The sequence below is a fragment of the Eubalaena glacialis genome, chromosome 16 (assembly GCF_028564815.1).
Source record: "Eubalaena glacialis isolate mEubGla1 chromosome 16, mEubGla1.1.hap2.+ XY, whole genome shotgun sequence".
In the NCBI taxonomy this organism is placed as follows: Eukaryota; Metazoa; Chordata; class Mammalia; order Artiodactyla; family Balaenidae; genus Eubalaena; species Eubalaena glacialis.
In genome coordinates this window covers 318,120-436,296 of record NC_083731.1, presented here as the reverse complement: position 1 = coordinate 436,296, position 118,177 = coordinate 318,120, and the positions used below count along the sequence as shown (strand labels likewise).

Below are 118,177 nucleotides of genomic sequence, written 5' to 3'. Positions count from 1 at the left end.
GTCCCGGGGACGCGGCCAGTGGTGGGGAGAGAGTTTGTGCCTTGCCTTGTTTTTAGAAGAAACGTACCCACGACCTTTAAAGTGTGAATCCTTACAAAACGTGAACTTTGCAAACACATCCCGGAAAGGTCACGAAGTGCCACAGGGAAGCAGGGGGCGGAGGGATGCAGGCTGGATGCCCTCGCGGACACGCCCACGGTGAGAGAGCCAGGCCGAGGTCGTTCCTTGTCTTTCTCCCGGATCCTAGAAGTCGAGACAGATTTTATGGATTTGACTTTCGGAAGAAGAGTCAGATTGTAAGGTGAGATGGGGCAGCTCAGTGTTTTATTCACGTTGGTCGAAGACATCCGTGGACGTTGCAGTGCACGGTTGCGGCCTTGAGCAGAGTCGCGTCTCCTGAGGGATGCGGCAGTTCCTCCTTTCTTCCTGACTGTGGCTGCCTGAAGTGTCCTGAGGGCTGTGGCTGGAGAGACGGGGGCAGTGTCGGCGCCCGTGCGGTGAGGACGCGGCCAGCCCTGCGTCTCCGGCCGAGTCCCCTGCGGCTACGCCCCTGCGGCCCCTCCTCCTCCAGGGCACCCGGGCGGGTCTGGCCAAGCTGGGCACCTGGGCGCGGGCAGGAGACCCCCGACCTTCCAGCGGTGGTGACCCGGGTGGCCGAGGGTCTGCTGGCTCCGCTGCTGCGGGAGCGCCTTGGACGGGGGACAAGGTTCCGGCATCGTCGCCTCTCCTGCTCCTCCTGGTAGGTGGTCAGCTGTGGCCCAGGCATCCCGGAGCATCACCCGTCAGGGTGTCCAGCCTGCGTCCGTCCACGCCCGCTTCCCTGCAGTGTGGTCTGTGACCTCCAGGGGAGGTGTTTGATTCCAAAGGTCACATCTTACAAGCTGGTGAGTGTGGGGTTCTGCAAACCAGGAGGCCTGTGGCTACTTGGGCCGAGTACTGACTCTGGGTGTTGGCGCAGCAGTGGTCCCCGGGGCGCGTCAGCGAGCTCCCGAGAGAGGAACGTCCGGACTCGAACCTAGGCCTCTGACCTCTGACCCCAGAGCCTGTGCCACCCCTCCCCCAGGTGCTGGTTGTTCCGTGTATTCGACAGCAACTTGACAGAAGGTTCTAGCACTTCTTTCCAAGGGGCGCTTTGTGGTCGGCAGGTAGCCGGGTCCCCTGCACCCTCCCGCGGGGGCAGCCCCTCCAGCTGCTGGGCCTCGGTTTCCTTCCCTGTGAAATGGAATCAGCAGCCCCGGCCTCCCAGGGCAGCTGGAGGAGGGACCCCGAGTCAGGCAGCCTACTGTGCTTGGGCCCCACGACGTGCACCCCCACCCCACCCCCATCGAGGCCTCGGTGTCTCTTCTGGGGTGGCTGGACCTCTGACCTCTGACCTCCGATGTGTCGTGACATCCCTGAGGTGGCCTGATCTCTGGCCTGACGTGGCACTTCCCAGGTGGCTCAGGGTTTTTGCCGGTGGGGTCGGCAATGCGGAGCAGAGACGCCCGCACCCCGGGCCCTGGCGGCCTTCGGGGCTGGGCTGCGGGTCCCCTGTCCCCTGAGCCTCTGCGGGGCTTCTTCCGTGGGGTTAGGACTCCGGGCTGCCAGCTCCGGGTGGGGTGAAAAGTGGGCGACAGGTGAGAGCAGGTTTGTCCTTGGGACAGAATGTTCTCGTTTCAGGGTTTTCTGAATGGGCTGGGGCTGCAGACCGCCCCCCGCCCTGGAGGCTGGAGGGGAGACTGTGCTCCGAGGAAGATCACCTCTGGGGTTTGGGCTCCGCCGCGTGGGGACACCCTTACGACCCAGAACTGTGCGCTCTCGGGGCAGCCCCTTCCACTCCGGTTTGTAATGTCCCTGACTTGCAACTGAAAGTGTTAAAGGGAGAGGTTTTTTAGTTCATTAATTTTAGTTAATTCTTCTTAAGTTAATTTAGTTAACTGAATTTCAGTTAGTTTGATTTTTTAGTTAATTCTTCCCCCTCATCAGGAGAGACATGACTCTTTTACATAGATTAAGAGTGAATTTAATAAACTTGATTTTTACAGTTTAGGAATTGCATTTTTTAAAGCCGGCAACCAGAATGCATGAAATCCTAAGTCACGTTTCATATCAACGCACTACCGGTCTTCACATTAACGTATAGAAAAAATAAATTACAGCAAGAAAGGTGATGTCCACGTGGAAGAGGTGAGTCCTTTTGGGGTCTTGTTAGTTGCACAGCTGCTGCCTTAGGGTCACCGTGTTAGCCCAGCGTTTTTATTGTGGCTACAAATTCTACCTAAAAAGTGACAGAGATTTCACAGGATTCTGGCTCTGAGAGCTGGGCGCACGGGGGCCTGTCTGGTGCGGAGCTGCCTCCAGTGCCGGGTTTAGCTGGACGTGGCGTCTGCGGTCACCCTGCACTTGGGGGCCAGCCGCCTGGCTCCTCTACTTCTGGATTTTCAGCTTGAACTCCACCTTCCCCTCATAGGGGTCATGGGGGTTGTCGAAGGTCACGTGCTCCGCCAGGATCTTGCACACGATGACAACCTCCCTGTTCCTGGGGACGTTGAGAAGCTTTGCGGCCACCAGCGGGTTGCTGTAGTGGGGCTGAAGCGGACGTGCATTAGGACCCTCGAGGGCTGCCGGGCGCTTGGCTGGGTGCTCTCATGTCGCCCGAGAGCCGCCCGGGACTCACTGGGACACAAATGTCTCCCTGCTTAGAAACGAGGAGACTTGACCCCGGGTTGGGGGGGGCACAGACCAGTGACAGATTCAACTTCAAATTACACTTGATGAAATTAATATAAAAACAACACAGAGGGGGGCTTCCCTGGTGGCGCAGTGGTTGAGAATCTGCCTGCTAATGCAGGGGACACGGGTTCGAGCCCTGGTCTGGGAAGATCCCACATGCCACGGAGCAACTAGGCCCGTGAGCCACAACTACTGAGCCTGCGCGTCCGGAGCCTGTGCTCCGCAACAAGAGAGGCCACGATAATGAGAGGCACGTGCACCGCGATGAAGAGTGGCCCCCGCTTGCCACAACTAGAGAAAGCCCTCACAGAAACGAAGACCCAGCACAGCCAAAAATAAATAAATAAATAAATAAATAATAAATAAAAAAGCACTAGACTTCTACTTTCTTAAAAAAACAAACAAACAAAAAAAACACAGAGGATAAAGCAAGAGATTTGGAGAAAATGATTTTAAATGGATATGCAGTTGTCTAAGGGCCTTCTAAGGAGGCCCTTGGAAGGTAAAAGATTAGATTTGATATTTATTTTGCGTGAGAACAATGTGTTTTCAGGTAGTTACGAGAACATGGGTTTGGGAAGCACCCGAAGATTAAGTGGTCCGGCTGGGCTAAGTACGGCCTTGTTTCGTTTTTACAGGTGGAACATTTAGGGCTTCCCTTCTGCTGGTGATTGCTCAGTTTGATCCGGTTCCGGAGCAGCTGCTGGGGACAGCGGCGCACACGTACCTGGGCCTTCTTCCCATAGTAGGGGAAGTAGTGTAGGCTGTAGACGCCTCTGGGCGGGAAGTATTCCACCTGCAGGGCCGGGGCATCCCGGTGCTGGTCCTGCGGGCGAGAGGCCGCTGTGAGAAAGGCCGGATGTGGCGCACTCGTGTCTGCGCCCTGCGTGCTTCTGCACGCAAGTCCACGTGTGTGCCCACGTGTGCGCCGTGACCACATGTGCAGTTGGCATAAACTAGATCTAATCTTTATCATCAGCCGAGAATCCGTTAAGGGTGTAATTTGTTAGTTTGCAAGACCCCGGGTGACTTAACAAACTTGTATTTTCTTCCATTTTAAACCCTCTTAGGATAAAAAAGGCGATAGAGCCGAGCGTGTGGGAATGAAGGCCCACAAAGCTGGGCGGCTGATCTGCCGAGACTCGGGAAGGACCCATACGCTGTCGTGGGGTGTGCTTCCTTTCACTGTCAGAGCCAGCGAATCGCCCGACGGCTTGAGCTCGTCTGAGGGCAGAGGAAGGGTACTTTGGTGTCTGTGCAGATCCCGGGTCAGCCTACACATGTGTGGTTGAGGAAACTCAACAAGGAAAAACAAAACAGGACGAATGCTGCGCTCCGGGGAGACTGCAGGCTTTGGGGGGGGGGTCACCCCGGTGGGGCACCCGTGCTGACGGCAGAGAGCCTTGGCTGAGGGCGTGATCGTGAAAACAAACTTTAGAAAATATTCAGTGAAGACAAATTTAGTTTTTTCATGTTGTACTTAAAAACATGTTTTGAGAAAAACTGGACTAAATTAATGCCAACTGTTGGCAGCATTTATATACACACACTGCCAGACAACAGTAGCTGTCGGTAACTTGCATATTTTTGTAAATAAGCAAATAAAAAGGACAAAGCAGCGTAGTAGAAGTGCCTTGGTTTTTCCAAATAGCCACAAACGTTTTGAAGCATGTCAGTGATACACTGTCCCAAATGCTTTTTGAAGTAAAACAATGACGAGCGTTGTTTTTCTTACCAGGTTGTTGTTGTTGTTTTTTTTTCCAGAGACAGTAAAACTATTCTCCAGGATCATATAGCTGTGCCATTTGGCATCTTGCAATACCATATAGAACGTTTTTTCTTGATAATTCTTACCACGTTTTTAATCCCCCATGATAAAACCACTCAAGTGAAGGTTCATGCAATTCGTGCACCTGGCTTATTAGGCGGACGGTTGAGATGATTTTAGGGAAAACCAGATCAGTATTTCCCGCAGGTTTTCCAGCCTAAACAAGACAGCTGTGGCCGGTCACTCACCAGGAATGTGCAGTCCACCCTGGGGCCCGTGCTGTTGCCGGGGAGAAACTTGACGATCTGAAAGGGAAAGGTTTGGACGTGGCCTCTGTGCCCGTCTGTGAGCACGGAGGACGGGTGTCGGGGAGGGTCTGGGGCGGATGTACCAACTCCTGCTTCAAAGCCGGAAGCTCCACGCCGGGGCCGTGGTCTTGGCCGGCAGGTGGCAGAGCTGGACGGGGGTCTGAGCTCCCCGAGCCCACCTGTGCCGACGGCCCGGCCCCCGGATGCGCCTGCTGGTGCCCAGGGTCCAGTGCAGTGCCCTCCTGGCTCGTGGGGACCACCGCCCTCCCTCGCTGCACACCTGCCAGGCAGCCGGGACCACACCCCAGCTGGGCCCGGGGGCCCAGCACGGTGTGCCAGTGCGTGGCCCCCCCGGCCTCTTAGGGAGGAAAATGAAGAGTGCCACGCAGATGCCAGCGTGGAGCCGGGTCCTCCAGACCCCACCCTCCCCGGGGCCCTGGCGAGATGTCCCCTCTCCCCGCAGCGTGGACGTGACTCCCGTGGTTTGCTGTGTTCTCACGGTCAGCCTCCCTCTGCGCCTGTCCCCAGACGGGTCCCAGGTGCCCTCCCCACGCTGACCGCGGCCCGGCTTCCTCCAGCTGCCGTGCACACAGGGCTGCCCCAGGCTCTGCGGCTCGCGGGGGGCGCACGCCACGGGCAAGTGGGTGGTGGGTCTGGATGGCGGCTCCCGGTTGTGTTTGAGGGAAGGCACGCTCGCGGCTGGCACACGTGCAGGAGAGGCAGGGGCCCGGCTCCCTTCTCACCTCCAACCCCCTCACTCACCCTGTTCATCTTGATAATGAAACACGGCTTTCCTTCCTCAAAACCAAAGGTGGGGTCCGGCCGGCCCGAGCAGTTTTGCAGCATGTCTGCTGTGAACTTGCAGGAGAACTTGGTGTGGTTCGGGGCCAGGAAACTTTCCTGGAAGAAGTACCTCTCGGACGTGCAGTTGATGTTGTCCTCCTGGGCCGCGGGTGAGTAGCCTGGGGGACAGACACGCCTGCAGCCCTGCCCGAGCTGCAGCCCCCCTCCCCGCCCCCGGGGGTTCCTGAGACGAGGAAAGAACGGAGACTGAGGTGCATTCTACACTTTACCTGCCAGGAAGTGGTGCAGGGCCTGAGTTAGTTCTGTCCAGGTCCTGTTGTCAGACACGTTGTAGGAAATGTCCAGGCCTTTCTCCCCGTAGACATCTGGCCTCAAGGTCACCCCTGGAAAAAGGACGTGACGCTTGGTCTTTGGTTGTACATCCAGGCCGTTTGCTGGGCGGTTGGCCCCGGCCTGGGGGAGGCCGTGCCTGGGACGCTTCGGGACCAGGCCTTCGAGGGTCCCCCCGCCCCTGGCGAGGAGGCTGCAGCCAGCAGGGCCCGGGACCCTGCCCAGGGGCCGGGGGGGCCGCGCCGTCCCACGAGGCCTGGCCAGGGCCCGCGGGTCCCTCCCACAGGAGGCCTGCCTGCCTGCCAGCCTCTGGGTTTGGGGCACATTCTATCACAGTGTGTTCTCAAGCTTGTAATCTATTACGTTCTGTTCTGAAATGACATCGAAATCCTCCATGTTTTATCCATTGGTTGATTCAAAAAATTGAGCCCCAGTTGTCACGATGATTTGCAGAGGATCCACCGAGGGTGGCACAGCTCAGCGCTGCTGTTGGATGTTCTTGGGTTATTATCTTCCTCAGAAAGAGTTAAGGACGCAGGGGTGACAAACACTCTGAGTAGCTGGGCTGGAAGAAGCTTTCCTTCCTTCGTTTCTCCCCCACTCCCTTTGTTTTTGTTTTTTGCAGGCACCGCAGGTTAGCTGGCTGCGTGGGGGAGTCTCGGTCCAAACACCCTCCCCAGGATTTGGGAGTCTCGCCACCAGTGACTTCCTCCTCTTTGGCGCTGGCTCAGACCCCTCGTCGCACGGGCCACGCTGCACTTAGACGGCACTCGTGCCCTGGACCTAATTTGCTGCTGGGGAGGCGAGGCCTCCACAGGAGAGCAGCCTTGGTGCTGGTGACGCCACACGGACGCCGAGCTCCCCTCGCCCCCCTTCCTGATCCCCTGGTGACCGTCCTCCCCGACCTCCTCCCCGAGGGGTCGTGTCCTGACCCGGCAGCCCTGGGCAGAGCAGGGCCCGACGCCCAGTACCTGGTGACTTGAGCTGGTCCTGGTAGTCGGGAGTGTACGGGTCGATCGTGCACATCAGCACGTAGATGCACAGGGCGAAGATGCCGGTCATGACCACGTAGAAGGCCACGTAGTAGAGGCTGATCCACACTGCGGGAAGAGGCAGGTCAGACGCAGCGACAGCTGCTTGGTCGCGGGGAACACGCGTGCAGCCCACCAAACGCGTCACTGCTCAGGTGAACGTTCACGCACGGCGCTGGGCACCCATCCCGCTATCTGGTTCCAGACCATTCTCATCACCCCGATAACCCTGCACCCCTTAACTTAAAAGCCTTTTTAAAAATTATAGTTTTAGGAAGGTAGCTTTAAAACCGCTGTTCTCAAATCTAAGGCTGAGCCTCTGGGGCTGATCCTTAGCTGCTCCCCGCTCTCAGGTGCCCGGGGGTGTCGGGGGGCGTCAGGGCTGAGGGGGGCCTTTGGGATCACCCAGTGGGGGAGGAGAGGCCGGCCAGGGCCTGCGTCTGGGCACTGAGACCGCCAGCCCCACGCGGCTGCTGGCTGGTCCCCTGCCCTCCCCCGGCGCCCCCGCCCTGCCGCACGGACCCCAGCGGGACAGCGTCCGGCCCAGCATCTGGCCCGTGTCCGGGTTCCAGCAGTAGTGCTGGAACTCCTCCATCCTCTGGCTGCATGACTTCTTCTCCTGCAGCGCCGCCATCGCCCCGCTCCTGCCAAAGGACACTTGGGGTAGGATGTCCCCTTGGGTTTTATGGTCTCCCCCTCAGAGGTCAAGGGCATTGCGGCTCTGGGTTCCGGGGCGAGCCCAGCAGGGTGTTATCGCTGCTCGGCCGTCAAGCGCCGGCGCCCGGGCAGGCCTGGCGGGTTCCCCTGCCGTCAGGTGCCCCTCCACCCCCTCCCTGGGCAAATCAGGGTGGCTCACTCCTCCTCTCAGGTGCCCTTGGCCCGGAACTTTATCTGCTCTGATAATGAGCAAGGAGGCCTGCCAGGTGCCCAGGTCTGCCCACTCACACTTCCTTGGGGAGGGAGGTGTGAAGAGAGCTGTCTGCACGAGGAGGGGCCTGGACCCCGACGCTCACCCGCGGCCGAGGTGCCCCCTGCTCTGAGCTGATTGCAGCAGGCGCCCCAGGTCACGATGAGGCGATGGCTGGGACCCTGGCGGGGGCGGAGGCTCCCACCGCTGTCACTCCTGATGCTGGAGAGCCAAGCCTGCCGGTGCCCGGGGCGGCCGGATGCGGGGCCGCAGGGGTTCCCGTCACTTCTGAGCTGAGCTTCGGTGATGAGCGTGGTGTCCTCTGAGAGCCAGTGTTGGGCCCTGTAGGACTTTGTGTCCATGGAGGAATCCACAGCCATACAATCTACAGGTGTTTTCGAAACCGAATGCACACCGGTCCCCGGGCATGTTGCTGAAATGCAGACTCTGACCCCACGGGGACCCAGTGGACTTGGGAGCTCCCGTGGGCCTTGCTTGTGGCTGCAGGACGGCGGCAGTGTCTAGGCAGGGGACGCTCAGCCTGGCAGCACGTCCGAGCCACCTGGGGCGCCTTGGAAACCTGTGACACCTGTCCCACCCCCGAGTTTCTGAGGGAGCTGACCTGCCGGGTGGCCTGGGCGTCTGGACAACTACGAGCCCCCGGACCACCTGATGCGTGGCCAGAACCAAGCGGCCTTGGCGGTCCACATGGCTGGGGCACCCCCCTCTGAGATTAGGAGGAAAGCGCAGCGCCGGGCACATATGACGTGGCACCGAGGCGTCTTTACAAATATCTAAGTCGGGACCCGACTGAAAGGGTGGGGATTGTATACAAAGAGCTGGGCGTCCACCCATCGTCACTCTCCCTCCGAGGGACCCACGCAGCCAAATTGGAGGTGTTCTTCGGGGATAAAAATAGTGAAAAGCCCTCTAGCCATTACGTTTATTTTTAGGATGATTTAGAGTTTGTCAGCAAAACGAACACCCTAAAATTCAGATGGAATCGCAGCGTTTTAGCTTGGACTCATCGTCTCTTAATGGACCAATCCTAGGCATTTTCCTTCACACTGTTCCCCTTCACAGCTTTGGAACTTTAGGGCAGTAAAAACACAGTGTGGCCTTAGGCTGCGGTCTCACCGTCCACAGCCTGTGGGTCTGGGACCCCCGCGCCGAGGCCTGAAGACACAGGGTAGGAACTGCGGTGCACAGAATCGGTGCCGCCCTGGTCTGGAAAGTACAGAGACACTCTTGGGACGAGCACAGTATGAATTCTTCCTGGAAGTCTTTGAACGAAATCCTCCACACTTAGTCTCTGAATTCCCAGAAGCATGAACGTGTATGCTGAGATGCACACGCGTTGTCACGATGACCTTCCTGGGACACGTGCCCGTGGGGAGGGGAGGCCTGGGGCGGGGTGGGGGGCCCTGGGCTGCTCGGCGTGCCCCGCGGGACAACGTGGGACGGACGCCCCAAAGAGAGTGAGCTCCGGGCGATGTGGGAGCTCACCCTTCCTATGCGGGGGGCTCGACTCCCACCCACCCTGGCAGCAAGGGACTGGAGCCCACCCCTCCACAGCTGCCGTGGAGTCAGCGGAAGCCCGCGAACACCGAAGGACTGGATGATAGGAAGATTCCCAGCTTTCAGCGGATAATCACTTATCAGAGCAAGAACCGGGAAGACCTCCAAATGAAGTTAAAACGAGATGATCAGTAGACGCCAAGCCTGAGGTGACAGGTTCTGAAATCATCTGACAGGTTGTGAAATGCTTCAGCGAGCAATGGTGATTGTGCTTGAAACAAATGGAAAAACAGAAGTAGAAAGTTTAAGGAAAGAAATAGAAGATATAAAAAAGAACCAAATGGAGATTTTAGATTCAAAAAATACAATAACCAAAATAAAAAGCTCAAAGAATGGATTCAGAAGCAGAAGGGAAGGGACAGAGGAAAGAATCACTGACATGGAAGAAAAAACAATAGAAATTTCCGGATTTGAACAATAGAGAGAAAGTAGAGCCAGAAAAAAAGTGCCCAGCCTCAGTGACCCGGGGGCCGTAGGAAAGGCCTAACGTCTGTGTCACTGGAGTCCTGCAAGGAGAGAAGAAAGAGCGGGGCTGAGGCGTAAACCTTCCACTTATAAAACATTCTTGAAATGACAACTTCATGGAAATGGAGAACAGATTAGTGGTTGCCAGGGTTCAGGACAGGGTTTGGGGTGGGAGGGAGGCGGGTGTCTATAAAGGGGGACCGTGTGGTGTCGGGGGTTCCTGAGCGTTTGCTGTGTTGGCATCGGTATCCGCGCTGCGATCCTGAGCTACAGTTTGGGGAGACGCTACCACTGGGGCACTGGGTGAGGGGTGCAGGGGTCTCTGGGTTATTTCTTATAACTGCACGTGAATCTACAATTACTCTAAATAAAAACTTTTAAAAAAGGGCCAAATGAGTTTGGGAAGCTCTGCGTACTTGACCCCTCTTAGAGAGCCAAGTTCACTCATCAATCTCTGAGTCCCGTGATCGGAAACATATTTAACGCCGTTTATCTGAATGCTTCCCACTTCCCCAGGAGGTAGTTCAGCTCAGCGTTAATCCAGTGGGAGTTGCCGTCCTCAGACACCGCCTCTCGCAGGGGTTCCTGACCCGGGTGCCAGCCCCACTCCAGGCCCACTGAAGCAGATCTTTATTTCTCCAGGTGATTCGAGTCCCCAGCACTGCTGGGAGGTGCTGTCTGGGGACACACGGTGAGCGACACACGTAGAAGGGGCTCCAGTCCACAACACGCCTTGGAGCCGGAGCCGCCGACCCGTCTGAACACTGATGGGTTAAAGAAAAGGCAGGAAGGGTTTGAAGAGATCAGCTCAAGGTCGCCTGCTAGTAAGTGCCAGGCTGGACGCACCAAGCCACCTGCTCAGCTGCAAGTTCTTGTTTCTGCTTCCCCGGCTGCGACACGGAGTCCGCCTGTCTCCTCATACCCACTGGCAGAATCTCACTGCCCTCTCGACCCTCTCCTCCCCGCGTGGAGTTGGTTACCCGGCCTCTTCTGGCTGGGGTGTTCTTCATTTCTGTGGCCCTTCTCTTCCTCCCCTCTCTAAACTGTAACCAACCCCCATCACTTCCTTGTCATTCTTTCCCATACATGTACCAAGCACCTACTGTGTACTAGAACAAGGCAGACAAGGCCGTACCCAGGTGTGCCCCAGGTATACCTCAGGTGTGTCCCAAGTGCCCTCCAGCTGTGCCCCAGCTGTCTCAGGTGTGTTCCAGCTGTGCCCCAGGTATGTCCCAGGTGTCCTCCAGCTGTGTCCCAGCTGTGCCCCAGCTATGTCCCAGGTGTGTCTTAGGTGTGCCCCCAGTGTGTCTCAGGTGAGCCCCAGGTGTGTCCCAGGTGTGTCTCAGGTGTGCCCCAGGTATGTCCCAGGTATGTCTCAGGTGTCCCCAGGTGTGTCTCAGGTGTGCCCCTGGTGTGTCCCAAGTGTCCTCCAGCTGTGTCCCAGCTGTCTCAGGTGTGTCCCAGGTGTATCTCAGGTATCCCCCAGGTGTGCCTCAGGTGTGTCCCAGGTGTCCTCCAGCTGTGTCCCAGCTATGCCCCAGCTATGTCCCAGGTGTGTCTTAGGTGTGCCCCCAGTGAGTCTCAGGTGAGCCCCAGGTGGGTCTCAGGTGAGCCTCAGGTGAGCCTCAGGTGTCCCTCAGGTGTGCCCCAGGTATGTCTCAGGTGTCCCCCAGGTGTGTCTCAGGTGTGCCCTGGTGTGTCCCTGGCCTCTTCGTTCCCTTCTCTCTCCTGCCTCTCTCTGTGTGGGACCTCAGCCTGGGTGTAGCTGGGGTCTCCTGCATCCCCGTCCTAATTTCACCTGAACGTTTCTCTTGGCGTTTCTCCTCCACCAGCCAGCGCAGCCCAGGTGAGGGCAGGGGGCTGATGTGAAGCTGATCCCTCGGCAAGGGCCGGGGTTACCTTAGGTCATCAGAGCCACCAGCATGACACAGCTGCTCTCAGTGTCAGGTCAGGACAAATGTTGGTCCTCACATACTGACCAGTCCCCTGGCCAGGGGTCTCACCCGTGGACGCCCAGAAAGCCTATTCCTAAACTCCTATCATCAGCTGGTTTTATTCTCACTCGCGGGTTTTCTAAAGAAAAAATGACACATAGTGGGGAAAACACCAGCCATCTTTGTGAATTAAGGTTTCTCCTGGGCCCCCTCCCTTCAGCTGGGCCCCGTGTCCCCACCAGGAAACAGGCGGAGGGTCCAGCTCATCTGCTTGGGCCAGCGGGCCAGACGGGGAGGCTCGGGGCTCCTGCGCGCTGGGCCTGGGGCCAGGTGTGTCCTTCCCCGTGGGAAGGAGCGGGGCAGGGTGGCCCGTCTAATCCGTCTGCGAGCGGCTTAGGGATTGTCTTTTTCTGGCACCTGCTCCCGCCCTGCGTGTCCTCCACTCCGGCCGGGATCTCGCCGGAGCTGTGTCAGCGGGCTTCCTGGGGCTCCCGGTGCCCGGCCATCCTCCTTCCCCAGAGGGCGGGGACGGGCCACAGGCCAACGGCAGTGGGTTAGGCCGGCTTGGGACGTGGGAGCCGGACGCGGAGGGAGGCCGGCGCCGGGATGGATTTCGGGTCCCTGGAGACGGTGGTGGCCAACTCGGCCTTCATCGCTGCCCGCGCCAGCTTCGATGCGAGCAGCGGCCCGACCTCCCGGGACAGGAAGTACTTGGCCCGGCTCAAGCTGCCCCCGCTGTCCAAGTGCGAGGTGCTCCAGGCGAGCCTGGACCTGGGCTTCGAGAGCGCGTGCTCGGAGCAGCCCATCGGCAAGCGGCTCTTCCAGCAGTTCCTGCAGGCCCACGAGCAGCACGTGCCGGCCCTGGGGCTCTGGAGGGACATCGAGGACTACGACACCGCCGATGACGACCTCCGGCCGCAGAAGGCCCAGGCCATCCGGGCTGAGTACCTGGACCCCCAGGCCAAGCTCTTCTGCGGCTTCCTGGACAAAGAGACGGCGGCGCAGGCCCGGGAGGGGCCGGCGGGGGCCGGGGCCGGGCTCTTCCAGCCCCTCCTGCGGGCCACCCTGGCGCACCTGAGCCAGGCCCCCTTCCAGCAGTACCTGGACAGCCTGTACTTCCAGCGCTTCCTGCAGTGGAAGTGGTTGGAGGCCCAGCCTGTGGGCGAGGACTGGTTCCTGGACTTCAGGGTCCTGGGGCGGGGCGGCTTCGGGGAGGTGTCTGCCTGCCAGATGAAGGCCACCGGGAAGATGTACGCGTGCAAAAAGCTGAACAAGAAGCGGCTGAAGAAGAGGAAGGGCTACAAGGTGGGCCGCCGAGGCATCGGGGAGCGGGTAGGGGCTGGGGCGTCCTGGGCCGGCTCACCCCGTGGTGGGCGCTCCCGCCGTGCGGCCCTGGGCGGGGTCGGTCCCCCGCGCCCCCTCGTCGAGTCCGCCTGTCTGCCTGGCGGCCAAGGCCCTGGCTCGGAGCGGCAGGTGCCGGCGGTGCTCAGATGCTCGGCTTGTCCAGCCGCTCTAAACCACCAGCCTCGGTGCCCGGGGCGGGCGGGGTCCGCCACGCCCCTCCTGGCAGAGCGGCCCTGCGTGGCTGGCGTGGGTCCTGTGCCACACAGCACCACGCTTCTCGGCTTGTCACCAGGGCCACGCACTGCAGCAGCTGGTGTCAGGGAGGCTGCTGGGATGAGTCTCCAGATTCTTTACTCTGACTTTCTGGAACTTTCCCTGGCTTGTGCTGTGAGGAGGCTGCAGGGGGAGTCTCCCCGGGGCTGGTGTGGGGAGGCCCCGAGGTGCCCGCGTGCAGCGCTGTCTGGGCCGGGGGTTGGGGGTGGTGGAAGCAGCTGCTCTGAGCGGCGCCACCCTCCCTCTGGCATCAGGCCCCGCTCGGGCGGGATCAGCCAAAGCTGCTTAATCTCCAGCCGCGCGTTCTGCCTGCGTGGGCTTCCCTCCCGTTCCCGCTGCACGGAACAGATCATGCTGGGGGCAAACAGCAGCTACCCCAGCGCACCCCACCCCGGGGCCCCTCGATGGTGCTCTGCCTGATGGCCTTTGGGGGCAGCAGTTACCCTCAGGGCCATCTACCTGCAATTTGAATCCAACTGTTAGGGTATTAAGCTTCTCTTCTCCCAAGTTCAGGAAACTTACCAAACTTGTACAAAGTAAAATCCACCTAAAATCTTCCCACGCAGTGGGTAGAAAGGGCTTCTCAACATCAAGAACTCCTCCTTCAAAAGGGCTCTTTCTCCTTACCCAACACAGCTTTCAAAAGCACGTTAAATGGACTTCATGGGGTCTTAAAATAAATATAGAAAATGAACAGGGATGCGGGGGGGCTTGAAAAGGTGCTGTTCAGAGGCCTGGATGGGAGGAGAGGGGCTGGGATTGCAGCAGGAAGAGCTGGAAGGGAAGGTCAGTGCCGACAGGCTGCCTGGGGACCTGCCGGGACCCTCAGCCGCATTTCTAAGGCTGGTTGGCAGGAGTCTCCTTGCTGGCGGCCCTAGGAACCCCGAAGTCCTCTGCACGTGACGGGTTCCCAGGCCCTATCTTGTCTCTGTGAAACGGGGCATGTGAGTCATGTCTCTAAGTTATTTGCAATTGCTCTGTACAGCCACTTTTAAAATATACCGGCAACTCTGATTCTGTTTTATCGTGACATTTTCTGGTTTGTGGAACTTGGCCGTTTCTGGCAATATCACTTTCCCGCCTAACCCTGGGCTCTTACCCTGCTTTCCAGGGTGCGATGGTGGAGAAGAAGATTCTCGCCAAAGTCCACAGCAGGTTCATCGTGTCTCTGGCCTATGCCTTCGAAACCAAAACCGACCTCTGTCTGGTGATGACCATCATGAATGGAGGCGACATAAGGTAAACGCTTCTCTCTCCGATGTGGGAGCAGGATGGGAGGGCCCACGCGGCCGAGTGTGCAGAGGGGCTCCCTGGGGCCCCGTGGGGCTGCGTCCCACGTGCTGAGAATGTGGTGATAAAGACAAGAAGCCCGGTCCCCATCTAAGCCCTCCTCTTTGTCATCGGATTGCTGGTCCTCGAAACGATGTGTCCTCAGTCCCAGTGAAATGCAGGAGCCCTGGGGGAGGTGGCCTAAGCTCTCTAGTCATGGGTCCGTCCTGTGGACCTCGGGTTCATGTGGATGGCCGGGTGAGCGGGGTGGACAGCAGGGCGTGTGGAGCTGTGAATCGAGTGCTAGTGGACGGGTGGGTAAAGGGGTGGGAGGGGCCTCAAGCGGGGTGAGGGCCGTGCTTTAAGAGGGATGGCAAACGAAGACAAACTTCGTCAACGACGCACTCTGGGGGTGGTGGCAGAGAGGAAGCACCGTGTGGCCGACTCTGGGAGCTGTGGCTTGGCCATCCACCGCAGGGAGAACCAGAGGGCGTCATCGCCGTACGGGGCCTGGGTTTGCCAGAGACCTGAGGGTCTGGCCCTGGGCTCCCAGGAGAAGTTGGCTCACTGGCTCTCAGAGGGGAAAAGACCCACTTGCCAGCTGGGCAACACGGCCGCTCTTGCCCCAGCGTGCTGGTCTGTAAGATGGGGATAGAGGTGAAATACTGGTGTTCCGAGGTTGCTGTGGAGAGTCAGCTAACACACCTGAGACACTTAGATGACTCACACGGCCCTCACACAAGGGGGCCGCCGCTGTGCCTCCGTTCTCGGGCCTGGGTTCGCCTGCATTGAAACTCTGCCAGGTGAGCTTGGGGCCAGGTGTTGGCCCCATTTTCCAGGTGAGGCTCTGAGACCCTGACTGAGCCACCTGTGCAAGTTCACGGAGGAGGAGCGAAGGGTCTGGAAAGTGCAAATAGCATAAGCTGGAGAGCAGAGAGATCGTGACGCTTTACTTGCCTACCCTACCCTGCACTGTGCTAGGCCGTGACGCTGTGCTATGTTACACTGCGCTATGCTATACATGCTACTGTATTCCACTGCACTATATATACTACATTGTATCGATACTACACTACCCTGCACTACATCAGGCGGTATACTGTACCGTGCTGCACCAGGATGCACTACGTTATCCCGTCCTACACTGCACTGTACTCTAGTACACCGTACGTGACACGGTACCGCGCTGCACTGTACTCTAGTACACCGTACGTGACACGGTACCGCGCTGCACTGTACTCTAGTACACCGTACGTGACACGGTACCGCGCTGCACTGTACTCTAGTACACCGTACGTGACACGGTACCGCGCTGCACTGTACTCTAGTACACCGTACGTGACACGGTACCGCGCTGCACTGCACTCTAGTACACCGTACGTGACACGGTACCGCGCTGCACTGTACTCTAGTACACCGTACGTGACACGGTACCGCGCTGCACTGTACTCTAGTACACCGTACGTGACACGGTACCGCGCTGCACTGCACTCTAGTACACCGTACGTGACACGGTACCGCGCTGCACTGCACTCTAGTACACCGTACGTGACACGGTACCGCGCTGCACTGCACTCTAGTACACCGTACGTGACACGGTACCGCGCTGCACTGCACTCTAGTACACCGTACGTGACACGGTACCGCGCTGCACTGTACTCTAGTACACCGTACGTGACACGGTACCGCGCTGCACTGCACTCTAGTACACCGTACGTGACACGGTACCGCGCTGCACTGCACTCTAGTACACCGTACGTGACACGGTACCGCGCTGCACTGTACTCTAGTACACCGTACGTGACACGGTACCGCGCTGCACTGCACTCTAGTACACCGTACGTGACACGGTACCGCGCTGCACTGTACTCTAGTACACCGTACGTGACACGGTACCGCGCTGCACTGCACTCTAGTACACCGTACGTGACACGGTACCGCGCTGCACTGCACTCTAGTACACCGTACGTGACACGGTACCGCGCTGCACTGTACTACCCCGCACTGTACTGCAGGACACCGTAGTAAAATGCACATGTAGCATAAAAGCCATTCATGCTGTTGCTCCGGCTGACGTGAGGGTCTCTCTCTTGTTTTCTTTGAGATTACTGGCCTGCCTCTCCTCTCCCTGGTTGTTCTCTAGTTTAAATACTTTGCTTGTTAGGTTTTGCTTCTCTGTACAACGTGACAGGGAAACGGGAGATAGGAGAGTCTGGGAGGCCATGGGGAGTCCTCTGAGGGCCCGCCGGGGAGTCTGTGCGTCTCTGGGAAAACGGCCCGCATGCCTCCTGAGCTCTGGGTCAGCCACTCACTTTGGATGCGACGTGGGCTGGCCACGTGGCCCGCCTTCGCCTCCCTCTGCCTGGCTCCTTCACTGGTGGCTGTAAAGTGGTTTTGGGGCCTGTTTCCCTGTTCTCTCCCCGTGGGCCAGGGCAGGGGAGGTGGGGTGGGGAGAGCTGCCCTGCCTTGTCCCTGTAACAGCTGTGCTGAGGGGCTGTGAGGACACAGACACCAGTGGCCGGCGGTCCGGGCTCTGCCGCGGGCCCCTCAGGCTGGACGCCGAGGCTGAAATGACGGACGCTTTGCCGACACAACGTGGGATTCGGAGGCCTCAACGCTTTCCCGAGATTTTACTTCCCATCAAAACCGTGGGCACGCGGCTTCTGGTTGTGCCAGAGAAGCACAGGCTCCATGTGGTCTGCCCCCAGGTACCACATCTACAACGTGGACGAGGAGAACCCCGGCTTCCAGGAGCCGCGCGCCATCTTCTACACGGCCCAGATCATCAGCGGCCTGGAGCACCTGCACCAGCGGGGCATCATCTACCGAGACCTCAAGCCCGAGAACGTGCTCCTGGACGACGACGGTGAGGCGGCCTCCCCTCCCGGCCTCCCCTCGCCCTGCTCACCTCTGTAGCCTGCTTGGTCATCGGTAGGGGAGGGACCAGCTTTGATAAATGCTCGTTATAGTTTTACGGCACCAAGACACACCTCAAGTTTGTTTATTGTTCATTCAGCTATTTTGCGACCGCATGGCATTATCCCCGAGTGGAGATTATTAATGGGCTTTGGTGAAATCTGGTGCATGACTAGGCGCCCAGGGCAACAGGGAGTTAGTCCAGGATGCCGGAGGGTGTGGAACTATTAGTAAACAGCTAACGGTTATGGCCGAGTCCCCACTCGATCACTTCGCTTGCTGTCTTCGTGAGGAGCCAAACTGGGATTCTCGTCAGGAAATAACCCCCAAGACTGAGGTTCCCGTAAGTCCCTTTAGAGCCCCCCTTCCCTCCCCATCACAGGTCAGATGGACACACTGGTGCCCCAAAGGCCATTGCTGCAGAGCTCGGGGAAGACAGAGCCACGAGGAGGCTGGCTTTAGGGGGATTATGCCCCGGATTCCAGCTGCGAGCGCTGCTGGGACCCTCGGTCCCTCCGCAGTCTGAGTGGGGAGCGGCGGCCCCTGTGTGTGTGCGCCATGCTTGTGCACGTGTGTGTGTCCAGGAACCCCAGGGGCCTTTGTTTGTGGAGCCGCGTGTGATCTGAGCCCATGTTTGTTCTCCAGGCAACATCCGAATTTCTGACCTTGGGCTGGCCGTGGAGCTGAAGGAAGGGCAGACCAAGACCAAGGGCTTCGCGGGGACGCCAGGTGAGGACCTGAGAGCCGGGGCGAGGGCAGCCGCTATGGGGGCGAAGGGGACGAGGCCCGGGGTCCTGGGGTCCCGCGGCCTGGGGTGGGCATCACGGTGAGGGCTGGGGCTTGTCGGGAAGTTCTCCCTCATCCCTCCCCTCTCAGGGTGAGACCGGGGGACCGGCACCCACGCAGGGATAACCCCCGACCCCCTGAACAATCACTCCTTGTTTGCCACACGTGTCCTCTGTGACGGAAGCTCCCCGGCGCCGGCCACGGGCAGAGCCCGGGGGTCTGCACTGAGGGAAGCAGCACAGAGGCAGGGTGGGTGGGCAGCTGTGAGATGGCCCCTGGACTGTGCGTGTGTCTGTGTGTGTGACTGTGCACGTGTGCCTGTGCGTGCCTGGCGCCTCCTGTCCCCACCTCATCTCCTCTCACGCCCGGGCAGGTGGGCGCAGAGAAGAGGCATCTGAGCGGGAGAGGGGGGACGGGGGGCGCTGGTGCCCGCCGCAGGGGCCGGGGTGACAGCCGGGCTCGCGCTCACACACGGTGCGGCAGACGCTCCGAGCACGCTGCGCTCCTCATGGCCGGGTTTTCTGTAGGACTTCTTAGCAGATCTGCTTCTTCCCTGTTTGCCCGGCTTCCGGGAGAAAGAGCTGCTCCTGGGACTTGGGCCGCTTGGGTCTTGCTTTGTCCCCGAAGCCCCCATCCTGCGCTTTGGGCTCCTTTTGGGGTTGTGCCTGTTGCCACGGTGGGTCTGTCCCATCTGCGGCTTTGTTTAGGAAGAGGTCCTGTCGTGAATTTTCCGGATCATCTGAGGTTCCTCTCCAGGGCGTGAGCGTGTGAGCGAAATGCCGCTCGCCTGTTCCTGGCTGATCGGGTCCAGGGTTGGAGTCGGTGGACCTGGGGTGTCACCGGCCCTGCTTGCACGAGGCCCCACCGGCCGCTAGGGGGCGCCCAGGCTTTGCCGCGGCTGCCGAGCGGCTCTGAGCCCTGGCCGGGGTGGGGGTGGGGGGCTCTGCCCGCGGGCTGTGCTGACCTGTGTGTTTGGGGTCAGGCGGTGCGGGGGCCTCAAGCAGTGGCAGCGGAGGCTGGGGTCGGTGTGAGTTAGAAGGTGGGGTGTCCAGCGAAGGCTCGGGGAGCCCTCCGTGCCCTCTCCCCTGGCCCCCCTGCTCCCTCCAGCCCAGGTCCCCAGAGCCGAGCCTCCGCCCCCGGTTCAGCCGCAATCCACCCAAAGGGGCACTTGCTGTGCCAGCACCGCGGGGCTCGGGGGAGGAGGGACTGGCGCCTAGACCGAGGCTGCGTTCACTCACCCATTGCCCGCTCGTGCCGTCTTTCACACGAAAAAGATTCATCGTCGCCGTGTGAGACCCTGGGAGACAGACGTGTCATTGGGTCCCAGGGGGTGGAGCAGACTGGAGGGGCCAGCGGGCTATTTGCTGCAGGGATGTGGCGTCTCTGTGGTCGGCGGGCCCTCCTCTCGGGCCCGTTTTCATGGAGAAGTTGTGGTTGGTGGAACGTGTCTTCCTCCAGAGTCTGAGCCGTCTGGCCAGCACTGTAGTCCCTGAAAAGAGGCTGCGTTCAGGGCCAGGGGGTTCTTTGGAACTTGACTCCTGTAACCTCCGGGAGAATGTCCTGTGGCCACAGCAGCGTGGCCCGTGATATCCAGCCATGTCCCTCCTGGGAACTTGCCGCGAACACACGTAAACGCTGAAGGACCAGGCAGGGCTGGAAACAAAAGGACATGCTCAGCTTTGCCTTTGGGGGGATGTCTAGTCATCCGAGCACAGAAGCCACCCCGGCGCCCAGCCTCAACTACCTACTCGGCCCCGGGGGAGTGGACCATGGGCCCCAGATGCTGCCCGTCTACCCTTCCCACGCGCTGGGCTGGCCTCTGCACAGGGCACAAAGGGATGGAGGCCGGACCTGGCTCTCGGGGTGTCCCCTTCAGCCTGCAGGGCCCAGCACGTGGCCCCGACTCCCCAGAAGTGGAGCGCACGGGCCACTGGGCGTCCGGACCGCTCTTAGGAGCGTCGGGGCTTCAGCCTCTCCTTTTGTGCCCTTTCGGGTCTGAGCGTCTGCCTCTGACCACAGGTCCTGCGTGAGCCTCAGACACTGGCTCTGTCCGCCATGACCACCACAGTGGGGGTGAGATCCACTCTGGGTGGAGGGGGCTCCCGCCAGGGATGGCTGTGCCCAAGGGGACACTCACAACCGGGGGAGCGCTTCCTGGTGGGTGGGCGCGGGGCAGCCCCGCGTGTCCTGGCGCGAGGACCCTGCTGGGTTCCGGGGAGACGGGAGGTGCGTGCCCGGGTGCTGGTCTCCGAGTCGCGCTGTGCTCCTGTCGCAGGCTTCATGGCCCCGGAGCTCTTGCGGGGTGAGGAGTACGACTTTGCCGTGGATTACTTCTCCTTGGGGGTCACGCTGTATGAGATGATCGCGGCCAGAGGCCCCTTCCGAGCCCGCGGAGAGAAGGTAGGAGGTGGCCAGCGGTGTCCCTGCGGCTGAGCTGGCATCAGCTCCGTGTGTGTGTGCGTGCGTGCGTGCGTGTGTGCGTGCGTGTGCGTGCGTGCGTGCGTGTGTGTGTCATAGGAGCAGGGTCCCCGCAGGACCTGGTGACCCTCCTTGTTGGGGTCACAGGAGCAGTGTCCCCCAGCTGACCTGGTGACCTTCCCTTCGGGAAGCACTAGGCTTCTCATGGTGCACGCGGTGACCTCATCTCCTGGGTCTCCGTGCGCCAGGGAGCGTGTCAGGAGAAGAGGAGCCTGGACCCCCCCCCCAAGCCCCGCCCCCACGAGCAGCGCTCGCTCTGGGGGGCGCGGCTCACCCGCTGGCGGCCTCCCTGCCCTTCCCTGAGGGCAACGCGCTCGCCTCCTCGGATGCTGAGCTGCAGGCCCTGCTCCAGGCACGGCCGCTTCCCTGGACGTCCTGGGGGCAGCGGGCACCGGGGGTGGCCGTGCTGGGGCCCTGCCTCCCGCGCCCCCCGCCTCCTGTCCGCGTGGCGGCCCCGCGTCTCCCCGGGGAGCTCTGCCCAGCCCAGCAGAACCGCGAATAGGTGTCGTTCAGAGTCCCCACCACTGTTCACAAAAAAAGGAGCAAAGCAGCCTCTTCCCTGGACCCCGTGCTGACTCTGCTCGGAGCTGAGGCTGTCTGTGGGGCAGGCGTGAGGGGCTGAGGAGGGAGGCCTGCTGTGAACCGTACTTTAGACGTGGCCCCTCGCTCGTCCATGCTCACGGCCCCTCAGCCTGCCTGGAGGTCACAGCCATCAGTTTCTTCTGCTGGACCTCCCTGAGGGCCCCCGCCCAGTCCCCGCTCCTTTCCTGAGATAGTCGTGGGGACAGTCCGGTCTCCAGTCCCCCGAGAGTGAGAACCCCTCCCCTGACTAACGCGTAGGGTCGCTCTGTGCGTCTGCACCTCTGCCTTGGGCTCCAGCAACGGGTCTCTCCCCAACCTCAGCTCAGAAGAGCAGGGTAAAGCAGCACAGTGTGGGGTCCACGTTGGCCTCAGGCCACCATAGGAGCGCCACCTCAGAGCCCTGGCGGAGCCCACGGCCCTGACAGGACGCCTGTTTTCTGGTGAAAATGAGCAGGAGGAGATTTCATGAGAAAGTGAACCGTCGTGGTCTGTCCATTCCATGGTCCATCCGTGGTCCCTGCATTCCATGGTCCATCCATGGCCCCTTCATTCTATGGCCCGTCTCTGGGTCATGCCTTCTGTGGTCCATCTTCAGGGCATCTGTGGTTCCTCCATTCTGTGGTCCACACGAGGTCCCTGTGTTCGATGGGAAGGAACCTCGGGTACACCCATGACACGGACAGGTCTCAAACTCACCACTATGAATGAAAGGATCTGGCCCCGGAAGAGTGACTCTGGATGATCCCACTTCCGTGAAGTTTTAGGACGTTTCAGGAAGGGCAAATCTGACCGACAGGGAGAGGAAATGGGCAGCGTTTGGTTGAGGTGGGGCTGGAGACTTTCGGGCTGATTATCGGGGAGCTCCCTGGGGATGGATCCACTGGAAGTGAATTTTGTGGGCTGGAAGTCACATTCGGGAAAGTTGGTCTGGACTAAGGCTCCATGGACCCTGTGGGCGTCTGCCCTTGGCGAACCTCTGCCACCTAGCCGGGCAAGCTGGGGGGGATGGTCGTGGGAGTGCAAGGTGTCCACCTTCAGGGTCTCACGCCCTGACCAGCGACACTGAGCCCTTAAGTGCTAACACGCGGGAGGGAGGCGTCAGGCACCCCCGAGAGCAGGGCCGGCCGGGCCCACGGAGTTGCCGTGTCCGGAGCTGCCGTGGCAGCTGGGGCGACGCGGGTGGGCCTGGCCGGGGTGTGACGTGGGTGTCAGGGGTGTGATGTGGGCTGACGGCGCTGTGTCTGCCGTGCAGGTGGAGAACAAGGAGCTGAAGCAGCGGGTCCTGGAGGAGGTGGTCACCTACCCCGACAAGTTCAGCCAGGTCAGCAAGGACTTCTGCGAGGCGCTGCTGCAGAAGGACCCCGAGAGGCGCCTGGGGTTCAGGGACGGCTCCTGTGATGGGCTCCGCGCCAGCCCGCTCTTCAGAGACATCAACTGGCGGCAGCTGGAGGCCGGTACTGTCCGCGTGTGGGAGCTGGGGCTGGGGGCTCCTGGGCGACCCTCGCTGGCCGCCCCGTCCCGTTGGCGTCCGGCAGCTTAGCGTGAGGTCGGGGGGCAGGAGGCCTGGGAGGACCACCCCCCCCGCCCCCGAGCATCCTCTGCCTCCGAGACACCACCGTCCCTGTTCCCTGCTCATCCCAGCGCGCCCAAGACTGGATGTTCACGGGGTGGGTCTCCTGGGGACCCGAGGAGGCGGCGAGGGTTGGATGGGGTGTGTGGGAAACACCTTGGAGCTGAAGATCTGAACCCGCTGTCAGGCGTTTCCTTGAAGGAGCCCGCGATCCAAGTTGAGGCGGGATTTCTCCAGCCGTCGTTCCACCAGCGTCTGCTGTCATGTCGCGTGCAAGCTAGTGTGTGCGAGTGTGTCTGTGCACGCATGTCTGCGGGAGAGAAGCGTGGCACCCACCACACCCACCAGAACCCACACCCAGGAAGTGCGAGCCTGTGATCTTACGGCCCAACGCCCCAGTAGGAGAAGTTTCTTTGGTGGGGAAGGGTCAGGGCAGTGGCAGCCCCGGCTGATCTGAAGGTGCCGGGCGCCAGGGAGAGCTGCCCAGACCAGCCCCAGGCCCGGGGAGGTCAGGCAGCCCGAGCGAGCGGTCAGGACCGGGGAAGCCGGAGCTGGATTGAGTCCCGAGGCCACAGGGTCTGTGCCGAGGAGGGACGGGGTGAAGGCACAGGGAGTTCAGTTCTGAGCATGTTGTGATCGAGGTGTAGACCTGCAGACGGGGAGGCCGGCACTGGGGCTGGGGGGTCTGCAGAGACGGTGGGCACGGCGGCGTCAGGGGCAGTGCAGCCAAGGGCCCGCCGACCCTCATGACGGGGCTTCTGCGCAGGGCGGAGGGGGCGCAGATGGGGGCTGGCTTCTGGCAACGAGTGTCCAGACCGGACTCTGAGTCTCCAGCCTGGCTCAGCGCCCTGTGGCGGGTGTCGCTCTCCTCGTCACCGCCAGGGCCGCATGAGGGGCAGCGGCCCTGCTGGCTGAGCAGGGGCTCTCGGCGCGCGGCCGCCTTCCTCTGCTGGCTGGCCCTTCACGCCCCATGTCTTCTGTCCTCTCACAGGGATGCTGACCCCCCCCTTCGTCCCAGACTCCAGGACTGTCTATGCAAAGAACATCCAGGACGTGGGTGCCTTTTCCACAGTCAGGGGCGTGGCCTTTGACAAAGAGGACACAGAATTCTTCCAGGAATTCGCCACCGGCACCTGCCCCATCCCTTGGCAGGAGGAGATGATCGAGAAGGGCATCTTTGGGGACCTGAACGTGTGGCGGCCTGACGGGCAGATGCCCGACGACATGAAGGGGGTCTCCGTGCAGGAGGCGGCCCCCTCATCCAAGTCGGGGTTGTGTCTGGTTTGCTAGACCAGCTGCAGCGCCTCGTGGGTCAGCTGAGCCCCTCCCGCCAGGCCGCCGCATGGCTGTGGCCCGGGGCTCAGCACAGGCAGGACAGAGGAAGCCGGTCCAGCCAGGCCTCCTGCGCAGGGGCAGGAGCGCCAGCAGTAAATAGTCCACCTCTTTTGCACCCTTTCACTCAAAAAGGATCCAGTGGTCCCGGGACGGAATCCGCCAGCGACGCTTGGCTCTCCAGGCCCTGGAGCGGACGTGCAAGCTGGTGGCGGCTTGGGCGGCGAGAGTGAAGACTCAGTTCGGGTTTCCTGGCACCTCAACTGCAGCTTCGCAGGCCCCTTCGCCTTCTCTGGGCTGGTTCAGAGGTCGGCAAACCCCGGCCTGTGGGCTTGCGGGCTCCGCTGAGAGGCCCAGACTGTGCGCCTGGCCCGGTTTCCCTTAGCGCCCAGATCCTGGCCCCGCCCTTAGCCGTCGGGTCACTGCCGGGGCCGGGCTGGTCCCCACCCGCACGTTGGGGATGCCATCTCCACGTTTGCCGGTGCTGAGTCTCCAGCGGGGTCCCCTTGCCGGCCGGGGCCCAAGTGTCCGGGAGGAGGGGAAGGCCCAGGGGCCTGGGGGTGAGGCTGACCGCGGCAGTCACCCCCCTTGGCTTCTCCTCATCCCGAGACCATCTCCAGTTGATGACAACTGGACACAAGCTGCCCACCCCCGGCAGACAGGACGGACCAGCGGCTCTCTCCCCCCACCCGGCACCTGCTTCCCACCCCGACTCTGCCTCTTGGCCTGCAAGGCCTGGCCCTCTCCTGGTCTCCCTCCTGGGGCCAGCTTTGGGCTGGTCTTGCTACGTGGGGTTAGCTGCCTGACGGCCAGGAGCAGTCCCCTCCCTTTCTTGAGCGCCTCTGCCCTCCGAGTGCCATGCTGGGCGTGGTTAGCACCCCTGCCGTCTGCTCCCCCAGCAGCCTCGGGAGAGGAGGGACCCCGAGGAGCGCGACCTTGGAGGCTGCGGCTCAGCCACCTGGGACCAGGAGCCGTGTTGGCCTGGAGCCACGGCAGGAAGCTGGCCCCGGGCTGCTGTGGGCTCAGACAGCCGTCAGGTGTAAGGGATGTTTCAAGTGTATCTCCAGGTCCCTTGGGCACCGAGGGCATTAAAGCCCCTTCCTGGTGAATGAACCTGCAGGACGACCCTCTCTCCTGTGCGCTGCAGCCATAATGTCCTGCAGGGGCCCTGAAGAGCCGTCCAGTGCTTTTGGTCTGTGACCTGAAACTGCCACTTGAACCTCTCCTGGGAGGCTGAGATGGGGGCCCGTGGCTAAGGGAGGCTGGGCTGTCGGCAGGTCAGTCGCTGTGTCGGCCCTGACGCCGGTTTTGTGTCCTAGGATGAGACGCGTAGATTATCTAACGGCTGTAAATCTCACCTCGCTACGTTCAGGTGCAAGACACACCACTTCTGGTCTTTCTAAACCCATTTAATCTGCTCTAGGTCCCCATGGCCCTGAGCAGAGTGATTTAAACCTCAGGGGGTGGGTGTGGCCTGGCCTTTGGCCACCGTCCGAGTGCCTGCCCGGGGCCCACGGCGCCTGAAGTGTAGCCCCTCCTGTGGAACCAGCAACCCCGGCGGGGACCCCTCTGCCTTCATCTTATGCCTGGACAGCCAGAGGAGACAGGGCATCGATACAGTTGAATTTCAGATAAACAAGTAACTTTTTTTGTGTGTGGGACATACTTAACGCTAAAAACTTATTCAACGTTTTTGGCTAAATGTGGCACAGCTGTTGCAGATGATATACTCAACCTACGAATGAGTGGTTATTCCATGAGCTAGCAGGTCTGTGGGGATATAATCACAGAAGCAAGTTACGTGTGACGTCCGCTGCCTCTCTCTCGTGGTCTGCTCAGGGGTGCCCCCCGCTCCCCAGTAAAACTCAAGCCAGCCGCATGTAGTTACACACAGGCAGCAAAAGTCCTGGAGTCACTTCACTTTTATTTTAAAATGCTTTGAAACTTAAATTTTCACATAGAAACAAAGGAATTGTCAACGCCCACACTGTGATACGGACACTGCCCCACAGGTGCAGGAGCCTGGATGCGCCAGTGTCCCGCTGGTCACCCCCGACCCAGAGGCGCCCTGCGGCCCCTGTAGGCAGCAACCAAAGCACTAACTTAAAATGCCCCACCGGGAGAACGGCGACTCCAGTCACTCCATTCTTCCCCAGCTGGGCTGGAGGGACGTCTCCACCCTCCCGTCCAGTCGCAGCCTTGGGGCCTGGGGGCAAGGCCGGGAGGCCGGAGGGTGCACAGGGCAGTTCCCAGCTGCTGGGTGGGTGCTTATGGTGACTCTTCATTGTGGGGTTTCTTCATGGGCCTTCGGGGGCCTCTGCTGTGGGGCGTCTCGGGTGCAGACCCCCTGACTGGGCACACCCTGAGGGGTCTTGCTGTCACTCCAGCTGTCCCCCGGCTCCCCTGGGCAAGGGACACGCCATCCAGGCTGGATAACGGGGCTGCCCGGGCGCTCCCCCGGGCCAGAGCTGGGGGCCCTCTGTGGAGAAGCCTTCGTCCCCGGGCCATTTCACCCCTGAGCACAAGCCTCGTGATCCCCGAGGGGTGCTGGGCTCAGGCACTTGGCCCTTGCCGTCGTCCCCATGCCAGGAGCCAGAGGAGATCCCACTTTTCCATCCTGGTGCGTTCCAACGTGAACTGTGGTGAGGATGTGGGCCCCCCACAAGCGCATATTTCCTTATGGGGAATCTGCAGACGCCTTCACTGCGACTTTTCCTTTGTAAAAGACAAAAAATGCACTTTCCATCCAAGTAGAAAAGGGTAAAAATAAAAGTTTAAAAACACAGCAGACTCTCTAGATTGTGATATGGTCCTGGTGCACGCTCTCTTTCAAAATCACATACACACATTACTCAGCCATAAAAAGAGACGAAATTGGGTTTATTTGTAATGAGGTGGATGGACCTAGAGTCTGTCATATAGAGTGAAATAAGTCAGAAAGAGAAAAACAAATACCATATGCTAACACATATATATGGAATCTAAAAAAAACAGTTCTGAAGAACCTAGGGGCAGGACAGGAATAAAGACGCAGATGTAGAGAATGGACTTGAGGACACGGGGAGGGGGAAGGGTAAGCTGGGGTGAAGTGAGAGAGTGGCACTGACATATATACACTACCAAATGTGAAATAGATAGCTAGTGGGAAGCAGCTGCATAGCACAGGGAGATCAGCTCGGTGCTTTGTGACCACCTAGAGGGGTGGGATAGGGAGGGGGGGAGGGAGACACAAGAGGGAGGGGTTATGGGGATATGTGTATACGTATAGCTGATTCACTTTGTTATAAAGCAGAAACTAACACACCATTGTAAAGCAATTATACTCCACTAAAGATGTCTTAAAAAATCACATACACTCGTGTGCAGATGCATACGGACACGTGCACACATGTACACACATGCATATAATACACACGTACACAGATACACACACATACATGTACACAACACACATGCACACACGCACACACACGTGCACTCATGAGCACACACACGCACACATGCACTCATGCACACACACACGCACACACTTTGTCCCCACCTCCCTCCAGATTCAGAGAGTTGCTGGCACAGCCCTGTGGCCCGGGGTCTGCACCCTCTGCTCTGCTCCCCGTCCGGGCGGGTCCCGTGTGGCTTTGCTCTGCTGCTTCTGGTAGCCCGCCAGGCCCTGCTGTCTATGCATAGAAACCCCCTTTCTTCCACTTGTTTGAGTGGAGCTGCAGCCTGGGAGAGGCAGCCCCATGGGTTTTCTGGGGTGATTCAAGAGATATGGGCTGATTCTGATCAACACAATAACTAACTAAATATAACTGCCAAATATCAGTACCCAACCTCAGCTCAGCAAAGGCTGAGGTCACCTCCTCTTATTTCACGATGGGCCCAGCCCCTCCTGCGAGTGTTCAGACACACGAGTGGGCCCCAAGTGAACATACAGCGTCCCCGTTACAGGCATTTTGCCGCTAAGAGAAGAAGAGTTTGAGAGGCCATGGGATTAAAATAAACATGAGATAGGCTCCCAGGCTTTACCCAGACAATTTCAAATGAAGGTAAGAAGGCTTGATTTGATTTTGTAGAAACCAAACCTCAGTCCCTCAGTGACAGTAGGTTCAGGCTCCTCACGTCCAAGACGAAGGGCCGAGGGGAGAAAGCTGATCAAGGTCCAGGGCCTCGGGGTGTGACGACGGGGGCGGCCAGCCTGGGGGCTCCCAGCCCCAGCTCCTTGCCCAGCCCTGTGGGTCCTGGACGCTCAGGGCGCCGCCTTTCCCCGACACACCAGAATTGGTAAGAGCGTGGTGCTAGGCCAGGCCTGTGAGGGGCAAGGCCCTGCTCTCAGGGCGACAGCTTGCACGTCCCAGGAGACGGCAGGCAAGCTGTGGCTGCCAATTGGAGGCCCGGAAGGCGCCCCCTCCTCACCGGGGAGTCGGCCGGTGGGGGGCGTCACGCTTCCCGCGGGGACAGAGCCTGGAAAGGTGAGCCTCCCTGCTTGGGCTCACTGAGGGGCCGGGAGATCACGGTTACAGACCTCCCGCGAAGCCCCTGGAGTGTTTGCAATTTACACCGTTTGTGTCCCTGAGAACATCTCCCGTCTGGCTGGCGGCCTCGCCGGGCACAGGCAGGCGGGGCCCTGAGTCTCCCCGGCCTCCGGTCTGCATTATTCATCCCCGGCTCATTGCAGGGTATTCGGTTACCGCAGGGCCCCTAAGCCCGAGACCAGACTCTCACGCGCTCCCGCAATGGACAAGGGTCCCGCCTGCGCAGGGGCCCAGGGGCCCTGGATCTGGACCCCGCCCGGCCTGTGGCTGACAAAGGAGCTTCCTGGATGGTTCCTAGGGGTCTTTTAATCCCTCTCTTTTTAGGGCTGGTCCTGGTTTCAGAGCCTGCTGACCACTACCTGCTCACACAGGTTGGGGGGAAGGGTCCTCCACCCGGATCTCCTCGAGGGGGCCGGGCCGGGAGGACCCCGTGGAGAGGGGTGCGTCCAGCAGGGGCCCCCGCCTGGGTGGGAGCAGGTGCCGAGAGGGGTGGGGGCCATGCTTGTTCAGTCTCCATCCGCAAGGTGTTTCTGGGCGCCTGCCGCAAGCGGGACGTGGTTCTAAGCAAGGAACAAAAGAAGGGCCGTGATGAGTTCAGTTTCCTAACAGGACCGAGTGAGCGCCAGGGTCACCCTGCCCACCACCCGCACCTGCACAGGATCGAGGGCTGAGCCTCCCTTCTTGGGCAGCTGGTCATGTACTTTCATGTCACCCTGATCATAATTTAAGAAACGAAATTCTAGACTCCTCTTCCTCTCCCCTGTTCCAGCTGAAGCCTGTGAGATTCATCCTCGGAGGAGGGAGGACGGGCAGGGTGGATGGGCGGAAATCCCTGGGGCGCTTCCCATCTCTGCTTTCTCCGAAGCCTAAGCCAGGTAACTGGGAGGCAGTGACCGGAGGGCGAGGGGAGGTGGGCCGGCACCCGGCCAGCCTTGGCCGCCAGCCACCAAAGGCCATCTGAGCTTGGCGGGGGCCCCCGGGGGCAGGCTGTAAGGACTGACGGCCAGAGGTGCCCACACCCTCACCTGCCACTGTGACAGAGTGGAGCCCAGCCGGGAGCAGGGGGCCAGCCAGGTGTGTGCACACCTGTGCCGTGCGGGGCCTGTGGGAAGACTAGTCCCTCCTCTCGCAGTATGGGGGCCGAGCCAGCCCCTCCCGCCAGCTCCTCCGTGCTGGACGGGTCTCCAGGGGCAGCTGGGGTCACGCTGGCCCTCATGCTGGGAAGAGTCCCTTCCCGGCCCGGGCATGAGGAGGATGCAGGGAGACCCCATAGTGCAGAATCCTTGGATTCACGGTGATTTCTTGCCCTCCCGACAGCCCTGCTCCTGGGCCCCTGAAAGCCTGCCCCCCTACTCAGCTCCCCCTGCAGGCAGCCAGACACAACACCGTGCACACCTGCCCCCTCAGCATCCTCTCGGCCTGAAAGCCTGCCACCCCTACTCAGCTCCCCCCGCAGGCAGCCGGACACAGCACCGTGCACACCTGCCCCCTCAGCATCCTCTCGGCCTGAAAGCCTGCTTCCCATTCCTGCTGCTCCCGGACCACCCGGGCACCTCAGACGTTCGTTTCCCTCCAGAGGCCCCGGTTCGATTGTCCAGGCCCCAGGATTATTAATGGCCCCTAGGGAGTTCCGGTGTAAGGCAAGGTCACCGAGGAGGCCTGGATCTCTGCAGGGGCCGGGTCACGTCCCTGGGGATCCCTGTTCCTTCTCTAGCACGGTGACTGCTCTCACCGATGCTATTGTCACCATCTGCTTTATAGCATAGTAGTATGTTTTATTTCTCCTACTTCTCACTTTTCAAGCTCTTAAAGGGCAGGTCTGTATGACTTATCTTCATGGCTCTCCTAGTATCTTGCATATAGAGGAAATTCAATAAATGTTTGTTGACTGCACGAATGAAAGATTAAATTAAATGTCTGTAGTGAAGTAAATGCATGCTTTCCCGCTTGGAGGATGTGATTACGCCTTGACATTGAACTGACCTGGTTCATATCTTATTTCAGCCACTGACCAGCTACTTCGCTTCAGAAAAATTATTTAAATTCTCAGTGCCTCTGTTTCCTCATCTGTGAAATGGGTAGAACATTGTACCGATTAACTAAGGCAGACGTGAGCAGCGGTGATCACAGGGCAAGGCGTCTGATAGGCGTCTGATAGGCGTCTGATAGTGTCAGCCTTGTGCCCGATCTCCACCTGCCCCGCCCATCTGAAGGGTGAATCCAGGTCAACTCAGGACCTCTGGATGAGACCCTCTGAGGGGATGTGGCTGTTTCTGGGGGGAGTGGGGACTTGAGTTCAGGTGAGGGCAGTGGAGGCAGGGGACTTAGGATACTTCAAACATATTACACTGAGCCGGAAGGAACTTGGCACTAGGGTTCATAACTGTTTTAATCAATTATCTTCTTAACATCAGTAATAATTGGTCCAGACCCTCTGCCTGTCCTCGGACCAATAGAAGACAGATTTCCTCATCGTCTCATAATTGCCTTTGCAAGAGCTAAATTAAATTACGTTTTAAAAATACCCTGATCCCAGACTATGGCTCCCTGCAGAGTTGGGCTGGATGCAGGCGTCCTCAGGCCACCGCGGGGGATCAGGTGTCAGTCGGTGTCATCAGCCTCAGAGCCAGTGCCTCCTGCGCTGTGGTTGTGCTGCTTGGCCTCCTGGCGGGGGTGTCTGGGGGTGAATTCTAAAAATGTCCGTTCCTGGTCCACACGCAGGCTTTGGAGGAGCCCCGGGTCTGCTCTAGTCACGTCGATTAGCCTCCTGGACCTCGGTTTCCTCACCTGGGCAGGGGGAGCTCGTTGGGGGGGGCGGGCACGCTAACGCCTGCCATGCTCCTCACGACCCCCTGCTCACGGAGCCCTGAAAGAATTTCCGAAACCCTGCCCAGATCCAGCTGGCATCTAAAATCTCCTGCGGTAAATGTATTAGTTGGAAAAGGGTATCATTTCTGGCAACACATGCACATCTTTTAAGGATATTTTCAGTGAACCTTTGGAACGACACACAGGTCCAGCCCACCCAGCTGCCCGCGGGGTGCGGGCGCGAGCTCGACCACGCACGGCCGGGCGACGCTGCTGAGCCCCGGTGGGCCGCGGCCGGGCTGGCAGGGCCGAGCGTGGACAGAGCACTTGGACCCCGTGTGGCTCTTCTTCCCAACACACACTGGGCCCCGTTTGGCAGAGTCGGGTCTGGTTTTCCAAGCAGCCAACCGAATCAGACTTGCTTCCTGTCAGAAAATGTTATGAATTACCCTTCAATTCCGACAAATGGGCGAATAGGCGCCTCCACGACAACCGCTGACTCCTGGATTGTCTTCTACACCCTCCTGGGCGAGGCGCGATGGCGGGGTTGCGGGGGGGGGAGTCTCCTGTGAGTTTGCAGAGGTGTTTCTTCCTGCTGCTGCTCTTCGGTCACGGATTCCGTCACCGCTTCTGTCTGGGCCCCGGACGAGCATCCACGGTGGGGACTGCACCACTGGGGGGGCCTCATGGGGGACGGGAGTGAGTTCTCGGCTCAGACCCCCATACGGAAGACAGAGCAACGAGAGAAAAGCAGCTTATCACACAGCTTGGGGAGCGTCTCCAGGGAAAACAGCGGGTTCAGACAGACAGGGCAGGACACAGGGGAGCAGGTGCGGCTTCCAAGGGCATCGGACACGGGAGGGAAGGAACGGGGTGAGGCCCGCAGATGCCGCTGGGCCGTCTCTCAGCTGGTGAGAGTTGGTCTCCTGTAAAGGAGAATTTATTTCCTGTTTTTAGGCAGAAGGGGGAACTTTTTCTGCTCCTTAATAGCCTTCAGCTCAAAATAATTTTTATGTCAAAGAGGCAAACTTCGGGGCGACGTGTTCTGGTTGCCTTCAGCCTTTCCTGTTGCAGGCGGGCTGGGGAAGGAGGTGCAGCAGCCCCGAGGCCTGCTCTCAGCAGGATCTGCTTATTCCCCCTCCCCGCAGCCCAGGTACCACCGCCCCCCCCCCCCCCCCCGCCACAGACGGAAGCTCTGCTTTAGAGCCCTTAAGCCCCACACGTACCACCGTGTATTGTGGTTAAAACAACACAATTTATTCTCGTGCAATTCTGGGGCCAGAAGTCCAAATTCGGGCTCACTGGGCCAAAGTCAAGGTGTTTAGGGGGCACCCGCTGTGTGTCTGCACGGTATGAGGTTGGTGTGACCACGTCTCACCGCCTGCTCTACACCACGGTCACTTCTCCCTGGATCCTAACCACCTTTCCGGCCTCCTGGCTCCCATCCTGCTGCCCTACAACCCCTCTCAGTGACCCTTCTGATGTGGGCTCCCCTGGGGCCCTGGCGTCGCGGGTAAGACCTCCTGCCACCCACTGCGTGCCAGGCCCGCCCCCGGTCTGCCCAGGGGCTCCTTCCCAGACGGCTGAGCGGCCCCACCTCACGCCCTCTGGGCGGGCGGGACGTCTCCTCTTGGTGACCAGTGACCCGAGCCCTCCTCCTCCGAGTCACACTTTCCCTCCTGCCGCAGCAGGTGTGGCCACCTCAGGCCCCCCCGACCCCCCACATTTTCCTCGGTGATTGTATTTATTGGCCACTGTCTCTTCTCCGAAGGGTGCCCGCTGCACCAGGACCTTTGTCCATCGGTCCTTCCCGAGTGCAGGGCACGGTGTCTAGCATGTGGAGTGGGTGCCCAATGCAACCCGCCGAGGGCCAGTGTGAGCGAATCGTATTGCTTTTCACGCCTAAAACCTGTACACAGACGGTGTTACACTCACCTCAGCACCGCGACCTGCGGCTTTGCGCCGCGTTGCGTTCGAGTTTTTCCTGCTGGTGCGTGAAGCCTCACCACGGGTGAACCACCGGACGCGTAAATCTAGCCCTCGTCCTGGTGTTCGTTGTTTTGCCGTTGCACACAGAGCTGTGTTGCATATTCTGTGTGCAAACCTCACACGTCAGGGTTTTTCTGTCGCAGTGGAACCCCTTCAGAATGACTGGGGCTCCTAACAATTACTTCACTGCCAGACATTCTGATTGACTGGTCTGGGTTGGCTCAGGACAGCAGTAATTTTTTAAAAGAAGGTCTTTAGATGATTCTCAGGGCAGCCTGGGCCTGGAACCACAGGTCTTGGGCTTGTCCTTAAGCAGGGAATTGCTGGCTTGTAGGGACCCATCTTCGACTTTCCCAAACACTGCTGTCAAAGTGGTCACAGCGGGAGTAATCCCACCAGCAGCGCACGCGGGTTCCTTCCCCCAGATTCTCAATACTGTTACCGTCCCACCTTTAAAGGTTTGCCAGTGCCGAGTCCGGGGCGGGGTGGGGGGCGGTGGTGGGTGGGAGCTGGCTTCCCTTCCCCGGTGCTTGCGCTCCGGGAAAACCGGGAGGGGGGCAGGGGGGCGGGGCGGGGGCGGAGCGAGGGTGGAGGGGCGGGGCGGAGGGGCGGGGCGCAGGTGGGAGGCGAGCGGACAGACGCTGACCGGAGAGGCGGTGCTGGGGCATCTGGTCCTAGCGGCCACCGCGCCCCACGGTCGCTGTCGCAGCGGGAGAGCAAGCAGCCCCTCCCACCCGGAGCAGCCCCCGGGATGCAGCCGCTCCCGCCGCCGGTGCCCGGGCCCCTGGCCCTGCTGGACACGACAGGTGAGCGCACAGGTGAACCAGGCTCCGGTCCTCCGGCGCCCGAACTCCTCCGGGGACCCTGGACGCGGGCACAGGCCCTCTCCCTCCGCTTTTTCCTGAGTGTCCAGACTTTGCGCCTGTCTCTCCCCGTCTCGTTCTCCGCTGTCCTTTATTACGAACAGTAGACGACGATCCGTGTAAACCTTACAACCCACTCCTTTTCCATCTCTTCCACCCCATTTCAGGCTCCAAAAATTTCTAGGAAAAGGTCATTTCGTGGGGCCAGGTGGCTTCTTCCTGCTTGAAAGCCTTAGTGCATTCTTCGCGCGGCTGTCCGCCTCATCCGCGCCCTCCCCAGACTTCTCCCCCGTAAATTCACGGAATCTCGAATTCGCGGATTTCCCACCAAGCCCGATGCAGCCGAAGCCAGGCGGCGGGACACAGGAAGCCGGCGCCTTTGTCTCTCTACCGGGAAGTGGCCGGGAGGGGAGTAATGGGGGTGTTTTCCTGACGGGGAGGCCGGGAAGGCTTCAAGAAGAGAAAAGATCGTTCCACGGCGAGCGGGGCTCTGACGGACGGGCCGAGGGGTGGTGATGCCTCGGGGTCCGGCTGCCGCTTCACAGGGGGTCCAGTGGAGAACGCAGGGGTTTACCTCCCAGCCCTGTGTGCAGTGGCTTTGCAAAGTCTCTTTTAAAAAACCAGATTAGTGATGTTGCTTGATTTTTAAATGATAATCAAGGCATCTGGCTTCTTCCTAAAAGAAACAATTCTATACCCACCGCTCTCTAAAGCCAAATGCTCTGTGACAGACTGACCTACACGTGTTCCATCCTCCTGGAAAACAATTACTTATTATAATCACAACTAGTTGTTATGACTAGTTATTAACTACTTACAATTATTACCATCATTATATTAGAATGACTTGATTTCAAAAATAGCATTTTTGACTTAGAATTTTCTTCTGAGGAGGAACATTAAATTTAAAAAATACGAGAGTTGGTTTTTTATTTAAAAATACTAAACATGAGTGTAGCTGGGATGGGATTATGGGTATTTTCTACCTGACATGTCTGCACTCATGCCCTTGGGGGTGTATTCTGTGTAAAAGCAAAATAAAAGGGAAATTGTTGGCTGAGGGCACATCCTTGTGCCTTCGTCTCTTTCCCTGGGACGGTTGATTAGCCCCACACGGCTGCTGTCGAGACGAAATGATTAAATGAGCTCATTCTTCTTTCTGGGAGGCCCGGCTCTCCTGGCAAGGAGGGGGTGACAAGGTGACTGCCCCCACCCCGGTCTTTGTGACGCCCCCTTCCTGGCTCCACTAAGTGGAGAAGGTGCAGAGGGGGGCAGCCCCTACGTCTGCTCCATCCTTGCACCTGGTCATGGAGCCACAGATGCTGGGAGGAGGCTGGGAGGGGAGGCTGGGAGGAGGCTGGGAGGGGAGGCTGGGAGGAGGCTGGGAGGGGAAACTTGGGGGAGCTTGGGACGAGGCTGTGAGGGGAGGCTGGAAGGAGGTTGGGAGGAGGCTGGGACGGGAAGCTTGGAGGAGGCTGGGAGGGGAGGCTGGGAGGAGCTTGGGACGAGGCTGTGAGGGGAGGCTGAGGAGGTTGGGAAGAGGCTGGGAGGAGGCTGGGAGGAGGCTGGGATGGGAAGCTTGGAGGAGGCTGTGAGGGGAGGCTGGGAGGAGCTTGGGACGAGGCTGTGAGGGGAGGCTGAGGAGGTTGGGAAGAGGCTGGGAGGAGGCTGGGAGGGGAGGCGGCAGGGGCAGGGAGCTGGCAGGGCTCCTGGGGAGCGACAGTCTACACAGGCTGGAGTCAGGAGAGCAGTGAGCAGGCAGGTGAGACGCAGATTTGGCCTCAGCCCCACAGCCCCAGACGTCCCCCCTCCGCTCCCAGGTGGAGAGCACCAGGTAGGAGTAAGTGCTGATTCACCTTAACGTTAGCACCACCCACGACCATATGTCCATTATGCGCATAGACACGCATCTGGAATTTTCACGGATGTTCTCTCACTGCATCCTTATCACAGTGAAGAGGCAGGCAAGCAGGGGGTTGTCATACCCCCACTTTGCAGATCAGGAAACCGAAGTTCCCTCATTCATTCAGCATGAGGAGATACAGGCTCGGGGACCCTGCATCAAGCAAGATCCCCACGGCCCCTGCTCTCAGGGTCCTCCTTCTGCAGGGCTCAGAGAGGGCGGGGGGCCGCGTGCAATCACTCAGCAGGTCTGGCAGCCCCACGACAGTTCGGGCAGTGTTCGTGTAAGTTGCCACCAGTGCTATGAGCCTAATAGTAGAGATTTTAACTAGGAGTCAGGGCACCGCCTTACGGATTTTTCAGTTGTAACAACGCACACAGTAAGACTCCTGCTAATGGGACAGGCAGGTCGAGGGAACAATTCAGGGAATTCTGTTTTTTTCTTTCAGGGTCGACCCCCTTTTCTCTGAAACTTGACCTAAAAATGCATATGCCTTACGGCAATTAGAAAGATACCCTACCTTCTTTTCTCGAGGTTATTTCTCATTGTCTTATTTTTTATGCAAGACCCTCTATTTATAAAGACTATTGAAGGTTGGGACTCTTCTCTTTGTCATCCCTGTTGTACCTGGAATCAAAATATTCCAGTTTGTGTCATTGGGATGAGGTCACTCAGAAGCATTCCTTTCCCACCTGCCTGTCTCTCCAGACCTCACGGTAAACTTGGAACTCGTGATACAAATCCTGACAAGGAGGACAGCTTGCATCTTGTGATTTTTATCATGTAGAAGTTTCAGAGGGAAAGTCGTACTAGGGAAAGCCTGGTGAAATGGTGAAGTTATATTGAAAATGGCTCCTAGGAAGCTTTACGTGGTCCCGAAGGAGATGTTTGACATAACCTGTCAGAATGTCACTAACGGACTTGACAAGGTCCCACCAAAACTGTTTGCCTGGTGGGGCCCCTCAGGTCCCCGCTCATCACGCGACCGCCCTAAAGGGACAAATCAAAGCGGAGCCAAGAACCTTCAGAACCAGAATATCGCCACAGGGGGTCTGCCAGATGGGCCCACAGGAGCTAAGAGACAAAGCCCAGCGGCCAGAACTGTGGTTTGAAGCAGGTGCTGAGACGTCAGTTAATTATTTTGAGCATAAATAGACGTGTAATGCATTAAATTAGGGAAAATAGCAAAGTCCTTTGAGGAGGAGGGCATTTGATAATTTTCTCAAATACTTAGTCCCAGAAAATTTAGTTTCAAGAGTCTTCCTGCTCTTAAAACACATTTTACAACAGAGGTGGGGATGGAACTTCAGGAAGAACAGCTGAGGAGGGGCAGCTGATAAGGAGGTGGGGCTGCTCTGGGTCCATCCGCAGGGGCTCGGGGGCTGGCAGGGTGGTCGGCACACGGGAGAGGTGACCCCTGGGGGCGGGTGGACGGGGCGGAGGCTGGCATGCCACCCCCCCCACCGACTGCTGGACGGCCCTGGTGTGATTGTCTCATCAACTTCCATGGCAACAGCGTCACTAACTTCCAAAACATAGAAGAAGATGTGTTTTTAACTTTTGTGTCCATTTTTTTCAAATGTACCTGCCTTTCTAAAGTTAATCACCCAGAGCAGAATGTTGCCCGAGGGGAGCCTTCTTTTTTCCTCTCACTCACTCATTTTCAAAGTGGCTTTGCCATTTCTGTCCCGTTTCCTTACAGACACCCCAGATTGGCTGTAACCGCTGATCTTTCTGACTCTGGGGCAAACCAACTTGTACTTGTATCCTCAGTTTCAGGCTCTAAATACATGCAAGGAAAAATAAGTGATTGCGGTCTGCATGCACACGACTTTGCAAGTAAGATGCCATGAATAATAGCGAACAAGAGAGAAACCCACCAAGGGGACCCCAGGGCCGCTGGGTCCCAAAGGTGTACATCGTCTCCTTGCACTTGTGGCTGTGCCTCTGTAGACACTCCTATAAATGGTTCACCCTCAACAGTGCTTACATATTTGCAGTAAAAACTATGAGAAAACAGCAATGAAAGAGCAGGTGAAGGGAGCTGAGGGCCTCGCGGGAAATGAAGTGACCTCCCTGAGAGCTTTGCCCTCGCCAGGCCGGTGGGTAGAAGCGGCGTTCCCGCGCTGGCCAAGTGATTCTGAGAGAGCGTGTTGACTCAGAGTTGTGTGTGATTTATTTCTGAGCGTGTGACAATCCCGTTCTTGGGTGGCGTGACCCTGACCTGCCGTTAAACTTTGCTGACGAGGCTGCGGACAGGCGTGTAAATCTTCAAAGGCACAGTCTGGAGCGGGGGGGGCCCGGGGTCATCTGAGACAGTGGTTGAGGTCAAATGAGCAGCTGCTTCCCCACCAAACACACACACACACGTCAATTTTAAAAACTTTGGTGTGGGAAGAAGCACCACGTTTTTCTTTCATCCTGTTTTGTTTTGGAGTCACAGGGATGAAGATGGTTAACCTTCCAACAAACGAAACCCGCCAGCATGGCTGTGTTCAGTGTGGAGTCTCGTCCTGCCCTCTGTCTATCTGTCTCTGCCTCCGTTGTGCGGTTGCTGATGACTGCGTAGGAACAGGCGTATCTGAGATCAAATTGCTGTAATAATTGTTACAATTACGGTTATTGTAAGTGAGGCTTCCTTGCCTTCCCTGAGACACACGAGAGGAAGAACCGTTCACACAAAACCCAGAAGTCAAGGCTTGAGGGAGGAAGGTGCCAGTGACGGAAGGTTTCCTTTCTTGCTTTCTTGAGTTCTGTTACAGTTAGAATGAGGTTTGGCTACAGATACCAGGACATCCAAAATAGTGGTCTATAGTCTAGAGATTTAATTCTGTTACCTAATCAAAGTTTGGAGGTGGACAACCCAGGGCTGTCTTTCTGCTCTGCCTCTCTTTGTGTGCGACTTCTATTGTCAAGGTTCCCTCATGGTGCAAAATGGCTGCAGGGGCTCCACCTTTAGGTTCACATTCCAGGCAGCGGGAAGGATGAAGGGGAGAACGGCAAAGGGACTGGCTCCTTTAAGAGATTTCCAGTAGGTCCCACCCAACATTCCTTGTTGAGATGGAGATTATTTGCTGAGAACATAATCACCCAGCTGGAGCAGAGGCTGGAAAATGCCATCTTTCAGCGGCCGTGTTTCCCATCCAATAATTGGGGCCTGTTGACAAGGGGAGAGGGTAATGGATGTGCAGGTGGGCAGCGGCGGGCTCTGCACAATTTTATACTTTCTTTCCACCCCTTCCCATTTGATCACTCGCGTGTTTGGCGCTGAGCCAGGTACAGGAGGTGGAAGAAAGCAGGATGCCTGCCCTCCGGGGGAGCGGCTCGGTGTGGACACGGGGGCACAAGTGCAGCCACGGAGCAGCATGGACGTGCTGGCCATCCCAGAGGGAAGCGTGCCCCCTCTCTGTGTGGGACCTGCTCGGCGTGGTCCAGGGCTGGGTGCAGAGGTCCTCTGTCCAGTCTCAGAGTAGGGCAGGGTCCAGGGTCACGGACTTGGCGAGGCCCAGGGGTGCTTGTTAATGCAGGTAAAGTGCTCAGTAAGACCAGGCGCGGAGCAGATGCTCCATAAGCGGCCGGCGTGACTGCTGCCGTGTGGGGTGAAGCCAGGACGGAGGCCGTCAGGGGACTTGGAACCCGGGGAGGGCTCAGCCACCCCCTGACGTTTACTGAGAACCTACTGTGCGTGGGCACTGTCTCAGGTGGCAGGGATGCAGCGGGGAACGAGGCAGGGCCCCCGCCCACCCTCACGGGGCCCGTCGTCCGGGGGGATGGGCAGCGGACGTGTGGGTGGTGACTGCCTGGAAACCCCTGGGTGCAGTGGGGGCCACAGGGGAGGGCGGCCGTGCAGGGGTACCGGCGGGGTCTGGGTGCCCTTTAGGAGATGACGGTGAGTCCTCAGGGCGGGCGGAGGGGTGGCGAGGGGTCCGGCTCTGAGGATGGGGAAGGACGGGGAAGAAGCAGGCGGTGGTGGTCCCTGGGGAGCGTGTCCCTGGGGAGCGTGTCTCGGGCTCCTGCCAGTGAGAAGCGGGGCTGCAGCAAAGAGCCAGGCTGACCCGGGATGCGCTCGAGGTCCTGGGGCCCCCCTCCCCGAGCCCAACCCCTTACCAGCTGGCTCCTTGTTTGTCCTCCCCCAGAAGTGTTTGCGAGAAGAAAGAAGACTTCCCTGTGGTTTGTGGGGTCTCTGCTGGTGGTGTCCACCTCCATCCTGACCGTCGGCCTCGCCGCCACCACCAGGACGGAGAACGTGACCATGGGCGGCTACTACCCCGGGATCATTGTGAGTGGCGCGGTCCCTGGGGTCTGCCGGTCGGGGGGCCTGGGGGCCGCGGGGACACAGATGTCCGTGTGCTGCTGACACGCTCCACCCCAGCCCCCCGAGCTGGAGGTTTAGGGCAATTATCCTGCATGCTCAGGTGGCCCAGTGGGGCACAGAGTCCTGAGGGGTGGGGGAGGGGAAGGAGCCAAGAGGTGCGACAGGCCCTGGCCCAGAGTCTCCCAGAGTGCCCGGGGAGAGCCAGCCCTGTGACACCTGGATTTTAGCCCTATGAGACCAAGCTGAGCAAACCACCCCTCGGAAACTGGACTCAGAGCTTTAAAAGATGCCACGAAACCTGGATAGAAGGTGCGTTCGTGGGATCGCATGGGATCAGCAGGAAAACGAGCTGACGTGGTCCTCACCTCCGCTTCCGGGCAATAATCCCGCGAGGTAAACGCACAGCCCAGCCAGACCCGGCAACAGCGGCCCCCAAATCCAGAATCATCCAGACTTCTGAACTGTGGAATTGTGTCCATTCGTTGGCAGTAAAATTTGCTCCAAGCATCTGCATCGCACTCAGGGAGCATCTGTGAAATTGCTTTTTATCAGATATGATGCCCTGCAAATGCACCAGAGCCCTGAGGGGCTGTGTCACAAAGTGCTAAACCAAGATTTTAAAAAATGAAGCTTATTTAATCTCATGACTCTCACTAGAGGTATTATCCAGATTAGTCATGATGTTGATAGCATTTTTAGCAAGGATGAAAATAGTTTAAAATATTTTACAAATATCATTCATTTTCTCTTTATATTTTTCTTTATTTTTATATTTTATCTGTGCTTTATAAATCTACATTATCTTCCTGTGTATACTTTCTGAGTAAACCTACATAAATAGTGTCTGTGCAGATAGTATTCTCAGTGAACTCTCATGAGACTCTGCTTCCCGGCCTGGCCTGTGTCCTGGACGGGAGGGGAGCCGGGGATGTGGAGGCAGGCGGCCGTGAGGACGCATCCCCCAGGTGGCCTGCAGAGCGTCAGGATCAGTCTTGAGTAGGATTTTGCAGTGTTCTCTAAGCTTCAGTGGTTCAGGATTCACCTGGAGGTCACCTTCAGAACATCCTGGGTGTGTTCAGAGCCTCGCTCTGCAGGGAACCTGACTCCTGGCCGAGAACCAGAGTGAAACTGGCTTCAGCTCAACGGTTCTGAAAGCAAACGGCGGACACAGCAGATGAGGTTTGCTCCAAGAAAATGTGGATAAAAGTCACTTCTGTGAACACACGGCATCCGACCCTGAGGCTCACAGCAAGGGCGGGTCTCAGGAGGAAACTGGGTGAAAAGGTGCAAACACCGCAACGTTTTGGAAAGAGGAATTTTTTCAAATCCAAAAAAATGCAACTTAGTGAAACTTAATAGATGTATTTTAATACATTTATGTTGGAGTGGGATTGTGATATTTTGAAGAAAATGCTCATCTTTCCTCACTCCTTGAGAATTCTTAAATTATTGGTGAAAACTACATCTGTGCATTCACGTCCGTCTCCATAGATATAATACTTGCAGGTAAAGACATCCTTGGACATAAATAGGTCTGATTTTTAGTGCATTAAATCTGGCACCATGGTTAGAGATGCCACAGCTGTGTGGGTCAGTCGCTCGGCTGTCCCCAGGCTGCTGCCTCTGCCTCGCATGGTCACTCAGAATCCGACGGGCCGGGCAGAGCCGAGGGTCACCCACTGGGCGGGCTCCAGTGTGGGGTCTCAGGGCGGCCCTGTGCATCTGCGAGGGGCTTGTCACCGGCTGCTTTGAGCGGTGCCTCCCCTGGCGTTGCTGGAACTCTGTTCTTCAGGCTGAGGGGAAGCTTAGGAATTCTTCCCAGGTGGGTGTGGGGGGATGAGGCCGCCGGCACCCCTGGGCACACTCGGGTGTTGCGAGACGAGCACAGTCGTGGTGTTTCTCCAATGTCCCAGCGTCACCTGCACCCGGGCCGAGAGCTGAGCCGAGGAACAAGCGGACTGGTTCTCAGGAGCCCCTGGGTGCCCTTCCTGCCTGGGCTGGAGCCCCCATCCCACCTCTTCCTGCCCCAGGATTACCTGTCTGCCTGCTCACCTGAGTCAAACGCTCATTTCTAAGGGGTGTCAGCCGTGTCCGTGTCTGAAACACCCTTGGTTCTGGCTTCCTATGATCCTCCCTGAGGGTCAGCCGTCCTCCGACGATGGCCCAGGAGAAGCTCTCAGACGGGCCTCTCCCTGACCACCAGGCATGGAGGATGGGTCACCATGAGGGTGTTCTCCTGTCGGGGTGGGGGGCACGTGACGCTCTTTTCCCGGAATCGAGAGTTGAACTGACATAGGAGTTAAAACATTTGAACACAGAAGATGAGACGGGTCTGTTTCAGCAGCTTCTATTCTGATCACTGGCTTTGATGGATCCCGAGAAGCCCACCCCAACGGGCCTGAACCTACCTGCCACTTAGTGCTTCGGGCTCTGTGAGGGGGAATGGCTGGCCTTGCTTGTTGACAGGGTGTCCTGAGGTGGGTGGCCACTGTCCCCTGTCGGCATTAGGCTGCCAGGCGTGTAACCGAGCGCTTTCTCCCTTGTTTTCCTTTGGTGTCAGCTGGGCTTCGGATCTTTCTTAGGAATTATTGGCATCAACCTGGTGGAGAATAGAAAGCAAATGGTAAGAATGTGCATTGTTATTTCAAATTTGGGTGGTGGGGCTATACGCGGTGGGGGGGAGTGCTGCCCCTATAGCTGTGGGTGTTCCTGGGAAAGGCCCTGCCCCAAGCCAGCACCCCCAGGGTCAGCGCCTAGCTTCCCAGGCTGTGGGCTGTGCACCCCGGGACTCAGGGTTCAGTGGGTGCCATTCACATCTTAGGCTAAGTGAGCATCGCCCCTGGGATTGCAGGGTACATTCTACAACCTCATGTGGTGTCTTAGCAGCTAAGGTTGGGCCACGGGAAGAAGCGTTTAGGGTATGGGGTGGGTTGGGAAGGTTGGCAATTAGTTTAAATCATGGTGTATAAGGTTCAGGCAAAAACACGTGTGTATGAACATCTGTCCTTGAGTCAGGAGCCCTGGCATCTCCTCCTACGTCTGGGGTGTGACGACGGCTCTCCCAGACTGAGGAGAGAGAAGGGGTCAGTGGAAAACCAGGAGAACCGTGGTTCAGAGGCCTTTGCAGAGGGCATGTCTACAACTGTTTGTGGGACGTATGAGGGCCAACTTTGATCAGTCAGGTTACAAACCTGACTTTTTATTGATCATTTCAATTTGGAATCTGTCTTGTTGATGCAGTGCTTTGGGGAAGAGAGCTATAAGAATAGTTAATTCAAAATAGTTAATTTTGCCAAATCATTGTGCCAGCCAGTGTTGACTTTTGAGAGGGTTCAGGGAGGATGCTGTTGGACCATATGCTGTTTCTGTCTCATCTCCAAATCATCGTATCAGACTGTGCTGGTGTTTCCGCCTCTACCTGCACTGGCCATCATCCTGATGTATCACCAGGATCACAGTGGCTGCCCTGGGCTTTCACGGGTGTGTGAAGATGTGGAGAAGGTGGGCCTTGCACACAGCTGGCGGGAATGTGCAATGATGCAGCCACTTTGAAAAACAGTCTGGCAGCTTCTCAAAATGTTACACGTAGACTTACCATAGAGTAAAGTGTGTGCTCTCGTCTGTTTCTACTCTGGCCATTCTGTTGGGTGTGAAGTGGGGTCTCATCGTGGATTTGTATTTCCTTGATGACTAATGATGTTGAGCTTCTTTACAAGTGCTGATTGGCTTTTTGTATATCTGTTTCTGGTTGTTGTTGAGAAATGTCTATTCAAGTCCTTTGCCCATTTTTAAATCGGGTTACTTGTCTTTTTATTGTTGAGTTGTCAGAGTCCTTTATATATTCTAGATACAAGTCCCTTATCCGATATATGATTTGCAAGGATTTTACCCCATCCTGTGGATTGTCTTTTCACCTTCTTGGTGGTATCCTTTGAGGCACAAAAGTTTTCAATTTTAATGAAGCCCGATTTATCTAGTTTTTCTTTTGTTGCTCGTGATTTTGGTGCCATTTCTAAGAATCTCATGCCAATTCCAAGGTCATGAAGATTACCCTTATGTTTTCTAAGAGTTTTATCACTTACATTTAAGTCTTTGGTCCATTTTGAGTTGATTTTGTATATGGTGTGAGATAGGGGTCCACATTCAAGCTTTTGCATATGGCTACTCAGTGGTCCTGGCACCATTTGGTGAAGAGACTGTCCTTTTTCCGTTGGATGGTCTTGATACCTTTATTGATAATCACTTGGCCATAGATGTGTGTGTTTAGTTTTAGACTCTCAAGTCTGTTCTGTGATCTGTGAGCTTCTGATAGAGATTGTGTTGACTCTGTAGATCAGTTTAGGGAGTGTTGCCCCATGAACTTGGGGATGTTTCTCCATCTCTTTAGATCTTCTTTTATTTCTTTCAACAATGTTTTATCATTTTAAGAGTTGAAGTTTTGCACCTCTTTTGTTAAATTTATTCCTAAGTATTTTATCCTTTTGGAGGCTATTGTGAATGGAATTGTTTTCTTAACTTCATTTTTGGATTGTTCATTGCAAATGTATAAAGATACAATTGATTTTTCCATGTTGCTCTAATATCCTGCAACCCTGTTGAACTCACTCATTAGTTCTAATAGTTTTTTAGTGGATTCCTGAGGATTGTCCATCTATAAGGTCATGTCACCTACAAACAGAGATAGTGTAACTTCTTCCTTCCCAAAATAGTTGCTGGAGTTCTATTTCTTTGGCTTTGGCAAAAGAAATGTGGGCCTTGGAGTGGGAGGATAAAAATCCAGAACTGACCCTAGCCCCCAGACAGGGTCCAGCCCCCCAGGAAGCCACCCTGAACCCCAGGCAAGATGGGGCCGCCAGGTTCCATAGACCAGAGCTTTCTGCCTGAGGTTGTGTGTGTTGCCTGTAGAATCTCATTTCGGCCCTTTCAAGAAAGCATTCCTCCAGACTCACCTTGTATGATAAACACGTGTTTCACTATCTAACATTTAATTTAATATTTGTGAGAGCTGAAACCTGTGTCGACCATTAGTATCTCTGTCATCTTGACCGTCGTGAACCTCAGTTTCTTCACATTCAGGATTGTTGAGCATCTGAGTTAACGCACGCGAGAATATCCAGTGCAGCACTGGTCCGTAACGGGTGTTCGGAGACTAGTAGCCGTTGTTACTTATTGTATTGAAGCACGTAGGTCAGTCAAAACATTCAAGTTGTAGCAAAAGGAAACAATAGCAAGCTGAGAAAATGTCAACTAGAGATAGTGCTTGTTTCAAATGCATCTAGATTTGTAAGAACGCTCTCTTTTCCCTTGCTTTCTCTTTATTTTAATTTTTTGCAATAGAAAAATTTAAGTATATGCAGAAGTGGACAGAATAGTATAACAAACCCTCTGTATCCATCTCCCAACTTCATCCATTGTCGAGTCATGACCGATCTTGAGTGGTATTTTGCAGCAAGTCCCAGACGTGGTATCATGTTGTCTGTAAACATTTTACTCTGCTCAAGCTAAGGGGTGGAATCTAATCATTACAAATGGCTCCTCCACGATCTCTGCCCGTCACGGCATTCGTCTCCAGTGATGTCCAAAGAATGCCCTCAACTGAGTCAGCTTTTGATATTTTCCCATTGATGAATGAGTTCTTGCTTTCTCCTTGCCCAGACATCAGAGTCCCTGATTTCACCAACAGCTCTGCAGTCTAGCTTCGTCCCCACGGCCGGGGATGGAGAAGTTAAGGGCTTAAAGCAGCTTGTTAACTGCCGCCTCTGCCCACCCCCAGCCATATGTACGTGCACGTGCACACACACAGACACACACACACACGTACACAAGAGACACACACACAAACACACACATACACGCACACAGAGACACACACAGACACACACACAGAGATACACACACAGGCGCATACACTGGAAACTTCCCGGAACATAGTTTAAAACCCCCTGAACTAGAAGGACCGATGGGGCGTCACTTAGCGGTAGAAGCGCGTTTCCTGCAGAGGGTTAGGGTACCGGCCTCCATCTGTTGGGCTTCTGTTCCTTCGAGTGTTGTGCTAGAGGGTCCTGGCTGTGCCCTCCGGCACCCCTGCTCCGGGTCTTGACATCAGGGGAGTCTCCTCGGCCCTTCACCTTCCCGTGTAGAAGCCAAGCTGGTCTCTGCCCCCCCAGGACTGAGCTGGGCGGGGCTGAGACAGCAAGGCCTCGAGGGCTGGGCGGGCAGACGTTGGGGTGCTGGGGGATCCGAGGGCCATCGGGGAGGAAGCCTGCGAGGTCCACGGTGACCCACGTGGAGGCTGTGCGGGTGGGGCTGGGCTTTCCCCGTGAGGGCCCACTAGTGACGGGGGTCCTGGCAGGCAGGGGCGGGAGGGTGGTGGCCAGGTTCACACGCTGTCCCACCTCCGACCCCGTGCTCCGCCGAAGGGCCTGCACACCCGTCCAGTTCTTTCTTCCGCGAATGCTTCCTGGAACAGCTGCACGATGCTGAGCCGGGGGCCGGGGCCGGGGGTCGGGAGACCCTGAACTCATGGGGCTTCGACCTGTACATGCAGCTGGGGGGCCCTTGGCGGGGACAGGGGAGAGGCAGTGAAGGCAGAGAAGGGCTGGAAGGTCTATTCCCAGGCCGGGCAGGAAGGTGGACGCTCTCGGCAGATAAGGCCGAGAACCAAACAAGACATGTCAATTTTGTTAGGAGTTCCAAAGAACCAACTTGCAGTTACCTCGATTCTCTTTACTGCTTTTCTGTTCTCTGTTTCTTTGATCTCTGCTTAAGCCTTTATTAGTGCCTTTCTTCCGCTGGCTCTGGGTTAAGTTCGCTCTTCTTTTCTAGTTCCCTAAGGTGTGAGCTCCTTCTCCTCAGTGCGTGTGTTCACGGCTCTCGCTTTCCCTCGGTCCTGGTTCAGCCGTGTCACCTCTTGCCTGGGCCCTGTGGTCGGGGCTAATTGCTCCCGTCTCCACTTTCTTCCGTTCATCTGGCTACAGGCAGCCTTCTTCTTATCACACCCTTATCTCTTTGGTGTTTGTTTTTGAAAATCACTTTCCCCTGTTGGAATGTAGTAAACTCTGTGGGCCCAGCGGAGATTTGAAGATGACCTTCCCCTACTGAGTAACAGCTGCCCTTCTCCCAGAAGAGACCCCTACAGGACAAGGAGACACAGTCCCAACCCTAATCTAGTGCCTTCCTTAGTTGCTAGAGTCACAGACAGACCCTGTCTGCAACATCTGTCGGGTCCGGCAGCCCTCGTATTAGAGAGGGGCCTTCAGGGCGTGAGCGGGTCCTTGTGCTAATGTTAAACCCCTAGGCTGCTTGAGGGGCAGCAAGGCCTGGAAAGGACGTGGCGGCTGTGACCGAGACCAGGACATGCAGGCCTTGGCCAAGAGGTAGCTGCTCGTCCTGGCCGGTTTCCTATTTCCAGCCCGAAGCGCTGGAGGAGAGAACTTCCAGTGTCTTTCCCAGCACTGTCAACTGGACCCTGGTGGTTCCCGGGCAATGTCACGCGTGCGGTCATCCCAGTGCCGAGTTTACCACGTGTGAGGTCGTGCTAGCTCTGACTTTTCCTTTTTCCAGGGCAGTGGGAGGAAGGGCAGCCGAGCAGAGTCAGTTGAAGGTTGATGAGGACGTGCAAGTCGTGGGGACGTGTGCAAACCGAGTCAGAACCTGTTTACACACCCAGCTGTAGGCAGCCCTGCGTGCTAGGAGACACTTCGGAAGTTGTGTGCTTTCTGTGGAGACCTGGATGAAATCCGGTGGAGGTGTGATATGAGGGTCTCTCGGCCGAGACTGTGACTGAGCCACAGTTGGATCGGAGCCGGCCACTGGCCAGCGTGGAGCAGGGCGTTCTCTGAGGTCACTGAGTTGGTGCGTGGAGGACTCACTAGGGCAGCGGGTCCGACGATGGCTTTGTTCACCCGCTGGTGGTGAGAGAAGCAACAGGGCCTCAGGGGCCACTTCTGGGAGTGTCTCAGGCGGCTGCAGTGCTTAGTGGACTTCCTGAACCAGCACCCGTGCTGGAGCACACGGGGCTGGGCAGACCACTTCTGACGAGGTCCCGGTGACCAGGCGAGCCGCAGACCCACTGGTCCTAGGAGAGCCGTCGCTGGGGACAGCTCCACTCCTTAGGGACACTGGCAGCGGCCCTGAGGGAGGTGGGGAGGGGGAACGGTGCCATCCCAGGGGTGTCAGGCCGCAGGCTGTGTGGCTGTCTGCAGGAGCAGGTACCCGGACCCAGTGCACGGCTGGACCCGGTGCCAGCCCGGCGTCGGGGACAAAGCGGGTGCTGGGGAACACTTGCTGGGGGAGCAGTTTGTCCCTCCCATTGCTTTTGTGCCAGAAAGTTGTCCTCCCTTCCTGAGGTCACAACTACTGGGGGGTCTGGGAGGGACCGGGGCTGCGTCTGAACTTGACTGTAGCTGTGGCCTCTCCGTAAGGCTGGGGTGGGAGTTCCAGGTCAGAACCGGTGCTTTTCCTCCCTACGCGGCTGGGGTGTCAGGATGAGATGGGTGCCCTGTGCTGAAGAACTTGGGGCTCCAAAGCGATGTTGTTCAGGTCGCGTCTCTGTGCTGGGCCCCTCTGGCCGGAAGCTCTGCCCAGCAGGAACCGCGTCCTTCCCGTCGGGCTACGGCATCCAGGGGCCTTGCTGTCAATCACAGGAGCTGCCCTGCTCTCCGGCCGATGCTAAGACGAGACGGGGCGGCCTCGCGCTCCAGCCTCTATGAAGCATGAACTGTGGGCTGAGCGTCTCTGTGCGAAGGGCGCGAGCCTGGGGGCGGCTGGAAGGTCCAGGGAGGAAGCTGGGAGGACGCGGCAGCCAGAGCAGACGCAGGCCTTGCATTCCCTGGAGACGCGGGCCCGTCTGGCGCCCCGGGACAGCGGAAAAGTGCCTTCTGAGTCTTTTATGTGTTTTCATGTAGTTTGTCACAAGGCAGTACAAGCCTGGGAAGGCTCGGTCCGGTGTGGTTTCTGCAGTGATTTTCCCACCACTCTTTAGTTAGCCACGTTGCGTTTGTGTGCAGTAACTTCACGGGAAGGGACCATGCGGTCTTCCTCCCCCGAAATGAGGGAGGGTCTGCCCCTGGCCTCCCTGCTCGGCATCGAGGCCCTGCTGGGGTGGGACCCCGGGTGGGACCCCCCCCCTCGTGTCTCAGGGCAGCTCCTGCCTCGTGGACCTAGAGCACCTGGGCGGAACGTGGGTCTGACTGGGGTCCCGCAGAGCCCCAAGGCGAGCTCGCTGCCATTGTTCAGATGCAGGCACGGTTCTCTGCGTGGCTCCCCGCAGGGGCTCCCCAAGGTCCCTTTTGTTCAATTCCTCATTGCTGTCAGAAGTGTCACATGGGGGGAAGGGCCAAGGGCAGCGGCCGGGCTGGTCACACCTGCATCCACACAGCACCTGCAGGGCGTGGATCCAACGCATGGAGAGGTCAGCTGCGCGGCCCCTTCTCCGGATGGGGACACAGGACCAAAGGGGTCATCAGGGCAGAGACGCCTGCAAGGCTGGGCGACAGCTCTGACGTGCGGCGTCAGGGGACAGGTTTCACTTGGAAGCAACATGCGGGGCTGGGCCTCAGGCCTGTGGGCTGCCAGGAGGGAGTCCGGCCACCCTCCCCCTTGGGACAGCCTTGTGTGGCCCTCCCGCCCATTCTGTCCCTTGAGTAGCCACTGGGAGCCTCACGTCAAAACGGAAATCAAAGTTGCAGTCTGTCAAGCCAGCCCACGCTTCATGCCAATCTCTGTGCTTTGTTGAAGAAGCAAATCCCTCAGGCTGACGAGGGTGGGAGCGTGAGGCCGTGCAAGTCAGTAACCCCAGAGCCTGACTCGGCCACGGGGAGAGAAGCAACCAAGGAACGTGGGTGGTGGGAGGCAGCTTCTGGCCGTGTTCTCCAAGCTGAAGGCAGACGACCCGCACGCACACTTCGTGCTCTAGCTCGCAGCTTGTTGTTCACAAGGTCTGGGTTGGAAATCCCGGTTACTTTACACACCTTCTAGGACGGAGTAAATGCACTGACGCCATGGCTCGTGGCTGCCACGGGGGTCCTGGCGTGGTGGGCAGGGTGGACACTCGGTGTCTCCAGCAGCAGGACATACAGGAATTTTGGGACCACTTTTACTATCTGTTTTGGTAAACCTGAAATTGTTTCCCGAGAGAGAGAAAAAAATTTAAAGAAATGGCCAACAGACGTAAGAACAGGTTCTCAGCCTTGATAAAACAGAGAAATGCACGTGGAGTGACAGTGGGGCTTTTTGCCGTCAGATGGCAGAACCGAGAAACGAACAGCGAGCCCTGTCCTTTGGGACATCAGGGGGTGGGTGTCTGGCCGTGGGGTGTGGGAGCGAAACGCATGTCCCCTCAGATTCTGACCTGCAGAGACCCCCTGCCTTGTCCTGTTGGCAAGCGTGGGTCCCCGTGTGTTCCAGGAGATGGTCCTGCAGAAACACGTGTGTGTGAGCCCAGACTTTTATGCAGAATGTAATTAGGGTCTTTGTAGCAGAGTCTGTAAAAGCAAGAGACTGCAAACCGTTTAAATACCCTGGGAGGCCCGCCATTATCCACCAGGCCGTGTGGGGGGGCGACAGCTCCCCGTCCACGAGCCCCTCCCTCGTACCCTGTGAAATAAACAAGGCAGCCAGCACGGGCCTTGCTCAGTGGGATGGGCCTGGGGCGCCGCCCTGGCCGTCGTGGAGGGTTTCCGGAGGGGCCGTGGTGGGAAGTGAGGACCCTGCCGAGCAACTTCGGGGGTCGGGGCAGGGGGCCTCGGGCGGCTGGGCGCTCGGGGAAGGTTTCTGATGGGACTGAGCCTCCCCTGTCTCTGCTTCCAGCTGGTGGCGGCCATCGTGTTCGTCAGCTTCGGCGTGGTGGCCGCCTTCTGCTGCGCCATCGTGGACGGCGTGTTCGCCGCGCGGCACATCGTGAGTTCTTCCCAGTCTCCCTCATTCTGTTCTCAGTTGCTCTGTGCATTTAAGAAACCTTCAGAAGTTCAACTTCCTCTTGCAGGACGCGGCTCGGTGACCTTCACAGTCTGACGAATACAGATTGTGTTGGCCAATCGCAGCCTTTCCTCCTGTCCCTCCCCTGGTTTCCTCCAGAACTGACCCAACACGCACCCCCTACCCCAGGCATCACATCATTAGAACCAAAGTCCTTAACTTCCCGCCGACGCTCCTCAGGCCCCTCTTTAGTCAGTAAGATGAAAGACGTCCCGGAGCCAGTGCCCCATGACGTCCCAGGCTTTTCGCTCAAATACGTGGGTTGGGACCTTCTCACTGGACGCTGTGCCCATGAGGTCCCTCTGCCTCTGTCATCCTAACGGTGGGGAAGCCGGGGGAGGGCAAGCCACGTCAGACACTCGTGCTTCGGAACCGTGGGGCGGTGGCCGGGACCTGCTCAGAGGGAAGGGCTGGGCTCTGCTGCTCTGTCCACCAACAGGAGCCCTGACCTGGCGCCCCGCCCGGGCCGGGAAGGACCCGCCGGCATTTCTCTGTGGCCCCAATGGGTCGTGTGTGAGGTGGGAAAGCGACACGAGCTCAGGGCTTTACGTGCGCTCGTTCACGTCGATTAACACTGAACTCTGAGTGTTTTTATGCCTGTAAAGTTTCTTAGGTTATAAAAAGTGCCGGCCCTGGTGGTAATGTTAGGCTAAGCTTTACAGTCGCTATTCTTGGGACTATTCGGTCAGTTTGAAATTATTTCCAGATAAAAGGCTTAAAAAGTGCTGGCCCTGGGGATCCTTACCGATTCCTCTCCAGGAGAGGCGAAGGGCCAGGGAAGGCTCAGTTTCACCCTCCCAGTCAGGTTTTACGACTAAAGAGGCGGGTACGGTTGATTCCCGCAGCCTCCCTTGAGCCTCAGGTGTGACGAGCACCCCCTGTCCGGGGTGTAGGGTGTGGAGCTCAGTCCCCATGTCCCTGCGCTTTTCTTTCTTTATTCCTTAGATGGGTTTTCAGCTTTCTCTGGCTGCATGTGGCCAGTGTGCCCAGGATTGACCGTCCCCCCAAAGCTGGGCCTGCCAATCAGGGACTTGGACGTGAACAGAGGAGCTGAGTTTCCAGGTTGAAAACACATAGCCTGAAGCTGCAGGGAGACGGCTGTGGTTGAACTATGGAGAATCAATTAAAAATGCCCTTTTCTGCAGCTTGTAACTGCCTATCGGCACTTCCCGAGATTACAGCTTTAAGATGCCAACAGCTGGGGTAGAAGAATGTGTGGAGGGCGTCCCCAGGGCAGGCGAGCTGGCATCCAGCCCACTGTGGACGTGGCGGGTGTGAGGGGGTCCGGCAGGCCAGCACCCAGCGGGGCCTGGGAAGGCTTCATGAGCCTCCACGATGAACCCGGTCCTCAGGGGCCTGTGAGCCTGTGCCCGCCGGCGTGTTGCTCCTTCTGGTATATTCCAGCCTCTGGGCTCAGTCTCTGTCTGGACCAGGCCCTCCTTTCTGCCTGTAACCATCTGAGCAGAGGAGGATGGGGGCCCGCACCTGAGAGGCAGCCTTAGGGAGCCCCGCCTTCCTGGGGGCAACGGAGGTGGGGTCTCAGCCGTGTGGGCGGCTTTCTCGGGCCTCACACCCTCAGCCCTCCCTTCAAACGCACTGGCTTCCCGGGTGGAAGAGCCTCTCCGTCCTTCTGCAGGAGCGAGAATGGCCCTGCCGTGTTTCAGGGCTGCACAGGACGCCTGAAGTGGCACCCCTGCAGGCGAGGACTCACAGCCTGCAGGCGCCCCCTTCCCAGCTCCAGAGCCAGGAGGCCCTCCAGGCAGGAGATCTGTCGGGAGTTAGCGCACCGGCTCACGCCCAGGCGGAGGGGCCACTGTGTCGCCCCCGCGCTTCTATTGAGCGGCTGCTCAGGGGCACCCACACCCGGCACAGCGTCCCCTTGCCTCCAGGCCAGTCCTGTCCCTGCGTTTGTCCCTCAGCCGCTGACCAGGCCCTTCCTGTGCACCAGGGCCACTGGCCTCTCTGGAAGGGCCAGGGACTCAAATGTTAGGCTGTGGCCGCGTGGCCTGTGTCACAGGTCTGCTGTCAGAGCACAAAACAGCCACAGAAGACACGCAGGCAAATGTGCCGATAAGACTTTATTTACAAGACCAGGCGGGGGTCTGGGCTTGGCCCAAGGGCCGTGGTTCCCCAACACTGCAGGAGACACACGGGGTCTTCACTGAGCTTTAATGACTGCAGTCTGATGGCCAGTGTGCTGATTGCCTCGGCTTTCGTTGCTGTGGCACGCTGAAGAAGCACCCGTGACGAGGCCTCCCTGAGCAAGGCGCCCGCGTCCTGAGCCACAGGGGCACCCGCTGGGCTCTCTCCAGCCCCACAGAAGACCAGCGTTATCCCCGGAGGACAACTTCCTGTTTCATCACAAATTCAAAAACTAAGTTTGTGAGATTTACCTAGGGCTAAAATAGGTTATAATTTTATTTAACGCAAATTAATAAGAATTATTTCACCCCGATCGAATAGTAAAGATTAGACAGAAACTGAAAGCAAACCACTGGTGCCTCTGTGTTAGGACCAGGATTCACTAAATGTCCAAGATTTGCACCAAGCCTTCATCGCTGTGGGCGGAATGTCCCCAGGTCCAGACATCGAAGCCCTAACCCCCAACGCGATGGTGTCTGGAGGTGGGGCCTCTGGGAGGTGATGAGGGTGAGATGAGGTCACGAGGGATTAGTGTCCTTAGAACAGGAGGAGGGCAGCGAGTCAGGAAGAGCAGCCCCAGACCCGGCCATGCCGGCACCTTGACCCTGGACTCCGGCCTCCAGGCTCTGAGAAGCACCCGGCTGCTGTTTAAGCCACCCCGTCCGTGGTGTCTGTTATGGCGGCCGGAGCAGACCAGTGGTGACATGCTCTGGGCTCCCAGCCCCGCGGAGAGGGCGTGAGGGCGACCTCTGGGCCCCGTGAACCTGGACCCTTTTGGCCGGGGGTCCCTGTCGTGTCTGAAAGGCGTGTCTGCCCGACTGCAGGCATGAGGAAGGATGGGATGTGAACCTGAAGCTTGTCACCCGCAGGTGGGGCACCCACGCGAATCACGCCCTGGGGAGCAGACGCTGACACCAAGGCCGTGTGCGGACTGGGCCGGTGAAGGGACAGGAGGGGCGGAGGCTGGCAGGGCGCTGGCAGAGGGGCCGCCACAGTGGAGCCGGCCCCGTCATGAGCCGGGCTGAGTGTGGCAGCCCCGCTGGCCTCCCCGGCGCCCCCATCCCCGTGTCCCATAGCCCCTCCCAGCACCCGCCACGCTCCACACGCATCTCCTACACCCTACGGAGACCCAGCTCCCTTCCCTCACTGCTGTGTCTTCCGAATGGCCTGGGTGCTGCCTGGAGGAAGGGCTGCATGACCGTCCTCCTCTGTCGCTGGTAGTTTTATGCTTTTTTCTCAGGTCAGAAGCAGGAATGCTTTGAGAAATACGACTGACAGAGTAAAAAACTCAATACAGTTATTGGGACCCGGACTCATAACTTACAGATTAGGCAGCTTCATGGCATTTCACGTGTGCCCTTGCTGTTCACTACCATGCAGATGATAAGCATGTCGTAATTGTCAGTTTATTGGTCTCTCTCCTTCACTAAGCCCCTCAGGGCAGGAACTTGTCTTACCCGGGTGCCCTAATGGTTTGGCACCATCTGCCCTATGAATGTCGGGGACAGACTCATGGATGGATAGTTGGATAGGCACATAGGTGAATGTATGCTCCGGTGGTTGGTGAGTGGATGGGTGCATGGAGGGAGGGGGATGGATGGATGTGGATGGATGGATGGATGGAAGGATGGACGGATGGATGCTTGGATGCATGAATGGAAGGATGGGTGGATGGATGGATGGAGAGATGGATAGAACGATGGATACCTAGATGAGTAAGTGATCGCGTGGATGATTGGCTGGTTGGATGGATGAGTGGATTAGGCTGAAATCCACCTTGCTCCCTCCCTCGTGGAAAAATTGTTTTGCTTTGAGGAAAAGAGGCAGGAGCCAAGGGGTCTCCTCGTTGAGACTTGTACGGGTGCACGACCACCTCCCTCAGCTGCCCTGTGTTGACCGATGGGGGAGCTGTGTCCCCCGGCTGGCCGGGGTGGGGTGCCTGCTTCCCTGCTTCCTGGCTGCAGGAGCCCAGCTGCTCGGGGATGAGCCCTGGTGTTTCCTGCTCCTCGTCCCCCTCCTGGGCAGGGCTCGTTGGCCTGGGCCTCTCTCCTTTGGGCTCAGAGCTTGTGGCGACAGGTCTGAACTCACCTCCCGTCCCTCCTGATAGGGGGGTGAAGCCGTCCCATTCCACCTGTGGTTCTTGGTCTCTAGGAGCCCAGGCCCCTCGCCGCAGGAAGGTGCCAGTTTTACTCCAGTGGGGTCGGCTACCTGCACGACGTCTACCAGACGGAGGTAAGTGCCAGCGCTGGTGCCACTTGTTAACCTGTGTCCCTGGTCCAGATCTGACTGTTCTGGCCCCAGCACGCCTCCACCTTGTCCTCACCCGTGCCTGGTGAGGTGCTTCACTCCGGAGTCACAGCTGCCGACTGCCTTTGATGCAGCCCCGAATCCACCGGTCCAGTCTGTGCGGCTTTCACGATGAGCTTTTTATTGACGTAATTAGTGCACTAAAATCTAGGATGCTACGTTTACACTGGCCTCAAACTCGCTGGCTGTTCCTGGGCCGAAGATGTCTGCAGGGTGATTTCACTTCTGTTTCTAAGAGTAGCCGGCGTCTCCTCTTGGACCATCGCAGGTGGCTGCGTGGCTCCCTCTGTCCTGCCATCTCACTCAGCTCTGTGTAGATTTATCAGTTTAACTAAACACGGCCTCTGACGCTGTGTACAAATGTCAGGAAGGAGGGGTGCAGGGCGGGCAGCGGGGAGCAGACGCCATGGTTGAGGCCGCGTGGCTGGTGGCGGGGGAAAAGGGGCCTCTGCTACTGCCCCTCAACAGGGGGCGGCACACCTCTGCTCCAAAGGCCCGGCCTGTGCTCCTGGACTTTCTCCCGGCCGGAGGGAGCCCTGGGGACTCGTCCTGTTCAGCAGGGGTCACCCGGCCCTCCAGGCCCTTCCCACGTGCCCCTTGCCCCCCAGGCCCTCGTGCTGCTCTGTCCTTCCTTCCTGCTCACCCCAATGTGTTCCGTGCAGTACTGGGGTCACAGAGGTGACACCTCCCAGGAGGGAGGGACACCTCCCAGGAGGGAGGGACACCTCCCAGCAGGGGGCACCTAGGGTCAGGATCAGGGTTAGGTCTCGCGACCTCCAGCTCACCGTCCTGTGGCTCTGACCTTCTCATGTGCTGGTTGCCAGGCTCAGAGCCCGGCATTGCCCTGACTGCTCCCCTACCCCCCTCCCAGTCCTCCAGTTCTCACCTGTCAGGCCGTCCGCCCAGCCCCCTTCCAGGCCTGAGTCACACGGGCTCACTTTCATGGCTCCCAGCAGCCTGTCTCTGGTCTCCGCCCCGTCGGGACTGTTCTCCCAGATTGATCTTTCTATGACCCCTGCTCAAGCCCTCCCACTCCTGATGTGGGTGGCTTTCGGGAGTTGCCCACAGAACCTTGAAAGAAAGGCTACATGCCCAAGGGTGGCTTGAGGTGCCGCTAAAGGGGCCGGGGCCTCAGGGAGGCCCCAAGGACCTCTGGGGTCAGGCCCTGCCCCTGACCTGCCCCCTGACCTGCCCCGGGCGCTCGGCCTCTCAGGCGACGCCCAGCCTGCTGGAATCTCTGTCCTCACTCGTGCACGTGCATGGCCCTCCCTCCAAGACCTTCTCTCCAACGTCCCCGTCCTCCCTCTGCAGCTGGGTGGTCTCTGCCCCACTTACCTTCCACACGGGGGTGGCTGGCTCGTGCCTCTGGTTACAAAGTGCGGGGGGAAGGAGGGCAGGCCTCCATGTGGCTTGGGGAAGGGCTGGCTTGGTCAGACTGGGCGCTGGGAGCTGTCCTCTGGGAGGTCAGGAAGGGTCTCCCACCTGAGGGGTCCCCACCTGCAGGCTCCTGGGGACTTCTCCCCCTCCCTCTCCTCGTCCAGCAAGCTTTGGCCGCCTGGTCCTCTACCTCTCCCTGCAGGGAGGACCCTGTCGCCCCCCAGCCCTGCTGCACCTGGACCAGGTGGAGGAAGGGGCAGGTCAAGAAACGTGGGCTCAGGAGGGGCAGCTGCCTGGCTGATGGGGCAGGGTGGTGGGTCCTTACCCCCAGGGAGGCCCCTGCCCGCTCCGGGGCGAGGACAAGGGGCACCTGACCGGACTCTCCGCTCACAGGTCACCTGCCACTCCCTGAACGGTAGGTGCCAGCTGAAGGTGAAGAGTAACACCTGCTACTGCTGCGACCTCTACGACTGCCAGAGGTGAGTGGCGGGGAGCCCGACAGCCGAGAGCCCCACGTCCCTGGACTTACCTGCCCCCATCCTTGCACGCTGCACTCACATCTCATTCAGCCCCGGGGCATGGGCTCCGTTCCACAGGTGAGAAGACCAAGGCTCAGGGCTGCTGGGAGGTGGGGGGAGGGAGGCCTCTAGGGGAGCCCTGTCCTGCTGTGGGCTGTGACGTCACAGGTGATCCGTTTCTTCCTCCCCGGGTGCTGGTTGCCTCAGGGTCTCCACCCCGGAAGGCCGAGACCCTGTCTCTGCCTGCTGGTCTCTCCGGTCTGGGGACGGGGGCGGCAGTTTGCCCTGTGTCCTCCCCCCTCCCATGGGGCCCAGAAGAGCTGCTGTTTTTCAGTCTGTCCAGCTTTTCACCTGTTGTTTGGACCGGTGCAAGGTCCCAGCTCCTTGGGAATCAGAACCCTCCCCACATTGTCTTTTAAATTTTGTGTTAACAGCTTGAATACCTACACTAAAGCCAACAGGGAGTTTAGGGTTTGCTTCTTGGAGACCCCTCCCTGAATTGTTGAAAAACCCAGGGGTGTAGGCTGCAACGCCCTTCCCCCAGAGCAGGAATTCACCCGATTTCCAACCCGAGGCTGTGGTCCAGAGCCTGCACAGACCACGACCACGGGGCCCAGATGAACCCCCTCTGAGGCTCAGCCCTCTGTGTTCCCTGCCAGGGCGGCCAGCAGCCTCTAAGCCCTGCTGGCTCCGAGGGTGACCGGGTCGGGGCTCTGTCTGCCGGGGCCGTGTTTGGGGCAGGCTGTCCCGCTCAGAGACCTGGGCCCCCTCCCAGATGGATTCTGGGCTCCCTGGGACAGCCCTGCCCCCAGGGCCTCCCTCCGCCACCTGAGGGGCCTGGGCCCTCCCAGCAGAGCCCGCAGCCCCTCGGTACACGGAGCGTCTGCCCCGCTCGCTCAGGCGGTGAGGTGGCCTCCCTGCAGGCGTGGGTGATGCTGAGGCCCCTCCCCGCACAGCGCCGAGCACCCGCCCACCTACTACGAGTTCGTGGGCGTCCGCGGCTGCCAGGACGTGCTCCACCTATACCGGCTGCTCTGGGCCTCGGCGGCGCTGAACGTCCTAGGCCTGTTCCTGGGCATCGTCACCGCGGCCGTCCTGGGGGCCTTCAAGGACATGGTGAGTAGCGCCCGCCGCGCACTGGGCAGACTCACCGATGGGGACATGGGCTCGTGGAGCCGCCAGCCGTACTGACCACAGCCTGGGGGCACCTCAGTCCCTCCTCCCCGAGGCTTGCGCCACCTGAGCCGGTCCAGGGAGCACAAGTTCAGCGGCAGAGGGGGGCACCGAGCCTGGCTCCTGACGGCCGCGTCCATGCCTCGGTGGCCCGCTGAGCACGGAACCCCAGCGCCTCCGATCCGGTAGATCTGGGGCTCAGGCCCGTGCTTCCCAAAGTCAGGTGACGCCAAAGTGAGCCCCCGAGAACGTGCTTCAGCATCTGGGCGGCCCTGGGCGGGGACCGCACTGCAGGACCCGAGCCTGAGGCCACCCTGCAAGTCTCTCCGTGGGCAGCGTCCTCTCCAGGGGACCGGCTGTTCCAAACCGTGTTCTCGCGCAGGGCCCAGATGGCACCTCCCGCGACCTGACACTTCACCTGTGGAGGTGCCGCACGTGAGGCCACAAACACCAGGAAGAGCTCACAACTGCCCACAGACCAGCAGCCACCCGCCCATCACCTGGTTTTAACGAGGAGGCCGTGCAAATGCACGTGCAAACAACCCCTGCATGCCGGACCCCAGCCCCGCCCACAGCTCACAGTGCCGAGGGGAGGCTTGTTACCTCTGCCCCGGAGACTGTGGCCATTGGCCGCATTTCTCAGCCTCACCTGGAGCCTCCTGAGATCGGTGACACGTTTCTTGGAGGTTTCCTGACCCCAGACAAAGCCCGGGATACCACGGGAGACCCTGGCGACCCCCCGCCCCACTCCCACTCTGGGTGGTGCAGGCGCCAGGCCCAGCTCCTGCTCGGTCGCAAGGTGTCTTTCCGTGTGCGCACAGCAAGCATCCTGTCCTTCAAGGACGAGAGCTGCCTGCCCCCAGGACGCCTGGGCTCTGCAGGGCCCACAGTGCGGTCTGTGGGGTCCCTCGGGGGGGCTTTTCCTGCTGTGGCCAGGTCAGAGTTTTCTCTCTTGGCAGATTCTCAAGGAGAGCGAGGTTAGACTCGATGGCTACACAGAGGGTCTTGTTCGGGTCCTGCCCCTGGGAGCTCGGGTGGAGGCTGCTGGGCTGTCCCCAGGGATGGCCGTCAGCCCAGTGGCTTTTCTGGAAGAGGCCCCTGTGCTCATGAGTTTATAATAAAACCGCTGGAGCTTCTCTCGGGAACGTAGCGACGCCCCAGAAAGGCCACTTGTCACGCGGGACACAGAGTTACGTGTCAGCCCCGCTCTGGACAGTTTCCTCTCTCATACGCAGAGCTCAGGGGCGTTGTAAGAAGCCTGCCCCGTGGGTGGCTCTTAGGGAAGGATGCACCTCCGGTCTGGGAACCCCCGAGCCCCACGTTGGGAGTGGCTGGCCTGCCTCTGGAGAGGGGTCCGTCCTACGGCCCGTCCTCTCTGGGGGCGGGTGAGAGGTCAAGAATCAGGGCCCACGTTCTGTTTTCCTTTGGGGAATCAGAGCCTCCCATGAGCTAAGGAAGCAGGAGTTCGAGGAGTTTGGGAAGCTCTGGTCTTGGCTGTGCTTCTCCAGAAATCCGGGCGGCCAGAGCCCTACCCCCGCCGGTGCCACCCGGAGCCCTTGTGGGGAGAGGGCCCTGCTGACTAGAGCCGGGGGCATCTTTGGAATCAGCGTCCCTCGGAGATGCCCATGGCACACGCTCCTGGGGCAGAGGGATGGGGTTTCCTCACTTTTCCAAAAAAAACCCAAGAGAGCCTGGGCCTAGCTGGGCCTCTCGGCGGATCCCGGGACAAACAGGAAAAGGAAAAGCAAGACGAAACCCAGCTTTTGGGCTTTAGCTCTGGTCGGAGAGAGGCTGGTGGGAGGACTCGGAATCTCTCCCTCGGGGACTCCGCCTTCCTGAGCGGCTGCCGGACGGGGCTCCCCAGAGCAGGGCTCGGCTGACATGTCTCCATCCTTTGTGGCAGGTCCCGCTGTCCCAGCTGGCCTACGGCCCGTCCACAGCGCCTCAGGTCCTCTACAACCCCGCCCAGCAGATCCTGGCCTACACGGGCTTCTGCCCGGTGCCCCCGGCTGTCCCCACCTGCTCGTCGTACCCGCTGCCCCTCCAGGTAGGCCGAGCGTCCCCGGGCCGGAGCGGTGCTCACGTCCCAGGCAGCTGTCATGCAGGAAGTGCTGCTCGGGTGGGACACGGGGGTGGGGGGCTTGGGTTGAAGGAAAAGGGGGCGGGGGGGTCTATGGCTCCCCCTCCCGATTTAGACGATGGGGTGGTGCAGCTGGTGTGGACCAGCAAAGGGGGTGGGACAACTGAGGGATGTGTCGGGTGACCCCAGGCCCACACAGGACGTTCGGCATCCCCGGGGGCATTTGGGGCAGCCTTTGCTCCACGTGGCCCTGGTGACCCAGCCAGCCACATCTTTCGGGGCCTTGAGATTTTCTGACCCCTGACCAGGTCCCACACAAGTTGGCTGCAGTTTCCTGGCCAGAGCAACCAGGGATGTGCCAGCTGCCGGGCCCCTGTGACAGGGCAGAGTCACTGAGTAGAGCCGAGGGCTTGCCAGCGCCCATGAGAGCGGCAAGTACACAGGCTTCCCCCTAGTACAACTCTGGTGGCCTTGGGGCTGCTGTGGAAGGGGGCACGCGGGGGTGAAGCCTGTTCATAGAGCAGCGTCCCGCCCGACCAGCTGCCACTGTGGTGACCAGAACGTCCCCAGGTGTTGCCCCGTGTTCTCGGAGGGCAGAGGTGAGCACCTCTGGCCCGGACAGCCTGTCGGCCTCTGTTTTGGCGGGGGCGGGGCGGTGGCCTTGGCACGTTCTGTGGTCTGTGTCACTGACAACAGCCCCTGAGCAGTTCTGGGAAGTTCACGGGGTTAAGGTACCGGAGGGGCTGAGTCTCTGTGCGTGGGCGGGGGGGGTGCTCGGATCCCGGCCGTTTGCTGTGAGGCCACACATCTTCATCTGCTGCTTGGGGGCCCAGCGCCCGAGGAGTGATGTTGACGGGACGTGAGGCCTTTTCAGGGCCAGCGGCTGTTTAGGACAGGTGTGTGTTTCCACCAGCTCGGGGACAGAGGCGGCGGCCAGACTTGAGGAGGGGCTGAGCGGAGCGTGGTGCCCGTCTCCGCGGCCTCTCATGACGCAGAGGAACCCGCAGACTTGGCCCAGCTGGCCGCCCGGGGCTGCGGCACAACCCCGGCCAGCAAGGTCCGCGGGGGCCTCCCCAGGCCCGACAGCTCGTGGGGCTGGAAGTGGGTGTGGGGTCTCTGGGCCCCGGGGTGCAGCGGGTGTGGCGAGCTGAGAAAGCCTGCAGCCTCCGTCCTGCCCGGGACAGACCCGCTGGGCGAGAACTCAGGGACCGCTTTACCTCCCCGTGGAGTTGCAAGTCCTTCCTCTCCGCGCCTGACTCCTTCCGCTTGCCTTGAACATGAAGCTGGTGGCTGTGCGCCCAGGGCTCCGGGGGCCTTGGAATTCCCAGAGGAGGACGCGGCACGGCGGCCTGGCCTGAGGGCGGTGCCACGTCTGTCTCCGAGGAGTGGTGGCCCACGGGCTGTGCCATGGGAGGCCTTCTCCTGCCGATGAGGGGCAACCCCTTAGCCACGCTACCAGTCCCGAGCAGGCGCCCTGGCCGCACGGGGACCCGCAGGCTGAGTCCTGAGTCAGGGAGGGGCCTGGCTCGAGAGTCCTCCCATTTCTAAGACATGGAAAGGAATTATCCAAGCGTCAGGAGACGAGCTGGTTGCCAGTAACCCCCGGTAGCATCACTTCTCAGGGCGGGTACGTCAGCTTCCCCGACACCCAGGCGGCCATCCTTGGCAGCCCTCATCTTCCCTGGAAGCGTCACCTGCATCCCACCTCCGGGCCATCCTCCCTGGTCCGCATCACGGGAAGGACCACATCATCTGGGTGTGGCCTGCGTCCTGGGCGCTGTGCTCTGCCCCCTCATCTTCTTAGTTTGCCGAACCCAGAACGTGAGACCCACAGCTGGAGTGAGGGCTGGACCCGTGGCTGGTTGGCCACCTGTGGTCTCAAACACCAGCTTGGAAATGCACAGACGCCGAGGAACGGGCGTGCTCCGCGGGCCGGCTCTCTCCCGTCCCCCCAGCGTCCACCCCGAGGCCCCACAGTCACGCCCGCACACGGGGACTCCAGGCAGCTCTGGGACGTGGCTAGGGGGCAGAGACGATCCCCGCAGGGCCCTTCCTCCTGGCTGAGCCCCGACATTTGGCTGGTTTGTCACCAGCCTCCGCAAGCTTGGCTGCAGGGAGGACCCGGGGAGGACGGCGCCTCATCCTGGGCGCCTGCTGCTCTGGATCCTGACCTGAGGCGCTGGCAGGCGTCCTGCTCCTGTGCCCTCAGGAGACAGGGCTGCAGGATGCGGGCACGGTCTCCCCTCCTTACCGCTGGTGCTGGTGAACAGATGGCTCTGTGCCGGTGTCGTATTCCAGCCTCATCCACCTTCGGGCCTCTGGCTTGTCACAAACAGCAGATGCTCCCAATTCTCCCTCCCAAGGGAGGCCCGGGCTCCCTCCACAAGGGCGTAATCAGCTTTTACCACCAGCACATGTAGGAGAGTAATTACATACACGTCAATAATCAGATTTCGAGGAGATGACAAATCAATGATGTTGTGTGTCTCGTCAGGAGGGAAACGACAGACTGACGTTTCTAACTCTGTTCCCATCGGAGGAGGAAAGGGATATTGCAAGTGTCCTGTTCAGTCATTAGCAGCGGAAAACACTCCAACATAATAGAGGGAGTGAGCAGCTCTTGGGGGCTGTTTTGAGCAGTTGGTCAAAAGAAAAATCACCTTAGAAGAAAACCCACCTTCCTATTCCCAGGGCCACCTGGTCAGGAAGTGCAGGAACAAGGACACTCCAAGGATTAACTCACGTCCTGTAACTAAGGACCTCGCGTCCTGTAACTAAGAGGCTTTTTGTCTGCCCCCCGATGGGATTGCCTGTGTGGACAGAGCCTGGTTTCCTCCATGCTTCCTGGTGGTTTGCCCCATGGTTCCTGGTGGTTTACTCCGTGATTCCTGGTGGTTTGCTCTGTGGTCTTCTGTGGTTCCCACTGGTTTATTCCGTGGTCAGTGTGGTTTACTCCCTGGTTCTCTCAGCTGCTCATTTCTGGTAAAGAACTGACCACACACATGCCTGGTGGGAGCTGGGGACGCGCAGATCTGAGGGATGTTCTCTAGAGGTTTCCTTTGTCCCCTGAGGTCAGAAAGAAGTGTGAGTTTGAGAGAAAGAAAGCAATGGAGGTGGGCAGGGACCCAGGGCACTTGGATCCCTAGAGCCCTGGCTTGTGAGGAAATTCTCTCTCAAAGCCCGAGGTCCAGGGTTCCTTGGCGGGGGGGGCAGGCAGGCTGGCATCCCTGGGCCCTGGGCACCTGCTGAGCAGAGAGCAAGGAACCACCTGGCCCCACCAAAGACCAGAGCCTGCACACACTCGCCTGTGTCCCATCACAGAAGGGGTTGCTTGCTTTATTTAATGTTGGTTTTAAGCAGACATTTTTAACCTCTAGAAGTTAAAAAAAACAACAAAAAGAAATTTAAGAGGTTGCTGGCGGGTGGAGGAAAACTGGAAATTTTATTAATTTAAAGTCTGTGGCATGTCCCAACATTCTCTTTGCAGAATCACTTTTTGCGTCTATGTGTATTAGTGTGGGTTCTCCAGAGAAACAGAACCAACAGCATGTGTGAACATAGTAGACACAGGTAGAGATATATTTATAGAAAGAGATGATACAGATATAGATATATAGAGGGAGAGAGTCCAGAATCTGCAGGGCAGTCCATAGGCTAGAGGTCCCAGGAAGAACAGATTTTGCAGTTTGAGTCTGGTCAGTTTGGAGGCAGAATTCCCTCTCCCTCGGGAACCTCAGTCTTTTCCTCTTCAACTGATTGGACGAGGCCCACCCACACCAGAGAGGGTGATCTGCTGGTCTACATGTTCATCACGGCTACCAAACACCCTCAAAATGACATCCAGACAGTTTGAGCAAACATCTGGGCACCATAGTCTAGCCAAGTTGATGCATAAAATTCGCCATCACGCTATGTGGAAAATGTTGATGTCTTTGGTTTTTTCTGTAAAATATGAAGTGTTGAGTAAACCCAGGGCCCCAGATGAGCTGGGCAGCCTTTTCCTTAGACAGCGTTTGCACGTCCTTGCATCCCGGTGTCAGGTGGTCACCAGCCACCCTCCTGTATGTCAGGACCGGTGCCCACAGGCGAGAAGGGGGCCCAGTGGGGCTGAATCGGGGCCTCCCTGCGGCCCCCTGAGGACGCACGCTGGTCAGGGAGCGGTTCCCACCAGGAGGGCCTGGGTCTGGGGGTTCGGGCCAGGGTGGGCTCTGAGGGGTGCCGGTGGTGCTGGGCACGTCCCCGAGCGCCTGTGGGCTGAGGAGGCTTTTTCTGTTTGGTTGCAGCCCCCTGGTGGCTTCCCGGCCTCACCTGGCTCCGACCTCTCTCTGTCCGAGGATGTGCAGCCTCCGTCCCAGCCCGGCTCCAGCTGCCGGCCGCCCCCCAATGCCCCCCCCATCTTCGCCCTCACCCACTTCCTCCCCGGGGAGAAGCCTCCCCCCTATGCGCCGTGATGCAGAGGGTGGAGATTGAAAACTAGTTTTTGGTTTGTTAGAAAACAGAGCAGCTTCTACGAACCCTGCTTCTGCAGCCAACCTCCTGGAGACGTCCGAGCCCTCCTCCCCTCCCTGGGCACATCCGGGCAAGGAGAGGCCAGACCGTGGCGGGGAGCCCTGGTGGCCGAGGCCACCTCACCCCGTGTGAAACCACACACCAAGCCGTGCTAAAATTCCTGCTGGAGCCACCTTGCTCTGGTGGCATCACTTACAAAACAGTTTCATTTTCCTCCTAACTCGTTATCACTATTATGATCAAGGGGAATGTGGCAGGTGCCCCCGTGTGAGGACCACTTTCGAGGAAATGTGCTGGGTTTGTACTTATATGTGTGTGTCCCCGGCGAGGGCAGGGTCGCCACCCTCAGCACTGCCCTCCTGGTACACATTCACTCGAGTGAAAACTTGTCCCAGCTCAAATATAAATGCTGTTTCCAAGGCCTGCGAGTGGTCTGAGGTCTGCGTGTGCTCTGTGCCAATCGCGTCCCGCAGCTGCATGTGTCCTGTGTACGGTGTCCAGGCCCCTGACTGTCAGCCTTCGTGGAGAATCCAGGGGAGCCTGGTTTGTTCTGCGGGACACCCCGTGTGGGCCCCCGCTCGCAGAGCAGGTGCCCCTAAGATGCAGCCTCTCTGCTGAGAGACCCCTGGAGGGGGGGAGACCTCTGTGGCCCAGCAGCCATGGACTGGGAGAAGCCGTGCCCAGGACAGACCAATGGCTACCGACCGGGGCCCCACGTGCACCTGCCCACTGCCAGACACACCTGAGGAAGCAGGTGAGCGTGGCCTTGGGGCCAATCAAATCCTGGTCGAGAGACAGACCAGAGTCTGTCTCAGAGTTACAGAGTTACAGTCATGGATCTTTGGGGAAAAGAGATGGTGGAGGAGGGACAGGAGGGAGGGAGGAGAGAGGGAGGGAGGCAAGCGGTTAGGTCTACACAAGACGCGGTCTCCTGCTCCCCCTGCCGGCTGGGAACGCATTTCTGTCCAACAGACAGCATACTCCTAGCCCTCACATTCAGAAACACTTCTCACTACATTTTCTGAGCATGTGGACCGTTTCCTTAGAGAGGAGGACACGTGTGGATGCGTCTGGCCCCTTGGCCTAGGGAAGGCTATTTGTCACAGACGAGGCAGGAAGGACCTGGTCACTGGTCAGAGCATCCGGATTGTTTTGGTCCCCCCCCACCCCCCGCCAGTACCACAATGAGGGGAGTCACAGAATTCTTGGTTTCCCGGCACATGAAAGCGATGTTTACACCATCCTGCAGTCTGTTGCCAGTAGCATTATGTCTAAAGAAACAATGCACAACCTTAATTAAAAACACTTCATTCCTAAAAAATACCAAAACAGTGACAAGGGTAACATCAAAGATCACTGGTCACGAATCACCATACAAATATAATAATAATGAAAAAGTATGAAATATCATGAGAATTATGAAAATGTGACACAGAGACACGAAGTGAGCAAACACTACTGGGAAAATGTGCTAACAGACTTGTTCTGCACAGGGCTGCCCCAAACCTCAATTTGTAAAAAAAAAAAAAAAAAGCAGTATTTGTAAAGCGAGATGCGACTGTGTTTTGTTAAACGTGGGCTCGCAAGTCCAGTGTTTCCAGGCTGGCCTGATCTGATGGGCCCAGCGCGGCCCTGGCCTCCGTGGCCTCCGTGGCCTCCGTGGCCAGGACGTGGCCCCATCTCCTGTTGTCCAGGAACTTCAGCTCCAAAAGCCACGAGCACAGCGAGGTTACTCCTCATCAATTTGGAATTTTAGGTCAAACCCTTAAGTGGCCAATCCTCCCTAATTGTTTGACTTGCTTTGGGCATATTGTAAAAAATAACAAAACTAGCAGAATTTAGGAGGAGTAATTCCATTGGCTGAGATGGAGCCCGTGGCCACACTGAGAAGCAGTGTGAAGTTAGTTTTTGAAGCATCCTTTGTCTCCCTTTTAGCCCGATTTTGACCCGATGGTCTTGCTGTCCCTCCACCTGTCCGCCCCGTCACCAGACTCACTAGTCTGGGTCCCAGTTCCTCACGGCTTTGCTCGGTACCCTCTGCGGCTAAGCTCTCCCTTTCGGGGCTTCGCCGTCACAGCGGCAGGCATTTGGGGCCTGGGGGGGGTGCCTAGTGCGACCACAGAACCAGTGTCCCTGTGCCCAAAGCGGGCTCTTGCAGGACGAGTCCAACTCAGCTCTGCAACTTGGGGAGACCATCTTTCACCAAAGAAACCTAGTTTGAACATCATGTAAAACAGTGGTGTATGAAAGGAGAATTCACGTGACTGACTGTGTTCCCTGCCTGGATTGTGCGGAGAACAGGGAAGATGGTTCTTATTTCTGAGGCTCGTAAGAACCAAATGGGTCTTGTTTTGCATAAGGAGGATGATCTCTTTCCTACGGAGGACCCTCTACAGCCCACTCGAGACCTCAGCTCTGCTGGAGGCCCAGCAGGCATCCCTGCGGCTGGGTGCCAGGCAGGGGCAGGAAGGGGCCACCCGGGCGGCAGTTGGAGCCGGGTAACAGGACACGCTCCTGTATTCCCCCTAAACACAGCCAGTCCTCATCACAAAGGCAAAGAGACAAACTCATTACTTTACAAAAGTTACGCGTATAAATTTAGGGACTTTCCATAAAATCTAAGAACGTAAGAGTCACTGAGACGCTTATTTACGTTGAGAATTATGTTAGGATATTAGTGCACAAATCACAAACCGTCAGGTGACCAGATGGGGTGAGACCAGATCCCGGCTTCCCCGCTTCCAGCCTGCCTGCCGGTGCGGCAAAGCCCAGGCCTGGCTTCAGGCTCATCCAGGTGAAATCCACCAGGAGCGCCCTGTGTGGGGACTTGACGCCAAACCTGCCTTCCCAGCCCCATCACATCATCATCTGTTCATTTTGCTGCATGTCAGATAAGGTCCTGCCTGTCCCGTTTTCCCTCGCGGCGTCTGTTGGGAGACGCGAGCTCACTGGCACAGATTATGTCAACATTTACTGGGGACACCTGCGTGGACCCTACAGGCACTTAGGGTTCTGCGTGTGAGGCGCCCAGCCCGGCCTGGTCGGGGCCAGCGCCTGCCCATCCGGCCGCCCTTCCCTGCATGCCTACCTGAATGCGTCAAAAGACGACACAAACCAAGCCACGCAGTATTGGATGGACAAGCGTCCCTTCCAGCCAGGGAAACCTCAGCCTAGTCCGATGGGTTCTAGGAGGGATTTTTCCTTCTCTGGGTGACTTTCCAGTGGATCCTTGGTTTTACGTTCTTGGTGTTTTTGGTTCAGCATGCAAAGACACGTGACATTGAAATGCCCGCAGCCGTGTTGCTTGGGAACGAACTCTGGCAGCAGGGCCGTGGTTCTGACCGTGGGCTTTGCCCTCTGCCCGCTGCCAGGTCAGCCCCCCCTATCGCAGCATGGAAACACCTTCACTTGTTTTATTCTTTCCACCTCTGTTGCTCCTGGAAATGTCGGTCAAGGTGGAGATACTGTCTGATCACAGGACCCTCTGCGGCCCCCGGGCTAGAGCCTCTGGGGGGAGGACGTGCCCTCCCCCGTGCCCGTGCTGGCCCTGGTGCTGCTCTGTGGGGCTTCGGCGTCCTGCCCTTCAGGGGGCATTTAACCCAGCGCAGACCGTACCAGGCAAAAGCAGGAGAGGAGAAAGGAACTGGGGCTGGGACTTGAATGGGACGTAGGGGCTGAGCCCCAGAGCTGCTCGTGTGGGCACTCGGCTCGGAGCTTCCAGAGGGAGGGGGCTCCACGCTTGACCAGAACCCCTGCATCCACAAGGCTGGACAATGCTCAAGACCAAGGAGGAAATTCTCTTTCCTCCACGTCTCTGGGCGCCCCCCCCTACGGTTTCTGCACTCAGATGCGAGCCCCGGGACGGGGGCGTCCTGGAGACAGAAACCCCTCGTCCAGCAAAGGCTCGAGGTGCCCGGCCTCTGCTTTCCTCACGTGACGGCAGGGCTCGAGGCTGCTGTCCGCTCGGTCCAAGGAGGGGAAACCAAACGGGGCCACCAGGCACGAAGGGCCGACTCCACGCCCAGCCCGCACCCTGAGGGTCAGGACGTCCACCCGGCCCACTGACCCGCCTGGGGTCCCGCAGCAAGTCCCTCTTCTGCCCAGAGTTTAAGAACCATAGCGTCCAACCGCGCCAGGGGTCTGTGGTCCGAGACGTCGATCCCCTCGGTGGCTCCCAGACCCACGAGCACCCGGGCCGGGAGGGACCTTGGCTCTGGGCTGCAGGGAGTGAAGCCGCAGCCCCTGGTGCCAGCAGGCCCGTGGCTGCCTTTGGAGCAAATGGCAAGGAAGCCGGTCGCAGGCCTGGACACGGGATGACCTTCGACCTCCGAGCACAACCCCGGGTGGGGTCTGCAGGGCCGCAGGGTTTCCCTGGACTGTCCACACCCGCGTGGCCCGACCCACACTGTCTGCCCTGCCAGGTCGTTTCATCTCGCCCCGACCCACACTGTCTGCCCTGCCAGGTCGTTTCATCTCGCCGAGAGCCGGGAGCTGATAAAAAATATTGAACTCCAAGGCCAACAATTTTGCTCTTGCCCACAAAAATGTCTTTATCCCTCACCCCAGCCACAAAGAATGTGAACAATTCAATTCCCAGCCTGGTGGTGGCTTCCAGGCACCCCCATCCCCAGGCCCCAGGACCCCCAACTCCGGCTGGCCTCCGTGCGCGCTGGGCGCCGTTCCCTGGGGACCCCTCTCTGCCACGCCCTCCCCACAGCAGAACCCGGCCAGGCTCCGCCCGCGTCCTGACGCGTGTGAGGCCTGGCCCTGCAGCTCTGACGGGCACCACCATGGGGCGGCTCTCGGTGGGGCCTCTTCGCCCGCCCCTCCCTCTGCTGAGCGACCCCGCCTCAGCCTCAGTCAGACAGAGGCTGGTGCTCCGGGGGCCGGGCTGGAGGCTGGTTGGGTGGGAGGGGTCCGGGAGGCTGCTGACGGGAACAGGGTTCCCTGCTGCCGTGGTGGAATGTTCTGGAACTGACAGTGGTGCTGTTGCACAGCCCTGTGGAGGTGCTGAAACCCGCTGAACTGCACACTGTTGGGGGCGAACGTTATGGTGTGTTACTGGATCGCATCGGGAAAACACTCAGGGCAGGCCGGGGGATGCTACGTGCTTGGCTAACAAGAGCAAGCTTCCGCAGCAGTCAGGTCTGGTCCGAGCGGCCTGCGCTCACCCGCACGCCCTGCCCTCCCCTCTCCTGCCTTCCCAGTCCTTCTGCAGCCCGATTCCGCCACCTCTGGGTGTCGGGAGAGAACACAAAGCTGGCGGGAGCAAAGGTGCCCACTGGATTAAGGGGACGTGCCCAGCCGAGCGTCGTCCAGCCCAGAGGAAAGGCGCCGGGGCAGGCCTCACTCGGTCAGCGGCTCTTGGGTAGCACCAGTCACATGCCTATTTCCCTTTCCCATTTGCTAAAACTTTTTAATTATGAAATTTAATACACGTGCAGGAAGCCTGCTGGAGACCAAGGTGTAACGTGGTGACTATTTGCAAAGCGAGGCAGTCACCCGGCCCCGGGGCTGGTCCTCCCTCTGCCCGGCGCCCACTCTCCCGCTGTTCTGTCCTCTGTAGGGACAGGTGCCCAGCCTCCGCTGAGCTTCCTGCTTGTGAGATGCACGCGTGGGGTTCTGCCTCTGAGCCCAGGACCCGTGACTGCCCCTTTGGCTGTGGGCGGGCCTCGGCTGATCTCGGGGCTTCTGTGTGTATGCGGGGCCCCTGGCTTGGATTTGGGGCACATGGCAGACTTTGACTTTGGAGGACGACGCCCGGCCAGGGTCCGTGGGGTTGGCCCAGCGCAGCCTCAGCTGCGGACCTGGCGTCCTGTTGCTCCAGCCCACCAAGATCTGGTCCTGCGCCATCCGAGAACCTTTCACAGCTGTGGGTGCAGGGGTTCCTCCTTGTAGTTTCTTCTCGTGGTGTCTGTGCCCCGCATTTCCTCCTTGTTAATGAAGTTGGGCCCCTTGGACAGACAAATTGCCCGCTGGTGTTTCCTGTTCTGTCCAGCGCCCGCCTGGTCTTCTGCCCGTTCTTCTGTTGGGTCATTACTTTCTCTCACTGATTTGCAGGAAGAACTCGTTCTCCCTTCTGGGTCAACACGTTAGCAGGTTCATGTGGTTCCCAGTATCTTCTGTTCTGAGCTGGTCTTGTCACCCTCTTTATGGTACCTTGGTGAACAGACGTTCTTGATGTATCTACTGATGGATATGCTTGTTTATTTTTAGTAGACTTTATTTTTTATAGCAGGTTTAGATTCACAGCAAAATGGAGAGGAAGGGACAGAGAGTTCCCGCAGGCCCCCTGCCCCATGCAGGTGCAGCCTCCCCCATCATCACCAGCCCCCACCCGAGGGGCCGTTCGTTACCATCCATGAACCTACACTGACAGGTCCCCGTCACCTAGAGCCCGTCTTTTATATTCGGGTCACTCAGTGTTGTACATTGTGTGGATTTGGACAAATGTTTAATGTCCCGTGTCCACCATTTCTGTCTCATACAGAGTGCCTTCACAGCCCTAAAAATCCCCCGTGCTCCATGCACTCATCCCTCCTCCCCTAAACCTTGTTAACCGCTGGCCTTTTTATTGTACTATCTCCATAGTTTCGTCTTTTCCTGAATGTCATATAGTTGGAATCAAACACTGCGTAGCCTTTTCAGATCAGCTTCTTTCACTTAGCAATATGCATTTAAGTTTCTTCTATGTCTTTTCCTGACTTGATAGCTCATTCTTTTTATCACTGACTAATGGTCCGTTGTCTGAGTGTAACACAGTTTGTTTATCCATTCACCTACTGAAGGGCATCTTAGTTGCTTCCAAGTTTTGGTAATTATGAATAAAGTTGCTATAAACATTTGTGTGTACATTTTTACGTGGACATTAGTTTTCAATGCCTTTGGGGAAGCACCCAGGAGCACGATTGCTGGATCATGTGGCGAGAGTATGTTTAGTTTTGTAAGAAACTGTCTTCCGTGGTGGCTGCAACATCCTGCACTCCCACCAGCATTGCTGAGAGTTCCTGCGGCTCCACGTCCTCACCAGCACTTGGTGTTGCCTGTGTTCTGGATTCTGGCTGTTCTAATAGGTGTGCCATGGCATCTTACTATTGTTTTAATTTGTGTTCGCCCTGATGACATATGACATATGAGCATGTTTTCATGTGCTTATTTGCTATCTGTGTATCTTTGGTGAGGTGTCTGTTAAGGTCTTTGATCCATTTTTTAATTGGGTTGTTTATTTTCTTATAGTTGAGCTTTAAGAGTTCTTTGTATATTTGGGGTAACAGTGCTTCATCAGATATGTCTTCTGCAAATTTCTTCTTCATCTGTGGCTTGTTTCTTCATTCCCTTGATGGTGTCTTTACGGAGCAGAAAGTTTTCATTTTAATGAAGCCCAACTTATGCATTATTTCTGTCATGGATTTTGCCTTCGGTGTTGTATCTAAAAGGTTATCCCAAATCCAAGGCCATCTAGATTTTCTCCCGTGCTGTCTTCTGCGAGTTTTATAGTTTTGTGTTTTACTTTAGATCTGTGATCCATTTTGAGCTGACTTTGTGAAGGGTGTGAGGTCTGTGTCTGGATTTGTTTATGTGCACGTGGGGTCCAGGTGTTCCAGCCTTACTTGTGAGGAGACTGCCTTTGCTCCATTGTGTTACCTTTGATCCTTTGTCGAAGATCAGGTGACTCTACTTTTGTGGGTCTGTTTCTGGGCTCTCTGTTCTGTTCATTTATCTCTTTGTTTATTCTTTTGGCAACACCAGGCTGTACTGACCGCTGTAGCTTCATAGCAAGACTTGAAGTCGGGTAGCTTCCTCCAACTTCGTTTTCTTGAAGTTCTTAATTTTAATGCAGCCCAATTTTTAAATATTTTTCTTTATCATGAGAGAGTTTTGTTTTATTTTCTATTTTAAAGCAGTATTTCTTTATCTTAGTTCATGAAAATACTCTTCTATCACAGGGGTCAGCAAAGTTTCTCTGTGAAGGAACAGATAGTACATGGTTCAGGTTTTGAGGGTCCGTAGCTGTGAAGCCACCGCTCAGCCCTGCCACTGTAGCAGGAGAGAAGCTGTAGAGAATCATAAGTTAACGGGTGTGACCGTGTGTCAATAAAGCTTTATTAACAAGAACAGGGGTGTATCACATTGGGCCCACAGCCTACAGTTTTACATTATCTTCTAAATGCTTCATAGATTACCTTTAGATTTAAATATATACTCTACATAGAGTTAATTTTTTGTTTCATGTGAGCTGGGGTCAAATTTCCTATTTCTTTAATGCAGAGATTTCAACAGGGGTGACTTGCTCCAGGGGACGTGTGGCAGTGTCTGAAGAGGTTTTGACTGACTGTCTCAGGTGTGTGTGTCTATGTGTGTGCATGTGGGGGGGCTACTGGCAGCAAGGACGGAGGTTGCAGGCAGGCTGCCAAATGCCCTGACGGCACAGACCAGCCCTTCACACAAGAAACCGTTATCAATTGATCGATAGTATCTGAAAAACAGACAAAAGAATGAAATACAAACAAATGTTACAGCTCTTCTATTTAAAACAAAAAAAGCAAAACTCTGAGATCAACGCAGACCACAAGTGTCAGCAGCATAATCCACCTGAGCTCCTCCTTCCTGGCGCACAGTCAGACCATCCCAGCCCCGTCTCCGTGGCGCACAGTCAGACCATCCCAGCTCCGTCTCCGTGGCGCACAGTCAGACCATCCCAGCTCCGTCTCCGTGGCGCACAGTCAGACCCATCCCAGCTCCGTCTCCGTGGCGCACAGTCAGACCATCCCAGCTCCGTCTCCGTGGCGCACAGTCAGACCCATGCCAGCTCCGTCTCCGTGGAGCACAGTCAGACCCATGCCAGCTCCGTCTCCGTGGCGCACAGTCAGACCCATCCCAGCTCCTCCTCCGTGGAACACAGTCAGACCCATCCCAGCTCCTCCTCCGTGGAACACAGTCAGACCCATCCCAGCTCCTCCTCCATGGCACATAGTCAGAGGACATGCAACTCTCTGTCTGCCCCAGCCTCGTGTGCAGTCTGGCCCGGACTGGGTAGCAGCAAGGACGCCAATCTGGCCAGCACAGCTGGGGAATGTCTTGCAGATTTTGGCTCTGCACTGGCCATAAACTTTTTCTTGGCAGTAGTTAGAATAACCCCTGGCGCCCAGTGGAAGTCTATGGAGACCACAGTAGGAAACAGATGTGGCCCTCACTCTCCCCGGAGAGAAGATGAACCCAAGGTGGTCAGAAAGCCCCTGAGAGCTGGCCTCGACTCTGTGTGTCTGTGAGGCCAGAGTTTCCAGTCCCACAGCTCAGCATGTGTCTTGTCTGCTCTCTGGCCATCCTGGCCTTTGTGAGGGGGTGGGGGCTGGCCTGGGGAGCATTCCGTAAGAACATTCCAGAGCCGCCTCCGGAGTGGACGAAAACCAGAGAGGATGGCGGGAATGCTGTGGTGACCGGGCTGAGAGCAGGCCCCAGGGTGGCTTTGGGCTCCTGAGGCCACATGGGGCCAGAGGGTGGGCAGCAGGGGGTCTCCTGGGGTCACGGGCGGGATTGTGTGTCCCCCACTTCTCAGAGCTGTGCTCATCGGCTCTGGGAGACCATGGGCGGCAGGTGGGACCCCTGCTCCCTGAGCTGACGGCACCCGTGCCTGGTCCTCCCCAGGAACTGGGCTCTCAGCCCCCAACGGACAGCCTGAGGCACGTCCTACAGCTCCAGGCCCCAGCCTGACAGTTCAGCCCCCAGGCCAGCCCCCAACCCGGAGCTGGCACTTGGGCTGTGAGCCAGCCCACATGTCCACCCCGGTCACGGATGGAGGGGAGGGCTCCACGGTGCTGTGGGAAGAGGCTGGCTGGAGGTGGACTTTTCACGAGGGCCCAGGCTCTCCAAGTGCCCTGACTGACCTCCCTGCCAGCCTTTCTGTGGAAATCACTTGAAGAACTCTCGGGCTAGTTTTCTGAAGTCCTGAGTCAGCAGAACTCTCACCACAGCCCACTGAGGTTTAGGGACGCCTGAAGGAGTGCACCGTGCCCACGGCTGGCCTGGCAGAGGAGGGGCCCAGACACATACATGCATGCACATGCACACACACAGTCACACACGCACACACAGATACACACACAGACGTGCACACGCACACAGTCACGCACACACAGATACACACACAGATGTGCACACGCACACAGTCACAGACACACACACACAGATACACACACAGACGTGTACACACACACAGTCACACACGCACACACAGATACACACACAGATGTGCACACACAGTCACACACGCACACACAGATACACACACAGACGTGCACATGCACACAGTCACACACGCACACACAGATACACACACAGACGTGTACACGCACACAGTCACACACGCACACACAGATACACACAGACGTGTACACGCACAGTCACACACGCACACACAGATACACACAGACGTGTACACGCACACAGTCACACACACACACACAGATACACACACAGACGTGCACACGCACACAGTCACACACACACACACAGATACACACACAGACATGCACACGCACACAGTCACACACGCACACACAGATACACACACAGACGTGCACACGCACACAGTCACACACGCACACACAGATACACAGACGTGCACACGCACACAGTCACACACGCACACACAGATACACACACAGACGTGCACACGCACACAGTCACACACGCACACACAGATACACACACAGACGTGTACACGCACACAGTCACACACGCACACACAGATACACACACAGACGTGCACGCACACAGTCACACACGCACACACAGATACACACACAGACGTGCACACGCACACAGTCACACACGCACACACAGATACACACAGACGTGCACACGCACACAGTCACACACGCACACACAGATACACACACAGACGTGCACGCACACAGTCACACACGCACACACAGATACACACACAGACGTGCACACGCACACAGTCACACACGCACACACAGATACACACACAGACGTGCACACGCACACAGTCACACACGCACACACAGATACACACACAGACGTGCACGCACACAGTCACACACGCACACACAGATACACACACAGACGTGCACATGCACACAGTCACACACGCACACACAGATACACACACAGACGTGCACGCACACAGTCACACACGCACACACAGATACACACACAGACGTGCACACGCACACACACACGCACACACAGATACACACACAGACGTGTACACGCACACAGTCACACACGCACACACAGATACACACACAGACGTGCACGCACACAGTCACACACGCACACACAGATACACACACAGACGTGCACACGCACACAGTCACACACGCACACACAGATACACACACAGACGTGCACACGCACACAGTCACACACGCACACACAGATACACACACAGACGTGCATGCACACACACACGCACACACAGATACACACACAGACGTGTACACGCACACAGTCACACACGCACACACAGATACACACACAGACGTGCACGCACACAGTCACACACGCACACACAGACACACACACAGACGTGCACACGCACACAGTCACACACGCACACACAGATACACACACAGACGTGTACACGCACACAGTCACACACGCACACACAGATACACACACAGACGTGTACACGCACACAGTCACACACGCACACACAGATACACACACAGACGTGCACACGCACACAGTCACAGACGCACACACAGATACACACACAGAGACACACGGTTTGAGGCAGGCTGGGGAGCAGACAAGTGGGTTCAGGCTGGCAGGAGGACATGGGTGGCCATGGGAGGGGCCGACCCCGGCTGCACGTGCCAGCCCTGCTGGGCCCTGGGGCCTGAGCGCCTCTGCCTCTGGTGTCCTGGCCAAGTCACCTTGTACCTTCAGGCCTCAGTCTGGTCATCTTAGGTGAGCTTGGCCTGGGGGTCCCGCCTGCTGGGCATCTGTGGTGCCAACCCCTCCCCTGTGTCGTGGAGACCCCGTCCCTTCCAGGGCACGCCAGCTGCCTCTGCCCACGGGTCCCCGGGGTCACTCCACTTGCCAGTCCCGCCAGGCGGGGGCCCCTACTGCCATCCTGGAGGCCAAACCCTCTCCCACAGGATCGAGAGGGAGCTTCTCCTCCTGAGGTGCCATGGCCACTCTGCTTCCCGTGGGCTCCGCACGTGGCTGGGCTGGGGTCTTCGGCTCCTGCCCTTCCTTCCGCCCCTGCTCGTCTCTGGGTCAGGTTGTGACTGTAAACTCACGCTCAGCAGCGGGGTGGGGGGAGCTGGGTGGGTGCAGAGACCCCAAAGCCGCTTTGAGGGATTAAAGCCATGAAGCTGAAATGGGGCCGTGGGACCCTGGGCTGCCTGCCTGCCTGCCTCAGAACACACTTCATGGTTTAGTATTTTAAAAAATAGACTCTCAGTCTTGGGGTGGAGGGAAGCCCCACCGGCTGCCAGAAACTCCCCTGGGACCCTCTGCTGCGACAGCACCCACAGCCCCGGACGTGTCTGCTGCAGCTGCAAACCGCGGGCTTGCTCTCCCCCGTGACCTGGGCTGGCGTCGTGGTGTCGTTACCGCCCCCCATGCGCCTGGAGCCAGAGCAAAAGGCCCGTGCGCTCGACCCCCGGCAGACCCAGCTCGCTCCACCACGAGCAGGTGCCTTCCAGCACCATGCACGGCCTCTCGAAACGAGAAGACGGGAGAGCCGAGGCCGCGGGTGAGTGGTTCGCACAGGGAGCCGGCGGCGTTGACCTGCTGTGCCTGCCCGTGGCCGCGCAGGCAGGCGACTGGCACCGCCGCTTCCTGGAAAGCGGCTCATCCCCGTCACGGGGACGCCGGGCGGCAGGTGGAAGGGACGCCACCTGGAGTTAAGGCCGACGGGCGTGGCGGGCCTCCCTCGGCCTCGGACCCGGCCACGGCCGCGCCGCTGGGCGCCAAGGGGCAGAAACCGCCGACACAGAGCTAGGAAGGTTCCGTAAACGCTTTATTTTTCCATAGTTTTAGGTCAGAGAGAAGCATCTGGTAATAAAAATAACAGAATTCTCTTCCCGGGTCCGCTCGGGCGGTGCTGAGGTGAGTCCGCTATTTACACGTATGTTACACATGGGCAGGGAGGCCGTGAGGGGACCTGGCGGGTGAGGGTTCAGTGTCTCGGGCGGGCGGCGGGTGCCTCCCGCCGTCCTTCCTGGTCTGGGAAGAAAGCTGAGGCGCACGTGGCTGCGCGGGCGGCCGGCGGCGGCAGAAGCCTAGGCGGCCGGCTCAGCTGGGGGGCAGGAGTGGGCCGTGATGTCGCTGTGCTTGTAGGTGGCCTCGTCCAGGTCCAGAACCTTCCGGTTGACCTCCAGCGTCATGCAGCCGCGGTAGAAGGCTGTGACTGGGGCTGAGGTCACTGGCACATCTGGGCCGCAGGGAAAAAACAAACACGTCTCAGGGGGCGAGCTGCCCGGCGTCTGGGGCCCGGGCTCCCCGCTCTGCGTCTCCGGCCTCCTCGAGGGCACGGTTTCCCTTCCCTGCGGAACCCCTCCTTCTGGCTCGGGCACACGCCCTAGGCAGGTGGTAAACCGCTGCTGCCAGGCTTGATGCTGCACCCCGACCCCCAGAAGCGCACACAGATAGTCAGATCAATTAAATGTTATCTTCTCGGCCCAAATGAGTCATGCCCAGGGCTTCCAGGCTCTCTTTCGTCCTCTTCAAAGCTCTGTTTATTAAAACTAAATCCACTTTGAGTCTGGCAGCCAAGACAGAGATCCCGCCGTCTGCGGCAAGTGGACGCCCGCCCTGAGTGGTGGGAGCAGACGGGGGCTTGTGTGAGGCCCTGGCCTCGCCCACCTGCCACCACTGCGCCCCAGTTACTTGGCTCCACCTGACCAGACACGAGCCCCGGATGCAGGAGGGGCCGGGGTCACTCTGTCTGCTGCCATGGCAACTGGACACCAGGCCTCAGGGGCGAGGCTGGCTGGGGCGCTGGGGCACCCGGCCCCCAGCGTGGCCCAGTGGGCTGAACCCTCCTCACTAGCCTTGCCCACGGTTGGGGGTGGGGCTCCTGGAGGGCACGGGAGCCGGGGAGGGGAAGCTTCAGGCTGATGCTTCCCCGCAAGCGTGTTCTCAGCCTGAACCCCACACACAACGGCAGGCTGGGGCCGACACCCAGCGAGGCACCCGATGCAGCCACGGGCCGGCTGCTTCCCTCTTCCTTTTAGTACAGAGCAGCCTGGTTCTGCTTGGGGCAAGCAAGTTGGGGCACCCTACCTGGCAGCCCCCCGACGAAGGTGAGCACGGAGCCCTGCAGGTGCCTCCCGAGGACGGCCAGCCTCTCCTGCAGCCCCGCTGGGCTCACTTCACTCTGGCCCTTGGTGCCGTCCACCTCCAGGGTGGCCTCGTCCTTGTTCACAGAGACGGTCACAACGTGCTCCTGGCCGTCACAGACCTTGATCTCCATCAGGACCAGGGTGACACTCTCCACGGCCAGGACGACCAGCTGCGGGGAGAAGCACGCCTAAGCAGGGGCGGGGCGGGTGGGGTGGCGGCCAAGTGCCCGCGGGCCCTGCTGTCCTGCCCTGTCCTGCGGGCCTCCTGCGGGCAGGGTCGCCTGCAGCTGGGGCGTGACAGGGACTCAGTCTCTACTCGGGTGAAGGAGGGGGCCACCTGGACCCTGTCCAACGTGATGGAGGACGAACAAATAAAGCCACACACCCTCGAGCGGGAGTTGGGGGGAAACACGCTCCAGAAACGGGAACGCACATGCATTGGCCTGGGCAGAGGTGACCGTAGTCACCAGCGTGTCCGTAGCCGGGACAGAGGATAGGGCTGCCCCTCCACGTGGAGCTGCCACGAAGCACCACAGAGGGGCCAGGGCAGCAAACGCACACGCCAGGCAGAACACGCCTCTGACAACACGGGGCAGAGGCGCTGTGACGACCCATGGCCCTGCCCTCTCCTCCCTCCCTCTCCCTGCCCGGGGAGGTGGTCTCAGCGGGGTTGGCCTTGGGGCTTGTCCCGAGTACCGGGAAGGGGGAAAGTCGGCCTGGGCAGGGCGCGGACCCGCGCCCGTCAGCTTGCAGCCCCGCTAAGAGGGGAGCTGGGTGGCCCTCGCGGGCAGGCTGACTTGGTGAACACAGCCCTCTAGGACAGAGGTGAGGAAAGCAACCTATTTCCGCCGCCTCTTAGCTGTTCTCTGAGAAAACAGTAAGTCCGGTGGGCACGGTGTTGACGTGGTGTCGGGAGAGTCGGGAGAGGGGACTGCGTGAAGGTGACGGGCGGCGTGTCCAGGGGCGTGTGCCCAGAGCTCCGCCTGCGCCTCCAGGGGGCTGCATGACAAGGGTCTGGGGCATGTTTGCATATCTTTTTCAAAAGGAAGATCTGATCTGTGAGCAAAATCCTTTGGCTTACATACGAGCAATTAATTCAAACTGCTACACCACTGAGTGGGTGGGAAAGTCTCCCCACCGCACAACTGGCTTTCGGGACCCCAACATCGTCCCCGAGCCACGCGTGGCTGCTCGGACCCCAGTGAGAGACGGGGAGGGCGGGCTGGAGCCTCGAGGGGCACGGTGTGGGCCGCAGCCGGGCTGGGCGCTGGGGGCAGCAGTTCATCTTCAGGGGGCGGTGAGTGGTACCTGCTTTTTGAGCCTTTTGGTAGAGTGGTAGTCGACCAGGGCCACGGAGAGGACCACGGCCTGGTCAGCGCCCACCAGCGCGAGCAGCATCCCCGTGTCGGCGGCGGGGCGGATCCGAGCCACGGCCTTGACTTCCCAGGCAGTCTCGGTCCCGACATCCGGCGATGTCCGAGCTGCGAAGAAGGCGGCACATCACAGGGCGCTCCAGACGGGGAGAGAGGCGGGGAGAGAGAGAGGCAGGAGGAGCAGGGCAGCGAGCTCAGCTCCCCCGCGGCCCCGGGCAGCAGAGGAGGTGGGAAGTCGGTAACAGCCTCCCAGAACCCGCGGTTCGCGCCAACAGCTGGGAAGTGACGGGGGGCCAGGCAGCGGACTCAGGTCTGGGCCGCAGTCCAGAGGCCCCGGGCCGCCTGAGGACGGCCACGCTGCCCGCTCCCCTGAGCGCCGCTTCGCGTGACCACGGGCCACTTAGTCCCGCCGGGACCGCAGACGCGCCACTCGGGCCGTGCTCAGCCCCCGGGCGCCCCGACTCCCTCCCCGCAGGTCAGTTGAATGGGGGGGGGTCTCAGCCTTCGACCCTCTGCACCTCACCTGCGGCCTTGCGCAGCCCCGCAAGCTGAAGGACTTTGAAAAGTTAAAGACGCGGAGAAAACGGAAGCTTCCGCGAGCCCCACTCAACAGCACATACGATCTTACATCCTGAGCTGCACTTTTCTACCATTACAATTGACGCCTCCGTGGGTGAGGCTTTGTTCAGGTGTGTCAGACGGGCCGCAGTAGGTACCGAGTGTGGATTATAAACCATACGGCGCGTGTCACGTACACGACGCATCTGAATGAGTATACATGGTGCACGCCTCTTGCACAAACTTCTCCAAAGCACTTGTGGTAGCAGGGCTGCATCCTGGTTCTTGGAGGGAAAACACCACCTCACGTTTCCTCCCCACGTTTGATCACCTGCTGCTGAAGAGGCCAGACAACCTCCGCCCTCTTGGTTTTTAAGTGTTTCTACCTCGTGAGAATGTCAGGCAGGGGCTGCTTAGGCAGAAGGATGGTGAGGCCACGTCTGCGAACATTTGGGCTCGGACCTCGCCGCGGGCTGGTCTCTCTCCGCAGTGGACCGTGGGCCCCTCGAATCGTGTGTGTGTCCCCATCCCGGAGGGGCCCGTTATGGTCAGTTCCCATAACTGTTCACCGAATCGAATGCACACAGAATTGGAAAAAGGAACCACCCCCAACCCAGCCTTCTCCTCCGTTGCCAAGCTCCCCCTGCACCCCGAGGAGTGGGCTCCCTGCTGAGCCCGACGGGTGAGGCCCGTGGCCTGGTTGTCAGAAGCGTGCTTAAGGCACCAACGCCTCGGCTCCCCTGGGGCAGTTTTCTCGGGTGCTGGGTGGGGTCAGCCACCCGGCCCTCACTGAGGGCTTCTCAGGCTTTGAGACCCAGTGAGTCCAGATCCACTGGGACCTGCTGCTGAGGACAGTATCTGTCATTCCCTGATGCGTCCTTTCTGTGTTGTAACGTGAGAACGTTGACGGTATAGTTGAAGACATATTAAAAACGCACAGAGTTCTAACTACCACTTGGCCTTTGTTGTCACAGAACCTGAAGATCAAAGCCATGCAGCAAAAGCAGCGAGCAGACCACAGCAGGCACGGTGACGGGCACAGGGACAGCACTGCAGCCCGTGGAGACTGCGCCTGCGGTGTCTGTGTCACCACAGTGATAGTGAAAAAAGAATTAAACATTTATGTTCCATGATGTGATATTAAACATCACAAGGATGCTCTAGGTTTGCACGTACAAAAGCAAAGACTGAAGGAGTGATGTGTGTTTTGTATGAGGTGGTGCGATTAGGGGTCAATGGTTCTTTTCTAAAAACCCTTCAGTGACGTGGTGACGCTTTTGACAGTTAAAGACAGAAAGGGGACAGTGACACAAGGTCTTGAGAGGATGGCCCGACTTGCTAAGGAGGAGGGAGCAGGCCCCACGTCCTCCAAGCTGGACGGGCCCTCCTTGAACTTGCAGGCCACCGGGGCAGTGAGGTCTGAAGTAGGGAGCAGGCCACCTGCCCTCCTGGGCTGACAAGCCGGGCCGTGGTGGGGGGGTCACTTGTGTGCCTTCAACCATGAAAGGCTGAGAGTCTAGGAACAGAGAGGGGCTGGGGGTACCCCGGGGACTCTCGCAGGGTGAGAGTGTGGAGGGGGGAGCAGAGCCGGGAGAGGGGGCCTTGGCAGCAATGCCAGGAGCCTGGCAGGAGTGGGCTACAGAGAAGGGGAGGGGGGCGACCCTGGAGCCTCCCTGGACCAGGTGTCCACCTGGGACTGCCGGGCAGCCCGGGCTCTGGACGCCTTCCCGACCCTCGGAAAGAGGCACGCGGTTCTGTGCGAGGTGTCCCTGGGCCGGGACCCAGGGCTCTCCCAACATCCTCAACTCGAAAGTCACTAAGGCCCGTGAGCCCAGGCACGGTGACACCTCAGGGCTCCAGCTGGTGCCCCCTGGGAAACAGAGGTTAACTTCAACCCTGTCTGAGAGGAAGTTGGGGAAATTCTGGGTCCAGACTCAAATGGAACCGCCACCGTCCCCCCCCGGGAAGTCCGCACTGTCCAGGTTGACATCCTCAGAGCAGAGGTGGCAACGGTACCGCCGGGATTTGGCACATTCACTCATTTCATATAAAGCTGACATCTAAGTGCTCATTTATTAGCACAGGAGGATTATTTCTCTTCACTGTAAAAGTTGTCACTGATGGATAATAAAAGGGAAGAGATAGCTGTGGTTTGTTCCAGGAATTAAGGGCCCTGCTTTACAGAAGCCGGAGGGACTCTGGGTCGACCCTGTGTCCCCTGCAGCAGCACCGGCCCGCAGCTGCCCGCTCCGCCCGCTACAAGGCCTGCTCCTCTGTCTCCGGGTGTAAAGGAAAAGCTCCTTTGTTGCTTTCCACACCGGCTGGAAAGCCTCAGTTCTGTGTGGCGTCTCTCCTTCTCCTCCTTCTGAAGCTTGAGCTCAGGGACTCCTGAGGTGTCACCCCCTCCCCACGGCCCACAGCGTTGTGACTGCAATGCTGGGCGTTTCCGAGCGGCCCCATCTACATCTACGTGTCTGAGCCTGAGCCTGTCTTGTCTCAGAACCTTCTGCGAAGTTCCCCTTAGAGCCCTGCATCCACCTGGCCTGCCCATCTCAGCCACCAAGCACCGGCATCCTCCTCCGTCCCTTTTTTTCCCAGCCCTGCGCCCTGGAAGTGGGCCTGCGCCCCCGCCCTGTAGCCCGGGGGCCACAAGGCCGTCCCTCATGCCGTCTTCCCAGGTAGGAAACTGGCTCCTGCTTCTCTGGTTTTTAGTGTATTTCGGCTTATTTTGGCTGGAAGGACAAGCACGGCCATCCCGATGCAGGAGCCAGAACTCACCATAATCCAGGCTGTAGAAGGCAAACCCGCTCCCAGGGAAGAAAGACCCTCTCTCGGTCAAGGAGAAGCACTGCATTTTCACGTTCACCTTGACCGTCTCCTGGACGGTGGTGTCCTCGCCGTCCAGCCAGTGCCAACTCCTCAGGCAGCCGTCCAGACGGGGGTTCATCTGGAAAGACAGAGACCCCCGGTGGCTGCCTGGTGCCGCCCGGTCCGATGGCGCCCTCCCGGCGCAGGCACATGGAAATCCACCACAAACGCGGATAAATCCTGCTGGGGGAGGTGGTTCCAGTACGGGCTCCGCGCTCACGGAGGGATTCGCTGCCCGACACCAGGTACACGGCACACGCAGCAGCACACGTGGCACATCCGTGCCCCACGCAGACGAGGACAGCGTGCCCGTCCGCCTCTGCCTGCACCCGGTCCCCACTCGTCCAACAGACACAGGGCGCTGACCACCGCCTGGAAGGACGAGGGCGAGGGGACCCTTACACAGCAGCTGTGCCTGCGCTCCTGCCAGGCACCCAAAGCACCTGGGGTGTGTAGGGCGGGGGCTGGGGACCCGCAGCCGTGCACTCGCCGCGTGGCTCTGCGCAAATCAGGTCGCCCCAGCCTTTGTCTGTAAGACGAGGAGGCGTGAGGCACACGGACGGGACTCTGGGGTGTGAGCCAGCCCTCTGGAGGGAAGGTGCTGCTGACACTACCCTCTACTCGGAACCTCCGGGTGCTGGACTCACGTCTCGTGTTCAGTGTGGAAATCAGACCCGGAACACCAGGGATTCTGGCCGTGGACCTCAGCACGCTGGGGGAGCGGGGTGATGAGAAGGGCAGGACTTTGGGAGATGACCAACGCCAACCTCCCGTTAGGTCTTGTTTCCCCTACGGGAATCCTGGCAGGGTTAACAACCCAAACGTTCTTGGGAACTGTCCAAAAAAGTTGAGTGTTCTTTTGTTAAAGGATAATTTCATTGTGATTTATCTCCTCTGCAAAATAGACATTTTTATCATCAATTTAGACGAAAACGCAAATGAGTGTCATAGAGAGATGGTGAGGCACATGACGTAGCTGCACTGCGGCTTGTTAAGGTCTAGAGACGCTCGCCTCCCTTCCGGTCCTCTGCCAGGGCCCTCAGGGTTAAACCCTGTGCTCAGCCACCTGGGCTCCAACCTCAGGGACTAAGGACAGTACTTACAGGCTGGACAAGGTCTTTCTCCTTGAAGGGAATGCCTCCCACGGTCAGGTTCAGATGGTACAGTCCTCTGTCCAGCTGGAACAGGTCACCGGCCACAGAGATCTTCATGACAGCATCCTTGTTCACCTTGATCACCAGGTTCCGCTCGAGCTCCTCAACGGAGATCTGAAGAGCACAACTGCTATGAGGGTGGGTGTGCACCTTCCGAAGGGGCGCCCAGCCTTGGGTACCAATTCCCATCACCACCCAGGGCCAAGAGACCCCCAGCCTCAGGGGTGACCACGTTCCCATCACCACCCAGGGCCAAGAGACCCCCAATCTTGGGGGTACCACATTCCCATCACGACCCGGGCCCAAGAGACCCCCAGCCTCGGGGGTCCATGCTCATCACCTATACTGCTTCCCTGGCATCTGTGATGTGGCTCCGACACTGCCGGTTTTGGTTTCCCTCCCAACGCTGCTCCCTCCCCCTGGCCCCCCTCCTCCTGCAGGTGAGCCCACCTGGAGCCCCTTCCCCACCTCTGGACCCTAAATTAAGCCTCAGTCAGGGAGCTGCCTTCTGGGGGCCTGAAGTCACTGCCCCCTTGGGTCAGCCCTGACATCGCTGGTCCTTTGCTTCTCCTACCCCTCAGCTGACCACTTTGAATACAAGAGAACATATATTACTTCAGAATCTCCAGCAGTAGTGCCTGGCACGGACTGAATGCTGACTGAGCATATGAATTCTTTCTAAAACTTCCCACTCTTTCCTGCTTTCCTTCTAGGAAAATTAAAAAATCTGTCACTCTATACACGATGCATCTTCCTAATGACCCAGAAGCCCCTCAATTTCCTTTTTGGCTCAGGTGGAGGAACCTTTAGGTACTGGGTCTGAATTTGGTGAGGAAACAGCAGTGTGCACATGTGGGGAGCCTCAGGGGCAGGGAGAGTGGGCAGAGGTCGTTGTGGAACTGGTCCTGCACCTCAAGGACCAGTTTGTGTCTTGGGTGGGCTGGCAGCCATGTGCCTCCGCTGGTCATGCCTCCTCTAGCCTCTTCCCCTCGGGCAGTGTCCCAGCCCCGCTCGGGACCCTCCTGCCCTCAACCGCGGGGCAGCGGGTTCCCACGTGTGGAGCTCCCTCAACCCCTAGACGGCTTCCCTCTAGATCGACTGTTTTATCTGTAACTTTGAGGAAGGCATCCCTCCTGCTGCTTTGGAGATGCTCGTGCGTTAAGAGTCCAGGAAAGGAGGAGCTAGACACCACTGACAGGATGGAAATATTAGCAAACGTCTACACTGTTTTTATTCGCAGAGACCAGGGCAAATTTTTCCATTTAATCTTCATTTCTAGAGGAAAAAAGAACGCTTTCCCCATTTCTCGTTCAAGCACTTACTTCTAAAAGCCCAGTTCCTACTAAGGGGCCTCCAAGTTTGGGGAGGGAGCCTGCTTGTCACAGGCTGCTTTGCTCCAGGCATCATGATGCAGGACAGAGCGGCAGCTCCAAAGCCAACGGCTGCAGTTCAGGCTCTGGGCGGTCAGAGCACCTCCATCAAGAGGCTGGAGGTCAGCCTGAACGGAGCAGGCCAGGAGGCCAGAGCCTGGGACGGTGTCACGAGTCATGTCTGACCCTGCCCCACACCGAGAGCCGGGCACCGGGACCTTGGCCGGTTCTCAGCCTCGATGCAACTGACAGTCTGAACCGGCGGGTCCTCGGGGTGGGGAGTCCTGAGTCCCCCTGGCCTCAATCCAGCTGCCAGGGGCCCCCCATACCCCCCCACAGCTGTGATAAGCAGAAGTGTCTCCAGACACAGCCAGGTGTCCTCAGAGGAGTCACCCCACTGAGAACCACAGCCGCTGCGGTGGAAGCCCTGCTCTGCTTCTGTGAGGACATAATGCCCATCTGAGCGCAGGCTTTCTGGCGCGGGGCCGTCCTGCCACGGCTGCACCCACTAACTGTTGAGTGAGCGAGGGCAAGTAGATGCTGGGTCCTTGGCCCAGGAGCCCCGGGCCGGCCCAGGCAGCGCAGCGGGGGCCATGCTCACCGTCTGCCACGAGCCGTGGTTGATGATGGGCCCGCTGCTGGTGACGCGGCCCACGCCCTGGTAGCGGAGCTGCAGCTCCAGTCGGCCAGCCCGCAGGCCCAGGACGATCCAGGTGCTGTCCCGATGGCCTCCGGCGAAGAACAGGACGCCCTCAGGATCGAAGGTCCTGAAGTCGAACTCGGCCACCAGTCTGAGCGCCGGCAGAAACGAGTGGGTTACATGCAGGTCGTGGTGCATGACCCCTCCCGGCGAGGGCTCGCCTGGCCTCGGGAAGAGCCCAGGTGAGCAGGCCGAACGCCGCCCGCACCCCAACGCCAGCAGCGAGTCCCCGGGGAGGCGTGCATCTGGCACCAGCCCTGAGGCCCACGCGGCTGTGCTGGACTGCGGGCTCCCCGGCCGGGACGCGAGCACGGGGCTGACTTTGCCCCCTGCCGCCAGGTCCAGATGCTCGGGTCGTCCTCTCACCTCGTGGGCTGCAGCCGTTTGAAGCGCAGCCTGATCACGGGCGTCCCGCTGAACATGCGGCCCAGGTACAGCGACTTCACACTCTTGGCCACGTTGAAGGGCACGCAGGGCAGGATGTCCTGTCAGGAGCGGGGAGCTGGCCTCAGGTGGGGGCACTTGGCCGGGCTCCCACTGGAACCCCCAGGGACCCTGCTGCCCCCAGCCCAGCCCACCATGGGGGCTCCCAGGGGAGGCTGGTCTCTGATGTTTCCAGAGGCCTCCCGCTCCCTGCTGGCAGCCCCCTCGCACAGTTTCTCCAGCACCCTCCTTCCCTGTGTATTTCCCTTCTGCTTTCATATTTTAATTACAGGATATTTCAAACGTACGGAAAAGCACAGAGAATAATAAAAACAACTATAAAGTGTTGTAACACAAGCAAAAAATGGAGACCTTGAAGACTGTTGTTTCTAGAATGTTCCCTGCTCGACGATGCAGCTTCTCCACTACCTGGAGGACCACATGGCGGGAGCCCCGGGGGTGGTCACAGGGCAGCCAGGGCAGGCCTGCCCTCATGGTCAGGGGGCAACTGCTGCACATGCATCGCAGAACCCGGGCAGGGGCTGCCGTCACGCGTGTATGAGTGAGTCACTCGGGGGGGGAGTTGAGGTGGCCACAACCAAACATCGGACGGCATGGCCACGCCTCCCACCCCGCCTCCCCCTGCGGGGCCCGAGGACGTGCTCCCAGCCAACCCCACGCGGGGCCACAGAGCAGCCCGGGAGGCCAGGCCGGGCGCTACCTCGCAGGTGTTCATGTCCTGGGACAGCTTGAGGCCCCCGCGCCCGTCGCAGTGGCAGGTGTAGCTCCCCGGGGAGTTGACGCAGGCCTGCTCGCAGCGCCCCTCCGCACACTCGTCTACATCTGCCGGCCACAAGGAAGCGCCTGAGCCCACCGGTGCCACCGCGCACCCTGCTGCCCCATCACACCGCCGTGGACGTGAGTCCCCAGCCCGAGACCCGGGAGCTCCAGGCCCGTGGCTCCCACCCAGCTGGCCAGCTCCTTCCTGGGGACGCGGGACGGAGGCCGTCAGCATGGGGCGCAGGGACAGCCTGGTGGGCGGGCAGGGCCAGGACCACCCCATCCCCTCCCTGGTGCAGGGGGCAGCCGCCGCCCCAGGCAGGAAGGCGGTGGGAGGGAGCATGGCTCTCGGCGCCCCTGGACTCGGCTGGGCTAGGCTGCACCGAGGGCAGGAGAGAAGCCCGTTGCCCAGAAGCACAGGGGCCCCGCCTGGTCGGTCTCCCTGTGTCTCTGGGGAAGAGGCCCAGGTGCACAAGAGGCACGTGCCATGTCGCATGTGTGCAGGTACGCAGAATCCACACGAGTGCTCACAGCACGCTGCGTTCCTGGGAGAGCAGTGCCCTGCGCGCGCGTGTGTGTGCATGTCCCGTGTGGTGTCGGGGCGGGTACCTCGGCAGGACTTCTCCTGGGAGCTGAACGCGTAGCCCTCTTCGCAGAGGCAGGAGTAGGAGCCCGGCAGGTTCTGGCACTGAGCCTCCCCGCAGGCGCCTGAGTCCGCACATTCATCCAAGTCTGCAGGAAAAACCAGCTGTGTTTCAGGTCCACCAGGCCTGCTGGCAGCCGGCCCGAAACGAGATGCCGCCAGCCAGGCTGGGAACCGCCGCTGAGAGGCATCCAGCTCTGCAGAGTAAGCACAGCCTGGCCTGGCGGTGTCATCACTGTGCCCCTGGGCGACGCAGCCCTCCTCCCCTCCCCCCTCCCCCCTCCCTCTCCCCTCCCCTCCCCCTTCCCTCTCCCTTCCCTCCCCTCCCTCCCCCTTCCCCTCCTCCTCCCCTCCCCTCCCCCTTCCCTCTCCCCTCCCTTCCCTCCCCTCCTATCCCCCTCCCCACTCCTTCCCCTCCCTTCCCCCTCCCCTCCCCCTCCCTCCCCCTTCCCCTCCTCCTCCCCTCCCCTCCCCCCTTCCCTCTCCCCTCCCTCCCCTCCCCTCCCCCTTCCCTCCCCCTCCTCCCCCTCCCCTCCCCTCCCTTCCCTCCCCTCCCCTCCCTTCCCTCCCCTCCCCCTCCCCTCCCCCACTCCCTCTCCCCTCCCTCCCCCTTCCCCTCCTCCTCCCCTCCCCTCCCCCTTCCCTCTCCCCTCCCTTCCCTCCCCTCCTATCCCCCTCCTCCCCCTCCCCTCCCCCTCCCTCCTTCTCCTCCTCCTCCCCTCCCCTCTCCCCTCCCTTCCCTCCCCTCCTGTCCCCTCCCCTCCTATCCCCTCCCCTCCCCCCTCCTCTCCAGCCTCCTCCCTTCCTTCCATCCACTGGGCTTTCCAGCCCCAGCCCAGGAGCAGGGGTGGGGGGGGCATTGCTGATCAGGGGCCTGGTTGAGAAGGCTGATTCCAGACGCTGTACAGGGCACCGCCTAGCCGGGGTGCACACAATTGTTGCTTAGTTCAAATGACTGCAGTCCAGAAAGGTAAAAAAGTAACTCCTGGGACCTTTTGACTAGAAGTCCCATCCTGCACCCTGGAGCCCTGAGCTGACCACCGAGCTGACGGCTGCCTGCTGGCCTCACTCAGGCCCCCTGGCTCCTCCTCCTCCCTCTCCTCACGCCGGGGTCTGCCCGTGGGAAACCAACACCACAGTCACTGTAACTGACAACCAAGGGTCAGTCCTGAGGCTCCATCCCCTCTGCCCCTTTGGCAAACAAGTACAAAAAGCCTGTAGTTAAGAACTGGTTCCTAAAGTGACAGAGGGACTTTCTAGAAAGTGCAACTGTTACTTCAAATAACATCGATTCCTCAGATGGCACACAGAACTGCGCGTGCCGCAAAGACTCGCAACTACTCGTGACTTCATTACAAGGGCGGTTGAGCAAACACAGGCTTTCAGATGTGGAAACTAAGATTTCTCCCAGCGATCAATCGTGGGAAGGAGACAACACAAAGGACACCTGCTCCCCCCCGGGGAGCCTGTAAACCTACACGGTTCCACATCGTCAGGACCGATCTGCATGATGACCAGACTGCAGCCATGACACAGGCTGCTCTGTCCTGAGCAGAACTGAATCTCTGGCTTCACAATTCCAAGAACTGGCCTCATGAGAATGGGATTAACACTATTGCTCATAATAATCTGTATCTTTATGGGCATCAAAATAATTGTAGCTTGCTCTGCCCGTATATGTAGGCGAACAACTAAAACTGTCAGCAAAGAGATGCTACAAACCCACGTCAACGTCTTCCACTCTGAGAATACGGCGTCTATGTCAGCACGAAGAAGTTCAGAAGACAGACCTTCACCCCTAACCTCATAGAAATGGAATGATGTCTGACAGGGGGGATCTGTAAGCAGCTCTCTACAGGAAACTGCCCTCAGGAAGCCCCTTCCTTGTCACTTTAGCAGAGCCATATTGTAACCGGCTTTCAACCAGGCACCCCCATGCTCTACTCATCTCCAGCCCAAGCATACCTCTCAAATCTCTTATCACACAATACCTCGCCTAACCTGCCTGTTCTTTCTGTAGCTCAAAGGAGTAGAAATGAAGAATAATTAACAGATGACCAGATCTCCCCCCCAGCTCCCCTCCAGTAATCTCCCGAACAAACTGAGTGACCAAGATCGCATCTGGAGGGAGACCATGAGGAGTCCACACGCCTGCACACATTAGGGGACGGCGGGGACTCTGACCCCCCATCTCAGGGATTCACTGAGATCCCTTCTCTGTTTCCCTTTAGAAGCTTTCATGGCCGAGCAGAATCTTCGGAGGTGGTTTCTGGGGGCCACTGAGGGCACCACCTCCCCAGATCGCTGGCATCCTGATTAAAGCCGCCTTTCCTTTCTGCCATTTGTGAGCGCTGATTTTGTAAGCAGTGAGCAGTGGACCCCGGGCTCCCTGCCCACCCCCAGCCCCGCCCCAGATATCCTGGGCCCCGACGGGCACAGAAACCTCTGCAGGCTCTGTGGCCTGGAAGGAGGCCTGGCAGCCGCCTCCCGTCCTGGGGCAGTAGGCATGGTCTCCCCAGCTGGGCCAGCCCTGTCCACAGGTCCTGGTGCATCAGCCCGTGTCGAGGTGCTGGGGCAGCTTCCCGTGGCCGCGGACATGCCCGGGCATGTGCTGTGTCTGCAGGACGCCCACAGCCTCCAGAGCCTGAGGGACCAGCCACGGCCTGCAGCCTCTCGCAGAGGAGCAAAGCGACTGTGGCTTCAGCCAACCGGCAACTTGGCAATCGCAGAAGAAAATGGGGGAGGAGGAGAGAGGAAGGCAACCAGGACTCAGGGCCTCACCGTGGCAGGTCCGGCCGTCCAGGGAGAGTGCATAGCCGCTGTAGCAGCCACACTGGAAGCTGCCCGGCTTGTTGTAGCAAATCTGGCTGCAGCTCCCGTTCTCCTGGCTGCACTCATTGACATCTGGGAACAGGACACAGGGACGGAGAGAGCCAGAGGTGACCCACAACCCGCCTGGAGCACGTCGCAGCGTCGGCATCTCCGACCCCATGGGATCCACCCTCAGATCCTGGGTGGGAGGGCACAGGGGCCCAGGGCTCCCACCGCAGCCAGGGGGCCGCCTGAGGGTTCTAACCACGTCCTGGGGGTTTTCTGCAGCTTCTCCGCTGACCCTGTGCACTGTAGACTCAGAGAGTCTCTTGACTCCTTTCTGATCAGCGGGGGGCCGCGCCGGGCGGGGCAGCTACAGGGCACTCCTACTGCCCACCGCAGGCCCAGACCTGCTCTCAGGAGGGGTCATCGCCCTCCCCGGCGCCCCCCCAAGGAGGTGGCCTGGCTAGAGCACAGTTCAGGGCTCAGCACGGTGGCTTTTCAAGCTGGATGGCGCCCTGCCCGGGGGCAGAGGCAAGACCTCCCGCACTGTGCAAACATTCGCGCTCTTGGGAGGACCTGAGGGGCTGAGGGCCCCGCCCGCCCATCTTCTCCCGGGACCTGGGAGGGGGGCCGGCCAGCGAGGGGCCTGGACCCCCGGCCTGCCGTCCTCCCGCTTCTCCTCACTCTGCTCCCAGCCAGACGGGCCGGTGCGGCTGTGTCCCCGGCGGGGCAGGTAGGGGCCCTGGCAGGGAGAGGCGGAAGACAGCAGGACTCACGGCCCCACCAGCCCGGGGCCCCGCGGGTGGCCCTGCAGGGAGGGCCTGACGCCTGTGCCGCCAGCCCGCCCCCAGGCCGTGGCCTTACCTCTGTTGCAGAGCCGTCCCGCCCAGCCGTCTCTGCACTGGCAGTAGAAGTTGCCCATGAGGTCCTGGCAGACTTGGGTCCCCTCCTTATTGCAGGGGTCTGGGGAGCACTGGTCAGGCAGCTCTGAGTTGAAAGGAAGGAGAAGATGGCCCTGAGCTGCTCCTGGTCAGCTGGGGGGAAACCGAGGCAGGTCTGGGGCACGAACGTCCCCTCCACTGGCCCCGGCGGGCCGCACAGAACACCCACCTCCGGGCAGGAGGGGGCCGCAGACGAGGCTGGCCGGGCCCCAGCCGATCCCAGGAAACCCAGGTCAGCTCGGAGGGAGGGGCCGCCCACCCCCGGGCCGGAGGTCAGGGCCGCGGCCTCGGGGCAGCAGAGGAGAGGAGTGGGCCTGGCTGGGCCCCAGGAGCTTGGACCTCCCAGGGAGCAGATCCACAGGGCCCTGGCCGGCCCATGGCCAGCCCGGCAGACCCAGAACGTTCCCCTCCCCTGGCGGCCATGTCCACCCTGCCAGGCCAGGACCCCGGCCCACTCGACCCCTGGCCTGTGGGGTCCAGCTCGCACAGAGGGCACCCACAGCCTCCCCGCCCGCCCCTCGGGTGGGCCTGCTGCTTCTGCCTCTGCTTGGACACGGTCCAGACCGTCTGGGCCCCGGGCTCTGCTGCACCCCTTTCTCTCCGGCACGCGCCGGCCCCACGGCCTGTAGGTTTCAGCGGTGCTGGTGACCAACGGCCATCCTGCTTCTCTGGATTGTCCTGCTTTCAGCGGAGGGGAACGAGGCACATTTCCCGGGGCCCTGGAGACCGCGGGGCAGCCACCCGGCCAGGCTCAGCCCTGCGATGCCGCCTTTCTATGTGCCAGCGGCCACTACCTTCTCATACCGGGCGTCCCCCTGCAGCACCTGAGCCAGGCACTGTCGTGAGTCTTTATTCACCGAGCGACGGGCCCGTCTGAGCGCTGGGAGGCCCACGACAGGTGGCCGCGGTGCTTCAGCCCTGCCTCTGCCCCCGCCCCGTGTGCAGCTGAGGGCACCCTTCACTCCACGGCCTGGTCACTAGGAACAGGCCAAGCCAGCACGTGACCGTTGAGAGCACCAGGCCACTGTCTGCGCGGTGGAGCCGGCCAGGCGGGCCCTCACCCCCGACTCTTCGCTTCTTTCTCAGGACGGCTGACGTCCCCAGCCGGACGCTGGTCTGGGGACAGTGTTTCCACCGGGGGCTTGCTCCTGGTCCCAGGAGGACAGTGGGCCCCTGTGTCCCCCAGCTCACCAGGCCTCGCGCCAGCCCTTGTCCTTGGCATGGACCCAACACCATGCTTTGTCCCTCTGCGTCCCCGTGGGTCTGGGGACCTGGTCACTGGGGACCCCCTCAGGGAGGGCCCAGCATAACTGTTTGTGTACGCAACCCTGGAACCCACGTCTCTCACTGGGCTCTTCTCGCGACCTTCCCACGGGACCCCTCAAAGCTCGCTTCTTCTGCGCAATTACAGCCAACAAAACACTTGCAAGTGTGGCCCGAACACGGCACCTCCAGGTGTTTTGGAGACACGTGCACAGCTGTCCTTGGTGGACTCCGTGAGCGCCTCCCACCCCTAAGCAAGTAGGAACTGGGTCTGGCGCTCGGAGAGTGAGGAAGGGGGGTCCAGCGGTCAGCCCTGTGGCCCCCATGCGGCTGTAACGAGGGCTCCCCCAGGGGACAGGAGGGCCGGGGCGGCGGGGGTCAAGCCCAGTGCCAGGGCTGAGATGACAGACGGGTCTGCTTCCTGACACGGCCTCCGCAGGACGGGGCTCTGAGGGGGCAGGGAGACTGGGGCGGTCGGGGGGACGTGTGCTGGGGCCCGGACAGCACCCGAGCCGAGGGTCCGGCCGATCCCCCCACAGCACTCGGCACATCAGGGGCCCTGCAGGAGGGACGGGGAAGATGGGGTGCGTCTCCACTCAATATATTTGGTTAAAGACTTACAGTTATTTCAGAAGGACACACCTGGGCTCGTTACCTTCATCTGGAATTTGCCTAGAATGCCTACCCCCCCCCCTTTAAAAATCAACCTCCCCTGGGGTGGGACAGCTCCAGGAGATTCCCACAGGGAACCCAGCTGGAGAACTCCACCACCGTGGCTTTCATCTGTTGCCCTGTTGGGAAGCTTATCTGTAGGGCAGAGGAAGGAGAGTGTTTGCAGGTGCCCCTGAGCTTCTAGGAATTTGGTGGACGCAGGCAGCCTGCAGAGGGGCTTGGGGCTGAGTCAGACCTGAGACCCGACCCGGGCCCCTGACAGACGGGAGGCGAGGGGTTATCTGGCCCCACGATGGCTGTGAGAGGATGGAGGGAGAGCGGCTGCTATATAGACAGAGATGTGAGGCACCTGCTGAGGTCAGCAGAGGCCTGTCTCAGTGGCTTTTGCTCCCACTTCCAGAACTGAGTGGGTGTGATGAGTTATAACCTGGGAAATGCATGCAAATGCGGGCTGTTGTTCTCACGGAGGAGAAAAGGCACCGAGACCTTTCCTCGTGGAGACAGTCGGCCAGGACTCCTCAGACGGCATCGCCCAAGTCTTCTGGGACCCAAAGGCAAAGCCTCAGAAACCAATCCAGGACCCCCGGGGGAGGCACGTCTAGAATAAATGACGACACAGAGCTTCCACCTCACCTGGACCAGTGACCACACAGAGCCTCCACCTCACCTGGACCAATGACCACACGGAGCCTCCACCTCACCTGGACCAGTGACCACACGGAGCCTCCACCTCACCTGGACCAGTGACCAGACGGAGCCTCCACCTCACCTGGACCAATGACCACACGGAGCCCCATCTCACCTGGACCAGTGACCACACGGAGCCCCACCTCACCTGGACCGGTGACCACACGGAGCCTCCACCTCACCTGGACCGGTGACCACACGGAGCCTCCACCTCACCTGGACCGGTGACCACACGGAGCCTCCACCTCACCTGGACCGGTGACCACACGGAGCCTCCACCTCACCTGGACCGGTGACCACACGGAGCCTCCACCTCACCTGGACCGGTGACCACACGGAGCCTCCACCTCACCTGGACCAATGACCACACGGAGCCCCACCTCACCTGGACCGGTGACCACACGGAGCCTCCACCTCACCTGGACCGGTGACCACACGGAGCCTCCACATCACCTGGACCAATGACCACACGGAGCCTCCACATCACCTGGACCAATGACCACACGGAGCCTCCACATCACCTGGACCAATGACCACACGGAGCCTCCATCTCACCTGGACCAATGACCACACGGAGCCTCCACCTCACCTGGACCGGTGACCACACGGAGCCTCCACCTCACCTGGACCGGTGACCACACGGAGCCTCCACCTCACCTGGACCGGTGACCACACGGAGCCTCCACCTCACCTGGACCGGTGACCACACGGAGCCTCCACCTCACCTGGACCGGTGACCACACGGAGCCTCCACCTCACCTGGACCGGTGACCACACGGAGCCTCCACCTCACCTGGACCGGTGACCACACGGAGCCTCCACCTCACCTGGACCGGTGACCACACGGAGCCTCCACCTCACCTGGACCGGTGACCACACGGAGCCTCCACCTCACCTGGACCGGTGACCACACGGAGCTTCCACCTCACCTGGACCGGTGACCACACGGAGCTTCCACATCACCTGGACCGGTGACCACAAGGAGCCTCCACATCACCTGGACCAGTGACCACACGGAGCCTCCACCTCCTCACCTGGACCAATGACCACACGGAGCCCCCCCTCCTCACTGCATCAGAGATGTCCGAGGCAGGTTATAAGCTTAAACATGAAATATCAGACAACTTTTTATAGTCTCAGGAAAAGGATAGCCTGAAACCCAGGAAGCAAAACAATCCAATCAGTTTGAATACATAATTCAAAAAGAAGGAACTGGTATGGCAAGTTGACAACACCAAAAATCTGCTACAAGTGAAGCGTGATGACAGGAAGCTGAACTGCCGTGGTGCTCCCATGTTTGCCTAAGGCCGGCGAGGTCCCGCTCACCCTGGCGGGCCGAGGGGCAGAGCTTGCTCCCGGCAACCGGGATGTGTGGGCGGGGGCTCTGGCTCCTGGAGTGCACACTGGCCTCTGCCCAGTACCAGCGGCTGCTCCTCACTTGCTCTTGTGAGGCTGCTGAAGCGTCCGCGGGGAGCCCGGGCCTCACAGCAGGGCCTCCGCCCTCCTTCAGTCTCTCACTTCCTTTGTGCGCCTGGGCCGGGCTGGGGTCTGTGACCCAGGGCGTGATAGGAAAGGCCAGCGGCTGGCGTGTGGGAGGCTGGGTGACTGGTCACAGCAGCCGAGCCCTGCCCCCCAGGCCCTGGGGCCACTCCCGGTCCTCCACCCGCCCTGGGCAACCCTGCCGTGCAGGTCTGAGCGCAGCGCGGGACACCCCGTGCAGGGCTGGCTGTGCGCTCAGAGCCCGTTTCCTCACCGGTGGAGCGGGTGCCATAAAGCAGCTAACATCTGCGCTTGGCGGGGACGAAGTGGCCACATCACGGAGCTTTCGGGCCACAGCCAGGCCTGGGGTCAGGCTCAGCTGAGACGGGTCTATGGGTCTAGGTGTGGATTAAAGTTCGTGCAAAATGTCAGTGTTACGTATGATAATTTAAAATAATAATAATAAAGACGCATGATGAGCTGAAGAAAAATTTTGCTACCTTTAGTACAAATGGCTAATTTGCAAACTATATCAACAGCTGCTACAAACTGAGACAAGCAGGCAAAGACTCTGAACAAACTATCCACAGAAAAAGAAACACAAGGTTCCTCAACATATGAAGCTCAGCTTTACTTATGAGTAAGAAAAAAATAAACTGAATTGACTGGGGGTCGTTTTTCACTTTTTCTACGGAAAGATATAAACAAGTAAGACGCAATACACTGGGCTGGTGCAGGTACTGGGAGAGGCACTCCCGCCCTCCACTGGGGGTAACGGGGCCGGGTCTGCATCAGAACTGAAAAAGAACACAGCTTTGCCTCCGCAAGTCCACTCTATTCTGCAGATATATTCAGACAAGGAGGTCACTCTGGCTTTGCTTGTCACAGTATACAACTGGAAACGGCCCAGGCGTCCGCCAGCGCGCACTGGTTAACAAGCACGGTGCCCACCAAGCGCGAGTGTGGACGCAGCCCCGCGTGCTGGCGCGGCTCGTGCTGACACAGGAAGCGTCTGCGAAGCGTGGAGGGAAAAGGGCGGTGGGGTCATGGGTTCAGGAAGCTGCCACCTGTGTGCAAATAAGAGACTCCGAGTACATTCCTACGGGTCTGAGAATATTCTTAGAACCGGTGGCCGTGGTGAAAGGGCCCCTGACTGACCAGGAGGTGGGGCCGGATGCACCTTCTCTCCACCTGTGAAAGGTTTACAATTCATACCGTGCGAATTTCCTGCCTGTTCGAAAAGCCAACACGTACTCGCTTAGAAAAGGAAGTTCAGGGCAAAGGAGAGGACCTCAGGCAGGTGCCGTGGCTCCAAAGACAATGGAAATACAGCAAAGCCCCAACACCCCAAACGCAGGGGCTTAGAGGAAGGAGACAGACTTACTTTGCACGCAGGTGATGAAATCTGTGTTCTTTTTGTACGGAGATCCATGTTTACTGATGCATTCTGCAAAACAGGGAGGGCAGGGCGTCACCCTCCAGCATGGGGCCAGCAGACGTGACACTCTGGAGGGAGACTAGTCACACTGACACGGAACATGGAACACCGTCAGACGAGAAGACGTCTCCACCAACGGGCAGAGCTCTGTCTCCAAGGAGCCTTGGGCCCCTGCAGCCTCCTGGTGGGGTTCTTTCTGTCGTACAGAAGGCTCTCCGGTGGCACTGAGGAAGCTTCTGACCGTGGTCAGAGAGCTGGCCTCCATTTCAACCTGACCCCCGCTTGGAAACAGTACCCTTGGTTTGACGGTCAATCTCTTTGGAGAACTAGCTCCCCCTCCGCCTCTTCCTCCTTCTCTGTGCTGTCTGACTGGGTGCTCCACACGGAGGCCAGGGGTGGGAGGGACCACAGGCATCCGGATGATCTGAACTTGAGCTTGGGCATAATGGGTGTTGGTTCAGCCACTTCACTGGCCCTTTAGTGGGTCGCTTCTGCTCATCCACGCCTCGGAGGACGTGGGCACAGGCAGTGGACAGCAGTGGAGGTGGCCCAGGGGGCCACTGTCGCCTTTGCCTCAGGAAACAAAGCCATACACCCGGGAGCAAGGCCGGCAGGGAGCCCGGATGGGGCTTCTCAAGGCCAATCACAGGTCCACTATACTTGTTGCTAGATACACACCCAGAGAAAGTACCTCTAAGAGGCTATAAGGCCAATGGAAAATTTACCAAAATGCACTTCACACAATTAAAGAGGAAAGCCCTGGAGTACTTCTCTCTCATTATAAGTAGAGACATAAAAAAACCCTTAAAACGGTTTTAGGGAGCAGTTCGCAGGGGAACTTTCAGGTCGTCCTGAAAACACGGGACCGTCTTTGCCTTTTTCCTCTCGTTCTCCCCCCAGTGTTCAGTGGGGCTTTCCAGGCACCCCCGCCTCCATACACAGACATGACTGCTCGACGGCCAAAACTGTTAGCCTGTATGTTCCTGTCGTCCAAGTTAAACAAAAGCATTTTTTAATGTTCTCAGCTTTAATTAATAATATGGTATCAATAACCAGAGTCTGCATAAGCAAAAGCTCTTTGGGGTCTTCAGTAATTTCACAAGGGCAGAGTCCTGAGGCCAAAAAGCCCGAGAACCACTAAAGCAATCATATTTCCAGTTAGAGCTAAGCCTGGAATCAGAGTGGGGCAGAGGTTTGCAAACAATGGCATTGGCTGGAGGTGACACTAACGCGGTCACTATGGTATAAAAGACACAAACTAGGGCTTTGCCCTGTGAGCCCTGGAGAGCTCCCAACTCACTGTGCGATTAAGCATGGTCCTTCCGGGAACAACTCAGTGATGAGGCTTGAGTCCCCAAACAAAAGGAGGAAATGAGTCCAACTTACCTAAGTACCTTGGATAAAAGTACTCCTGCGGAAAAAGAAAAAGAAAAGGCAGCGGTTAACCGGCAGAGTGCCAGGCGTCTGGACACCACCCCCTGGCAGCTGGTCCACCAAACCTCACCCTTCTCCCCCCAACAGGAACGGCCCGGCCCGGGAGGCAGGTGCTTGAGGGAGGATGGCTGCCCATAGAGCCACTTTCTGCCCTTGAGAGGGCTGGGGGAGGGGGCATCCCTGGGGCCACGCAGCTTCTGCAGAGTGACGTCTGCACACTGAGACCAGACCTGCGGTAACCAGCAATACCGTGCGGGCGAAGCGTCTTTCAGGAAGACAAGAAACATGCCGAGAAAAAACCAAGCCTTAGACCCCGGTGGTCGCAGGGGCCCCTCGGGAGCTGGGAGGCCTCTGTAGGACTCCCAGCAGCTACTGTACTTGTACAACAAACAGCTGGATGAGGGATGGAGGGTGTAAACGGGGAGTCCTTTTATACATGACTGCAAATTAAGAGATGGGCGCTGGGCAGTGAATGTCAGGTGAGAGAACACCTGCCTGTGCCCGTCCGGCAGCAGCTCTGGGGAGGGGGCAGTCACAGCAGTCCTGACCCCACACGCTCTGATGTCCCGCTCAGGGCTGATCGCTCAGGGCCGATCGCGGAGCAGTTGGGCCCTGTGTCCCCTCCCTGACGGAACCAAGGGGCCGGATGTTGGGTGTCACCTGCTTGCTCACGACCACCCTCCCAGGAGGGTCTTGCTAATCAGCCCCATTATCACAGATGAGTAAACTGAGGCTCCAGGCCGGCTGTGGAGTCTGACTGAGCCCCGTCCCAGGGAGGGCAGGGGCGCCGGACTCCACAGGACCCGTGCTGCGCACCCGCCGCTCCTCCACCACCTCACTTGGCCCCTCCGCTCGTGCCTGGCCGGGGCGGCCCGCGAAGACGCGTTCAGATGTGCTTTTATAAAGGAACGTTCTGGTAAAGATGCTTCTTGTAAAGCTCAACTTCTTTAAAAGAAAAGTAAGGATCAGAGCAAGTTTGGGACTCATGCAACACTTGTGAAGGTGACATTCATGCAAACGTGACAAAGAGGCAGGCGGGAGGGGACTGCCCTCCTCTCCGCTCCCAGGCCCCCGACAAGCCTGGCTGCGTTTCTTTCTCCTGCTTTCAGTCCCACACCGGCTGGCGCTGGGGACAGAGAGACAGACAAGTCTGGGGCCCTGTGACGAGAGCTCTCAGGGTCCCGGGGGTTGTGGCATCTTTCGGGGTTAGAGGGAGTACAGAGGCCACTGGGCTTTGCCACAAAGGGAGGGGATTTGGTTCTGAAATAAAAGATTCAGGATGGACGCAGGAAGTGCCCGCTCAGGCTTCGGAAGCCAAGGATTAGACTAGGGTTGAACATGATGAAGAACTGCGGGGCAAGTACCCGATCACACACACGTCTACACACTGCAGCCTTCCGGAAAGGCAGAGTCTATTCTTCAAAATCGTGACTAGTTAATGGTAACGTGTAATATGTTTTAATACTGAGCCCTACTGTTGTGAAAAGTCAGGCTCCTCAGCCCTCCGTGCTGCCCTGCTCCCCGCAGGTTTGTAAACATGGGAACATGTGACCCAAAGCTCCTTCAAGGAGCTGAGCCCAAGGGCAGCTGGGTCCACCCGGGTCTACAGTGAGGCTGCATGTGCTCTGGAGCTACCGGAAAGACTTCCCTGTGAGCCCCCTCCTCTGTCTCTGCTCCCTGTGATCTGTCCCCCAAACAGGAAAGGAGAGCAAATCTGCTTCACCCCTGAGCTCCTCAGAGGCCGGCCACGTCCCTGCGGCGACCAGGTGAGGCACGGGAATCCAGCCCTGACGCTGTCCCACTGTTCACCCGATGGCCTCACTTCCTGGCCCCGCGCATAGACGGGCCAGGGGATGCCCGCTCCCGGCTCTGCTGACCAGCGTGGACGCCGCCTTGCAGACACACCAGTGTCGGTGGTGCATGAATCTTTTTGTCGTGGAATGTCTGGGACTTTTACCTGGATTACACAAAATGACAGGAGTCACACATCACACTACCACAATGTGGTTACTTCTCAAACAGTAAACTGAGAATTTATTACTTCCTTTAATACGTAACTGCCCTAAGTTGTTTCCAAAAATCTCTACTCTTTGACAAAGTAGGCTGGGACTTGGGTGTCAGGACAACTTTACTTACTGACATGAAACGTGTAGAAGGTGTTTTCCCTGGGGAACAGTCGGGAGGGTTGACCAATCCTTTGGCCACAGTCTTGCTAGCAAATCTGTCTTCTGGCAGGAGACTGTCAAGGTCACGGCAGCCTGAACTGCCCTTGCCGAGGCTTTGGCTTTCTAAGAGCGTGAAGCTCACAGCGGCCCCTGAAGACGCCTTCCTGCAGGTGGGTGCCCAGGCTCCACTGGTCCTACCCGGGGACCCGGAAGGGCTCCTAACCCCTGGGGCTGGCGTTACGCGGCTCCCCACATGTTCTCCTAGCACGGTTCATACAAAACCCTTTTTTCCTTCCTTTCTCCCAAATTCAGCTCTTAAGATTCTCCAAACCAGGTGCAAAAGACTCCACAAGACTGAAGGAAACACGGACACCACTTCTCAGGACACGGACCTCTGGGATCCCCCAGTCCCTGCTCCACCCAGAGAACCCAGGGCAGACCCTGCAAGGGGGGCAGTCCCCAGAGACACCCCGCGAGGGCACTGGGTCCTCTCCTTCCTCCGACACTGAAGTGCATGTTGCAGGGAGGTCCTGGAACAAAGTCCTGGGTATGACCACCCAGTGGCAGGGGTGACGCTGGGATCAGCCCCGGCCCTGACCCTGGGGCCCTGCTGCAGCTCTACACGTCTGTGTGTGTGGTTCCCTCGGCTGCACGTACTCCCTCCATCCCCATGGCTGTCCCCTCCCACCCAACCTGCACCCATGTGACAGGGACAGGGGCCCGAGCGGGGGGGGGGGGGGGCCTCGACAGTGGCTACGCCCAATGGGAAGCCCAGCTCTCCGGGTCCTCTTCACATCAGTTTTAGGATGATACGCGCTGTTCTGGATGCTCAGGGCCCTGGTACAGGCAGCAGCGGCTCTCGGGGGCATGGAGACCCTGGTCCCCTTACCACTGGCCCCTCCCGTACTGAGCGCTTCCCTGCAACCTGCACCTGCCCACGGCACATCCCTCTGCGCGTGCTTCCCACCTGCTCTGGGCGCCCGCTGCACCCCAGCTGCTGGCGGAGCACGCGCACACAGGCCCCGGGCACCCCCCCGCCCCGCCAGGGTCAGCGGGGCCCCAAGGCAGGGGGTGGCAGCCTCCGCTCACCACTCAGCTGCGGGCTGACAGGCCCAGGTGGCCGGGTGACTGCTGAGGCCCAGTGTGGGGCAAGAACCAGGGCAGCAGAGCGGGGCTGGTCCCTCCAAGCACAGGTTGTATGAGTGCAGCTAAAAAGACCCATGTGAGAGGCGTGTTGTGCAAAAACTCTCTGACGTGGCTAAGTACAGTGTCTCCTGCCAGGCACGAAAATACTCTTGGAAATGAACCTCGTAAAACAGGTTTGCTTCCAAACACCTCTCCCCCACAGCAGAGATTTGTAGTTGCCATCCAGCATCTGCAATCCTCCCTTCAGCCTCAGTAACAGAACTCTGGATTTAGTTAGAGCTGCAATGCACCCAGCTACAGGACTACACTTCCCAGCCTCCCTTGCAACTAGGAGTGGCCATGTGACTAAATTCTGGCCAATGAGATACACACAGAGAGTGAAACTGAGTAAAGAGAGTGAGTGCTTTGGTTCTCTGGCCTCCTTGCTGGAATGTAGATGTGATGGCTGGTACTCCAGCATCTTGCCCAGTGTGTGAGGAGGCCTGGAAGACAAAGGCCATGCACCAGTACAGTGGAGCACAAATAGGTCATGGAAGTCCCTGGGCCCCCACCACTGAGCAGCCCTGGGCAGTCTGCCTCCCACCTTTTACATGAGAGATAAATAAAACTGTCTTGTTTAAACCACTGTTGTTTGTATTTTCCAAATTTATGAGGCAAAAATACCAGGCTAGCTGAATTTGAAAAATGAGTGCAATTTTCAGATTTGTAATGACCTGCAAAGTAAAATTATAAATCTACCACGAGTCAAGATTTCATGAGTCAGTGAGAATGTTTTGGGAAATAACCAATGCAAAGGCACTGATAAATCAGTTTAGGCCAGTTAACAACGACAGAAGAGAAAGTTTGCAAGTATCATAGAATGACTGCTTCAAGACAGAATAACCTGATTATCTAGGATTAACAAAGGCTCACGGGACTATGGATGAAGTTGCCAAACACTTTCTGCAAAAATGTCTCCATTTATGGTAAGGAGAATGTAGGCTTTCTAAAAATCATTATTATTTCGAAAAAATATGCCCTGCCTCTCCCCAAAATCTTACTTCAATCTTTCTTTGTTCTGAAAATTTAGTGCCTAATTATATTTATAATCCAATTTTATAAAGCATGAAATGGAATAAATTTGTTTTTATAATTTACGGTTTCATTCCTCAAGATTGATTGGTACACTCACTGTGTAATCTGATCAGTTTTCAGTGGGTCACTCGAAGTGGCCTTTCTTCCCGTCTAATGTGCTCTCCTGGCAGAGGCTTCTTGGGGCTGCTGGGCTCTCACCTTCACAGCACTGGCTGATCATCCACAGCTTTGCTCGGAAACCCCTTTGTTCTCAAGGCCAAATGCAGCGATGCTGCTCACTTGAGTGGCTGGGGTGCTCACAGGCAGGAGAGGAAACAATTAAGCCACACTGGATACTACTGAGCCTCACCACGTACTAGGCCTCACCAGTTATTAGGTCTCACCGGGTGCTATGTCTCACCGGGTACTAAGCCTCACCAGGTGCTACACCTTCCCTGCCAGGCCTGCCACATTCTCTCTGGGAAATGTGATTCACGAAGGTGAACCAGCAAAACTTTATTCAAACCACGGCTATGCTGCACTGAGGGATTTCTAAGCACCAGACCCCATGCTAAGTCCCTCCTACACCCTTGTGGTGGCACAACAATGACCACAAAGGCGTGCAGGTCCTCCTCCCGGCAGCTGTGAATATGGCGGGCTCCACAGCGAAGGTCAGTGAGGTTACTGATCGGCTGACCTTGGGAGGAGGTGATTCCCCTGGGCCATCGGGGGCTCAGGGGACCACAGGGTGTGCAAACACGGACGAGCAAGGCAGCAACAGATCCAGAAATGGCAACGTAGAAAGAACACCGAACTGCCGGCCAGGAGGATGGAGGAAGGGCCCAAGCCAGGGATGCGGCGCCTCCAGAAGCTGGAAAAGGCAGGCGTGGGTTCCCTACTGGGGCCTCCAGCAGGGTAAGTTTCTGCTGAAGTGTTACAGCAGTGAGGAAACGACACATCTTCCCTGGAGTCAGGCAGGGACGCTCCTGTCCCCACCGACCTGTCCCTGCCGACACGTGGCAGCTGGCCTTGCGGAGCTCAGGCAGCGCAGGACCAGGCAGAGGGACAACGCTGTCTGCCTACCGCCCACAAAGCCATGCCCACCAGCCCCTAGCGGGATGCCAGCCCCTAGCAGGGCGCCAGCGAGTAGAGTGTGTCCCCCAGGAGCTTGTGGAGCAAAGGGGTAGAGCGGGAACCCGTGGGAACCAGGGGGCTCTGGGCAGGGACGTGGCCCTCGTGGTCTCCAGCGCCAGGAGGGGGCTTGGTGGGCAGCCTGGCTGGGGGCTCAGGCGTCATCCCAAAGCCACGGGGAGAGACTGTACGCGGCTGCTTGGCAGTGTGAATGGGGACCGAGGCCCAGCAGGTGGGACGGAATGTCGGCCTGTCTTGGGAGGGCCCGGAGGAGGCAGAAGTGGTAGCACCAGAGATGCTCCATGGAGGCCGCTGGGCCCGTGCTGGGGGGGGGGGGGAGCAGGGGCCGCAGGCTTTGTCCCAAGGCTGAGAGGCCGCAGCGGCACCGACAGGAGAGGGGAAGGAGGTGAGAAGCCAGAGAGAGTGAGTAGGAGAGAAGAGAAGAGGAAAGAGGAGCCTCGCCCGGGGATCAGGGAGGAGCTGGCGACCACCCGTCCCTTCGCAAGGACCCACACAGGCTGGGCTGCAGAGGACTCGTGCTGCGGGTGAGACGGGCAGGCGGGGATGGCACGGTCAGGTCAGCCAGGTCAGAAACGCAATGTTACGCTTCCCTGCTTACGTTAATTCGGGAAAAACAAAATGATGTATTTTCCCATCATGCAAAACCCCCAAATAAAATGCTGGACAGAGTGAAGGGTGACAAGTTATCAGGGCAAACAGCGCAGCTCCAACACAGCCTTTGCGCAAAGGCAGTGTGTCCAGGAGGCCCTGAGAGCGGGCTGTGCAGACGGGACCCAGGCTCGCCCTGGAGGCCTCAGTCACTTGGGCTCACGGGTCAGCCCTGAGTTCCCTCTGGTCCTCCCACTGATGACCTGACTCCCTTGAGTCGGTCAACTCCTGGGACGCAGCTCAGGGGCGCCTCCATGGGATGGCTCAAGACTCTCGCCCGGAGCAGCATTCTGCGATCCCGTGACAGATTCTGTGACTGCACAGCTCCTGTCCGTTCCTGGCATCTGGAAGGGGATGGAAGGGCACCTCGGCACCTTTCGGGTCCCTGCGGAACCACGGCCCCGCACACGTGAGCGTTCAATTCTGAGCAGCACAGGATGGGCTGGTGTGAACGAGGAGAGACGCAGAGGATGCACGTGGTGGGGGCAGACCTGGGTCAGGGGTCAGGGGTCAGGGGTCAGGGTTTGCCACACCCCACAGGAGAAGGTGCCCTGCCCCCGACAACTGTCAACAGCCACCTCCTAACACGTTTTCCATCTCAACCTGAAGCATCGCACTAAAGAAACGTGTGTCCAAACCAGAGGCCCCTGGGGGCTGTACCTGTGGCCGCCAGTCATGCCGCGTGCTGGGCAGGCGGCCCCAGCCTGGCCTCCGGCCCCGTGGCTGCAGCAGTGACCTTCCCGGACGCCCTGGGAGCTGGCCCAGCCCAGCTGTGGGATTTCCACAGGGCACAGCGTTCCAAGAAGAGGTCCTCAGAGAACTGGGTTTAGATGGCAGGGTTTGGGGACAGATGTGGAAAGGAATGTATTTTATCATCATGGGCACTAACTGGAAGGAAACAAATTTCACCTAGAATTTGGAAAAAAAAAAAAAGTCCAAGAAAATAACAAGTATGATGGTAACACTTCACTACCTCCTTGGAATGACATGTTTTTAATTGGTGCAAAGTGCCTTTCTCAGAAGCAGATAAAGAACTTCGTCCATTTCCAACACCTCCTTAAAAATTACTTTAAAACTTAATAAACTGCACTCTCTCAGGGTCAAAATTTGCAGGTGTATGCACCAGGATTGCAATGAAATCACTGGACTAAAATAACCACCGAAGGGGCAGAGTATTCCCAGCATCAAATATTAACCCTCAAACCACAGCAAAGTCTGCATCACAGAAGCAGCTCCCACCTCTGACCGTAGGAAACGCAGCACGAAGACACCAGACCCCTGCCAGAGCAGCCAGAGTAAAGTAACAGCCTGGCCGGGTTTGCGATGTCCCGGCCCAGCTCCTCAGAATCTCGAGAAACAGGCCAGAAGCATCAGCTTCTTAAAGGGTGTTTTCTTCCTAAGTCCCATAGGCAGACCTGCGGTGACTTTCAAAATGTCTTTAATTGGTTTTCCACAGACGTTAAGCCCGCAGGCTGGGACGAGGTGTCATTTAGGGGCTGCCCTGTCGTGACACTGCAGGGCCCAGCTCCGGGCCGGGCAGACCCCCGGGACTAAAACAAGCACATCTGTGGGCACAGGGGCAGCAAAGGGGGGCCAGACAGAGCCTGCCTCTCCCTCAAGGCCACCCGGGGGGCGGCAGGCCCTGTGCTGGGGGCCTGAACGCCGCCCGTCTAACCAGCCGTCCGTCCGCAGGCCTCTGAGACGCGCGGAGCCAGCTCTGGAGAAAACGTGACGACTCGGAGACCCTGCCCGGCCAGCCTCCTTGGGCCTCCAGGGGAGGAAGCCCTGGAGGGACGGGGCCCAGTGGGGAGGCCTGCGCAGCCCTGGGGGCAGGGGGCCGCCCAGGCGGACGGGAGTTGGGGCTGCATCTGCACAGGGCGGCGCCTGGTCACACTCCTCGATGGACCCCGGCGTGGCATGGAGGAGCGGGGCGTGTGCGAGTGTGTGTCTGAGCGCCTGAGGGAGTGTTAGGGGCTGCTGTCCAGGCGTCGGGGGGCAGGGGACCCGAGGCTGTCCTGGAGGTCACTGGGGGTGACGAGGGCCCCCTCCCCCTCCTGCTGGGCCCCCTGAGACCCCTTAGGCCACCCCAACAGGGGAGACTTGAGGGAGGGGCTTCCACCTCCCTCGGGGGTGCCCCTCCCCAAGCTGTCCCCAGAGACTCTGGGGTCTCAGGAAGACAGGTGTCCCTGGAGGGCAGATGCCGTTCAAGACAAGGCGGCAGCCCTGCAGGGCTCTGAAACTGACTGCACCCCGAAAACCCTCCTGGGTAGGGAACTATCACCACCACTGGGCCCCCATGTCTGAGAGAGCGGGGGTGGGGTGGGGGGAGAGAGACAGAGACAGACAGAGAGACAAACAGACACCGCCAGACAGAGACAGAGAGAGACACGGGGTGCGGGGTGAACACGCGAGGTCAGAGGTCAGGCTTGGGCTGCACAGGAGGCAGAGGGGCCCTGTGAGTGGGATGCCGGCCGAGCTGCGAACACTGTGAATATTGTTGCTTGCATCTCAAACTAACCAAGGTGATGGGGTCAAGGCCCAGGACCTGGAATTCCTCCCGACCCGCAGGCCTCGGGCGGCACTGGTGCTGGGAGGTGGTGAACCATGCCGGGCCGCAGGTCGGGCTGGGTAAGTCTTTCGTCCAGAATCCTTTCTGGAGGCCAAGGGCGATGGTATCGGTGTCTGGAAGCCACTGGCCTTAAAGGACTTAAGCGGGAAGGTGACTGCTGCGCTGGCCTGGTGAGCTTTTGGGAGAGCTCAGGGGACCCAGCAGGGGTGCCTGGGGGCCTGGCACCCAGAGTCCTCTGGACAAGATGCCAGAACGAGGGAAATGCCAGGAAGAGAGGGTAACAATGTGAAAGGAAAACAAGATAAGGAGGGAATCTAATCGCGGGCTCTGGGAGGAGGGCAGGGCGGGGACACTCCCCCGCGGCCCGAAAGAATGTGGAGGAGACCATGTCAGCAGGAGGGAAGCAGGCGACACCTGCATCAGGAAGGCTCCCAGGCTCCCTTAACCCCAGGAATCTGGAAGGTGCCCACAGCTACCTGCTCAAAGGAGAGCTCTAACGTCAGGCGCCTCCAGCCCCAAAGAGGAAGCCGGCCCAGGGTGGAACACCCTGCCCTGGCAGGAAGAGCCTAGAACACATCCAGCACAGAGGGCACAGCCTCCGGATTCCAGGAGCGGCTTGCCGCCCAGAGGGCCGGCTCCAGGTGCCCCAGCCCCCAGCTCAGGGCGCAGGGCGTCCTCCCCGCTCCCCCCTCCCCGGCCCCCAGAGCCCCAGGAACTGAACGGGAAGGGCAGCGCGGCCTCCCCTCTCCACCAGGTGTGTGTGGCTGCAACGGCCAGACGCACAGAGGACAGGCCAGCCCCAGAGGTGACCCTGGCAGGTAAGGCCTGGCTTTCCCTACAAGCACCCCCTCGAGCGGGCGAGCGGGTCACAGCCCAGTGGATGCTGCTTCTGCGGCCTCTCCTGCCACACATCAGGACGCCGGCGGGAGGTCCCGTGACGGTCACAGAACCAGGCCCTGGTGACTTTGTGAACTGAGGTCAGGGCGCTCATCCTGGGTCACCCCCGCAAACACTCACAAGGAACAACTTTTGAAGGCGAGGAATTGATGTTTCTCAAGAGAGCCCCAAACTGTGTGGGGCAGAGGGACCCACTGGTAATGTCATAGGACGGCCTCATTCAAAAGCGCTGTTTCTCCAAAGGTGTATTAGCAGTGAGTTGTGTTTGGAGGGTTTCCCAGGGATCCCAGGTCCCTGGAATCTGAGACCTCCCCAAAGTGAGGGAAAGGAGGGTGTGGACACCTGGAGGGGCACCTGGTCGACCAGAGCAGGGCCGACATGCAGGAGCCCCCTAATCACCAACCTCAACCCACGACCCTAGCTGGGCTCCTCCCGGCCTTCCACACCACCTCTTGAGGAAAAGGACAACAAACCAAGGGCCAGACCCAGACAGAGAGCAAGCAGTCTGCACAGCGGTCTACACAGGATGCAAGGTGCGGGTTGAAATGAGGGGTTTTTGCACTGACTGCAAGGGAAGGCACAAAAGGAGCCGGTCCACCCTGGGAAGCTGGTAAATAAAGGGAAAGATGTGATTATGATTTGGGGATGGGGGTCAGAAAGGAGAACAGAATTCTGGAAAATTACAGATGGCTTTGATATGAAAGGAGTTCACAAATTCCCGATGGGGTAGATGGGGTGGATGTGAGAGAGGATGCCCCCAGTGTCACAGCAACTCCACCTTGGCAGGGAGGGAAGTCAGGACGCTGTAGGAAGTACAAAGTCCCTGCACAGACATGGCGGTCTCATTAAAGTCATGGGCTGTGAGCACTGCTTTCCTTGTCTTGTTTTCATTTCATCCATTGTAGACAAAGTTATAATTAAAACATAAGAGCAGTTAAAGTCAGAGGGGGGATGGCTCTGGGAAGGGTGGCACAGCGATCAGTGTGCAGTGTGTCCAGGCCCAAGGCCTTTCCATCCTGGAAAGCAGGGGCTGGGGCAGAGCAGGGGCAGGCTGCCGTGGATGCTGGCCTTGTTGCCCTCAAGTCTTGTCACCCGCAAGCCCGTCCCACACTCTGTACAAGCCAGCGCTCCAGGCTGGGCCTGGGGCTGACGGGACTGCAGCCGGCACACAATCCCGCAGCAGGGCAGGGACACAGCCCACCGTGGGACCTTCAGAAATCCTCCGCAGGTGCCAGCTCCTCTGGGCCACCAGGACTCATCATTAAAGAAACGGGAAAACAGGCCAGAAGGGACCGGTGGCAAAACTGCTCCTTACGACGGAGATAAACCGCGTTGCTACGGACACTGAGGGCAGAGTCACGGCAGAAGCACCTGTCACAGCTCAGCCACCGCCGCCGTGGGCTGGGCCAGAGGGAAGGAAGGCACAGCTGGGCCATCACTGTAAAGCTTGTTTCGGAAAGGGGACTGAAGGGATGGTCAAACCAACCGGTCAGAAAAGGGAGTCAAAGTAAAAGCCCACGGGCCTCACAGCCATTTGTTTATTACACGAGACATTTATTTCATCCCAGAAGAATCCTTTAAAAGAAAAATTCCCATAGAACCAAAACCAGCTGTGAAATCACCCTGACCTCGCGGTGTGAAGCGACGCAGTGTAAGCCCACCCCGTCTCCATCAGTCCTACTTCCCAAAGACAGACGCACACCAGGTCCCCCAGGGCACTGCCACCACCTCTCCCCTCCCCGAAGATGGCACAGCTCCTGCGCTGACGCGGAGGCCACACCGGGGCTGCTCCCTGCGGTCGGCTGCCCAGCCTCCCCACCACATTCTCCGAGGACATTATTAATAGAAATCTGTCCTGAGCCAGCCCGTCGAGCTCCTGAAGTCACCAGCTGCTTCGGCGAGTGCACCTTTCTGCAGGGGCTGCGCACCGGCGGCGGGACCTGGGCCCGTCCCTGCTGTCCACTCTGACCGCCCCCGACCCCTCCCCGTACGTGTTCCAGCTCTACTCCTGTCCTCCTGCTGTGGGACCCGCTGCTGCCAGCAATTCCAGCCCTCACGCCTTTGAAGCTAATGCTCCATCCCTCCTGATGCGGATCAGGGCGCTGCGAGCAGCTCCCCCGCCACCTCCAGTCTAGCTAAGGGGGCGGGGAGGTAGGAAACTGATCTGGTTTTTAAACCATTTATTTCTTTTACATTTTAAAACGGACCCTGCTGCATCCCGGTTGAGCTGTCATATTACTGCACGGTTCTTTCAAAGCGGCTGCTTTCACATGCGTGCCAAGGGAAGATGACTGCAGGGCGTCCGCAGGACCCCCCGCCGACATCCGCCACCCCCCTCCAGCTAAGGCGGCACCTGGCGGCACCAGCAGAACTGGGGCTCGGAAGGAGGAGGCTTGAGGGTGGGCCCGGGTCCCGGCACCTAAGACCCTGCTCTTCCGCCGCGCCGACCGCCCCCCTGATAAGGGTCTGGGTGTGCCCTGCAGCTGAAGGACTTGCCGCAGACGCCGGGGCTCCCACCCGTGCGCGCACGGACGGTGTCCCCGGAAATGCGGCGCCGCAAGGACGGCGCTCCAGGGGACCCGGCTGCCCTGACGCGCCACCTCGCGGCCCCAGGCGCCGGGCGCACACCTCCCCGCCCCGCGCGCTCACCGTCTCGGGGTCGTTCTCGAACACTTCCCGGGCCTCCTCCTGGCTGCACAGCTCCTCGATGCACTCCCTCTCCAGGTGGCCCTGCTTGGCCTCCTCGAAGACCTGGTAGGCGCGGCGCTGCCTGGGCCTCAGGAACTGCGCCGCCTCGCGCGCCCGCAGGATCACGGCTTCCCGGGCGCGGGCGGGAGGACGCAGCGGGAGGAGCGGGGAGAGAGCGGGGACACGCCGTCAGCGCGGCGGGGCCAGGGCGCACGGGGCCGCCGCGCACGGGGTCGGGTCTGGCGCGAGCCCCGGGGCTCCCCTCGCCCCCGGGGTGGCGGGGTGTCGGGACGGGTCCCCCGGCCCAGCCCGCGCCGCGGCCCCGCGCGGTACTCACTGTGCGCGGACTCGGAGGCCAGCAGCAGCAGGAGCAGCGCAGTGCCCAGGGTGGCGGCGGGCCCGGGCGGCATGGCGGGCGGGGACGGGGACGACGGCCGGGACTGAGACCGGGGCCGGCAGCCGGGCGCGCGCGGTCAGAGCGCCCGCGGGGCCGTGGCGAGGCGCGGGCGCCGCGGGGCGATGGCTCCGGTCATCCCGTGCGGGCGGCTCTGAAGGTCACATCCCGGCGGCTGCACCGCGGCGCTCGCGCGGGGCTGGGCGGGGGCGGCGGCGGGGGCGGGGCGCGCGGGCAGGACCGGCCTCGGGGCCGCGCGGGGCGGGCGGGGCGCGCGGGCCGCCGCCGCCGCCGCCGGGCCGAGCCGGTTTTCTCCGGGAAGATCAAAGCCCGGAGGGGAAGCGGGTCGTCTGGACGAGGGAGGGGACCCGCCCCGCCGCCCCGCCGCCCCGCCGCCCCGCCGCCCCGCCGCCCCGCCGCCCCGCCGCCCCGCCGCCGCCCTCGTGCAGGAGCCTCTCCCCAGTCGGCGGTTAAGTGTCTGTAATCGGGATGTAAACGCAACGAAGAAGTCACATGGGTCCAACCTGACAGGTACAGTTTGACCACTTACCGGATTCAAACCTCTTTCCACCCACCCCCCCCGACCCCACCCCAAATCTACTGCATCCTTTTTTGGAGTCTTCATTCTGGGGCACATTTTCTCAAGACTTAAAACCCACCAAAGAAAAGATGAACTGAAGTCAAACCGAGTCCCAGTGGGGGCCAGGGAGCCAGATTAAATGACGTCCATGTGTAATCTCTGTTTTCATAGTGATGACATCGGAAACCTTGAGGGTTCCCAGTAGACATTTCAGCTGGAAGCAGCCTTCTGCTAGTTCTCGGAGACCAAGACTTTCTGTCTCTCGTCCCGGAATATTTCGCAAAGTCACAGGCAAAAAAAAAACAACAACACACACACAAACAAGCAAAACCAAAACATAGCGGACCACTCGGGGGACCGAAGCGGACAGCGAGCCCGGCACCGCGGGGAGGGGGCCTGCGCCGCCCCCTGGGGAATCCTGCCCCGGAAACCGCGCCCCAAGGGGAAGGTGAAAGGGCAGCCACCCCCAGCTGGGCGGTCGATTTGCTCGGTGGGCTCAGCGCCGAGTCCGCACCTGTTCTTCCTGCCTTCCCTTGTGGGAGGATGAAACGGTGCTGCTGGTAGATGCTTTGAGGTCACAGGTTTGAAGGTGGGGTAGTGAGCATTAATATGTTAAATTCAAGGGAAAGGATGTTCTCCAGAAGGCTCTACAGAGAGAATTAACAATTTAATAGCGAGGTCGTCTGCACCTGTGCCTGAACTAGTTCCCGGGCCTCCCCTGTCAGCTGGCGATTCCAACGCCCAGTGACTCAAAGGCTACCGCAGACACGGAGGTGCTTACACAGAGTATTGACCACATTAATCTTCCTGCTTGTCCTTCTTAAGGAGAAGCACTGGCTTCAGAAATCTGGGTGGGGTGAAAAATTCTTTGGTAGGGATTTACACCAGATCTTTAATTAATTAGTGGCACTTCTGTTGTTGGAGATCACTGAGCTTCTTGGATCTGTGAATTTACAGTTTTCATCAAATTTGGAAAAAAAATTGGCCATTTTTTTTTCAAATATTGCTTTATGTCTCTCAGACCTTTCCTCTCTTTTGGGAACTCCAGTGGCCCCTGCATACAGCTACTTGAAGTTTTCCCAGAGCTCACTAAATGCTCCTGTTCACATTTTTACATCTTTTTTTCCCCTCTGTATTATTTTGATAGTTTCTATTGTTATGCTTTCTTTTGCAGTGTCATATCTGTTCATCCATCCAGGGTATTCTTCATCTCAGATATTTATTTTGATCTCTAGAGGTTTGCCTGAAACCTTTTTGGGCAGAAGCAGAGCGAAATGGTTTCAACTCAGGGCTGAAGTTCCACGGCAGAGTCCTTGGACAGTTTCTCCAAAGCCCATGAGCGTAAGATTCCGCTCTGGCGGAAGAGGCTGCAACTGTTCCCGGGCCCGTGAGAACCGCGGGGTTGGTCCCTCTAACCGTTTCCCAGCCTTGGGAGTCTCTGCCCAAGATGGTGATCATTCAGCTGAAGAGCTGAGGGGCCCTCCGCAGATCCCAGAAGTCCCTTCTCGGGCAGCACTCTCCTCTCATGCTCTCCAGGGAGTCAGCAGACTGGGGTCCCCTCCACCCAAGGCGGCCTCCGCGGGAGAGATCCCGGTGGGAGCCAGGCAGTGCCAGGGCCCACCTTCACGTGTGTCCTGTCCCTCAGGGTCGCTCTCCTCTGTTGCCTGATGTCACTGTCTGGAATACTGTCATTTCATAGATCTGTCTGGGTTTTTAGTTGTTTCAGACTCGGCCTGGTAAATGAGACAGGAAGTTGAAGCTGGGCCGTGTGACTCTGTCTTGTCCAGAAGCAGAAGCCTCCAGTCATATTTTAATGAAGTTTTTTTTTTTTTTTTTTTTTCCCAAACCATGTTTTGTACCCACTGGTAGGTACTTACTATTTTGTTAACCTGCAGTTTTTAATGATGCAGGATAGAGGGTAGCAGAGTTTTATCAGATGGGAGTTCTTATTTCCACTATAATTCTCTGAGTACACACTGGATCATGGTGTAAAATGTATTCCTTACTGTGGGTTATGGTCCGAAAGCTTGAGAAACACTGCTTACCACCGTGAATCAAGGTGGTCAGACCCCACTGAGGTGAAAGTTCTTTTGTGGAAAAGTCCTTCAGGGCCTTCCTGGGGGGGGGGGGACCAACTTGTCCCGGTTTTCTAGGGATGTTCCCAGTTTAGCCCTGGGTCCCAGGACCCACCTCAGCCCAGGGCAGATCAGGGTGGTCACTCCCCCTACTCTGCCCGGTTGGGGGCCCCTTGGCGGCCTGTGACTTACAAGCATTTTTGTGCCAAATGTCCACGTGTAAGTGGTTTTGTGGAATGCTCTAGGGGCCTTGCTATAGAAGCAACACCCATCTCCAGGCAGGGCTGCCTACCTAGCCTGGTTAAGCCCTCCTTGTCTGAAACGTAGAGCCTCAGCCTAGCCTGAGGCCTGGGTACCAGTCCTGGGCCCGGTGAGGTTGCAGAGCAGATGGCGGGAAGGGCCTGTGAGCCGAGATGCGGTTCACCGCCCCCAGGTAGCGTGGCCTTTGGCAGTCACCTTTCTCCATGCCCAGGTTCCTAATCTATGACGTAGCGCCACACAGGTCCTGCCTCCTGGTGTGTGGGACAGTGAGACGAGGTGGTGACTGGGGACTCCGTGGAGGCACAAAGGGAGCATGGCTGTGGCTTCCAACACTGTCTTTGTCGGGCATGTCTGTTGCTGGAGGGGCTTCCCCTGACCAGGTATTGGTTCAATCCGGAACCATCCCCACACTCAGGCCTAGCACAGGAGGGACCTCGTCGGGCTGAGAGTCATGCAGAGGCTGGGGCTCTTGGACGACGGCCCTGTGCCTGGGACGGGGTCAGCACCCTGACCTGCAGGGCTGGGGGCCGAGACAGGGGTGACAGCGTAGCGGGCGAGAGCACGGATGATTTGCACCTGCGTTTGGGACGCAGCGTGAGCCCCGGGCCGTCTCCCGGGGTAACTGCTGGGACACTTGTGGACTTCAGAGGTGTGTCCATCTGGGCCAGTGCGGCTGCACGTGGAGCCCATCGGTCCAGGCCTGCGCTGACCTCAGGGCTCCGGCAATGCCGGGACTCGCTGGCTTTCCCGCAGGTAACGTGTCCTCCGGCAGTGGCGGGGATGGCACAGCTGCTCCGGGCTTGTGCTGTCCCCGCATCCAGAGGACTCCACGCGTGTTTCTGCAGGCCCCCTGCTGGAATCCCAGGGATGAGTCCGGCCGGCCTGGCGTGGGCGGTGCTCGCACCCGGGAGCGGGGGCCACGTGCACACCCGGCCCGGCTGCGCAGTCTGCTCAGCGGCCCTGCCGGCGGGGCAGCGCCCCCTCCGCAAAGGCAAAGTTGCTGGGCAGACAGAATGCAACAGATGCTCGTTATCTAGAAGAACTTTCGTACTGGAGGTGTAGATAAACGTACCACGATAGGAAAGTTTACATTTTTAGAATTTCCAGATCAGTAGCTTTTTTTCAGAACATTTTTTCCCTTCTGGCTGATAAAATGTTCGTTAGAAAACTATGTAAGTTGGCTTAGACTGTATTCTAAAGATCTGAAACCCTGACTCGATTTGCAGGGTTTGGTCTCCTTTTGCTGCAGCAACCTTCAGATGGGGTCACAGTTCATGGGGCCCCTCCTCCTCCGGTGCCAGACACGACCTCTGGTGCCAAGAGATGTGGGACTCGGGGGTCAGGGCAGATCCCCGCTCATCGCCCCACAAAGCTCCAGGCGGACTTTTAACTTTATCATTGTGACAAAGATAGGGCTTTTGCAAAGTCTGATAGAAAATGTCTTTTTTGTATCTACTAGCCTCCCGAGTAAATTTTGTTTTAGGTCTGAACACGCTCCAAGCAGATTTTAAGCTGAGGCAAAATAACCATGAAAGGATTGTTCCGGGTCCTCGTCAGCCTGGCTTCCGGGAGGGTCAGTGGTGGCTTCCCTCCGGTGAGAGGCAGCCCGGCGGGGAGGGCCTGGGCCTCGGCAGGAGGGGGCCGCAGGACGCCGGGCGGTGGGCCCGGGAGCCATGGCAGCGGTGGCAGGCGTGCGGCGGCCAAGAGCAGGGCTGGGCGCTGGCACCCCGAAGGATCCGGCAGAGCCTGCG

The 118,177-nt window shown here is 58.8% G+C and overlaps 4 protein-coding genes across 6 annotated transcripts; 2 read left to right on the top strand and 2 right to left on the bottom strand.

The window, feature by feature from the left end:
* Nucleotides 1-2,406: 2,406 nt before the first annotated feature.
* Nucleotides 2,407-7,587, bottom strand: ATP4B (ATPase H+/K+ transporting subunit beta). The gene is made up of 7 exons (XM_061171148.1): nucleotides 7,476-7,587; nucleotides 6,894-7,022; nucleotides 5,862-5,975; nucleotides 5,551-5,750; nucleotides 4,729-4,785; nucleotides 3,440-3,538; nucleotides 2,407-2,568 (listed from the first exon to the last, which is right to left on the bottom strand). Exons 1-7 carry the CDS (start codon nucleotides 7,585-7,587, stop codon nucleotides 2,407-2,409), a joined length of 873 nt encoding a protein of 290 aa, XP_061027131.1.
* Nucleotides 7,588-12,443: 4,856 nt separating this feature from the next.
* GRK1 (G protein-coupled receptor kinase 1) lies at nucleotides 12,444-24,345 on the top strand. Its single transcript, XM_061171008.1, has 7 exons — nucleotides 12,444-13,142; nucleotides 14,566-14,693; nucleotides 17,432-17,589; nucleotides 18,285-18,368; nucleotides 20,701-20,825; nucleotides 22,738-22,939; nucleotides 24,047-24,345. The coding sequence occupies exons 1-7, from the start codon at nucleotides 12,444-12,446 to the stop codon at nucleotides 24,343-24,345; spliced, it is 1,695 nt and encodes a 564-aa protein (XP_061026991.1).
* Nucleotides 24,346-34,375: 10,030 nt separating this feature from the next.
* On the top strand, nucleotides 34,376-66,308 carry TMEM255B (transmembrane protein 255B). Of its 2 annotated transcripts, XM_061170869.1 has the most exons (9): nucleotides 34,376-34,522; nucleotides 40,619-40,761; nucleotides 43,358-43,420; nucleotides 51,607-51,696; nucleotides 56,068-56,148; nucleotides 57,994-58,079; nucleotides 59,075-59,234; nucleotides 61,195-61,338; nucleotides 65,655-66,308. In XM_061170869.1, the coding sequence occupies exons 1-9, from the start codon at nucleotides 34,468-34,470 to the stop codon at nucleotides 65,820-65,822; spliced, it is 990 nt and encodes a 329-aa protein (XP_061026852.1). In that variant the 5' UTR covers nucleotides 34,376-34,467; the 3' UTR covers nucleotides 65,823-66,308. The 2 variants fall into 2 exon arrangements, with proteins under 2 accessions (XP_061026852.1, XP_061026853.1); XM_061170870.1 differs by lacking the exon at nucleotides 43,358-43,420.
* Nucleotides 66,309-78,856: 12,548 nt separating this feature from the next.
* GAS6 (growth arrest specific 6) lies at nucleotides 78,857-113,703 on the bottom strand. Of its 2 annotated transcripts, XM_061171258.1 has the most exons (15): nucleotides 113,454-113,703; nucleotides 113,078-113,244; nucleotides 100,751-100,775; nucleotides 99,311-99,373; nucleotides 93,749-93,871; nucleotides 92,852-92,974; nucleotides 90,037-90,159; nucleotides 89,369-89,490; nucleotides 88,591-88,709; nucleotides 88,126-88,315; nucleotides 86,104-86,268; nucleotides 84,911-85,079; nucleotides 81,510-81,682; nucleotides 80,143-80,371; nucleotides 78,857-79,291 (listed from the first exon to the last, which is right to left on the bottom strand). In XM_061171258.1, exons 1-15 carry the CDS (start codon nucleotides 113,524-113,526, stop codon nucleotides 79,140-79,142), a joined length of 2,016 nt encoding a protein of 671 aa, XP_061027241.1. In that variant the 5' UTR covers nucleotides 113,527-113,703; the 3' UTR covers nucleotides 78,857-79,139. The 2 variants fall into 2 exon arrangements, with proteins under 2 accessions (XP_061027241.1, XP_061027242.1); XM_061171259.1 differs by lacking the exons at nucleotides 99,311-99,373; nucleotides 100,751-100,775; nucleotides 113,078-113,244; nucleotides 113,454-113,703 and adding an exon at nucleotides 93,995-95,217.
* Between the last annotated feature and the right edge of the window lie 4,474 nt (nucleotides 113,704-118,177).

Excerpts from the sequence above, each read along its gene's own strand:
- ATP4B (XM_061171148.1), bottom strand. The coding sequence starts at position 7,587 with ATGGCGGCGCTGCAGGAGAAGAAGTCATGCAGCCAGAGGATGGAGGAG. Across the intron at positions 7,023-7,475 it reads CCGGACGCTGTCCCGCTGGG|TGTGGATCAGCCTCTACTAC; the intron begins GTCCGTGCGGCA and ends CTCTTCCCGCAG. Across the intron at positions 2,569-3,439 it reads ACTATGGGAAGAAGGCCCAG|CCCCACTACAGCAACCCGCT; the intron begins GTACGTGTGCGC and ends CGTCCGCTTCAG.
- GRK1 (XM_061171008.1), top strand. The coding sequence starts at position 12,444 with ATGGATTTCGGGTCCCTGGAGACGGTGGTGGCCAACTCGGCCTTCATC. Across the intron at positions 14,694-17,431 it reads ATGAATGGAGGCGACATAAG|GTACCACATCTACAACGTGG; the intron begins GTAAACGCTTCT and ends GTCTGCCCCCAG. Across the intron at positions 22,940-24,046 it reads CTGGCGGCAGCTGGAGGCCG|GGATGCTGACCCCCCCCTTC; the intron begins GTACTGTCCGCG and ends GTCCTCTCACAG.
- TMEM255B (XM_061170869.1), top strand. The coding sequence starts at position 34,468 with ATGCAGCCGCTCCCGCCGCCGGTGCCCGGGCCCCTGGCCCTGCTGGAC. Across the intron at positions 51,697-56,067 it reads TGTTCGCCGCGCGGCACATC|GAGCCCAGGCCCCTCGCCGC; the intron begins GTGAGTTCTTCC and ends CTTGGTCTCTAG. Across the intron at positions 61,339-65,654 it reads CGTACCCGCTGCCCCTCCAG|CCCCCTGGTGGCTTCCCGGC; the intron begins GTAGGCCGAGCG and ends GTTTGGTTGCAG.
- GAS6 (XM_061171258.1), bottom strand. The coding sequence starts at position 113,526 with ATGCCGCCCGGGCCCGCCGCCACCCTGGGCACTGCGCTGCTCCTGCTG. Across the intron at positions 93,872-99,310 it reads TTTCATCACCTGCGTGCAAA|AGCTGCCTGACCAGTGCTCC; the intron begins GTAAGTCTGTCT and ends CTTTCAACTCAG. Across the intron at positions 90,160-92,851 it reads GGACGGCCGGACCTGCCACG|ACTTGGATGAATGTGCGGAC; the intron begins GTGAGGCCCTGA and ends TTTTTCCTGCAG.